Raw genomic sequence first — 143,922 nt, 5'->3', positions numbered from 1 at the left:
CAGATGATAGATCAATGCTTATTTTCAGCCTGTTTGTTGGCAAGAGCAGCAACATGCTATATCTTAATGCCTGAAGGTTAGAAAAAGAATAACTAAATACTGAAGTGTTTGCCACTTCTATCAAAGGCTGGAAATATGTCAGTTTACACAGAGCCGTAACTAGACTTTTTGGTGCCCTGTGCCAAAGAGAGCTTTGCCCTCCCTCCCCCTCCCATTTTTTAAATAGGGACATAAGATAGTGCACCTGAAAAGGGGCCATGGCCTCATGCAAGGGCCACGGAAGACATAGAGGTACTCCTGGGACAGCCAGGACACTGGCGTCACTAGGGGGGTGCGGGCCGCACTGGGTGACACCATCCAAGGGGGTGACACCAAAATAGCAAGGCTGCTCTGCTATTTTGGTGTCACCCCATCGAATGGTGTCACCGAGACATGGAGAGAGGAAGGGGAGAGATTGTGGGCTGCCCCAGCAGTGGCGGGAGCGCTGGGGAAGCCCACTGTGTGCCGAGAACGGGAAGCATTAACGCCTCCTAGATTGGCAGACATAGGGGGCGTGGCTTCGCAGGTGAAGCCACGCCCCCTTTCATGAAGCCACACACCCTTTTGTGTGCGTGCCTACTGCACGCAAAGCATTTCAGTCCTGCCGCACTGGGTGTCAGAGAGGTAAGTGACGCCTCTGAGCTAGGATATGCTGGGGATAAAAGAAGAGGAAGCTACAAGTGAGAATGATAATAAACAGGAAAATTGACAGGCCCGAACAGCGCCCCCTGCCCTGCGGTGTCGTGCCATGGCACAGGTCGCACTACCCTAGTTACGGCCCTGAGCTTACAGCCAAGGAATAGTGCTAGGCCTGGTTATGAGACTTGGAGGTTATTGTTTTATGGTACAATAAGCCAGTTTAAAAGCCATTTTAAGAGTAAAAAAAAGAAGTTATTTTGTAAGAAATTAGTATTTCAATTGTTGATCATTACAAAATATAATGGACTATCTGTAAGGGTAATAAAAGACGCTTCAATATATGCCTTATAGTATATCATATCTAGCTATGTAAATCATGGATATTCAGTTTTTTGTGTTCTAGATGAGTTTTAATAATTTTCAAAAAGTAAACAAAAAAACACAAAAAAAATAATATGTGACCCCCCCCTGTCAATAATGACTGTGGTCTTCAATATAGGAAAAGCTAGTAATAATTACTTATAATATACTTACTGATTTTGTATTTTTCTGATAATTGGAGTAATGAATGAATTGTAAAAGGGGCATGGTGAGGAGATAAGCATGAGGAGAGAAAGTTCTGGAAGCCCTTGTGCTGGAATAATATTTCCCATCTCCTGCTCTGAGTGGGAAGTGTGAGGTGCAGGGAGAGACGATATAAATAGGAAACAAAAAGGACCATTGGGGGGAGTTTGTTGAGAGACCTGAGAGAGATCGGACTGGAGTGGTGAGGTGAGGACCTATGCAGGGTAGAATTAAGATGGTAGCAGGCCCAAGTGCAGGCATCTCCGCTAGGAAAAAAGAAAACAGTACCAGTGCATGAGCAGATTACGGAGGAATCTGCGACTGTGCTAGAACCTTGTGCGCATGCGCATATTCCCAACATAGTCATAATCAACATGGTGTCAGCGTCATATTTCTGAAGCTATTTCCAGAGATTTGTGCATGCGCAAAGCTATGGGTGCAGGGTGCATTACAGATATGCTACTGGACCCTGAGCTGTGAAGGGGTCTGTGCTGAGCGGAGGGGTTCTATGGAGCCACAGTTGGTAACAGTATATGTAGAGGCTGCTGGACTGTGAGTAGAAGGGGGAAAGACCCAAAGCAATCCATGCTCAGCTAGAGATGGACAGCGAAATTTGACACCATCATAGTTTTTCTTGTGATGGTAGTGTTGTAAACAATTCAATGACAGCTTTCCAATGGCAGACACCATCAAATAGTTTGGAAATGATGGTCCTTCATTGTTAAAATACAGCTGAATTCAGGTATTTAACATCAACAATGTCCGCAGGTGGCTATCGCGCAAATATTTTTTCTGCACATGTGCAAACCATGGCAATGTTTTACAATCAAATTCTTTTGATGTGATGGTTAGTTATCATTGTATCGAAAGTTTAGATGGTGCCATCCCATCCATGATTTGATGGCAGGCTTCTAGTGGCCATCCCTACCCTCAGCTGCTTAGAGAGGCACAGGAAGAGTGGTTCACCGAGAGTAGGAGGTTTCGTCCATGGCAACCCTGCAGGATAGGGGAAGGAGGAGTACTGGCTTAAGTTACCTCTGCTACTGGAGAGAGGAAGCTGCCCAACGCTGACGTTTCGCTCCAACAGCCAGAGAGAGAATCAGTGTTCCGCATGTGCCGCCCTCTCATGTTATAGCCTTACCCAGCCAGAGAAAGAGAGAGCTGGAGACTGAGAGTTATCAAGGCAACTAAACAGCCTGTGAGAGAAATTTGAGCTTCTGACTGACTGCAGGTGCTGAACAGATCTAGAATAGGGCATAATCAGGTCTGTGATCATAAATCCCACACATCCCCAGGGTCTCTGCAATGAGGGCAACAAGTACATGACTAGTTCTTCTAGACTTTCCCTAACAAGTTAGTCCCCTTAAGGAAAGTCAGTCAGAGGCTTTAATACAAGTGAGTTCTGTATTTGTTTGGGATTATTAAAGCTATAAAAGAGAGTGAATCCTCTGATTTATAGCAACTCCAGCAACAATTACTATCTCTAATTTTACTAATTGAGGTATATTTTGAAGTTAGTAAAAATTATCTCCTGCCAGCAATCTAATAGTAAAAGCTACAAAAGCATTAGTACTGTAAAGTTAACTATGTTACAAACAGATGTTAATACACCACAAGGACCTTGGATATAAGTACTTAAAGATAGCCGTTTCCAGGACATTGACCTGTAATACTTAAAATGATACACAAAGCTGGGTGTACAGCAGCCATACTGTGCACCAACGTTTGTCCAAAATAACCAGATGCTTTATTTATTGTTGAGTAAACTGGTGTGATAATATTGAAATGTTACATTCCTTGTCAAGTGTATAGTACCTTTACATCTGGGGCATTAAGGAATCAGTGACTGGGATGCATAGTGGGATACCGGGGACTTCAGAGGGATTTAGGTATAGACGGGATTGTTTCTACCAGGTGGGTAGGACCTTATAAGTGTTGGATTGTTAAGGATAGGGATAGTTTAATAAGATGGGGAGTAAGTGGATTTGAAAGGGGGTGAGGTTAGACTTTAAGGCAGTAGTTCCCAAACTCTGTTATCAGGTTTTAATGATATTAATGGTTAAGCACAGCTGGATAAATCAAAATGGCTGAGATACTAATTAAGTCACCTGTGCTCAAGCATGGACATAATTTAAACCTGGACTGTTAGGGTGCCTTGAGGACCGAGTTTGGGAACCTGTGCTTTAGGGTTAAAGCTACATGGGAAAGCTTGTCTAACATTACGGTGAGGAAATGCTCAGTAATCCACGGGTTCCAATTGATAATTATTGCTTTAGTGGGAATGGTTAAGAAGAAATAACTTTGATGTTAAATTGTGCTTAAAGTTTATGTTTATTTGGTCTCGAATTACCTCTTTTGCAACTAGTACTCTATGTAATAAAGATAATTTTTCCTTTGTTTTGTATTCATTGGTCTAGTCCAGTTATTCTTAAAGGAACACAATTTACCAACCCTTATTCCTAAGGAAATTGGGGTATTTCCCAAGCCTACTCCTTGTGGATTGTGGGTTACCCAGAGACTTGGGTGGAGGCACCATTGACAGTCCAACAAAGAGAAGAAATCACGAGTAGAGATGGTAACCCAACTGATACTGGTGAGCCGGTGCTACAAATTCAATGAGCAAAATTATGGTTTTTGTTTCTTCTACTGTTGCACATGAGTCTAATATCATAAAACAACAGTCCTACTTTGTAAATATTTCTTTCTAAATGATACTTTCATAAATCCACAAGGTTTCTTTTCTAAGTTTACAGTAGATGATTAGATACATTTTTACTTACTGAAAATCTTCTAGTCAGTGGGAACAGAATCATGTGCTTCTGACCCTCACCTCAATATAATCTGCCTTTAAATATGATAGCCGGTTGTGTATCAACTATGAAACCTGTTTATATATTTTACTAAGGTAAAAGAGGACCTCATTCCATCTGACCCACATATGAAAAATCTTTCAAAGTCAGTAACAAGCCTTCCTGACCTATAAATTTGACTTTAGAATTCAATAGTGCAAACTTAACTGTTAAATCTGGAAGCAGATATTTGTCCCTCACACTGCCATAAAACATAGTAGGTAATATCTGTAACCCAGAACATTATCCATCTTGGACAGTCACAGCTGGACTGCCAGAGGGCAATCAGAAGACACTAGTGATCAGATAGGATTAAACATAATTGCACAAATGGAGCCTCTGGCAGTTTGGGCAAACTAGTACCTTTGGGATCTGTGCAATAGGTTCACGCATGTGTGACCAATTTGGATACAGATATAGATATGGCCATTCACTGATAAGGCCAAATAACCGGATTTCGATTACCAACTTTACATTGATCCCAGATCATAATATGATGCAGAGATGTGTGGGGGAACCTGCATCAGAATGGTCCCTTATAAGATGGGGTTCAGATTATGAAAAGTCCAAAGGGGTAACATTGATTGTACTACACAAACATTATTAGTGACAGGGTAGGTGAGTCTCTTATCACATTCAAAACTATTCCCCTCTGGTAATTAATTCTAGGGAAATTCAAGACAGTGTACCCAACAGGTCCATCACACTGTTTGCAATACACTGAAAGCAATTTAGTGTTTACTGTCTGGGCATATCTGGCGAGGGGTGCCTGGTTTTGGGCAAGAGTAATTGTCCTGATTGTGGTCATATTCCGAGTGGCCCATGACTTACACACTGCATTTGGGATTTTCAGTTGCCTGCCTTGAGCTGAGTCTGGAATCCTCTCATTCCGCTTCAATGAGTGTTAAGCAGCATATTGCCAGCATTGGGAGGTTAGATGTCCTTTCTGGTAGTTTTGGCTTATCAAGGGAACAAACTGTAAATAAATGCCCAGACTGCACTTGGGACCCATATGCAAAAATGATGATCTTTGCTGCAGGACACAGACAAGCCTTTCCCATTGGGCAACATCATGATCTAACACAAGAAAGGCCTAGTGACAATGAACAAGACACAGGGACAGGCAGCAATGCAGCATAGATGCAGTATCATGACATCATCCAAAAGTCAGGGTCACAGGCAGTGGGTATGTATGATGTGCTACATGGAATGCTAAGCATAACTTTCAAGAGAATCTTCACACCAAGGAGACTGTCACAATGTTTCTTCATACAACAAAGAGATCCCAAACATTTATTAGTCTTATAGCAATACTAGGATCATACAGTAGGTGGCATTTGTACTCTAAGTATAGAACATCTATCTTATAGTGCATACACACGGTCAGATAAAAAGGACAATATAAACGATAACAATATAGTTTAATTGTTTATATAGTCCTTTTTTTAGCCCCCTCCAATGACCAAACGGCCATCGATGTGCGGCACGGATGGTCGATATCGATCATCGCCCGCGCATGCAGGCCAACCTGGTCGATATCGACCAGGTTAGCCTGTTTACTATAGGGACCCACGATCGTTGATTGCGGGTCGTTAAAGTAATTTGGTGGTGGGTGCATGTGCTGGATGTTCGATATCGAACATCCAGCACATGCAGGACGATCAGACAACGATATCTGACCGTTGTCTGATGGACCCGTGTGTACAGGCCATTACAGTATAAAGTAAGTTAAAAGTTAAAACTACCTTTTATCCTAGAAAAATCATAATTCCAATCAGTAATAACATCGGCAGGCATTCTAATGAAGGATAAGTTACAAGTTATAACACGGAATCTGACAATGCAGAATCTGAAGCTGATTGGTTGCTTCCGGTAACCTCTCCACTTCAGCTCTCTCCAAGGCTTGATAAATCTTACCTAAGATCATTTATTATGAGGCTTCTTATGTGGGTTTTATAATATTGTATATGACATCTTTTTTTGTTATACATTAAATTTATTTTTGCCTCATGCTAGCAGGTCATTCAATCAACTATTGATATGGCTACACTTTTTTATCTTCATTTAAGTATATATGTAATTGTATATATGCCTTCAGCTTGGCTGTATCCAGGAATGTTGTCCAAAAATATAGGACGTTATTATACACTTTCTGAAAAGCAAAACAAATAGTGAAAACGCTAGACCTCTCTCCCCCAACCAGCCCTGACAATTAATCAATAGTACTCACATTTAATAAATAGGCCTCCTTCCCAAAATCAAATTAATAGTACTCACATTAATAAATAAGCCTCCTTCCCAAAATCAAATGAATAGTATTCACATTTAATAAATAGGCCTATTTCTCCCAAACCAGTGCTTACATTAAAATAACAGCATTATTATTTAACTTAATAAATAATCTTCTAACCCAACTAGACCCCCGATAATTAAGTATCCAGTTCGCTGCAAGTAGCAGCTGTGGATACAAATTCTTTGGAGCAATTCAACATTGCTCCTGTGCGGAGACAGCTGATCCAAACATCATTCAGAATAAAACCCCAAGCACTAAAAGCAATGATCAGAGAAGTGCATCACATAGAAATGGTCTCGCTACTTAAGATTTCATATATTTCACAGTACAGGTATATGTCAGTGAATACTCAATGTAAATATTTCTCCAATAAGGTTACTCCTTAAATATTATAGGGGAAGCAATAGAGTTAGGCTCATACTTGCCAACTCTCCCTCATTGTCAGGGAGACTCCCTGAAATAGTAGCAATCTCCCTGACTCCCTGAAAAGTCTACCAATCTCCCTGATTGCACCTTACCCCCCATTATGTAGCTGTTGTATATATATATATATATATATATATATATACATCAAATGGGATTATTAGTATAATTTCCCTGCATTGGATATAAGGCACAATGATCCCTATGGCTACATGCATTTTCTGAGAAGTATCAATGTGTATTTAATCAACATGTAGAACTTTCTAACTGCTTTGGAACTCGTTTACATTGGATGTAAGTCAGGTTTATGACACGCCTCTCAGATGTAGCAGGACACGCCCACTTTGCCGCCGTGCTCATAGGTGTTGCTTTCACAATCTCCCTGAAATTTTTTTCAAAAGTCGGCAAGTATGGTTAGGATTGGATATGGTAAATTTACAAATCCAGCAAGGCTTTTCCATACTTTTATATAGTATTTCTACTGAGACCGTCTTGGTAGATGTAATAATACATAATAATAGGTTATTTAAGAAAAATGGGTGAGGCGCCTATAGACTGCCACATATGAGAAAGTAGAAACCTGCAGGTGAATAGGTTCATTCTACCTGTGCTAGATTCAGCCTCAGAGCAGGAAATGGATGCACTGAAGGTGACACATAGTAAATGGGAAGTAAATGTTGATACAGTGGGAGTGTCAGTTTTGTATGAAAGGCAAATGCCTACAGCTATGAACTTTCCTAAGCAGCAGGTACACTGCAGCAACACTAGATAACTGCAAGTTATTATTAGAGAAATAAGCAGCAGTGGTATCACTGGGGTTGTTGTCACCCAATGCACCACTGTGGACTTCTTGCACGTGCCAGGAGGCGTGACCTCATGCTTACGAGGCCATACCCCCGATATATGACATTTTGGGGCATGACTGCATATCATGCCCCTGTTCTCGTCATGCCAGGGGCATCCTCCAGCCTTTCCTGACTCCCAGCACAGCGTCAACGCTGCTCAACGGCATCATCAGAGGGGGATACACCAAAATACCAGAGCAGCTGGATGGTGTTATCTGGTGTGGTCAGCACGCCCCTAGTGACGCCACTGAAAAGCAGTACCCAAAGTTTTAGTGAATAGGAAGGAAAGGTGTACCATTGTTTACTCTGTCAGGGAAAAAACATGTCACTTATAAGAGTTTCATCTGTTGGTGAATTGAATAAAAGGTGCTATGCTTTTATTACTATTGATATTTTACCACACCTACAGTAAATATCCACTGAAACTGTATGTGCACTACAAAGAATGACAACATATCCATTGACACACCATAGCCATACTAGCTAAATACACAGTTTAGTTGTTCTTGAGAGAAACAGTAGTTTTCAAGAATCTATGACCTGCAGACATCTTTGTTCTAGGTATCAGGATGGCCACCTAGCTACAATTTGTGGGTGCGGTGCGGGTCTGGCGGGCACGTCATGGTGTGCACGAATGTGAATCACATGCACACCTGCAGAAATCCAGCACACTAGCTCTGATCGGGCCGCTATAATTGATGATAGCGCTATATCTGGACCTCATCCTGAGTCTAAAAGATGCATTAATAAGGGCCACTGAAGCTGCTGAGAGGTTAGAGTCAGCTAACAGTTGAGCAATCTGACCATCCACGCTGACTGTGGTAGTCCCGTATCAGGTCTGGGGTCCCTTGGAAGCAGTCCCTTGATAGTTTTAGAAGAATCTTGTGTAACTTGCGTAGCTGAGTGATAAACGGGAACAAAATTCTGGAGGGTCAGACAGGGTAAACAAATTAATTAGGTGGGTACCTTGTCTAGTCTGATTTTGTGAAGGACAACAGTATGGCTGGAAAAAAAGCATATGGGAGGACAAGATCTATCCAAAAGAAGGACATGGCATCCATACGGAAGGCTCCCTATGTCCAGACTCTGGAGACAAAGGTTGGAACCTGAGCATTGAATGCGGTTTCAAACAGGTCCAACCCCAGAAGGCTGAAGGTTTTTACAATGGACTGAAAGATCTCCGGTTCTTGAGAGAGAGAGTCTGCTAGCCCATTTAATTCTAAAAAAGGCTGATATCCAAGACACAAGATAATGCCTCCTCAGAGGAGGTAGTACTTTACAAAAATAAAAACATTTTTGCCCCTCTCAGCTCTGAAGACAGCGGGGTCAATTGATAGGATTCAGGAATGTCTCCTAAAACTCATTCTCCATCGCCGTCTGCCTTTCCTTCCAATATTGTGAGGAAAAAATACTTGTAAAAAGTAACTTTTGGATATTGTCTCTCCCAGAGATGCCTGTTCAGGAAAAAAACATCTAATTTCCAGGTATTGGCTGTAGCCAGAATACCTCCATGGTGTGTAGCAAACCACCTTCTCCTGCCCATGGCATTTACAATTTCCCTGCACTGACCAGCAGTACTCGCTAACCCGCTCCCATAAGGGGCCCAGCAAACAACATACAGTGCCTCATTCTCACACCTTTGACAAGGCTAGTTACCCCTCAGTAGACTGGGAGTCGGAGGAAGTTACCAGAATGTACGGGTCCTCTAAGAGGGGCCAGTATAGCTTCCTGCAAATGGCCAGAGAAACATTAGTGAGTAGGACACCGTCAAGTAAGTTATATATCTCTTATTGGGCTCTGAATGAACACAATTTTTAGGGCAAATAAAACAGTATTTTAACGCTTGAATTGCCTTCAGACAATTCAATTAGATCATGTTTTATTCACAAGAAAATGATCTGTTTTCGGGAAAATACACATAGGATCCGTGATAAGTTCACGAATCCTATGTGTTAACCATCTGTTTTCAAACAGGCGCCAGCGTTATCTGAGCTCCTGAAAAGAAATGCCTGATAAGCAGCTGTCACCAGCCCAGCACACTCTGCTGTATGCTGGGCTGCAGTGAGACCAGAGAGACTGCTGCCACTGAGCAGCAGCAGCAGTCTCCTCTGCCTGTGCGGGGGTGGGGAGGAATGATCACACTGATCGTGCCCCCTCAATGCTGTGGCAAAGAGTTTTTTTCTCTTTTTTTTTTCCTAGCTTGACTTAACCAGAGGGATCGGTCAGCCAGCACTAAAGTACAGCGGATAATTGAATTCCCATGTCAGAGGTTTATCAATTTGCCCACTTAGCGATCAGTACTGCACTCATCAAAGAGGACGAAATGGTTCTTCGAACAACACACTAGTATATCCGATATCCGGCGCTTTAGCTCCAGAAATAAAGCCAACCCTCAGTTCACTCATGGGTGATAAAGCCCAGTTATGTTGTTGTCTGCCCACCAGCTGTTGCTACATGGCAAGCCTCCCAAGGAACAAACAGTTGTTTGAAGGAATCTATGACCTGCAAACTTTCTTTGTTTTAAGGATTAGGATTGCCACCTAGCAACAGCTCCCATCCCATACTTTGCTTGGTTTCTTGGTTCCTTGTCTGGTTTACTGTAAAGCAAAAATCTTGTTTCCTCTCTGTAGGCACTCCAGTAGGCCAGAAGAGACAGCAGATACAACCACCTAAGGACACAAAATAAGTCCCGCCCCTTCTGCTTCTACATACATTTCATTGACTAAATTGACCTTCACATTCCAGTTCCCATAGCACCTCCTTATTTATTGATGCAGATCATAGTCATACAAATAAATAAAGATAACTCTGCTACTTTCTAATAGCCACTGTATATAGTTATGAACACTGATATATCAATTGATTCCTTTGGTTTAACTAATAATGTATAATAAGCACTGGGAATACTCAACATCAAATTTAACACATAGGCCTAAATGTAATAGCCTGCAAGATTCAAATTACACATTACTAGTATTTTGGACCTGGTATATGGCAAGTCGCTAATTAATGTGCCCAACATTTTTTTCCCCACTATCTTCCACCACCTTTCCATCTCTATCATGCTCCATAGATCTGTGTGTCTCTTTATTTCTGTCCCCCCATCTATTTCTCTCTAATCTCTGTCCATTCTCTCCCATCTGTCTCTCTCTTATCTCTGTCCCCCCTCCCCCCTGATTCTGTCTCATCTGTGTCCCCTCTCCCGTGTTTCTTTCTCATCTCTATCCCCTCCCCCGTCTATCTCTCATGTCTGTTGCCCTACCCCACCATTTCCATCTCTGTCCCTCCTGTCCCTTCTCACCTATCTGTCTCTCTCATAACTGTCCCACTTTCTCACTCTGTCTCTCCCCCCAGTCTCACTCTCAACTCTGTCCCCTCATCTCTTTCTCTCACATCCCTGTCCTGCTCCCGTCTCTCATCCCTGTCCTTCTCCCCGTCTCTCATCCCTGTCCTGCTCCCCATCTCTCATCCCTGTCCTGCTCCCCGTCTCTCATCTCGGTCCTGCTCCCCATTTCTCATCCAGGTCCTTCTCCCCATCTCTCATCTGTATCCTGCTCCCCGTCTCCCATCTGCTTTTCTCCAATCATGGTTGGTAGGGATTTTGGTTGCTCCAGGCACTGACAGTTGGGTACAGTCCTCTATTCAGCGTTTAGTGCTCCATCCTGAAGATCTTTCGTGGGGGATGGGCCTCATTCCATCTCGTCCCTACCAGCCACTGACTTTGAGGTGGTACAGGACCTCCCCTATAGCATTAGTGCACAAGTGCCACACTGACTTTTAAGCTGATTATGTTATAGATAACAGGATAAGTACATTATTTGGTTGATGAAGGAGGTGCAGACGTAACTTGGTGGGAAGAGAGCAGCTCAGTAACTCAGCAGTGTCATAATTTTCCTGTACAAATTATACATCTTTTACATCTGGCTGCCGGGTCACACTCAGGATTATGATCACGCGCTCATCCCAGGTGCGACCCTGCTGAGACCCCTTACAGACAGGCGGCCCGACCCGGCACTAATTCGGGTCGATGACACCAAAGGCCTCACATGATGAGTCGGCGCTTGGCGAAGTTCTCATCTTCAAGCACCGGCCTTTCTTGTGCAGCGAACGGGACCCAGTTCACATCGACCTGGGTTACCCATTCACACTGCATCATGAGCTGGTTTGAACACGTGTTCAACTCTTCTCATGACCAGGGTTGATATGACGGGTCGACCCTGCTTATTTCAACCTGGCCCTTTGACACTGCACAGTAACCCAGGTTGCTGTGTGTTCACACAAAATAAACTGGGATATTGCTTGTAGTGTAAAAGGGGTATTACTTGCACGTTATTAACTCATTCCTTCTATGATGCAGTAATCTGCTCTATCCCACAAATCATTGACAGATACAAAACAGTAAAGTTCGTCTTTTGGGGAAAAGCTATTATTTAAGATATTTATTAAGATTCGTGAATAAAGAATAAAGTCTAAGGCTGCATACACACTTAAAGATTATCTGTCAAACCAACCAACTAGTTGATTGGTTTTTAATGAAAATCTGGTAAATTATGAAAGCAAATGACAATCAGCAATTTGCTCCCAAACTCCAGAAAATGGACAAAAAATGTTTTTTGCACAAATTGTTTACATCAAACATTTAACAAACTTGTCTGACGACCATTTTCATCTGTTTTCTGGCATTTAGGAGCAATTGCAGCTTAAGAGTTAGTGTATATTTATGCTACAGGTAAGTTCTTCCTTCAATATGAAAAACTAACAAAACAAAACAAAAAATAAATAAGAATGTAACATTCCATATAAGAGCTTTCATTTGTATATATTGTTTTGCTAAATTACAAGTTTATTTTACAGTCAACGTTTGTTTATATTTGTAATATAATAGATTTATCATTAATTAGATTACAAATCAACTCCCCAGGATAAGATATCATCACACATTAGGCACCAGACAATTGGGGTCTTTGTGTTTTGATTGGGGACAGATAACTTACTTGAATTACGTTGCACATATGTTACCAAAGTACAATAGAATGATAACACAAAAAGTCTTTGATAGAAAAGTAACCCAAACAGGATAGAGATGGGAGACTTTGGGCAATAATGTTCTAATATTTACTTTCTGTAGTCTACAATATTTATTTATTCAAATTCACAAATTAATTCGTTCAGTTGGGAGTCTGAGCATTTAAGGCCTGATTGAATAGTGCACGCAGTCACTGTGGGGTCTATTTACTAAGCTGTGATAAGCTGAGTACACAGTGACAGATACATTGGCCGATCAATTGATCGGCCAATGTATCTGCTGCCCGTCGGGCAGTGTGTACCCGCGATATATCGGTGAACATCGGCGTTCACCGACATATCGCATTGGCTATGCTGCACAGCCGATGGACAGATATGTCTGCAGGCCGCACATACACACACAGCGGCAGCCGCGAGGAGGGGGGCGGGAACCGCCCCCGCCCACCGGGACACACCCCCAACATGCCCCCTGGCCACCAGGACCTGCGGGCAGACACAGATGATGGTTGTTCAGTGTGTACGAACAACCATCATCTGCAGATCACTCGATCTGCAGATATATCTGTATAGTGTGTACCCACCATAAGGAGATAAAGTGAACAGTGATAAGGTACCAGCCAATCAGCTCCTAACTGCCATGTCACAGGCTGTGTTTGAAAAATGGCAGTTAGGAGCTGATTGGCTGGTACCTTATCACCGTTCATTTTATCTCTTAACACAGCTTATTAACTAGACCCCTGTGTCTTTATGCAAATGTTGCAACCGATTCTCAGCCCACTGAGATGCCCACTGGTAGGGGCGCTATTTTGCATGGCACGTACTACGATGCACCATTGTAGCAACATCAAAGATTGCACCAGCTCTATGGCAGGTGCAATTTCGCAATCTAAAGATGGTCTCCTACATCAGTGCAACTGCAAATTTAGACACAGTTGCTGACCGCGACATGCCTGTGTCTGACTAGCTGCCCCTGCTCACATAGGTGTTCATGTTCAGATGGAAAAACTGCACCTGCTCTATATGCAAGCATGTAGGAGAGGCCCGATGAGGGACGTTTTGAGGGTTTTCTAAGTAGCGTGGCCATGCTTCCACAATTTGGCCATCTCTTTCCCTTCAATATCCTGGCACCGTTGATCTCTCAATGGCCATGGGTGCAATTTCGATGGGGCGTCCGATGGTGCACAGATGATGGATTTCCAAAGGCACAAGCGAAGGGAAGTTCCTCTGCCCTAAGACCTCCACCTAAGAGGTAAGTCAATTTTGGTACACAGGGAAATGTATTCCCCTAGAGAAGACGGGAGTTCTCAAGTAGTCAATTCCTCCTTAATACAGTCTGCCAGACATTAAGAGAAAACTGCAACAATAGATTACTTATTGTGAGACTAATGTATGGAAGAGAACTGCACGTAGTCATATGAATTGAGATCCCTGGCACAACTGGAGAATACTTGATGCTGCTGAGACCGCACGACCTGGTTCGCCAATTATTTGTCGAAAAGAAGTTTGTGAAGTTGAACAGTAAAGAAGTAAATAATATTTTTGTTCACAAAGAGGGGAGGCCAAGGTGAGAGTTTGACATGAAAGAAAGGAGACCACATACGCCACCTTTGATTACACATTGATTCAGAAATCCACGGCACAGTTTGGAATCTGTCAAATTTAGAAGGAGTAGGAAGGTGCAAACTATTAACATTATTCTGAGCAACTGGTGGGACCGGAGCAGGTGGTATGCATGCCGGACTACTGAATAAAGAGGCTTGAATGGTATCCAAACAGATGCACATTTCTCGTGCATAAATAATTACTTGGCTCTGTGTGCTTCCTTGCTTGTCTATGCAAGAACACTTGCATAGGATCCATTTCCTAAGCTGGAGGCTCTGCAGAATCTATTGATGGGGGTCAGATCCTACTGTCAGGATTCATAGGTGTTTTTGGAATTCTCTGTTGTTACACACCAGGGCCAACCCAGTGGCACAGAGTCCAACAGAGTGCTGATGTTGACCATGGATTCCTACAAGGGAATTTGGACTTAGCTGCAGTATCACTGCAGGTCGCGGCCCTCTAGGCGTAACCCAATAGCAACTAGCAGGGGACCATTCGCACGATGATTCAAGACAAGGATCTGACTTTTGTACTGTGGGAGAAAGAGATTTAAATAGTTCCTTGAATCAAGAGGAGCCAATGCAATTGGGATGCGCTCATTTAACACCTCAGGAGTGAAAGAATCCCAAGATTTAAAAGTGGTCGAATGGTATAGTTCGCTAATTATTCTAGACAGTTTTTTCAAGAATATTCTATTATAGTAGCACCCAACTCGGCTAAGGCTGCGTAAACACCTACAGATACATCTGTCCAATCTGTCTGGTGGAAAGGAAAATCTGGTCCGTTTTCCTGTTTGATAACATTGTTATTTGCTCCTATACAGTACCAGATTTTTCCTTCCCACCAGACAGATTTGGCAGATATATCTATAGGTGTGTATGCAGCCTTAGACTAAGACACAAGCCAATCATAAGGAGTGGCCTCCAGCAGCAGTAGCAGCTTTTCAAGCCCTGAAAATGGGCTTTTCTACAGCTCCTGCACTCCTTCAACTAGACTTCTCCCTGCCTTTCTTTTTAAAGATTGATGCCTCTCATAGGTCCACCGATCACAAACTCCAGCCAAAAGAAGCTACAACTTTGTAGATATAGAAATTCTGGCCATAAAACTATGCCCCAAAGAATGGAGGTATGTCCTTGAAGGAGACAAGTTTCCGGTAACCATCTTCACAGCCCACAAAAATCTTTATACCTACAAACAGCTTAGTGTTTAAACCCTTGCCAGGCACAATGGTCTCTCTTTTTCCCCCATCATAATCTGATTGCAACATTGAGTCCAGGGACTATGAACTGCAAAGCTGATGCCTGATGCTCTGTTTAGGGTCTTCCTTCCTGAAGGTCCAATATCTCCTACGACTTGGCCCATTTTGGATCCTGCTAGCAGCTGCATAGTGCCTGCTACCACTTTCTCTAGTATGCCTCCAGGGAAAACTTTTGTTGCCCCCAAAACTTCATGATAAACTACTTTCTTGGGCACATTCTTTGGGCATGCAGGAGAAAAGAAAACTTTGAAGCTACTTCAATGAGATTATTGGTGGAAGTCTCTTCCTAAGGATGTTACGCAGTATGTTGCAGCCTGTGCTAAATGTGGCCAAAACTAAACACCATGTCAGCCACCTCCAAAAATTTTCGATCTCTACCGATTCCTACTAAACCTTGGACCTATCTCGCTATGGACTTCATCACAAACCTTCCAAACTCTGGGAAGTATGATACCATCTGGGTCATAATTGACAGATTCTCAAAATGGTCCACTTCATTCCTCTGGTCAACCTCCCATCAGCTGCTACTTGGGTTGGCCCTGATGAGTAATGACACAGATTCCCAAAAACAACTGTGAATCTTGACAAGCACTTCACAAACAAATTCCAAATCCTGTAGCATTTTTGTTTTAGTAGCATGGAAATGACTTTCCCTAAAAAAAGCATGGTTTTTCAATAGTCTCCACTCAATAGCCAAACTGTCAGTTTCCAAAATATTGGGCTTGGATAGCATATCTGACCTTGGTAAATAAGTTTTGGTTTAAGTAGAAGGAACCACAAGTTGAATTATGCCCTGTGTGACCGAAATGGCAGCACTGTTGTCATTGTTACTGTATCTTTTACATATTGTCTGTAGGACTTTCAATCTCATGGATATCCGCTGGAAACCAAAACCCAGGTTGAATCGTCACGTTACTGAAAAGGCATCCATACCAGGACATTTCCCAATATTGACTTTTATTAAGAGATTGTAGTATATCAGCAGCACCTGTTTTGCTGCATACCCATTATACTAATAAATTAATTTTATTCTTAGCATTTTCACCATTATTTTCGACATCATTTACCCTCATACTTGCACACACGGAGGTACGAGCCGGCAACCAGGGGGGACCAGCAGAAGCTGTATTTGGTGAGTACATTCCAATCATACGATCATCTGAGTTTATAGTTTCCAATTACACTGATATTGCATTCATTCATTTGAGGTACCTATGGTGATGTAATGGGAGGAGGATGTACATAAAGACTTTTTGATAGCAAGGAATACTGGATTATAAATATTTATAAGACACATGTACAATTGTTCATTTATTGAACACACTGCCTAAAGTTTTTGCCCACCAGATTATAAGAATTTATTGATTCTGCACTAAACCATTCGAAAATCCTGCCTACAGATATTGCCTACCTGACAAAAAAGACTCAGTAACTTTATTGTTTTTGGATCAAACCATTGGAACATCCTGCCTACAGATATTGCCTACCTGACATAAGAGACTCGGTAACTTTTCATATAATACACACACCTAAATGTGACAATACAATAACAAAGTATAACAACGTCCCAAAAAATACCATTAATAGGATATAGACAACCCATATATAGGCCATATTACAACATATACCAGACATAGTAACTGGCACACATATATCCATACCATAGAGCGCTTAGTCTCTTTCCATTCCCATTGTTTGATCCATATCATTTGCCCTTTTGAATGTATACCTGGCAAAATATATTGTCATTCTGGCATTCTATAGTATTGTCATCAGATCTATTTGTGGAAGACTCCAAACTTTATACAATTTGAGAATACTTTATTATTCTAAACTCATAAGCCTGGATGTAACTTATTGTGGCTTAAGAAATTGCCTTGATTTATTTGTTCCTGTTACAAGGACTGACAATACAGTAGTCTTGTCATATTGCTATCTGCCATAGGAAAATGTACTCTCATTATGCTGAGATTCCTTGTGCCAACATGATGAGCATGCTTTTTCCAAGGAATTACTTCTTTGGAGACCTTGAGAAACATCTCTTCCTGTTTTAATTTCAGGTCTCTTTTTAGAGTAAGAAATTCTTTACCTTGAATTGTGGGCCTGATTCAGTTATGTAAGGTATTGCAGAGCCGCAGGGAAGTGACTGTGCAACTAATATGCTAATATCTGCAGGAGGCGTCACAGATCTGAGTGCTGCAGTGGAAAACGCAGCATCTATTCAACATCGCAATCATCGGTTGCAATGTCTGTAGCATCAGTCATCTCGGTAAGCTGAAGCTCACTCAGGCTGGCCTCCTCCTGCTGCTTGCAAGGCCAGGAAATATGCATCCACTGACACAGACCTTGGCCTCAGCACTCCCAGAAAATGAGAGCGAAACGTCCCTTTTCCATGTACGCAGGCTGGCAACACCCCCTTCCTGCCCCAAACGGCCACAGCATGTCAATCATTCTGCAGGTTGGTAGCACTGCGTGCTAACCCACAGGACTCATTCTGCACATGCACTGAGAGGGACCATGAGCAGACCCTCAAAAAACGGAGATGTATGTAAACCATCAGGTTTATGTACATATCTAAATCAGGCCCTGTGTGCAAGCATATCCCTACAAAATGTAGTAATCGAGTTGGACATAGATGGCTTCTTTTCATATATTATCCAAACATGTTCTCACTGATCTTGCAGGATCTGGTCTGTAACCTTAGCTGAAATCACCACTAAGAAATTATCACATTAAGAGAATATCACATAGATAAGGCCATTGAGATATTCCTCCTTTTTTATCTTTGCCATGGTCACAATTAGAATCTAAGTGGCAGTTCTTTGTGATGCTGACAGATTAAAGGTAACATTTGTACTGAAAATCCTGATTATATGAAAAACAATATTTTTGATGTAACCTCTGAGTTCCATTGAAGTTAGGAAACTTCATGCATCAATGGAATTCAGTATGGTCCTTACTAACTCCAATTTTAACTTTCTGGTGTTGATATGTTGCTTAGGCTTCAGTAGGTGTAGAATAATATGTAGACCTCTCTCTGCTGTTTTTCTTCACAATTTATATTTTGGAAAAAAATTCTGTATCTCTTCTAGTTGTTGACACTTTGCAAATGACTTTCTGCTGCTATAGCATTTTCATCCTTTGCTAGATCATGGGCTTGGAGATCTTTGAATATTGTTTTCTGGTGGCAGGCCCAAGAATTCTATGATATGTGATTTTCTTATTATTGTTAATGCTCATTTGTCGGTAGCTGATGTCCATTCTTCTAGGAATATTGAAATCCAGGTTTATACGAATGCTGTTCTGACTGGCACAGAATACGCTATGACTCTGGAGGGCATTCTGACAGCATCTAGGTGGCCTTACAAATATATTCTATTGCAGTCTTCATACCTAGCACAATATTGGGACGCTCAAAGGTATCAGCAAGTGCTCTCTTCATCCATGTAATAAGCTCAAATGTGAATGGGGAACTATATTGGCTCATTAATGAGGCAGTTAGAGCAAATTATCCCTGAAAAACTATCAGGTACCTTTTGGTCACATAAAAGTTATAACACAAATCAGGGTTTTAACTTGAGGTTCTTTCATTAGTTGCAGACCTATAAGCAATACATATAACAATGCTAAATATAAAAACAGACTGTAATAATATAACTGCATTATAATTTCTGGGGCTCGTCCGCCCTTGGTCAGGACTATTTCTCCTCCATAGTGTTCAAGCTGAGGTGGGTTTCAAGTGTAACTATAGACTGATGCAATTCAGTATATGAGTGTGGAACTCCAAGTTGCCATCTTCTGCTCTTGGGATCGATAACAGAGTTCAAACAAATGATACCAACATTCTCTGCACGCACACGATGTTGCCATGCTCAATCCCACAATGCACCAGTATTATCAGTAAAAATCTCCTTTTGCCCCCAGAAGTAACACATTGGAAGATGCAAGTTCCAATGAAATGCTCAGCTCCTAACACACAAAGCCGTTCTCCGCACTACCCCCTTACCGGATTCATATTTCTAAACTTACTTGTGTGGAGCATCAGGAAAAGAGCCTATCCAACTGATGCCCTCTGGTAGTGGGGCCATGCTGCATGGAAACCCCAGAAGCTTAAAAAAAAACACCTGCCTAGCCTGACTTTATGGATGAAAGGACATAAAAGAAGACACAGGGAATTTTCGTCCTACAGCCTCAATACGCCACGTGGAGTGAGATGTCTGACGCGAGTTAGCCGCCATATCCTTTGTAACTGCTGACGCAGGGCATATTTTTTGCATCTTTTTTTATGAAAATGTGTCTTAGTCAAAATGTACTAGGACGCTGGTTGGTGTGACTGCAGCAATGATGTATGACGACACATCTGTGTATGCACTCTGTGTCTTCTTATCTGTCTTGACTCTGAAGGATGTGTGGAATAACCCCATTGTGTAAGATGCCATCAAGCAGGAGGAAACAGAATCATATACTGCTTCGTAGAAGAACAATCAATAAAATGAAACATAGAAAGACATTTAACTTGATACCAGTGCCTATTATTTAAAATAGTAAAATATTTATTTTGCTATATTCCAGATTGAAACTACATTTTGTACAGGACAGAAAATCCAATGACATCCCCATCATTCAGGGAATCTTAAATTGCTTTGATAAAAGCAACTGTTTTGCTAACTTACTGGCCATTGTTCATTTCTATTCACATGTTTAGCCTTTGATGTTCTGTCTTGAAACTGCATGAATCAGGTTGTCCATGGGAAATCAGAGACCTATGACCCACATTTGCTGCATTAAGAGGACTCTTCGAGAGAGAAACAACAAATGTGCACATTACACCAGCAGCTTAATGTGCAACCCACATTCTACAAACAAAAGCATGTATATTTCATGGATTGCAATAAATCCATGAGACATATGTAATGAATGTGTATTCTACTGCATTGCAGTGTAAGAAATTAGCAGCAAACCATCATTTTGTTGCACCTCCACCAGCTAGATAAAAAATAAAATCAAGACAGATTCTGGTTTGTAAGTGAATCCTGCGAAGGCCAGTTACATTCTTGTTATATTGTTTGTTGGAAGAGCTTAGGGGGAGATTGGTTCAAGCATATTTTCTGTGTGAAGCTGGGTAGACACTTGTAGAAAATTGCTCTGACCCGAGTCTTCAATGAGCATTTTGCATGTACACACCGGGGAATAGTCAATTGGATGCGCCATTTGTGCAGTAAAAATTACCATGGACAAACTATGAACCGTAAACCATTTTTTCATTACCGCTAGTATACGTGCTCCCGTTACCCATGGTATCCAATTGAACCCAAAAAATTGGTTGTGATAATTTTTACCGTAAAATAAAAAATTTAGGAAATTTAAATAAATTAAAAAATAAACATTAAATTAGAAGCAGCTTGTACCCTAAAAAAATGTAAATAAAAAATTGGGTAACAGCGATGTTTATTTATGTCCCAAAATAAAAATATATTGTTCTTTAAAAATTCATTAAATTACAGATTTGTACATTTTGTTTTTTAAGTAAAAAAAATCATAAAAAGCAAACAAAACTTAATTTAATTACAAACCTTTTTTTTGTGGGGGGGTAATTTATGGTCAGTATAAAAAAAATAAAAACATTTTTATTAATTTAAATAGTTTAATTCAATTTGGGGTTCATAAATTAATGAAAAAGTTTTGGGGTAATTTGAGACCATATATTTAACAAGCAATAATGACATGTAATTATTGGACTACTTCCAATTGCCTAATTAGTCATTAGTGTGGGTGGGTTAAAAAAAAATTTTTAACATAAAATGGGGATTTTCCTGACTTCTGCACTTGCTGGGGGGGGGGGGATGCAAGAAAAAAAGGCACAATAATTTCTATTGATATTAAGGTGGGAATTGAATAGGAAAAACTTTGCGGCTGCGGGAAAAACCAAGTGCCGTGTGGGGAGTTTTCTATGTATATAATCGATGTGGCTGAATCTCCAAGTCTATAAATGGTTACTGTAAATGGTACCTTCCAGAGCATGACTACACAGAGATGTGCAACAAATAACAGCAGCAGGTAGTGACGGCACTCGTAAGCTGTAATAAAGACACAGCAGTCTTGGATTGTTTCCAAGGTGTGTATATATATATATATATATAAAGGAACAGGAATGAGCGGCACTCAGCAGACTCGGTTATATGATGAAATAAAAGTCCTTCGATCAAATCTTTTACCAGATTGTTGAACAATTTAGGACAAGAGCCTTCCCCCAATATAGTTCGCCCTATGAATCTGTCTAAAAATGAAATGATGGCTCTTAAGTCACTTTCGCAATGAACAGACATTGTCATCAGAGGTGCGGACAAGGGGGGTGCCACTGTAGTCCAAGATTTGTCCAAGTATCGTCATGAATGTCAGCGACAGTTGTCAGATACATCTACTTATTGTTTATTATCTCATGACCCTACTAGCACGTTTAAAACAGAATTGGATACAGTTATTGGTGAAGCTATTAACGATAAGTTGATTTCTAAAGCATTAGGTCAGGCATTATGTAAAGAATTTCCTGTTGTTCCTCTGTTTTATGTGGTACCCAAGATCCACAAATCACTTGAGGATCCACCGGGGCGCCCCATAATTTCATCACGTGGCTCTTTATTTCATCCAGTATCTGTATACCTAGATGCTTTACTGAATCCATGTGTCCAAGACATCCCATCGTATGTCAAGGACACTACATCTTTGTTGTTATTATTGGACACTTTGGGGCCTCTACCAGATGCTACTTTACTTTGCAGTGCTGATGTCACAAGCCTCTACACCGTCATTCCCCATGACCAGGGTGTGGAGGCAGTGAGATCTTTGATCACTGATAACCCCCTTTATAAGGGCCCTAGTGTTGAGCTGTTCATTCAATTACTGTCACTAGTGCTCACCAGAAATTACTTTTTGTACGATGGCCGATACTATATTCAATGCTCTGGATGCGCTATGAGGTCAGCTGTGGCCCCCTCCTATGCGAATGCTTTCATGTACCGCATAGAGCAAAATTTACTATACAAAGGTGGGAGCTTGTTAAGTGATATAATCCTTTATCGGCGATACATCCATGACCTCCTGATTTTCTGGTCAGGCACTGAATCAGCGCTGTTAGAATTACTGGATAATGTTAATCAGAAGAATGGAGTAGTTAAACTGACTTTTAATATCAACTCTAAATCTATCCAGTATTTGGATATTGATATTAATTTGTCAAATCATTTTATTACCACCTCATTATATGTTAAAAGTACGTACAGAAACACTATCCTCAGGAACGATAGCTTTCATCCAGCCCCTTTACGTAAGGGTCTTCCTTTTTCACAGCTACTACGAGTCAGACGCATCACCTCTGATCCCTGTCAGGTTGAACCAGCTCTTGATAATATGGTCAACAAATTTGTGGCTCGTGGCTACAATAGATCTGAGCTGAATATGCTAAAACAGAAAGTAATGAACACCCCGCGTGCTAAGACTCTTGAGCCTAGTCACAAATCCAGAGCCACTTTACCTTTTAACCGCATTCCTTGGGTTAATAAGTTTAATACCAATAGCTTGCATACCAGTAAACTAGCGAAACAATGGTGGCCCATAGTAAAATAGTGACCCTGATCTTCCCTCTTTACTTAATAAACGTCAAATGCCTAGCTATACTAGGGGGAGAAACATACGGGACCACGTGGTAAAACAAGATGTTACAGGCATGGGGAGCCCTCATCCTTCACATTTTCTTAGTTACCGACGAGGATGTCACCGCTGTCTGGGATGTGTCACCTGCCGCTCTTTATCAGTGGGGAAATATTTCTGTCATCCCCACACTGGTAAGAGATTTTTTATCCAACATACGGTTACTTGTACTACTACATATGTAGTTTATATGTTAACCTGTCCATGCGGGTTGTCCTACATCGGGAAGACACAACGTCAATTCCGCGAACGTATGGCCCTACATCGTAGTGCCATCCGTAGCGCATTGACATCTGGCCACAGTGATCAGCCAGTGGCACGTCACTGCCTTACTGCTAAACATAGCATTGCTAGCATACAGTCTATTATTATAGACCATGTCCCCCCTTCTATGCGGGGTGGTAATCGTAATAAGACACTTTTACGCAAAGAATGTAAATGGATTCATCTATTGAACACACTGGCCCCTAAAGGGCTCAACGAATCGTTAGGATTGCAATGTTTCCTTTAATGCTTGTCTTGTTAGTCATTTACATCTAATGAGGATCACCCATTTTTTGTTATATAGATATAAGGTAAATTTTGTTACAGTAGTCCTAGGATCAGTCCATTGTGATGTCCCCTCATTCATGAACAGTTTAAGGCCTTTGGCTAGCCATGTTTAGTAAATTCTTTGCTTCTGAACTTACCTGACATAGTATTATTAGTTTTTTTGAACCATAGGCATCCTTTTATGTTCATTTGTTTTGTTAATATACGTTAGTTTGTTTATTTGTATTTTACAGCATGCGTGTTGTCATGACAACGCATCCACAGTTTTTATTTACTTTACTTCCTGGGTCGGCGCCGCCCGGTGACGTCACCGCGACGGTGCAGTGCTTGTTGGGCGTGTGCGGCATTGGCGGGACCGGACGGTGCCTTCCAGGTGAGTACAATGATTGTTTATCATTGTTAAGTGTTTTATGGTATAAATATGTTTCTGTCTGTGTATGTAGTTCATACTGTCTGTCCCTGAAGACGGGGGCATAGCCCCGTAACGCCGTAGGAATAAAGGACTTTTATTTCATCATATAACCGAGTCTGCTGAGTGCCGCTCATTCTTGTTCCTTTATGCATTGGATGTGATTATCCTGAGAGGGCACCGCAGCATTACTGGATTTACCATTGAGTGCCGGGCATCACCTGCTTTTCAAGTATATATATATATATATATATATGTATATATGTATATATATATATATATATCTTGCTTTGTAGGTCGGCATTCCAAATGCTGTAATCAACCAGCTGCGTCAGGTGCCCTCCTCGTGTGTACCACTGCATCCAGGGCCACAATGCAACAAACATCAGGTAAGTAGCCGGCACTCAGACGACTTGCACAAATTCCACGAAGCCCAGTTCAAATATCAACGTTTCAGTACATTTGTTTGTTCTTTCGTCAGGATAAGGTTAAGTAATGACTAAACATCCCTTATATACTAAAAACCAAGTGACGTTATCGGATGTCCATGTGTAACACAGACAACCAGCATTAATTAAAGTGCACAACACCACCACCAATTAAATTAAAAAAGCACAGCTGTCGATTAAATAGTTTGATTTCCAAATAACATCTAAGCATAACAACTTAGTAACAAAATCACAATGTGATCTATCACAAATGTAACAATAAACTAACTCATATGTTACACTGATACAATACAGCTCAATCAAAACCAGCGTATATAATATAACAAAATTTCATATACAGGTGTATATATAGGTGCTGCTCCTGACGAAGGTGTCCATGGACACGGAAACGCGTTGAGCTATCCAGCACACGGCAGAGATCATTTAACACCAGCACGAGGAGATCATTTAGATCACACAACCGGCATTCTCCCGGGAGGCATCCCTTGTCACTATACCCTCTGCTCAATACACCGGCTAAAGGGATTTCCCACGCTGAGACGATCCACAGCTTTCAGCCAAAGCTGTTTTAGCTATAAAAAATTATTGTTGATGTGGTTTTACAAACATCGTGATTTATCTAACATCATAATAACATTTCCAATTGTTATTGAAAAGCGGAGTCAGATATTCTCTTTTTAACATAATTGTTGAAGGATTTGCACAGTCTTCCCATTTTTTGACAGCAGCATTCTTTAACTTCAAGTCATATAAGGGCGCGCTGATACTGATCAGTAACGTTTTCTTTTTATTAATAGGGACAGGATCCTATTGGTATCCCTGTCCTTGGATGTGAATATTGGTAAATGCTGGTGATCTTTAATTTCTTATTGCCACGATAAGCAGCGATAAGAACTTATAAAATATAATTAATTATTATAATTAATAAATTGACCCTAAATGTAGTCCAAATCATATTCATACTTTCCATTCCAGGAGAAGCCCCTGACCACTTTGAGGGCAGGGCTGGTCTCTTTAATTAATTAGGCCTGCCCCAGGGACAAAATGCCATGAATTGCGGGTCCGTGGGGAGTGGGTGGGACTAATGTGATAATATTTGCATAATTTAGACCAGCCCCCTCCCTACAGAGCAGCGATATCTGGTATTATCCCCCCATCCTGCCCACTTAACTAGGAAGTGAGTGGGAAGTGGGAGATCAGGGTCTGGGGGACTTCCCCGCACTTTCCGTTAGAGTAGGAAAGTATGGCCCAAATGTGATAGAAGGCAGCCCTTGAATCTGATATTACTTTTGCCAATATTCACATTCACATAACATTCCACATTGCTGCAGATGGTTGCACGCATCCAAGGGGGGCTGATTTTGAGTTAGAAGTAAAGCAAAAAAGATCAAATAACTGTGCACACTGGCAAAACCATGTTGCACTGCAGGGGGGACAGACTGAAATGTGTACAGAGATTTAGATTTGGCAGAGGTACAGTATGTCCAAAATCAAATCTAAATTGTTATTTTAAAATCCGCCCCCAAATTACCATCACTCCCCCCTGCTATGCCGATCTGGCTGCCTCCTCCCGGAGGAGGCAGATTGTCGGCAGGTATGTTTAAAATAAAACTGTCCATTATTTGTGAGCAACGTGCAAAAGCAGACTATTTACTATTTACCCTTATAATTGCCTACTTTTAAAGTCTCCACTTCGGGAGAAGTCCTGAGAGGAGACACATCATACCACTTTAGGTGGCGGGGTTGGACTGTCACATCACAGAGCTAAAAAGCCATGAATCGAGGGTCCTTGGGGAGGGGGTGGGGCTAAAAATGATGCAACTTGCTTAATTTTTGACCTGCCCCCTCCCTACAGACCTACAATTTCTGGTATTATCTCCCATCCTGCTTACTTCACTAGAAAGTGGGTGGGATGTGGGAGATCTGACCATTCTTCCTGGAGTGCGGGGGACTACCTGAAAAATCAGGAGTATCCTGCATCTTCCGAGAGAATAGGCGAGTATGATTTACCCTGCATGGAAAACAATAAATGTATTTGCACCCCTTTCTTTGCAACATGGTTTGTCCAGGTACACAGTTACTTCTTCTCTTTTTTATTGCTTTACTCCCATCTCAGAATCAGGCCCTCAGATATTCATGTAGTGCTGTTGTCACTGCAGCTCTGGCTGGGGGTGGGGTTTGGGGGTGCCTGAGAGAGAGGGGCCTGAGGCACTAACCCTCGGCACATGCGTACGCAGGGGGGGGTTTCTGAGTACCTAGAAACCCCCCCTGCTAGCTGTTCCATCGCCGCGCAGCTGAACATTTTTTTTTTTTTTTAGTAAAGAGAGTCTCTTCACTCTCCTGCCGAAGCTCAGGCAACTGTGCCTGCTGTTATAATGTGCTGGCTGTAGGGGGAGCTGCATCGGCAGTATGCAGCCCTCCCAGGCAGTTCACATGAGAGCACCAGCATTGTGAGAGGCTGAGAGTTGCTGCCGGCATTCTCTCCTGGAGCCGCACCGCATGTCTGTGTATCGGCAGGGTGGGAGGTGTTCTTTAATAAATGATGCCAGAGCTGTATTTATTTGTGTTTTGAAGTGAGAGGTTTTGTGTGTGTGTGTGTGTCAATGTTTGTGTCAGTGTATGTGTCTGTGTAGTCTGTCTCTGTGTGTATGTCAATGTTTGTGTCAGTGTGGGTGTCTGTAACAATCTTTGTGTCAGTGTGTGTGTCTGCGTAGACTGTGTGTGTGTCAATGTTTGTGTCAGTGTGTGTGTGTGTCAGTGTGTGTGTTTATGTAGTCTGTCTGTGTGTGTCAGTGTGTCTGTGTAAGTGTGTCTGTGTAGTCTTTGTTGGTGTGTGTGTGTGTGTGTGTGTGTCTGTGCCAGTGAGCATGTCTATGTTTCCAATGGAGGACTCGGTTTCGCCTTTTTATTTCTTGGAGGGGCTGAAAAGCTCCACATGGGATTTTCTCTGTAATTGAACTAAACCACACTTTATTCAATTCATCCTGAGTGCTGGACTATGGGACTATGCAGCAGTAAATATATATATATATATATATATATATATAATGTCAGATATAGGCAGCACTCCTCGGGTACTCAATAATCCAAGCTCGTTAATCCATTACTGTGAAACATTTCAGATGCATTTTACTTCATTAAAGCATTGATGAAATATGTAATAAATGCATCTGAAATTTTGCACAGTAATGTATAAGCAATCTTGGATTATTGAGTGCCCAAGGAGTGGTACCTGTATGTGTTTCGATTTTTTTTGTCATTGGTTTGGAAACCCCCCTTTCAAAATCCTGCGTTTGCCACTGCTCGGTGCACCCCTGCACCCCTCGCTGCACAAGATGCATATGGTGCAAACATGTGCCATTGTCTGACTCACTGTGATGCACCAAAACACAGTTTTATTGTTATATAGTAGAGACACATTGCCCCTGAAGACTGCCTGTTTTATAAAAACCTATTTTTTTTTTTTTAAATTAAAGTACCATGTAGCTGTTTAAATAATTTTAATGTTATTTAATTTAATTAGGATGCTACATTGTAAAAGTTCTGAATACCTTTTTCTCACGTAAAGTAAAAAAAACACTGTAAGGGGTACATTTACCAATCAGATTCTAGCTATTATCTTCTAGAAGGTGCTAGGTAAATAATAAGTACAATCTGATTCGTTGCTATGGGCAACATCTCCACTTCTAAAAAGCTGCACTTTAGTAAATATGCCCTTAAGAGTCTTCAAATTATTTAAATGTACTCTAATTAAGATAAGATATAGGAGGAAATGTAATAGCCAATGACACACAGGCATTGCAGGCATAGGTGAGATCCCAGCAAGTCTGCCTGATGTTTTAGAGTAGCAATCATTTAAAATGCAAAACCAACCAGGTTTTGCCTTTTAAATGCTTGCCACTTTAAAACATCAGGCGGACTTGCTAGGATCTCATCGATGACTGTGTCTCACGGGCTATAAAATATCGCCCCTCGTCTATCTTATTCACAGTATGCCTCTTTTGTTGTCAAATAAATTTGCAGTATGTATAGTTGAAATTAACTTAATATTGTACCAATTGTGCCAACATATATTTATCTTCTACACATTTCTTTTCATTTAAATAAATATCATGGAAGCTGAAATTATTAATATAAATCAATATAACCAAATTTTACCATATAAACCAGAAATCTAAACACACCAGTGATAGATGGTTTTGGGGATGTGGAAAAGATCAGGTACTTCCTAAAGAAATTCCTGTTTTACTCTGCAAATCTCGAAACTGATTAGAACATTAAGATTTTAATTCTAAATATTGGACAAAAAAAAAATTCTTAAAAATGTGATCATCGCTATGTGCCACTTACACATCTTCTACCAGGCAAACATTGAGACCTTGTAATTGCAATTCAAAAAGTGTTACAGTCAAAATGAAAAATTGCTTAAGATCTTAGGGGAAAACATTTTAGTCACCCGCAGTTTTAATTGCAAAATTACACCTAAAATAATTACAAGCATAAGCTATGAATACAATATTAACACTTTTACAAGCTGCAATGGTACATGGTCAGCATTGCTGCCTTACAGTGCTATGGCCTTTGATTCCGTTCCGCCATGGCCCTATCTGTGTTGAGTTTGTATATTCTCCCTGTTTTTGCCTGGGTTTCCTCCTGTTGAGCCTGATTTATCATACACTCCAGAGAGAAACTGCTTGATGAATTGGCTTCTGCCTTAATAAAAACCTTATGTATGTGTGTTATGTTGTAGGGAACATAACACTTGATTCAGCAAGGATCACAAGTGCGATTACGCACGCAATCGGCCGATTGTTACGTTCTGCGCATGCGTATGCATCGCAGTGCACGTGTGTGAACACTCCACTGTGATTGGGACTGCGATCGCAGTGACTACGCAGATCCATCGCAGAATGATTGACAGGAAGTACCACTAGGGGGTGGTGACAGAGAGGTGGTCGGCAAAACGCAGGCGTGTCAGTGCGTTCGAACGCTGTTACAGGGTCGTGCATAACTTAGCCATTGCAATGGCATAAACAGCCTCAGCTCACACTGCATACTGGAAAGTTAGCAATTTCTGAGAAAGGTCAGACCTTGTGCATGAGGCTATGATTGTTCTCGATGTTACGGAAGTTTTCGCAGTCTTGCTAAGTGTTACAGATGTGTGTAAGGTAAGGTGGGCGTCCTTATGTTGTGCTGCAACAGCATAGCGATCGCAGAGGATTAGCATATCTTTGCTGTGAGACTCCGTGCGTAATCGCTATTGCATCATAGTTGCGATCCGTACTGAATCAGGTCCTATTTGGGCTCTAAGGGCTTTATTTATTAACATTATTTTTACAAAAATAAAGTGAAAAAGGGTGTTTTTATATAAAATGGCTTCTTGCTGATAGTCAAATTCATGGGCAGGTGCATCCGGTGATGAACAGTTAACGTCAATGCATACACTTAAGTATATATCATTGAATAAACTTCATGTCTCGTGGAAATGTCATGGGGGAGCAGGGCCCTAACCAGGGGTGTACGAGTGGTGTCATGGCACAGGGCCCTGAGGGAAGTACCACTGCATCTGGCAAGCAGGTTGCCTTGAATAGTGCCACACCCTGCAGCCTGTACAGCCGATTGGAGTGACCTCGGGGCGCTCAGGACAGTGCCGTACCCACAACCTCAGTGCCATGTCATGACATCCTGCGCTCAGGGGGTGAGGCTGGCATAGGGTGCACTGCTGCCCTGTTACAGTGCTGGCAGGGATTGCCTACGCATCTTGAGTACTCACTGCTTGCGATGAGACTTGCAAATTCTGAGACAGGTCAGACCTGCTGTAATTGTGCGTGAGGGACCGATGTTCTATGATGTTACCGATGTATACGCAATACTGCAAGGTATTACGGATGGGAGAAGACAGTAGTGGGCGTCTCTATGCTGGCTGAGCTGTGGCAGGCATTAACATATTTTCACAGATTCATTGAGTGCGATTACGCAGCTGCGATCCGTGCTGAATCAGGCCCACAGTCCATTAAAACATACTTGGTGGACAAGTTGAAATATTTGTAAAATACCAGAAATAACAAGCAGTCAAACAAAACAGAAGATTTGACAATGAGAGTTAAAGACTGAAAATGAAAATGAGATGTTGGAGTCTTGGGATAAGGTGAACGTACGTTACTTGTACTACCCAGCATACAGTGATTTTATAGACATCTCCATCATGGTGAGCTCAAATTGAATATCCCAGGTATTACACTCTGAAATTCTGACCTTTCACACCAGTCCCTGCCCCGATGGAGCTTATAGTCTAAATTCCCTAATACACAAACGCGCGCACACACGCACATTAGGGTTAATTTTTATCAGAAGCCAATTAACCTCCAAGAAATATTTTTGGGCTGTAGGAGGATACCGGAGTACCCAGAGTGAACCCACAAAAACACTGCGAGTACATGTAAACAGCACGCAGTTAGAGCCCTGGTCAGATTCAGACGCATAATTCCAGTGCTTTGTAGCAGGAATGCTAACCACTGTGCTGCTATCTCCGCAACTATTCGTCCTGACGTTGAGTCATCCTCATTTTCTTTTCCTTTCAGCATGTTATACAAGGGGATGCAGTCAGGAAGCCGATGGTCTAAATGCCTGCCATTAGACATACTGAACGAGGGTAAGCTGGGCGCCGGGTGCGGACAGCCGCGGGGGTGGGAGGGTTAGGTTTTAGAGCTCCTGGGGGGACCAAGGGTTAGGCACCCCCCCAGGAGGGTTAGGTTTAGGCTAGGGGAATCAGGGTGTTGGGTGACGAGGCTTCCTACCCCTGGATCATGGTATGAGAAACGCTGCTCCTATTTTATTAATTTTCCTTACAGCCGGCTGGGAAAATAAGGAAACTCAACACACTTGTGATGAATTCCACTTAGCTCTCAGAGGTACATCCCCTTTTAGTCGTCTTTTATAAGTTCAGAAAACTGCTGTCACAAACATTTGCCAAAAATGGTTTGACAGAAAAGAATACATATGATTGGTTTAACAAGTACATAGGATGTGTCAATGCATCTTCAGTTTGTCTTTTTTTCATAGTGTCCAGACTTAGTATTCTATTCAGGGATCATTCAGTTGCTGTTGTCTTGTAACTGCTCGTTCAGTATAATGCTGGCTCAATCTCATGATATTTGTGTAAAGGAAAATGGCTTTTTCTCATAAATACTGATGAATCTTACAGTATGTTTTAAATAAACACTATAAATTATTATAGACTCTCACAATCCCCTCTTTTTATTAAAACATACTATCTTTCCCTTACTGGAGTCATGGCTTTCATAGTAACTATATTACTTCCATAGTCACCCTATGCAAGTAGATGCAAGCATCATTCATCACCTGAATACCAAGAATCCCGGCGCATCTTTCCCTAGAAAGAGGGGTTTCTTCCAACATCAGTACTACAGAAAACACATTTCTTCTCAGATGTGATCAATGTAAGTCTTTCACATGCTGAACACTTTTCCCACTCGGAGGCACTCTTCTTATGTGTGACAAAGAGAGTCCCTACCGGTGCAGATGCTTTATTTACCATTTTCCTGATATTATAAGATAGCAATTCCACAAAATGAGCAAAATTAATACAATGATTATAACGATTACTGGATGAATGAGACCACTAAACATCCTTTTGACTGAAGGTGAGTTACCTGTGAACACATCTCACCAATGGTGCTGTCAATTATCTTTTCATTGTGTGGCTACTTCCACCAATTTCTCTGCTTCTACAACTGTCTGTATTTGTGCATGATGGGCAGAATAGTTTACTTTCTATAAGTGGTGAGCAAGTTTTTCTGTATTATTAATGGCATTAATGATACTTTGGAGATTAACTGTAAGGTTATGGGAAGGTATCTCAGTCACCTGAAATTCAAACTGTACATCTTCTTGTCTCTTCACTTAGAAAACATAAGTAGTGTTCTTCCACCTGAGGTGTGTAACATTAAATAAGCATCCAGAAAAAGGATTTGGTAAATTATAGAGGGAAGTTGTATTCATATCATATGTGAATAGGCATACGACCTGAGGCTCTACCTCTATAAACATATCCACCTCTTTATCATGCAATTCCCAGTTGCATACACTGGTTGGGTGTTCTAACTTACAAGGCTCATATAGCTGTGTTTGCTGAGGACATACTAATCCATCATTGGTATCAGTACATACGGATAAGTCATGTGTCCCATTACTGGTGTCTATGTGTGTACCTCTCATCTGGAGAGTCCACAACTGAGTGCCTCCAATAGTTGTCTACAAGAGGACTGGTAAGATGAAGTACTTACACATAACCTGTTTCTGTGTGAAATTATACACATGAACTTCACCCGTGCAAAAGTTGTCAGTACACAAAATTTTCTTTCCCTGAATTTGTATCCATAACAAAGAAGATATATTAAACATCCTTCTGTATACTTGTTCGTTACCTGTCATTAACTGTGTTTGTGCTTTACCCTTTTGCATATTTTGATGCATGGTTCTGAGAGAACATTCAGTCCAATTAAACAGTTCAGAAAAATTTGTTGACAGGTAAAGTGAGTTAAACAATGTGCTATTGAACACCTGTAAATATTCATTATCCTAAGATATACTGGCCTGTAATGGGGTAAATACTGTAGGCATCCATGTAGCTTGCATTGTAACTAATCTTCTCATATCTTCATTACTCATTTTGCTGGCTAAAGTTTCTATATCTATACTATTAAGTAACCCTATACCTGTACCTGATGCTCCTAGCATATTTCTTGGGAACATCTTCTGCCCTTAAAATGGTACGGCTTGCGCCAGTGTCTATTATACAGTCAATTTGTTCCCCCCAGGTAGTGTCAATTGTATTATTCCCTTGGGACCTGAGGTATTAATAATGGATTGTGGGGGACCTGACACTGGACAGCCTATTTCCTATGGGCTATGTGCTGTTTGAACCCTTACTCCAAATTGCTCCCTTTTCTCTGCCCATTCCTTATATTTCTGACAATCCCTTTTCATGTGCCCTGCTTTATGACAGAAGAAACATAACCCTCTCCTTTTTGCTTCTTCTGGAGATAATTTCCTATTATCTCTGGTCTGTCTAGGGTCTATACTAAATTTGGGTTCTTACTCTTATCATAACTGCTGCATTCTGGGGATTTGGTTCAAACACCTCCTGTGTAGTTACAGGATAAGCCTCTACAGATGTGTTATGCTATGGGGGTGGACCTGTCCCTTTCTGAAAATACATCTGTTCACCCCCACAGTGTTCACAGCCACAAGGTTCATCATTATTGCCTGTGGCTTGCTTCTTGCACACCTGCGTCCTGTGTCTGTTTTTATTAAACATCCAAGGCATTAAGGTGCCTGACCATCCTAGGGCTGAAATTTCCTCCTGCATAAGGCAGTGGAGGAGCTGGTGGTGTAACTGGTGATGTGTGGAGGTGATGGATAATGAGGTGATCTGGTTAAGCCTTGTTGATCACAGGGTTCCCCTGGCCAGGGCACTTGATTCCCACAAAATGGGCAATTAGTGTTAGCATTAGGTACACATTTACCACATCCTGGGCATTTCCTGCCATCCCTTACTGGTGTGGTAAATGGAGCAAAACTTGGGTATTTTGGGCTTAAATCAGGGGCTGTTAGTGATGCCTGTTGATTTACAAAAGGGATCACTGGGACAGGCCTAACAGTATTTGGACCACAATCTTCCATAAACTCAGTGTCTTGTGTTACCTCCTTTTCTGTATGTATTTCTTTGGCTACCTTTAACCAATCCTGTACTTGCTTGCCTACTTTCTTACACTCTATCCAAGCCTTGTTTTCTATTGCAAAGGTTTCCCATCTTACAGGATCCAGGGAACCCACACTGGGCATCCCTGCTTTCTGTAGTATCTTTTGAATATCTTTATGTGCACTTTTCCCCTCCCTGGATTCGACTAGATCTGCAGGAGCACATGGCAATTCTTTTACCATGCCTGTACTGCCCTGAGCTCCTATTATGGGTTACCACTCCTAGTTTTTTCCTGAATGCCCTGAGGAATCTTTATTTTATTCAAAAGAACATTCACTTATTCCTGCGTTCCTACTGGGTAACTATACAACAAAACCTATCTTATCAGCTTCTAATGCCTATCAGCTGGCAACCCCCTAATAACTGGACAGGCTACTACTGAACTATCCCTGCACAAATTACTGGGCAACTAATGTATTAGTCCAGCCCAGTCCTTATCTATACTGGTAGCCAAATATGTTAACACCCTATGAGGCAAGTATATAACACAGGGATCCTCTGATTTATTACAGCTATTAGATTAGGACTTATAAATTATCTGGTTTACTGTAATATCACTACACAAGTACACCCCTCACACTTTAGTTATATGTGGTTCATATATCAGACTCTAGAGACCTGTTATCCCTGTCCTTAAAAAGACAATACAGTATTCCCAATGTCACTATAACACTCCCACAGATTATGACCCACTGGTCAAATCCTTCTGGCATGCTACACAGATGAGTAACATGTACATTCCTTCAGCCCCAGGCGCCCCTAGGGGTACCAACGAGGGAACGTGAAGGACCCTATCCCGAATCAATGGGCACCTTTCTCTGCACCCCTAAACACTTTTGCTGTGCTTAGGCGTTAGGTGTCACTTTTTACAGCTACTGTGAGAGCAAGGAGATCAGTGAATGTCTCAACCCAGGGTTCACACCTCTCAAAAGACAGGACAAGCCTCTAATTGCAGATGAGAAGTGCAGTCTTTGGTTGATCATTTAAAGATCTGGTTCCTTCATATACATCTCACAGTTAGCACACATACAATCACACTCCTTTCACTCACTTCAAGACAAGACAACTTATACTTTAAAAGAGCAGGTTTGGCATACAATATATTCATAGATCCCCGATTAGCCCATCCATACTGAACCCTACAATACTAATTAGGAAGTGCAGAAGATAGCATTGAAAAGCGCAAATGCGCATTTATTTTTCAATACTCACCGATCAGAATTGCTTCTGCAGTTCCAAATTTTCAAGTGGATATTCGTCAGTACAGGCAGGCAGTTGGGGATCCCAGACGAGTCCCCCAGAATGTTGGGGTGACGAGGCTTCTTACCCCTGGATCATGGTATGAGAAACGCTGCTCCTATTTTATTAATTTTCCTTACAGCCGGCTGGGAAAATAAGGAAACTCAACACACTTGTGATGAATTCCACTTAGCTCTCAGAGGTACATCCCCTTTGAGCCGTCTTTTATAAGTTCAGAAAACTGCTGTCCCAAACATTTGGCAAAAATGGTTTGACAGAAAAGAATACATATGATTGGTTTAACAAGTACATAGGATGTGTCAATGCATCTTCAGTTTGTCTTTTTTTCATAGTGTCCAGACTTAGTATCCTATTCTGGGATCATTCAGCTGCTGTTGTCTTGTAACTGCTTGTTCAGTATAATGCTGGCTCAGTCTCATGATATTTGTGTAAAGGAAAATGGCTTTTTCTCATAAATACTGATGAATCTTACAGTATGTTTTAAATAAACACTATAAATTATTATAGACTCTCACAGGGGTTAGGGTTTGGCACCCCCCAGGAGACTTAGGTTTTGGTCTGCGGGGACGGGGGGGTTAGTTTAAGCACTTAGAGGGGGGAGGTTAGGGTTAGGCACCCCTAAGGGAGGGTTAGGGGGGAGAATAGGGTTAGTTATACTTACCTTATTAGCGATTGGGATCTTCAACCCTGACGAGCTTCGAACCTCCGGCCGCACTGCACCATATACAAGGCCTATGACCAATGTACAGAGAAAGACAATTTAATTAGAGATGTGCGCAGACCCTGGTCTTGGCAAAACCATTCTCGAGTGATTTGGTTCGGTTTTGGATTTCTTTAAAAATTTATAAAAACAGCTAAAATCATGTAACTTGGACCTGTTTATGTTCCTATAGTATTATTAAACAATTTTGATTACCTTACAGCACCTGAAATCACGAGGGAGGGACTTGAATGCAATCCAACACACGCTAGATCCAGTTTTGTGATCTGTGTTCTGAACTTGGCGAGAAGACCCGAGTCGGGACTCGGTTCTACTCGGAACCCCAAAGCGATTCCAAACTGAGACTTAGGGCCATATTCATTAGAGGTGAAAAGTCAGAGGTCGGACTTTTCGCCGTCATCACAGGTTTTCCTGGGGATAAAGTATAGGGCGCGTGCCCGCGTATCCCTGTATTCAATTAGAAGTCGGTGAAAACGGGACCCCGCGAAAACAAGAGATATGGTAAGAACTTACCTTTGTTATCTCTGTTTCTACGAGGTCCATAGGGTCCACAGGGTTGACCTAGGGAGTATAGCTGGATCAGGATCCACGGGCACCATGCAGTTAAAGCTTTACTGCTCCCAGGATGCACTGGGTCCATCCTCCTCTATACCCCAGCCACAGGCACCTCAGCTGGTAAGTAGCCAAGGCCGGAGGAGATAAAAACAGAGAGAAGGAAGACTGGAACACGCAAGAACCATACTCACGGAAAGGGAGATGGAAAACCGGTGACCAGCCACATAGTCCATATGAAGCCAGGTGCGTCAGTGCGGACGCCCTGTGGACCCTATGGACCTCGTATTAACAGAGATAACAAAAGTAAGTTCTTACCATATCTCTTGTTTTTTACTTCAGGTTCCATAGGGGGTCCACAGGGTTGACCTTGGGGATGTCCCAAAGCAGTACAACTAAGGACGGGGACGCTCCTGCGCTGAAAGGAGAATCCGGCGCCCGAAGGATGCATCCCGAGAGGCGAAGGTGTCAAACTTATTGGAACCGTAGAAAAGTCTGTATGGAAGACCAGGTGGCCGCCTTACACAGCTCTACAGCCGAGGCGCCATGGCCAGCAGCCCACGAGGGACCCACAGACCGAGTGGAATGAGCCTTAACAGAAGCCGGAACAGGTAAACCTTCCTGTGAATAAGCCTCACAAATTACCATATGAAGCCAATGGGCCAAAGTTTGTTTGTTGGCAGGCCAACCCCTGTTATGAAAACCAAAGAGGACGAACAAAGAATCAGATTTGTGAATGGAACTAGTGCGATCAATATAAACTTTGAGAACACGGACAACATCTAAGGAAGGTCTCACCAGCCGAGAGATCAGGTGACTGAAATGCCAGCACAACAATTTCCTGATTAATGTGGAACTTAGAGACTATCTTAGGAAGAAAACCCGGCCAGGAGCGAAGCACTGCCCTGTCCTGGTGAAAAATCAGAAAAGGAGAATGGCAAGAAAGTGCACCTAATTCGGACACTCTCTTGGCCGAAGCAATTGCCAGGAGAAAAACAGTCTTAAGTGTCATCCACTTGAGTTCCACCGACTCAAGAGGTTCAAATGGAGGACCCTGCAAGGTCTGAAGCACCACTGCCAAATCCCAAGGAGCCACTGGTGGAACAAAGGGAGGCTGAATTCTGAGGACACCCTGGAAAAAGGTGCGGACATCAGGCAGAGTAGTGATTCTACGCTGGAACCACACAGAAAGTGCAGACACATGAACTTTCAAAGAAGCGAGGCGTAAACCTAAGTCCAATCCAGACTGAAGGAATGCCAAAATCCTAGAAACACGAAACACTTGAGGGTTGTAGTTTCTGGACTCACACCATTGAAAATAAGTATGCCACACCCTGTGGTAAATCTTGGCGGAAGCAGGCTTGCGTGCCTGTAGCATTGTGCTGATGACTGAGCTGGAAAAACCCTGGGCCCTTAAGACGGATGTCTCAAGAACCACGCCGTCAAATATAGACGACCCAGATCCTGGTAAAGTCAGGGCCCCTGAGACAACAGGTCCTGGCGTTGAGGCAGAAAAAACGGAATGTCGATGGATAGGCCATGAAGATCGGAGTACCAGGGATGTCTGGGCCAAGCCAGAGCCACCAGCAGAAGCATGCCGCCGTCCTGTTTGAATTTTCTAAGGACCCAAGTGAGCAAGGCTATCAGAAGGAAAAGATACGCCAGCTGAAATGTCCATTTCACTGACAGCACGTCCACCAGGCTTGCGCTGGCGTCTCTTGTCCTGGACCCGTATACAGGCAATTTGTGATTGTGACAGGAGGCCATGAGGTCCACCTCCAGCAGTCCCCACTTGTCCACGAGCAGTTACAATACATCTGGGTGAATGGACCATTCCCCGGGATGCACATTGTGATGGCTGAGGAAGTCCGCTTCCCAGTTGAGAACCCCTGAAATGAAGACTGCCGAGATGGCCGGAAGGTGGCACTCTGCCCAAGACAGGATGCATGACACCTCCGACATTGCTGCTTGACTGCGAGTCACCCCTTGGCGGTTGAGGTACGACACTGTGGTGGCGTTGTCGGACTGAACTTACACTGCCCTTCCGTTAAGAGCATGACCGGACAACTGGAAGGCCCTGTATACGGCCCAAAGTTCCAGAATATTGATGGGGAGAACCACTTCTTCTGCCATCCAACGGCCCTGAAGTGAAAGGGGACCCAACACCGCCCCCAACCCCGAAGACTGGCATTCGCCGTGAGCAGGACCCAGTCCGGAATTCAAATGGGGCGGCCCTTGGTGAGATGAGTTGCCTGAAGCCACCAGGTCATCGACAGGCGCACCTCTAGAGACAACACAAGCATCTGAGTCGTGATTCAGTGTGGTAACCCGTTCCATTTGGATAGAATCAGCTCCTGCAGGGGCCTGGAATGAAACTGGGCATACTCCACCATGTCGAACCTTTACACCATGGACCCCAGAACTCTCATTGCCGAGTGAACCAACACTTGGGAAGACTTCAGACAACTGCTCACCCATAGTTGTAGGGAGGAAACCTTTTCCGGATTCAGGAAGATCCTTTGCTGACGAGAGTCTAGAAGGACTCCCAAATGAACAATCCTCTGTGACGGAATGAGGGAGGACTTCTTCCAGTTTATCAGCCACCCATGCGCTTGGAGACAAGCGATCATCAGGTGTAAATGTTGCAAAATGACCTCCGGAGAGCCTGTCAGCAATAGGAGGTCGTCCAGATATGGCAGAAGCCGTATACTCTGGCTGCGCAGATGGGCAGCCATGACAGCCATCACTTTGGTGAACACCCTCGGAGCCGTGGAAAGACCAAAGGGTAGAGTCTGAAACTGGAAGTGAAGATGTTGTATAGCAAACCTCAGATACAGCTGGTGTGAAGGGGCTATAGGAACATGGAAGTAGGCGTCCTGGAAATCCAGGGAGACCATATAATCCCCCAGTTCCATAGCCAGAATGATGGAATGCAAGGTTTCAATCCTGAAAGTGGGCACTCTGAGGAACTTTTTCAACGATTTCAGGTTGAGAATGGGCAATGAGACCCATTGGGTTTTGGAACCAGCAATAGAGAAGAGTAGTAACCCGTTCCGCGTTGAGATGGCGGAGTGGGAACAACAACCCCTGCTTTCAGCAAGGACTCTATGGTTTCCTGGATCTGCAATGCCTTAGTCTTGTCTTGGGAAAGACTCGTGCAGAAGAACTGTTGTGGGGGTCTGTACCGGAAGGACAGGGCGTACCCCTGAGAGACTACCTCTTGTACCCAAGCATCCGTGATGGTATTGCACCAGCAATGGGCGAATGGAAGAAGTTGGCCCCCCACTCTGGGATCCCCCAGAGAGAGGCCCGTCCCATCAAGCTGAAGGCTTATCTTCAGGCTTGGAAGCAGGGCATCTAGTGCTCCAGGCCTGCTTCTTTGGTTTAGGGGCAGTCTCGGTTGACTACTGCCTCGGGAAGGATTGACCCTTGGACTTACCCTGAGTCTGAAAGGACTGACAGGCTGAGGTCCTGGCTTTAGAAGGCACAGCTGCTGATGGCAGAAACACCGGTTTAGACTTTGACAAGGTATCAACAATTTTGTCCAGGTCAGGGCCGAACAAAATGTCCCCATTAAAGGGTAAGGCCTCCAGGCCTTTCTTGGAATCCGCATCCGCTCTCCAAGAATGAAGCCACAAAGACCTGCGAGCAGAGACCGCTGCTGCCGACACTTTAGCAGTGAGGAGACTGGCATCCAAAGACGCCTCCCCAATATAGGAAGTGGCATCCCTCATTTGAACAACCAAAGCCCTCTGAACCTCCGGCGCTTCTTCAGGAAGCATATCCTCCAGTACATTGGCCCAGCTCTCAATGGCTTTAGCCACCCAAGAGATGGCCATGGACGGACGGGCCACCGCCCCAGAGAGAGAGAATATATGGATTTCAATCAAGTCTCCACTTTCCTGTCCGTGGGATCCTTTAGGGATGAAATGGACGGCATTGGCAAGGTAGCACTCTTGATCAGGCGAGTAACGTGAGAATCCACCGCAGGCGGTGTTTCCCACTTCTTGCAGTGACTAGAAGGAAACGGATAACTACTGCTTAAACGTTTCTGCGGCTGGAACCTCTTACTAGGTGACTCCCAGGCCTCTGTCATGTGATCAGTCAGTTGGTCAGATAAAGGAAAAACAGCCGAAGTTTTGCCTGTTTAAAATTTGGATATTTGGACTTGGGGGCCGGGGCATCATACTCACAGGGGAAGCCTCCGGGGAGGGGGAGCCTGCCGCCACTAGCTAGCACCTCCAGCTATCCCCAGAGACCGGAGGCATGTGACTGCAATTTGTAAAGGCTTTACACGCGGGTCACCGCAAGCAGTGACCCGCGGCTTACCTTGTCCCCGGCGCTCCGGCAGCAGACTCTGGGGTCCCGCCGTGGTCCCCAGATCTGTACTGGCGTTGTAGTGCCATCGGGGTTGTAGGAGCGGCAACTGAGACGTCTGCCGATCTGAAGAGTCAAAAAAAATAAAAATATGAACAAGCAAAGCTTTAACTGCGTGGTGCCCGTGGATCCAGATCCAAGGTCAACCCTGTGGACCCCCTATGGAACCTGAAGTAGAAAAAGTTGGTATTGAAAAGTCCTGTCACTTTTGGGGAAATCAACCTGTCACCCCCCAAAAGATGGTCTGACATGGGAGTTCACTATGGGTAACCCCGGATTGGCCTGCTGAAGGTATTTCGGGTTTTTAAACGGTGTCGGCAGGTGCTTTTATGAGTCTTTGAAAATGTGGTGAATAGCATTTAGCAACATTTTTTGGGGGAAAACAACTAGTCCCATTAAATTTGGGGAACATGAAAATGGGTGCAAGCATATTTTGAAGTCCCTAAAGTGAACTTTACAAATTCTTCAAAAATCCACCTGCCACATATTTGGGACCCCCCTGAGTCTATTTTGCTAGTTTTTTTCGTTTGTCCCCCAAATTTTTTTTTTTCGCCCCCAAAACAAAACCACTTTTTTTGGGGTGGACTATGCTACTTTTTAAATTTTTCTTTTTTTTAACACAGATAACTTTAAGGGGACATTCCAAGGACTCCAGGGTACTTTTTTAAAGTTTGCACCACAAAACCCCAATTCTGCACTTTTTTTCGTCACCTATTCTATGGTAAAAACTTATCCCCGTTTTATGATAAAGACTTTTCGCACCTGCAAAATTGAACATGGGAAAAAGTGAAAATGGCGAAAATTATCGCCAATAACGGACTTTTCGCTTCTAATTGAATACGGCCCTTATTTGACTCGGAACCCTAAAGTTAGGGTATGTTTGGTTTTCAGCCAAACCGAACCAATCATCTCTAGTTATTATAGCACAAAATTTTATCCTACAGAGAGATATTGTACATTTGTAGAAATACAGCACGCCACCTAACATCCTCATAGTTTTTATATTACATTTAGAAAATGTGTAAATAATACTTAGCCCAGCCCTTATTTAGCATTAATACATTGAAGCTAAATCATGTGCATGAAATAAATGGAATGCTTGTACTTAACTATGCACCTCACAATCTTTTCATATTCCTCTACACTGCAGCAGATCACCGTTATGAGAGGAAATGCAGTATGTGTATTGGTAGATTCATACACAAGGCAGGGCCTGGGAGGTCAGAGAAACACATTCTCAGCATTTTGCCGTGTGTATCAGATCCCCTTAGGACACTGTCAAACATGTGACAGGAGCTTTAGCTGTTTACAAAGGAATGGGAAGGTCATACATTACTTTTTTTTGTTTGTTTGTTTTTTTTATTAAACATGCTGCAATGTAAGACAGCTTAATACCAAAATAATTAATTTACCCTCATAGTTCATGACTAACATGTTGGGGTTTTGCGATCCTTTAGAATACAATATCAATATACACAATGTGAAATATGGGGCTACTCTGGGGTGATGAGCAAGGCATCAAATTTATTTAACATCGATGATTGGGAGGCTTTATTATAAGTAGACATTTCATGACAACCTTGTTATCGAGTTTTAATAACTGGATCTGTGGTGACCCGGGAATGCTGTGATTAGGTGTCATGTGGCAATTAATGCCTAACTATATACCAGTCGGTCCTAGAGCTTGAGGTAGGTGCAAGCACTGACTATTTGTAACAAGTAAACACAAATACAGAGTATATCAGATCATTCCTCCCAGTGGAGGGAGATGCCTATTTTGAACTCCCACTTTCTGACTGCCATTGGTATGGTGGGGATAGTTAAGGCTGTAGGCAATTAGGAATATATTGTCTTTGGCAATAAAGGCCTAAAGAAGGGAGGTCTAGAGTGATTGGGTGAGTGCTGGATGGAGTACTGCCCCGTGCTGTGGGGAGGGTTGATAGCTCGTGACTGACCTTTAGCTATTTCTAGAAGCCCCATTTAGATAGATTGTACCTTTGCTGTAAGTGGAAAAAGGGCTCATTGTAGGGCATTCATGCTAAACATTCATCTTAGCAATGAGCCATTTTCTGACCAAGAGTAAAGCTTGATGTCTGGAATAACTTTTTTTAAAGGCAGAGGGCCCGGATATCATTAGATGGGTAAGGAAGAATATGGAGGGTGTGTTTGGTTTTTATCACAGATTATTTATAGAGTTCAGTATGAACAAAGCAGAAGGAAAGGTTTGGTTCCTCCTTCATAGCCAGTGGGAGAGAACACATGCACACTTGTTCTAGCAGGGCAGCAGAATACCATTTAACAAGGGGTCTGATTCAGAGATGCATGGGCATAACTACCATAGGTGCAAGGGGTGCCGCTGCTATGGGGCCCAGAGCTGAGAGGGGCCCATTTCCTTGTCAAAGTTACATGTGTTATATACATTATTCACCACTGGATGGTACATAGGGGTCCTTACACTTTTGCGTTGGGGTCTTCAAATAGCTAGTTATGCCGCTGCAGAGATGGTTGGTAATGTAACCACACTCGCAGTTGCTCTCTCAATAGTGTTTCCCGGAATATGCAAATGCTAATCTCAACCTTCCTTTTGTGCTCCATGGCGTACCAGCGGTGAGACGCCACTTTCAGGCTGCGTGGCTCTGAGCATTTGTGATGGAGATTGTAAACACTTCAACATCAACATAACATTGACATTTGCGATAGTCTGGGGTCTGCTCTAGTTACTCCCCTCTTTTCTAAATAACAATTGGCAACGCAGCAGGGTTCCCTGACACGCTGGTGACACTCCCATAACAGGCCCATAAACAGACACTTTTTGCAATCACTTTAGGTTACCTCCCAGTCTCCACCCTGATACGGCCAGGATTCACAGACCCCTTTTCAAGTGAAAGTGAAACCGGACGTAATTGCAAATGGCATAGAACACTTGGGTTTGTGCGTATGTAGCAAGGGATTCCTGGATTTTTTGCGCAGTAGCAAGTATGGTTACCCCTTAATTGCTATACCTAAAATGTCGCTATTTAGCACTTCAAGTCGCTAAATTGAAATAATTGCTTTCCAATCCAGTTGTGGTTCTAAAGCACAAAAAGTTATATTTTACATGAAAAAATATAACGCGCTGTGATCTAAACAATTAGCGCAAAAAGCAAGTAAATACAAGGTACAAGCCGATACATATGCGTGCGCACTGGTTCCAGTATACAGTCGTCTATCCAGAAGCCTGTGGTCATCCAAGGAGAATGGCTGTATACTAGAATCAGCATGCAGGTTATATATTTAGACTCTAACAAAGAAACTAGTTAACAGATTTCCATTGGTTCTTGCTCGTGGACATTCTGGTACGATGCAGGTCATAGGTCAGTTCATACAGTGTCACTAGGGGTATGTCATAATTCCTCAGGAGTTGCTTTGTGTGGTTTTCCCACCGAAGAACTGGTTTAAGCTGAATATAGACACTACATACAATACAGAGGTATACATTCTAATCACTAATTCCTTATAATTCATAACTTGCGGACGCATGATGCGATCTCCTTGCCGATAGAACCGTAGATCTGCGAATAAACAGGGATTTAGAACAAGACATGTCTACTATGTTTCTGTACCTTCAATATCCTATACATTACATTTCATAACATAAGCATTTGCTAATAAAACCTCTAATAAGTTTAATGTGAGGGAACCTTTTTATAAGTGTGTGCATGTGTGAGTGTGAGAATATTGTGTACTTTCGCTAGTATGCGTTGTGCGTATATGTGTTTTGTGCTTATCTGTAGGCTTTGATTGTACAGTGCAAATGTGCATTGTGCGTCTTGTATAATTTATATGTATTATCTAATGTTCGTATAGGTTTTGATTGGACTTTCAACAATATGCAGTAGCAAAAACAGACTCACAACACTACTAACCAAGTATAGCGTCATACACAATGGTATCATGCTGAAGACGCAAAATGGCGTTGTCAGATATTAACTTAAAAGATTTGGTCTCAGCCAATCATCCGGCTTCGACAGTCCACCCTTTGATAGCAACCGAAGCGCTATCACACTTTAGTCTTAATCTATTCAGTCATACACTATAAAATAGTATTTAATGTTATATTATGGGATGGCACAATTCGGTCATTAAACCATCAATAATGCGCCCCTGGGAGGGACATAAAACTACCCTTATATGCACACCGCGGATCTCTGAAGATCATGGGAAAGATGTGGGGATGCATCTAACCTATAAAGGAAGTCTTGAAGGGGATAGGGATTACATTATTTAAGATGTTTAAAGTAACATTTAATAACACTTTTCATGCATGGCTGAATCTATCCACCTTTCATCATCTGATGGTACATTCTAGTTCAGGATTGTAATGCAGTTCTTCATTTACCTAGATGTCCATACTATTATTACTAACCACCATCATAATTTAATTCTCCCTGTTTGCCTTAGCAGTATATTTTTCACACTTCAACACAGTAGGAACACATCTGACACATAAGCCAATTACTAAGATGACAACCAATATGAGGATCAGGAGCTTACCTACACTAGCAACCACTCTTCTAGCCTGGAGAACCATTTTACAGGGTTCAACCACGAGAACCACTCTTCTACCTTTTCCTCCACCTCAGTCAATGAGGTATTATGGTTCTTTCGAAATTCCCATTTCAGCTGCAGAATCTCATCCATCTTCTGGTCTATCACCTCCTTGGTATCACTAGTATTATTGGTGATGTATGTGCAACACTTGATACCAATTTGGGTGGCCAGAGTCACACAGTATCCCCCAGTAACAGCTGTTAAATAGTTTAACACTAGTCTATGTTGCACAAGTTCTTTCTTGTAGGCCTGTAGCTCCTTACCTGTGTACCTGAACGTGTCATCATACATCTCGGTGATATTATCTATTAATTTAGTAAGGTCTTGGATGTATCTAAATTTAAAGTACCCCGAGTGATCCTGGTGGGATCCAATGTTATCCAAAATTTGGAAGCCAGTTGTTTCGCTAATTAACTGTGTGGCTGTATGTACTTCACCAGGTATATTTCTTTTGTCATGGTGTTCATACTGCGTATGAAGATATGGTGATGGTGTGTTTTTATGAATACCCAGCATTTCACCATGTGTAAGGGTCATAACCTCTGGAAGTGCCTTTCCCAGATAACATAAACCTTCAGAACTCGGAGTGAGCCACTTGTACGCTTTCCTTCCACATATAATGCATTGTCTGGGAGTACATAAGGCATAGAATGCATCATTACCATTAAACACATTTCTCTGATAAAGGATCCTAACGCAGGTTCTCACACTTGACTAGTACATGTCTCCGGTTGTATATCATCTGCACAGTACCCTACTGATACTCTGCCAACCATTTCCTTGATGGGACTACGCATATACCTATACCGAAAATATCTCCCACTTGCAATAATTTTGCGTACAAGTTCATAATCAATAGGCTCATTATCAGGTCTGTGTGAAAAGGTCATTGTCTGGTTGTTCCGGTCACCTCCCAACTTCCTGGTTTGTTGAAATTGGTGATATTTAAACATAAAAGAGAGATCTATCTACTTGATACTGGTGGAGCTTAAAATTTGGAGGTTTTCCCCTTCTGTAATCCAAGAACCTCCAAGACATTTAATGGGAATGCTACTAAACCTACATTATGTTGGCCCTGAGGCACGTGAGTGCACACCCAACATTCAGTTTGGTTTAAGACCTTACCCACTAAGGAATGGTAATCTTCTAAAGGATGCTCACCCAAATACAGATTACTCTTGTACTGGCATCGTTGGATACACTTTTCATTAATTAGGGATCCATAGTACACACACATACAGTATTCCTCAGACAACAGCCCTTCACACTGACTCCGAGTTTCTAGGATAACAGATCTCTTAACAATTACTGTACTGATTGTTTTATCACTCCTTCTCCTGACACCACTTCATCAATATCACCATCAACCTCCCTCTCCGTCATCTGTCCTCCGTCACAGAAACATAAAATCCCGAAACAAACAAGGATGATGAGAACCCTGTAAGGAAACAGAAACACAACCCTAGCCCACCACTCCATTGCTGGAATAGTGGTCTGCAAATTTCCCTAGCTCAGGTGTTCCACTGCAGTCTCTAACTCTCCCGGAACAGGCTCGCAATCGACAGGTCCACGTTATCTGTCTCGACTCCGCCTTGTATCTCCTCCGGGTGGTTGACCTTTCTGCAGTGAGTGGAAAGGACCCAGGTATCTCTCTCTGCTACTTTCAAGTGTTTCTGCACTTCATACGGACCTTCCCACCGATCGGTCAATCAACCTGAACGTAAGAAATTTCGGATCATAACAAATTCTCCAGGTTCAACATCATGATAGTTTGTTTCTGGCATATTAGGTGATAATATTTTCAATTTCTGTTGCTCCTGTTTCAACTGTTTACTAATTTTTATAAGGTATTTCACAGTAACCTCATTATTACTCTTCATATCATCCTGTGGACTTATAATCAAATGAGGTTGTCTCCCAAAACAGTATATCAAAAAGGGGGACAGATTAAGAGGAGGTCTAGGAGTGGTCCTGATGCTATGGAGGACTAGCCGTAAGGCTTCTAGCCATCCTAACCCAGTTTCAGCCATGATTTTACTCAGTTTATTCTTAATAGTACCGTTTACCCTCTCTACCTTGGTGCTGGCTTGCGGTCGATAGGGAGTGTGAAGTCTACTATTACTACCCATAAGCTTACACATGTTCTGGAAAACCTCTCCAGTAAAATGAGTACCCCTATCACTTTCTATGATTCAAGGGATACCGTATCTGCATACAAATTCCTGAACCATCTTTTAGCAGTAAAAACAGCAGTATTAGTGGCAGCTAGATATGCCTCTACCCAATTAGAAAACACATCGGTACAAACTAATACATACTTGAGATTCCTGCAGGGTGGTAATTGGATTAAATCAATTTGTATTACCTGAAAAGGACTGTCTGTCGGAGGGATATGGGATGGTTCGGTAGGGATTGCCTTCCCGACATTTTTCTTCAAGCAAGTCAAACAGGACATAGCCCTCTTTTCAGCTTGAGAAGAAAATTCAGGTACACACCAGTATGCTCTGACTAACTTGCACATACCTCCTTTTCCTAGTTGAGTCAAACCATGCTCTGTCTCATCCAGGGTTGGGTAATATGCCTTGGTAGCAACCGGCCTACCTTGTCCATCTCTCCAGAGTCCAGAGGACTCCTGACCACATCCCTTTGACCTCCAGACTGCCTTTTCCTGTAGGGGACACAAATTTTGCATCTCAATTAATTTCTGCATGTCTATTGTCTGGAAGACCATCACTTTATCAGTTGTTAAATTTATACGCAACCCTGCTGCCCACTTGGCAGCTTCGTCTGCTCTGTTATTGCCCAGTGACACCAGGTCTTCTTCACATGTATGGGCTTTACATTTGATGACAGCTACTGCCTTTGGTAGCTGGATCGCTGTCAAGAGTCCTTTAATGTGGTGTGAGTGTGCAACTGGTGTGCCTGCTGCTGTCATAAAATTTCTCAGATGCCAAAGAGCCCCAAAATCATGTACTACCCCGAAGGCATACCTAAAGACAGTGTAGATATTAGCTGACTTACCTTCTGCCAGCTCACAAGCTCTCCTTAATGCCACCAGTTCAGCCACCTATGCTGAGTGAGGTGGACCAAGTGGTTCGGCTTCTACAACATCCTCGACATCTACAACAGCATAACCTGTGCACAATTCTCCTGTGTCAGTTTGTCTATGACAACTCCCATCCATGTAAAATGCCACATCTACATTTTCTAATGGTGTGTCACGTATATCTGGTCTAGCAGTAAAGGTCTGATTCAAATACTCCATACAATCATGTGTATTAGTATACCTGCAAAACTCACCTTCAACCAGCGACTCACCTCTCTCCATCCTGAGGTACATATGGTAAGTATGTTGCTGGATTTAACATATTGCACCATTTAATGGTAATATTTGCAGGTGCCATTAGAGCTAGTTCCCATTTCGTGAACCTAGCTGAAGAAACATGTCTGGTTTGGGCAGAATTTAGCAAAGCAGATACAGCATGTGGTGTATATACAATCATATCATGACCCAATACTACATCCTCACTCTTATCGACCAGAAGAGCAGTTGCTGCTACATTTCTTAAACACATTGGGAGTGATCTTGCCACAGTGTCCAATTGGGCACTGTAGTATGCTACAGGTCTGCTAGCATCACCATGTTTTTGTGTGAGGACACCTGCAGCGCAGCCATCAGCCTCTTTCCAATATAAATCAAAAGGTTTTTCATAATCTGGTATCCCCAATGCAGGTGCTTTAATCAAACTGTCCTTAAGGCTAAGAAAAACCTGCTCTGTTTCCTCAGTGTGTATGACACGGTAGGGTTTTGTGGATGAGACTAAGTCCTGCAATGGTAATGCCAATATAGAAAAACCTGGGATCCACACATGCCCAAAAAGGTACGGATTTGCTGCTGGTTTTGCGGCAGTGTCACGGTCTGTATGGCCTGTATTCTGTCAGACGTCAAATGTCATAGCCCCTGGGTTAGACAGTGTCCCAAGTATTTAACCTTAGCCTGGCATGGTTGTAATTTGCCCTTTGCCACCTTCTGCTCTGTTTGTGAGAGATGAAGTAACAACATTTTAGTATCATTTAAACATGACATAAATGAATCAGAGCACAACAACAAATAGTTTACATATTGAATTAGAACAGATCCATTGGCTGGCTGAAAATATTGCAAACAGTCATGTAAGGCTTGAGATAAAATACTGGGGCTATCTATGAAACCCTGGGGCAATCATGTCCGTGTATATTGTACCCCTCTGCAGGTGAATGCAAAGAGATATTGACAGTCAGGGTGCAGAGGGACTGAGAAGAAGGCAGAACATAGATCAATGACAGTGAAGTGGGTTGCAGATGGTGGGATCTGCATGAGGATGACAGCTGGATTGGGCACTACAGGGAATTGGCTCTCAACTACTTTGTTTACACCCCTAAGGTCCTGTACTAATCTATAGCCCTTCCCCCCAGCCTTCTTCACTGGAAAATGGGACTATTGGCTGGGCTAGCTGTACAAATTAAAATCCCCTGTTGTAACAACCTCTCAATTATGGGATAAACCCCTAACTCTACCTCTGGTTTTACCGGATACTGAGGGATTTTTGGAGCTTGCCTAACACTTTTTATATTTACCATTACAGGAGATACATTTGTCATCAATCCAGTGTCCTGTCCATCTTTGGTCCAAAGTGAACCCGGTATTTGAGATAACATCTCTTTTACTTGGGATGAGCTTTGTTCTAAAATGGTAGAGTAAAACATTAACCTTTTGTGGAGTGTCCAATATATTCCTTACCTCAAGTGCAATCTTCTCTGGGATATCTAGGAATATACCATCAGGGGTACAATAAATGACACATCCCATTTTATACAACAAATCCCTGCTGCCAGAAGAAAGGAATGCTTGGTTTGCAGCGGCCCAATAGTAATCTCTGCAGATTTGGTTAGAGGATAATGCTGCTCTCTCCCCATTACTCCCATTGCTGGTACTGTCTTGTTAGTAATCTGTAAATTAGATGGAGAATTTAACATGGATCTGGTCGCCCCTGTGTCTACAAGAGAAGTATGTTTAGTACCAGATATATCAACTGTCATTGTAGGTTCTTCTCTAGTACTCTTAGTTAACCTGACTGGCTATAGACTACAGGTATGACCTGACCCCTAGCACTGACTGTCACTCTCTAGCAGAGCATTCACTGCCACTATGTGAGCAGGTGATTGTTGGATATTTCCTGAATTATGTGGGTGTCCTCTCTGTTAGTAATTTGGTGTTCCTTTTCTAGGTGGCCCCCACTTCTTCAATTTACAGAACCTGCATATTTGTCCTGTTATATCACAATTATAACACCTTCATGGTTGGTATGTGTTTTGTGGCTGTGCGGGTTGATGTGTATTGAGATCTTGTAATGGTGCAGGGAAATATGTGTTTTGTGGCTGTGTATATGATCCCTCTAAAGCCTGAATGCTCACAGCCATTAACCTTTCGCTTTGTGTCTCTTTTTTCCTAAGTATGTTCTTATCATGGTCTATTGCTGACTCTCTAAGAGCATCCACAGTGATTCCTCTCCAGTTAGGCTGAGAGGTTTGCACCCTGGTTTTTAAAGTGTCTTTGAGCCCATCCATGAGTACCATTACAGCTACCTCCCTGTGGTGTATATCATCCTTTATATTTTCTATCCCAGTGTACTGAGATGTTGTCTGCAGCGCCCTGGTGAAATAGTCTGCTGCAGATTCACTATCTTTTTGTTTGAAAATATACGGCCAATTGTTTGACTATACGTTGAATGTTAGCCTGATTATCCTCATCAGTTAAGGGTACATCTTCTACGTCGGTATTGGGAGGAAGACATGCCTTTAACACCACTCACCAATCTTTATTTGTTGGCTCATGAGCATTACCTAAGTCCTTAACAAATTTCTGACACTTAGCTAACTCTTTCCTAGGATCAGGAAAGTCAGACATTATGGAATGTAATTCTGTTCTCACCCATGGACAATGCATTGTCACATCCCTCATGGGAACTACACCCTCTCTATCCGGTGTCCCATGGGGAATAGTTATTGTACGAACCGGATGTATACCTGCTACATTGCTATGTTCAGGGTTAACTACGGGACTTATGGTCTCAGTACTCTGGAGGTTCAATCTCTTACTGCAACGCACTCCACTACCCTCGGCTATCTCCTCACCTGCTACAACAGGGGGGGCAACTTCCTTTACTTGTTTCTGTGTTGCTTCTAACAGATTAGCAACATGTGTAATGGCTGATATTACTGTGGGTTCATAATCTTCTACATACACATTTTCTTTATAATTACCTAATACAGGGTACAAATTACTTGTTACATTTTTATCATTTTTGGCATTGGCTGTACCTTCACCTTCAACCGTATAGGGCGGTGGAGGTGCGCATGCGCCATCCCCTTTACTTTTGGTAGCGCTACCTTGCGGTGTGTGCGCGCTCCCATGCGGCGCGTACACGACGCTGTTTTACGTCGCATACATGCTACCTTGTGTAGCGTGCACGGCTTTTTTTGCGTTGCGTGCATGCCACTCAACCACGTGTTCCCTTCGTGCTGCCACAACTTTAAACAGTCATTGTATTTTACTCGTTTCTTCAATGATTTGACTAAACATATGCTATTTCTTACATTATTTAGTACTTACAAATTGAAACTGCCAATTTTAGGGAAAGATTTTACAAATCCTTTAGTCATCTTGACCCATTCATCACAGTAGTCAGTAGCATATGCACCATACTTCGTATACATTATGTACCTGGCCGACCCTGTCGGCCCTACCATGAGCAGCACATTGTCGACCATTACTAGCATTTGCTTAGCAACTTCTCACTAGGGGATTTCGACTGGTGAACGATTTCAAAGAGCTACGTTCACGCACTCCTTCCCGTTATGTACAGCCGGCCCGCTAGGCGTTTCAGTCAGCTTACACAACGAGGAACAAAATAATGCCTATTGCAATCTACCCTGCTTGCGGCAAATTTATCCAAGCTTCGTCCGCTCACTTCCTACTTTGAGCTACTCTCGCCTAGTAGAATTTAAGTGTTCCAATAACACTTACCCTTGCCAGTAATTTCCTCCCCACAACTACCCAAGTCACAATCACAGTTTACGCCACTAAACTATGCATTCTGATCGCATTCCCCAGAGAACCTAACTTATCAATGGACTTTGCGATTACTATTGGGTGTTGGACCGAAAAACTACCGCTGGTTTTTCGTACCACAATATACCTGCTTTGTATACTGGCCCAGTAGCAGTTTTAATCATCAGACACCTACCGAGTATCTCTTGGTTTAACAGACAGTAACCTTTTCACATCACAAACACACATTCACTTTAACATACCTTTTCGTTTTCTGCGCAGAAAATCTTTTACCCAACTCTAGCAGTGCAATTTAGAGGTTTTACCAAATAATCGCTATGCATATAACAAGACTGTCTATCAAAACAATTGTTTAAACACGTGGCAGCAGTACAGGAAATACGTATATGCTATTGTGAGAATCGCACTTTAGCGCCAAAATGACAATAAAAGAAACAAACTTTTCTCTCTTGTCCCCAGGTCCCTAATCAGCGCTCCTTAAAATCACACAATAACGAACATCGGTTTCACAACACTGAATGGTAACAGGCTTTGAACACAGTGCGTTCTTACCTGCTTATGGTGCCTTCCACCCTTTGTTGAGGAACCGAGATCTGTACACTATCGTGCGACGTCCGGTAACGTGATATCAACTGCGAGCCCCCATCTATGGTTACCCCTTAATTGCTATACCTACAATGTCGCTATTTAGTGCTTCAAGTCGCTAAATTTAAATAATTGCTTTCCAATCCAATTGTGGTCCTAAAGCACAAAAAGTTATATTTTACATGAAAAAGTATAACGCGCTGTAATCTAAACAATTAGCGCAAAAAGCAAGTAAATACAAGGTACAAGCCGATACATACGCGTGCGCACTGGTCCCAGTATACAGTCGTCTATCCAGAAGCCTGTGGTCATCTAAGAAGAATGGCTGTATACTAGAATCAGCATGCAGGTTATATACCTTACAGAGTTGACAGACTTCCATTGGTTCTTGCTCCTGGACATTTTGGTACGATGCAGGTCATAGGTCAGTTCATACAGTGTCACAAGGGGTATGTCCCAATTCCTCAGGAGTTGCTTTGTGTGGTTTTCCCGCCGAAGAACTGGTTTAAGCTGAATATAGACACTACATACAGAGGTATACATTCTAACCACTAATTCCCTATAATTCATATCTTGCGGACGCATGATGCGATCTCCTTGCCGATAGAACCGGAGATCTGCAAATAACCAGGAATTTAGAAAGGTACCAAACAAGACATGTCTACTATGTTTCTGTACCTTAAATATCATATATATTATATTTCATAACATAAGCATTTGCTAATAAAACCTCTAATATTAAGCTTAATGTGAGGGAACCTTTTTATAAGTGCTTGCATGTTTGAGTGTGAGAACATTGTGTACTTTCACTAGTATGCGTTGTGCGTATATGTTTTGTGCTTATCTGTAGGCTTTGATTGTACAGCGCAAATGTGCGTTGTGCGTCTTGTATATTTTATATGTATTATCTAAAGTGCATATAGCTTTTGATTGGACTTTCAACAATATGCAGTAGCAAAATCAGACTCACGACGCTACTAACCAAGTATAGCGTCGTACACAATGGTATCGTGCTGACGACGCAAAATGGCGTAGTCAGATATTAATTTAAAAGATTTGGTCTCAGCCAATCATCCGACTTCGACACAAGACATTTCACTAAACTGTATAAATATCGCCATTGCAGCCATCTCTGCATCAGACCCTACGTTGGGTAACAAAATTCCACTATATTTCTAGGAAGAAGTATAATGATCTAATGTAATAATTTTCCATTCTAGGGAGTTTCCCCTTCCAGGGGTATATGGACATAATGGCTTGTAAGCTTCCAAAAAAGATAATGACTGAAGAGGTTTCTAAATAAACATATTGGTTTTGAAAAAGTTAACTTTTTTATTTTAACCCACTATGTGATCTAGCTAGGAGACCTCATGAGCTCACCAAGACTTCAGTGATATGTCGTATGCACACGCGCACGCAGGGGGGGTTTCTGAGTACCTACAAACCTCCCCTGCTAGCTGTTCCATCGCCGTGCAGCTGAACTTTTTTTTTTTTTTTTTTTTAGTAAAGAGAGTCTCCTCACTCTCCTGCCGAAGCTCAGGCAACTGTGCCTGCTGTTATAGTGTGCTGGCTGTAGGGGGAGCTGCATCGGCAGTACGCAGCCCTCCCAGGCAGTTCACATGAGAGCACCAGCATTGTGAGAGGCTGAGAGTTGCTGCCGGCATTCTCTCCTGGAGCCGCACCGCATGTCTGTGTATCGGCAGGGTGGGAGGTGTTCTTTAATAAATGATGCCAGAGCTGTATTTATTTGTGTTTTGAAGTGAGAGGTTTTGTGTGTGTGTGTGTATGTCAATGTTTGTGTCTGTGTGTGTGTCTGCGTAGACTGTGTGTGTGTGTGTGTGTCAATGTTTGTGTGAGTGTGTGTGTTTGTGTAGTCACTGTGTCTGTGTAAGTGTGTCTGTGTAGTCTTTGTTGGTGTGTGTGTGTGTGTGTGTGTGTGTGTGTGTGTGTGTGTGTGTGTGTGTGTGTGTGTGTGTGTGTGTGTGTGTGTGTGTGTGTGTGTGTGTGTGTGTGTGTGTGTGTGTGTGTGTGTGTGTGTGTGTGTGTGTGTGTGTGTGTGTGTGTGTGCGCGCGCCAGTGAGCATGTCTATGTGTCCAATGGAGGACTCGGTTTCGCCTTTTTATTTCTTGGAGGGGCTGAAATGCTCCACATGGGATTTTCTCTGTAATTGAACTAAACCACACTTTATTCAATTCATCCTGAGTGCTGGACTATGGGACTATGCAACAGTAATAAAAAATAAAAAAAAATATATACACAGATATAGGCAGCACTCCTCGGGTACTCAATAATCCAAGCTCGTTAATCCATTACTGTGAAACATTTCAAATGCGTTTTACTTCATTAAAGCATTGATGAAATATGTAATAAATGCATCTGAAATTTTGCACAGTAATGTATTAGCAATCTTGGATTATTGAGTACCCAAGGAGTGGTACCTGTAGGTGTTTCGATTTTTTTTTGTCATTGGTTTGGAAACCCCCCTTTCAAAATCCTGCGTTTGTCACTGGTATTGGCCTCTGCACACTCTTAAAATATGTTTGTACAGGAGCAATGACAAATCATATATGATCAAAAGAAATGTTATGTGAGATTACTATGTGTAGGTGACATTGGTTTGTAAGATTTTTTTAGTCTAGCCTCCTGCATGTCACCAGGAATAATATTAGTTTGTACTGTACCACCCAATGGTGAAAAATGTATATAACACATGTAACTTTGACAGAGAAGATGCCCCCCCCCCCCTCCCCTAAGCTCTGGGCCCCATACCAGCTGCACCCCTTGCACCTATTATTACATTTTATCTACAGGGTGCCAAACGTGGTCCGCAGCACCGTACATACAGTACAGGGTGCACAGAACATAACATTACAATACAGTAACCAAAATATAAACAGAGCTCAAATAACAATTAGGAATGCAATTCTCCATACAGCTGGGAAGCTGAAGGCTGTCATTGAAGTGCTAGAGAAGAGGGCTGTGAGACAGTAGGGAGGAGGACCCTGTTCCTAGGAGATTACAATTTAGGAGAGAAGGAAACAGACAGATGACCTGAGGCATGAGTGTGTAGATGGGGACCAGAGTGCAGAAAGTAGGCAAGGTAGAGATGGCTGAGGCACGAGGGAGAGCGACTTGGTGACACGGTTGTGGTGGAAGGGTATGCTTTGAAGAACAGGGGGGGTTTTCAGTGCACGTTTGAAGCTCTGCAAGGTCGGAGAGAGCCTGATTGAGCGTGGGAACGCTTTCCAGTGAAGGGGGGCTGCACGGGCAAAATCTTGGATACCTATGGTAGTTATGGCCGTGTGCGAGTATGGTGGGGGAGGAGAAACATACAGCTAAGAAATGTGACTAAGCCAACACCCAGAGCTGAAACTGAAACCGATTATTATCCTTTACTAGCGGGGTTGGGTATGGGACACCGGCAGTTGGGATGCCAGGTGTCAAAAGAAAGACAGCGGCATCCTGATGATCGGTATCACGAAGGAGCTACAGTAAGTACCCTAACCCTCTCCCCTTAACCTTCCTTTTTTTGCACCCTAATCCTCCCAGTTAGTTCCTAAACCTCCCCCCCTTAGTGCTTAAACCTATCCCTCCCCCGGTGGTGCCTAACCCTAAAGCTGGCCACACATCTAAAGATTATCTGTCCAACCAGCCAACTAGTTGATTGGTTGGAATGAAAATCTGGCAAGGAATGAAAGCAAATGACAATCGGCAATTTGCTCCCAAATGCCGGAAAATGGACAAAAACTGTTGTCTGAACAAATTGTTTAGATCAAACATATAACAAACTTGTCTGACTACCATTTTCATCTGTTTTCTGGCATTTAGGAGCAAATTGCTGATCATCAGCTACTCCCATTCCTTACCAGATTTTCATTCCAACCAATCAACAAGTTGGCTGGTTGGATGTAAGTTGGTCTAGTGTGTGGCCAGCTTAACCCTCCGCGCCAACTATACTTATGATCGGGATGCCGGCTGTCTGGATCCCGGGGGTTGGCTTCTCCACTATTTTCGGGATTCCAGCGCCTGTCTTCTGGCCATTCGGGATTCTGGCGTCGGGATTTTCATCAGCCGGCATCGCAATGGTAGGTACAGTGTATAAACTATATCCCTGCTAGCGACCCACCCTGGCTTCACACGGGAGCAATTTAATCTCGTCACAGCCCCCTGCATCTCATAACAACCTAAGCCATGTCCCCACGGTCAGTGAATCTCACTCCTGCCCCCTGCATCTCACCCCACAGCCTCCCACTGCTGCTGTCCTGCAGCAGGCTGAGGCCCAGCCACTACGATGTGCTGGGAAGGGCAGGAGGATCATGGGTGAGAGATTTGTATTGCAGCTACCATAAGCATTATCAGCAGCATGTCCCCAGGGCTGGCACACCAGCGCATATTTCCACAGCCTTCATTCGAACCCCTCCCTAGCTGCCGAACATGGCGATAAGCAATGTACTCTTTGCACAATGTACCCTGTATTTGCAGGGGCTTCCTGTTGAGCTTCCTTACTATGGTGCTCCTCTCCGAGAACAGCCCTGACTTCCATTGGAGGTGCCTCTTGTTGGCTAAGCAGAAATATCACACTTCATGGTGGATGAGTGGTGCCCGGAGTCCACCTGCAGGTTCAGCATAGGCCTGGATAGCAGAAACTGATGGTTACCGATGTTTTTGCTTCAATGGTAGTGTTTTTACTTGTGATGGTCCACTGTTTGCCACCATCGAATGGAAATCATTTGATGATGGCAATGTTTTTTTTTTTTAATTCCCGATAGTTATGCCTCCCCTGACTTTTTCCTAACTACTGGGCCTGTATCAGGACATCTTCATGGGTTCGATGGAGGCTGTCTACCACTCTTACTCAGAGGTGACCCTGCTCAGTCCTAAACGCTCTCTAGACTACTGCTAAGCAACAGGGCACATTGCTATCTCTGATTGGCTCTCACTGTCCTAGAGAGCAGACCCCTGCCCTGCAGCAACAGCCAGTCACTCACACAGCACAAGGTTTTTCTGTGACTTGCTTCACTCCAAGTGTCAGTCTCAGATGCTCTTGCTGTTTCAGCACTCTGGCCAGTTCCTATATAGCAACTTGGTGCAAGATTTTTTTTTTTTTCCTGTAAAATCATCATGGCTCAGCTCCCTTTGTCGCAGATGAATGCTTTATAGAACAGTGAACCCCATCAAAATCTGTCCAGTGGTTCAAGAGATTAGGCCCGAATGAACAGCCAGAAGAGATTTGTATAGCACTACCAAATTACACAGCTCTTTGTATGAGAGAATATTAAATCATTAGCATTAGTCACACCCCACAGGAGCTTACAGTATAAATTCCATAACAAACAATAGGGTGCTACCTTATAATTCTGTGATAGATCCATGGCAGCTGGTGAATGATATAATGGCACTGTGTATACCAGAGCTGTATCAATACCTGCAGTGAAGAGCAGGCTTTCCTGATATTTTCATATGTGCCCAATTTTGTAGTTATGGGGCCGTGCTAAACTGGGGAATTGATGACATTTTCACTCAGGAAGGACATCCAAACCCACCATCATTAAGGAGATTGGTGCCTTTAGGATTTGGTATTTGATATGTAACAAAATAGATATAGACCAAATCGGTAGTGAGCATCAGATACGTGTTTGGGACAAGGAGGGCAGTGATGCTTCCTCGGAGGTACCAACAAGGATATACAACTGCAATCTGCTTGTTTCTAACGATACCTAGCTAGATAACACACTAAACAATTATTGGGCCGTTTTAGCAATAATCAGGTGATTGGCATTTTTTTTCCCCATGTAGTTTGTAGGTATGAGCTTTTTGCTAATAAACTGTAACCCCCTACCACCAGGGCCGGATTAACAATGGGGCGGGTGGAGCTGCAGCTCCAGGCCCACCCATGAAATTAGGCCCACACTATCAAGGAGAATCTGCTGGAGACAGGAACAAATTTTTCTACTTCAGGGTCCATAGGGTATCCACAGGATACCTTGGGGTATAGGTGTGACGTCAGTCGCTGGGCACCATAGAGTTAAGCTTTTCAGCCTCCCAGGATGCACTAGGGTCCCCCTCCTATACCCCGCCCCCGAGCCAAGGCACCCCAGTTTAGTTTGGTGCCCGGCCGGAGTCGGGTGCACCTGTTGGAGTGGGAGCTAGAAGAGCCCCTGAAGCTTTTTCTTCATACAGCTGTGGCTGCACATCTGGATGAACAGCATGGACAGTCAGTCCTGACGTCCATGCTGTCTTCCCTACACCCCGCCGGTACCAGAACGCCGGTACTGATCCGGGGATGCTGGTGGGAATCTGGAGTCACAGCTAGCGGTGACCCCAGATGTTCCGGACCATGGCCGGATTCAAGGGGGACAGAGGTAAGCAGCGGGGTCCCACGGTGGGTCCCCGCTGATCACATGGTCCTAAGTCCCCAGGCAGGGGGCTCCCTGGGGACTGGCTGCAGCGTGGAGCCAGGCGACCAACCTGCGCTTCCACTACCCCCTGGGACAGCGGACAGCAGCAGAGCGGTAGCGCTGCGGCGTCCCAGGGGTTAAATGCATGCCAGGGGAGCGCGCCTTCCCTGTCTCACAGCCGGCGCCTCCCCCGCTGCACACAGCCCTCTCTGCACTGTGCTGACTGGCCCTGTGTCAGCGCTCCTCCACCCAGGCCAGCCTCCTCTCTGCTCCTCGGCGGCCATCTTCTCCAACGCATGGTGAACGCTGCTGGAAGCACTGGACGGAAGCATCGTGGTCTGGGTCCCCCCGCATACCTCTCCTCCGCTGTGGTCAGGTCTGTGTATGCAGCGCTGTGTCCTACCAGGCCCTGTGTCTGTGTAGTTGAGTGATCAGCGCTGTTAGTGCAGGAATTGATTTTCTTTGCATTGTATGTGACTGTGCTAGCGCTGCCTGTAACTTTTCTTCTCTAAACTGTCAGCTTTATTACTGTCCCTGTTCTTTCTGCTAAGCCCTTGCGGTGTGGTGCTGCAGGGTGGTCTCTCGCCTATTTAATATATAATTGGTGAGAGGGGTCACATACGTGGTGCCATCATGTCTGAAAGTGATTTTCCCCTCCGGCTACAGTGTACCACGTGTAAAGTACCGTTAGCGGAGGGGGAGGGTAGCGCGGAGGGCCTTTGCCGGCAGTGTTTGTCCATGGCGCGGCCTCTTACGGTTACAGCACCGGTACAGGAGCCGCCCTGGGCTTGTTTCGCTCAGGCGCTAACAGCTTTAGTGGGCCAGTTAGCTCCGCAGCCCGCGTTTACTCCGATGGGTTTGTCCCAGCAGTCTGTGGTGTCGTCACCCATGCAGGGTTTCCCACGACAATTGGTGGTACCCCACAGTCTCCCTATTTCCCCGCTCCCGGTTTCTCAGGAGCCAGCGTGGGTTAACTCCCTGACGAGTTCTGTACAGCACTTGTCGGATGTATTGCAAGGGGAGTCTGTGATGCGGCCTCATAAACGGCCGGTGGCGTCTCTGTCCGCTCCTTATGAGGATGACGAAGGGACGTCTGATGATGGGGAGATTCTGGATCCTTACGATCAGGAACCTCTGCATACTAAGGACGCTGATGCTAAGTCCAAAGTATATATTCCTGGACTTATTCGGGCGGTCCGCACAGCCTTGGTGATTGAGGACGAAGTTCCCCCAGCGGCTAAGTCTAAATATGCCTTTTTCAAAGATGTGAAGGGCGATGCCACAGTCTTTCCTCTTTCGGGTCAGTTGGTGGACCATTTAGAGGAGGCGTGGAAACAGCCTGGCAAAAGATACCAGCCGCAGAGACGCCTGGCGGTGGCTTATCCGTTCGCGGATAATTATTTTGCTAAGTGGGAATCCCCTCCACAGGTGGATTCTCACGTGACCCGTCTTGTCCGTAGTGCCACATTGCCGATGCCATCCATGTCCTCCCTTAAGGATGCTACGGACCGCAAGGTAGAATTCTGCCTGAAGTCCGCTTATTCCCTTGCGGGGGGGGGCAGCACGGCCGGCTATGGCCATTTGCTGGGTTGCCAGAGCGATGGAGCGCTGGGCGGATTCATTAGAGGCTTCTTTTGATTCCGACTGTCCGGCCGAACAGGCGGAGTTGATTGGCAATCTCCGTGATTCGGCCACTTACATCAACGAGGCGGCTCTAGACATTAGTACTCTGGTGTCTAGAATTTCTTCAGCAGCGGTAGCTGCTCGTCGCACCTTGTGGCTGCGATCCTGGAAGGCGGACGCAGATTCCAAGAAGGGTCTGGAAGCCTTGCCGTTTACCGGAGAAGTTCTCTTCGGTCCGGATCTGGATAAGATTGTGGCCACGCTGGCGGCAGCCAAATCGGCTTGTCTCCCGTCGGCCGCTGCTCCTTCTGGTTCTGGACCATCGTCCTTTCGGTCATCTAGGGCTCAGGGCAGGCCCAAACCACAGTCGTTTCCTCGACAGGCTGGTCCTAAGAAATCGGCCAAGCCCCGGAAGCAGGCATGGAGTACCAGACGTCCGGCCCCCAAGCCAGATGACAAGCCTGCGGCCTAACGGTCCGGGCCTCCCTTTGGGGGATCCCAGGGTGGGAGTCCGCCTGCTACAGTTCGCCCAGTGTTGGTCGACCGACCACTATGACAGACACTTGGGTTCTGGAGGTGGTTTCCCACGGATACGCCCTCTCCTTCCGGCACAGACCCCCGGCTCGATTCTTCACCACGGGTCTACCATCAGACCGGAACAAGGCTACGGAGCTGCGGAAGGTATTGCACACTATGCTCCAGGCTGGAGTTATAGTGCCTGTTCCATTCTCCCAGAGGGGCCAGGGTTTCTATTCAAATCTATTTTTGGTACAGAAACCCAATGGGTCATATCGTCCGATTCTCAACCTCAAAGCACTCAACAAGTCTTTGCGGGTCCCGAAGTTTCGGATGGAGACCCTACGGTCCATCATTCTGGCGCTGGAACCTGGGGACTACATGGTGTCATTGGACATACAGGACGCTTACCTGCATGTCCCTATTCTTTTGCGCCATCAACAGTTCCTCCGGTTTGCAATCCGCAGCGACCACTTCCAGTTTCGGGCGTTACCTTTTGGCCTGGCGACAGCACCACGTGTTTTCACCAAGGTGATGGCGGTCATGGCGGCTTCTCTGCGGCTGCAGGGAGTCCGCATGTTGCCGTACTTGGACGACCTGTTATTAGTGGCAGGATCTCCAGAGCTCCTGTTACGCCTCTTGGACCTGACCATTGCACTGCTGCAACGGCACGGCTGGCTAATCAACTGGCAGAAGTCCACTCTAATCCCGTCTCGGAGGATTCTGCATCTTGGAGCCTTATTGGACTCGGACAGCAAAGGATCTTCGTGACGGAGGACAAGATCTCTGCTTTACAGTCAAGGGTGCGCAGTTGTCTGCACAGCCGCCGGGTGTCCTTACACTCGGCGATGAGGTTACTTGGCTCCATGGTGTCGGTGTTCGACATGGTGGAATACGCCGTTTCACTCCAGACCTCTGCAGCACCTGATCCTGTCCAAGTGGAACGGGCTGCCTCAGTCTCTGAAGTCCCAGACGATTGTGCTCACCCCGGAGGTTCGCCTGTCCCTTGCGTGGTGGTTACAGACGACCCACCTCAACAAGGGACGTCCGTTCTGGGTTCCAAATTGGGTCCTGTTGACAACGGACGCCAGTCTTCGGGGCTGGGGAGCAGTTTCGGGTCCACACTTGTTCCAGGGCAGGTGGACGCCGACAGAAGCGGAGCTTCCAATAAATATCTTGGAACTCCGTGCGGTCTTCAATGCTCTCCAGCAGGCACAGCGGTTTCTCCAGGGTCACCCGGTGCAGGTACAGTTGGACAACGCTACCACCGTGGCCTACATAAACAGGCAATGAGGAACTCGCAGTCGGGCGGCTCTCGTAGAGGTCTCTCGGATCCTGGTTTGGGCGGAGCGCAATCTTCCAGCCATATCAGCGGTCTTCATCCCGGGAGTGCTAAATTGGGAGGCGGACTTTCTAAGTCGCCAGGACGTTCATCCGGGGGAATGGTCCCTGCACCCGGACGTTTTTCAACTACTGGTGGACAGGTGGGGTCTTCCAGAAATCGACCTCATGGCGTCCCGGCACAACAACAAGTTGCCGGTGTACGGGTCTCGCACAAGAGACGAAGGGGCATCTCTGGTGGATGCTCTGTCCATCCGGTGGACATTCCGGTTCGCATACCTGTTCCCTCCGGTCTCCCTTCTTCCACGGGTAATCCGGAAATTCAAACAGGAAGGAGGGACGCTCCTGTTGATAGCTCCCGCGTGGCCCAGACGGCACTGGTTCTCAGACCTTCAGGGTCTGTCCGTGGACAGTCCTCTGCGGTTGCCGCTACGACCGGACCTTCTGTCTCAGGGTCCTTGCCTTCACCCGGACCTGACTCGGCTGTCTTTGACGGCGTGGCTGTTGAGACGGCCATGCTGAGGTCCCGGGGGTTTTCCAGCTCTGTGGTGCGTACCATGTTACGAGCTCGGAAACCGTCTTCCGCGAGGATATACCATCGCGTGTGGCATACGTTCTTCCAGTGGTGTCGACCGAGAGGTTATGCACCGCGGGAGTTTCGTCTGTCTCGGATTCTCGTCTTCCTGCAAGCGGGACTAGATCATGGGCTTCGCCTTGCTTCTTTGAAGGTACAGGTTTCGGCCCTATCTGTCTGGTTTCACCGTAGGATTGCTACAATCCCGGATGTGTGCACCTTTATGCAAGGTGTTCTCCGCATTCAGCCGCTCTTTGTTCCACCGGTGGCCCCTTGGGATTTGCCTGTGGTCCTGAGGGCTCTCCAAGGACCGCCGTTTGAACCACTGGGCTCAGTGGATATTAAATGGCTAACAGCTAAGACTGTTTTCCTTCTGGCCATTGCTTCGGCCAGACGTGTTTCTGAGTTAGGGGCTCTTTCTTGTAGACCCCCTTTCTTGGTTTTTCATGGGAACAGGGCAGTGCTCCGCACTCAGCCCGAGTTTCTTCCCAAAGTTGTTTCCCAGTTTCATGTTAACGAGGAAATAGTTGTTCCGGCCTTTAACTCACCGGGTCTTTCCGTGGGTGAGGCCTCTTTGGATGTTGTGCGGGCCTTAAGGACTTATGTTGACCGCACTTCTTCGTTTAGGAAGTCGGACGCTTTGTTTGTCCTCTATGGCTTCCGTAAAAAGGGTTGGCCTGCTTCAAAGCAAACTTTGGCAGCCTGGATCCGTATGGCTATTTCTGAAGCTTATCTTCATGAAGGCCTACCAGTCCCTCCTTCTCTGAAGGCTCATTCCACTAGGTCTGTGGGTCCTTCGTGGGCAGCTCGACGTGGTGCCTCGGCAGTTCAGATCTGCAAGGCTGCTACGTGGTCCTCTGTCCATACCTTCGTGAAGTATTACAGGTTTGACACCTTCGCCTCTCAGGATGCTTCCTTCGGGCGGCGGATTCTCCTTTCTGCACAGCGTTTGCCACATGTATTAAAAAGGCCACCGAGGAGCAGAGGGAGGGCTGGTCCGGGGCGGAGCGCCTGCAGATGCCTAACTACCTTGTGGAGAGGCCGTGTGCAGCGGGGGAGGCGCCGGCTGCTTAGCAGGGAAAGCGCACTCCCCTGGCATGCATTTAACCCCTGGGATGCTGGACATTTACTGTTTCTGTCCAGTCCTCAGTACCAGGGGGTAGTGGAAAGCGCAGGAATCAGTAGCCTGGTTCCACACTGCAGCCAGTCCCCAGGGAGCCCCCTGCCTGGGGACTAAGGACTGTGCTATTCGGCTGGGACCCACCTCGGGACTTTGTCGCTTACCTGAACCCCCGTAAATCCGGCCACAGTCCGGGCAACCACTAGCTGTGACCCCAGTCACCCACCAGCATCCCCGGATCAGTACCGGCATTCTGGTACCAGCGGGGTGTAGGAGCGACGACATGGACGTCAGTACAGACAGTCCATGTTGTCTGCTCGTTAGATGTACAGCCACAGCTGCTTTGAAGAACTTCAGGGGCCGTGCAGACCCCCCACTCTGTACTGTGCATCCAACTTCGGCCAGGCACCGACGAAAACTGAGTGCCTGAGGCTCGGGGGCAGGGTATAGGAGAGGGACCCCAGTGCATACTGGGAGGATGGAGAAGTTTTTAACTCTGTGGTGCCTGGGATGTCTGCCATCGCCTATACCCCAAGGTATCCTGTGGATAGCCTATGGACCCTGAAGTAGAAATTACACTGACCATTATATTTAGCAGTTTTGTGGGTTTGTTTGTTTTTACTGTAAATACTACAAAGCACCACTTGTTTTGCTGGCTGCTAGTGTAATTAATTTCAGTGTTACCAGATCTTCAATCTCAGCACCTGATTTGGGACACATTATAAAAAGGTGATGCAAGTGTGGGTCAAATGGAGACATTTTTTTGTGTTTCTCCTGCAGCACTAGCCCTAAACTTCACCCACAGAGCTTAGCTAGAAGCCCTACTATGAAGTATTTTAATGAGTAAGAGAAAGAAAAATTAATGCACACTTTTTGATACATGCGCTGGTATTGCAAGTGTCAAGTGTGTGGCTTGTAAGGTTGGAGATTATGTCACATGTTAATACAAAAATAAACTGGTGGAGGTCACATGTACTACTGCCAGGTTTAAGAGTAATCTTATTTATTGTGTAACTGCAGATGAGTATGGGAGGGATAAAACAGCAGATATGTAGAAATACCAAGTGTTCTATGTCTATATGCAATATCACATGGAAACGGTATGCAATACCGCCGGCCGCAAGGCCGGCAGTTCTAATCCAGGCACCTTCAGGCTAACAGAGAAAGATCCCGGCAGTGGCAGCCCGACAGCGCTGGAAATCCTGATCGTCCCTAGATAAGTACTAACTAACCTAACCTACCATTCTAACCTTCCCTTAAGGGTGCCTACCCCTTACACCCCCCCCCCCCCCAAAGTCCCCCTTCCCTGCTGCCTAAACCTAAGTCCCTCAGGGGGGGTGCCTAACCCTAACACCCCCCTTTCCCCTAGCCTAACCCTCCCGGGGGGGTGCCTAACTCGAAGTTCCCCCCGGGAGCCCTAAACCTAACCCGTCCGTTGTATAAAATTACCTTCAAGCTTGTGTGGTAAAGGTGTATATGAAACATATCTATTCTATGTTAGATTTGGGTTCCATCCCCAAGATCTTTCATTATGGCATGCACATATTCCAAAATATAGAAACTTCAGATATCCAAAAGAATTCATGTCCCAAGCATTTTGGATATGGGAGACTCAACCTGTATATACACACCCCCTATCTACACACACACACACACACACACACTTGATCCCTACCCCTTTAACAAAAAAATAAAAAAAACTGCAGCAGTTGGTTTATGTAGATTTTTATTGAATCAGTTACTATTTACAGGTCAGTTCCAGTCACGGAATTTTTAGTTCTAAATTGAGACACTGATACAGACCACTCTAAGTTGCTAATGTTTTATTCTAGGAAAAACAAAACAATTTTCTATGTAAAAAGAACTTAATGCAAACTCTTATCAGAATAGTTGTTCAACTGTGTCTTATTTAAATTCTGTGTCAAGCAGATAGCCACCCACGAAATGTGTGGGCTTGGGAGGAAGACCAAGCTACCTCCTGGCCGTAGTGTGCATGCTATTGCAGAGGTGGTTCAAGGTATAATACAGTCTGCTGCATAATTCAGTCTCCTGTGAGAATGTAACAGTAGTTTCATTGCAGAACTGCCTTCTGTGCATTATTCAACAAGTTAAAAAGACAAAGGGTTTGTATCACAAATAAAAAATAAATGGCCTGTGCATATTAACATTTTTCTTTACACCTTTGGAAAAGAATATGAAACTATGACTGAAGGCAGATTTATATGCGGATCATTCTTACTGGATGTTAACATGCATCCTATCTATACTACATTTTAAAAATACAAAAGATGCCAATTCAAGGTTTACAGACAGTCTGAAAAAGCTTTTAATAATTGTTCTCCAAAGAAACGAAGAAGTCTTTTCATTGCATCCTCTACAAGCAACATCTTTGAATCCAGTGTTCAGTCTCATTGGTATTTAATCTATAGCTCAATAAGATTTTACTTGGGAGTAAAGTAGACAAAGAATAGCAACGTATCTTTGCCAAATATGGGAGTAAACCATACCTCTGAGGTAAGGTGGTAATTTACAAATAATATTCAGGAGTCTAGAAAACTATGGCTGCTGGTGTTGCAGGATACAGTAAAACTTGTGTAAAACTTCTCTAGATATGGTTTCCACAGCCAAAAGGGGAGCAAATACTGCAACACAGAGCAGCATGTTCTTAGACATCATTTAGTAAGGTGTCAGGGTCCCTGGGGACTTCGAGCAAGGATGTAAATCACATGGCTGCAATTACACCAATAGGACTTAACGCAAAAAACCAGACGCTAACTCTAAAACTTACAGATCAGCACTAAAAAAAAAAAAAAAAAAAAAAACTAATAAAGTGACAGGCTGAGGGTATAGAACAGTCCATAGGGTCAGATGAACAATGCAGGTCATAGCTCGGAACCAGCAGTGTAGAAACTACTTGGCTAGTCTTATCCCAATGCGGCTTCCTCAGGAACAAGGGCTGCAGGTACCAAAGCACAAGGGGCAAGGTGACAGTGATTTTTATGCATAGGTTCCACCAGTAATGAGGAGTTCATAGGCAGGATCACGTGTTCTTCTGCAGAGGACGATACATGCGCACAGCATTCCCAGGAGCTAATACAGTAAATATAGGACAAAATCAGTTGTGAAAGAGCTGAAATTTAGCAACAACATTACAATTTCCTGCTAACCTTGACGTAGCAAAAAGACAGGTGTACATTTACTGAGATTTCTAAAATGAAAATTCACCCTAGGTGGTCAGCTTTGCAAATAATGGAGATTTGAGATTTAGCTGCAATATTTGAAGTAGCATTGTATTAGGTTAGTCTTGACTAACTTGAAATATATATATTTATTTTCACACACACATTTTAGATTCTGCTGCTGAATAACCAAAATCTCTGCACTTTCCAAATGCTGCAGGCTATTACACTTGGGCCAATGCTGCAGGCTATTACACTTGGGCCACCTAAGTGTCAAAACCCTAAATTCTTCAAGCATTTTAGAACAATCCACTGAGCATGAACCACATCAATTTACAATTGGCCACACACGCTGATATAGCAGGTGACTACCAGTATTTGATTGTTGTTCCTAAAATCATAAAAACAATCATAACAAAACCTGTATTGGTTCATAGTCCAACGATACTAACGGTCCCAGATGTAACGACCACTAAACAAGCACATACAATAATTCCCAAATCTGTCTAATATGTGGCCACATAGGACTGCACCCGTATGGAAAAGTAATCAAGTGTTCAAGCAGATATGCAGTATCGGCCTCTGTAAGGATAGCTTTAATACTTTAGAACAGTGTATAGGAAGATAAAAGGATATATAAATGTATAATAATATAAAATAAGTATTTCATACACAATTGTAGCCCTCCAGTACTGTTTCCTGGGAAGTATTACAAGAAAATAAACCCAACCACCCCTGCCCACACTTCACATGCAAGATATTTATGCGTGACCTGTACTGCAGTACACCAAGGTGACATGTCACATTCTTTAATATAGGCAACAATGAACCAAAACCAGTTGTTCAGGTTCTCAAACAAATAGCAACCTTGTGCTGCAGCAATTCATATTTGCTAGAGAGAAGAAAAAAACAAAAAAAAACAAAACACAAGTGGAATGTGCCCTCTCACCATGAATGAACACATTTGTTTAGTGGAAAAATTACACTGTAGTACCAAAAATATAAATTAGAATTGGCAAAGGCTGCCAATACTCCTTTCACATCAAAATCCCAGGTCCGACCCAGGATACTGAACAGTTTCAACTCATGTTACAGCTCCTATAACCCTTTCACACTGCACCTTGGACCGAGGCTATTCCCAGGTCAACCCCTTTCATACTGAACCCACGTCTGCCCTACAAAGCCGTGTATGTTATTAGAAATAGACATTTTTTAGGCTCACAAAGATGGTCATAAAAAGTGGGTGGTGACTGCTCCCTGCACTCACACCACAGGCACTGAGGATTTTTGCTATGTTACTGTACACTGTAGCATCCTTAAATCCCTTTTATCTGCTTGCAAATCTCTCTCACCCCTGTTAGACAGTTCACGGGCCTCATCATCTTTCAAGTATAGATTGTAAGCTTGCGAGCAGGGCCTTCCTACCTATATATCTGTTTGTTATTACCCAGTTTTGTTCTGTTAATGTTGAAAATTGTAAAGCGCAACGGAATATGCTGCGCTATATAAGAAACTGTTAATAAATAAGTTGCTAGCCACTCTGTGTGGTCTGCAGCTTGAAAAGGACATAAACTGCAAGTGCCCCCTACCAGCTTCTTTTAGCGTGGCCTGGGTTGAATAACCTGGGTCATGCTGCTCACACTGAAGCCTACCTGGGTTGGGCATGGGATTAACCCTGGTCGCTACACGATACACACAACACTGGGCGAGCCTTTCACACCAAGCCAGGATCCCACATCGTGCCGGCTTGCCTTTGCAATAACCCAGGTTATCCGCTTGGTGTGAAAGGGATATAACGTAAGAGGGAGAAAAGGGTCCTAAAGTAGAAATGGTTTGTGCCATGTGCCCAATTACAATGTAGGACAGGAAAACCTTTAAATTTATTGACATCTTGATTTCTGCTTATTTTATGTTAAAGTGTGTGGCATGGTCAGCCAACAGCATCGGAGTAGAACACTTATTTGACAGAGACTAGTGTTCCCGCCAGGCTGTTTTAGCGGGATTTTAAAAAGGTGCAAAATGCCCCCTGCCCTTTCAGCAGCACCCCACTAACACAGCCTGCCTTGTACCTTCCCACCTGCAGGCTGCAGTGTCCTGCGGGTGGGAAAAGTTGTGGTGACCAATCTCTGCTGGGTGAATAGGTGCTGTGCACATGGCATTTATTCACCGTGAGGGGAAAGCTTTGGGGAAGCCCATCAGCTATGTAAGTGCTGTGTGATGAATTGGGGGCGTGTCACAAAAACACGCGCCTTCCATGGTCAGCCACACACCCTTTTTGGGAGCGACTGTGGCGTGCGCAAAGACTCCCTTGCCCACGGTCTAGCAGGAACACTGATACTATGCTGTTTTCAGTCAATCATGATTTAAAGAATCTAAAAGGCCACTTATCGATTATACTGCTGTCACAAGCCTGTATATTGTGGTCTTGGCAGAATCTACATCAAACCAATAGATATGGACAATAGTTTTACTGCAATATCTTCACCACCTCTGCTGGCAGACTTAACTTTGATAATTAAAACCAAATGTGGCTTAGTCTATGGTGGCAGCTTAACTGGACTCAATATATGGCTTAATAATTATATTTCACTCCTCTCTCTCGCTTTATATAAGCAAGCGTTATGTGAGGTGTCATGGATATGGTCTCAACTGCCAGCCACTTACTTTGGATGATAGGGAGTGACTAGGAAACTGAATGACAGGAGTGGTTTGGAAGCTGGCGGTGGAGAAAGAGCAGTACCAGTAAATGTGTGTTACTGATAACCTCAGACTAACCATACAAAACGCTAAAGGGGTAGATTTACTAAAGTTTGGTTTTATAGAAGTGGAGGTGTTGCCCATAGCAACCAATTAGATTCTAGCTATTATCATTTATCTAGCACTTTCTAGAAGATTAGTAGAATCTGATTGGTTGCTATAGACAACTCCAATTCTAAAAACCTGCACTTTAGTTAAGAACCCCGAAATTCCTGCCCATCAGTACAAAAAAAAAAAAAAAAAAGTTTAAAACTGCATCCTATTTTTAATAAAATAAAGTTTTCATTGCAAATATATGATTAGCCATCTATACATTTTAGCCAATAAGGTGTACCTGTAAACCCATAACCAAGACATTTTATTTCTAAATAGGATGCATTATTGTCATTATTACTGGACAACAGTAGTGCACTCAGGTATTTTGCGCATTTTTATACATAATAGAGCCCCAAGCGCTGAGGCGCCCTATGTGAGATCACCCAAAATGTATGTATGAATTAAAACTCATTCTAATGTCCTGCTTTAATAAAGTGAAAGTACACACACCAAATTCAGGCCTAAAACTAGATTTAAATCTGCATGGAGTACTCTAACTGCATTTGTTGGAAGTAATCTATTGGCTTCTCAATAATCTACACGGATGTCATCATACAGTTCTCAATTCTACGCACAAAATAGCACATGTAGCACAATGCCATCCACCAATCACGCAGTTTAACATCTCACCTGTATCGCAGCAAATGCCAGTGCCGCCCATATTACATACATCATTATTTCCTGCAGTTTTTCCACAACCAGCACTTCACAGCCCTAGAGAGAAGCACAAGAATATAACAAAATATATAGTCCTATTAATCTTATACTTCATTCAAGCATAAAGTATTGCAAAAGATGTAGGGAGAAAAAAAAAAATATTGTAGATTGACTGCGTTAAAGTAAATAAAATCTGCTTAATCTGCACAGGCCTAAGACTATAAAGAAAGGGTAGCCATGAAGAATAAAACAGATGAAGCCAAGCAGTTTAAAATATATACAGTACCAGTCAAAAGTTTGGACACCTGATCATTCAATGGTTTTTGTTTATTTAAAATATTTTCAACATAGTAGATTAATACTGAAGGCATCAAAACTATGAAAGAACACATATGGAATTATGTTGTAAACAAAAAAAGTGTTAAACAAATTGTTGGTTTTGAATTAACAGGTGTTCCTTGTCAAGAGTCAATCTGTGGAATTACTTGCTTTCTTAATGTGTTTGAGACCATAAGTTGTGTTGTGCAGAGGTAGTGTTAGTACTGCTCCCACAGGCTGCATAGCCGGTGGCTGCCATAGTCTGTGTTAAGATTCAAAGTGTTCTGATTATAAGTGTAAATACAATTTGATAACTAAGTCGGAGTTACGCTGGAGTTAAACTGGAGGAAAACTGAGGGAAAAGAAACTCAAAACCAAAACACTTTCTGAACAACAAGAAGCAACTTACTTATGTGAATGAACAAAATCAACAACATCTTCTGCTGTATGCATATCCAGGCAACTACTTACTGCACTCACTGCTTGGACACTGCAAATACTCCCCTATCTGTGTGCTGCTCTTGTTGATTGATCTTTGTTGATCAGAACACTTTGGACTGGATCAGCTCGGGTACATTGTAATTTTGTCCTCATTCATTTTGTATTGCCTTTTCCAATTGTGTCACATCAATCCACTTTAATCATTTGTTTATAAACTAATTCCTGCACCCACTACTCACATACCTCTCCTTTATATATCACTTTTGGAGCTGTGCTCATACATTAGCAGCACTGTTCTTTACATGTATTTTTGAACATTTAACAACTTTAATCCACACTGACTCTATATCTCACAGCCTCCACTCCAGTTTACATCTCAATTATTACCTTGTCCACAGCATGAACACCCTTACTTCACACAACCCCCATATTCTATGTCCACATAATCCTCTACTTTATCCTTCCCTCTCTTCCCCCTCCTGTTTCCTCCACTTGCTGTTCTTCCTTTTTTTTCTCTCATCAGTCTGCTTCCAACCCTCTGCTTCTTTCCCCCACCTCTCCTATACCTCCACTCTCAACCACCTCCCTCCATGGTCTTGTTACCCCACTAATAAGCCCCATTCCCTCCTCGTTCTGTCTGTCACCTCCAGGGCTGCCTGCCAAGAGAAATTCTGGGCCCGGGTACTGCAACATCCTGTGGGACCACATCATGTATGGCTGCACCCATTTGTGAGTGGGTCTAGCATGTGAGATGCACCCACTCACAGGAGCATGGCATAGCACCCAGCAGCTGGAACTAAAGTAGTCACTACTGTATTAGGATGGCGGGACAGTCCCATAATAGCTGCATTTCTTGTCAGGCTGTATATAGATGCTAAAATGTAACACACAAATTAAAGTGCTTCTACTTTACTTTGTACATCTCTCATGTAAATAACACAAACAATCTATTTTCTATCATAGAGATAGATGTATGAAGGACTTAATTTTTACATAACATCAGGTCGTCTTATACACACACATTCCGCAGCACATATCCTAACCCACTGCTCCATGCTCCTTCTTCACTATCTACCCCTCTGTGTCGCCCCTGTCTGTCTGCCCTTCCCCTTTAGAATGAAAGCTCTCACGAGCAGGGCCCTCATCCTCACGTGCTTCTCCTCCCCCTACTTATAGTATAATTTACTCCTAACTCCTTACAATGGCACCTACCACCTGGTTGCTCATGTCCTGCTGCTTGTGTTTTGCAGCTGAGTTTATAACCTTGTCCTTGTCCTGCATTGTTTTGTATTACTATTAACTGTTTTTCTTGTGTGCTCATTTATGTACTGTGTAAGGCGCTGCGGAACCTTTGTGGCGCCATATAAATAAAGGATAATAATAATAATAATAATAATAATACACAGTGGACACCATTATTTAACTACTGTTGTAATCCATATTATGTCACAAACCACTCAACTCAGTAAAGAGAAACGACAGTCCATCATTACTTTAAGACATGTAGGTCAGTCGATACGGAAAATTTCAAGAAACACAAGGAATGGACATTAGACCAGTGGAAATCTGCTACTTTGGTCTGATGAGTCCAAATTTTAGATTTTTGGTTCCAACCGCCGTGTCTTTGTGAAATGCAGAGAAGGTGAGCGGATGGTTCCCACTGTGAAGTATGGAGGAGGAGGTGTGATGGTGTGGGGGTGCTTTGCTGGTGACACTGTTGGTGATTTATTCAAAATTCAAGGCACACTTAAAAAGCATGGCTACCACAGCATTCTGCAGCGCCATGCCATCCCATCTGGTTTGCGCTTACTGGGACCATCATTTGTTTTCCAACAAGACAATGACCCCAAACACACCTCCAGGCTATGTAAGGGTTACTGGACCAAGAAGGAAAGTGATGGAGTGCTGCGTCAGATGACCTGGCCTCCACAATCACCTGATCTAAACCCAATTGAGCTGGTTTGGGACGAGTTGGACCGCAGAGTGAAGGAAAATCAGCCAACAAGTGATCAGCACCTCTGGGAACTCCTTCAAGACTGTTGAAAAACCATTCCAGGAGTCTACCTCATGAACCTGATTGAGAGAATGCCAAGAGTGTGCAAAGCTGTCAAAGCAAAAGGGGGATACTTTGAGGAAGCTAAAATATAAAAAACATTTTGATTTGTATAACATTTTTTTGTTTACAACATAATTCCATATGTGTTCTTTCATAGTTTTGATGTCTTCAGTATTAATCTACTATGTTAAAAATAATTTAAATAAAACAAAAACCATTGAATGGGAAGTTGTGTCCAAACTTTTGACTGGCACTAAAAAAGAAAAAATTATTTATTTGAATATATATTATATATATATATACACACACACACACACACACACACACACTAAGAGTCACATGTAAATCCTAGTGGTTTAACATACATCAGCAGACGTTTGATATCTCTTCATGAGATGTCACTTAAGCTACTCTCTTAACCAACACAAGATTATAGAACGCCCCATTGCATTGTTGGAATAAAGAAGTAGGTTCTCGGTTCATAATGACGTGCAAACATGTCGTATTTTGATCTACAGCCATCACCAGATACAGGACTATTGCCTGGTGCATGATATTTCTTACCTCATAGTAAAGATCTCCAGGCCTGCTCAGGCTGCCTGTACAGTTAGAGATGTCATATCTACAGCAACTTGACGGCACATTATTTCTTGTTCTATTAAACCATGGAGTGTTCTCCCAGTCTGAATAGTTGTGTATTCCGCAGCAGTGAAGCTGGAGAAAAGGAAAACTCCTTTAATATGCATGCAGTATTGCTCTTGAAAACTAATATAAAAACTTTGTGAATGGCATGAACTGTATTTAAAAAAGGGAGTTTTCTTTTTTTTGGAGGCTGTACTGTACTTTGGAGTAATACAGGTCACCTGCCCCTAACTAGCTACACAATTAATGCTGCTTTATATGACCTCACCTTTACTTCTGAACAAATATATAGCCGGCCGTGGGTTGTATACCTACCTGCCTCTGAACATAATCGATAGCTCGGCTTGCAGAGTCAGAGGAAAGGCCATTGTACTGGTTTAATACGTTTGCAATGCTTTTATCAACTTCATCTTCCACCTAAAATAAAACAAAACACATTGTTTATTTAGCAGCTCATATTGTGTTTGTCAAAAGGAAAGGACACCAGTAAATGTAACCACACACCATCCTTGCATGGCTAGAAATCCTGAAATCACACGTTAAAGTACATTATAGGCCAAAGCAGTTTTGCATTTTATATTATTGCCATTTTATATTTAGGTGTCAGAACTGCTGAGAATCGGCATCTTGCAAAAGCCTCCACTTAGTAAGCTAGCCCTAAGTGTCACAGGAAACATGATTAACCAGAGAAAGGGAAATTATGCATTTAATTAGTGCTCTAGAACAATCCCAAAAGCAAATATACAGACTATAACATGGATGTTCCACACATGTATAAGTCAATAAGTAGTTGAAAGGATGGTGACAGGTAGTACACATTACCTTGGCTCTGTAGATGTATCCTAGGACCACCACAACCACTTCAGTCACAAACACCAAAAGCAAGATAATCACAAACTGGGGGAAAGAGAAAATTATAACGTCAGGTTAATGTACTACTGTACTAAAATAGGCGACAATACCGGTTATATGGATTAGGAGTAGAAGACTGAGGCAATCTTCTCATTCAGTCCCTGTTTAGGAGCACAAGTGACAGATTCTCTCTTCTTGTTCAAGATTAGCTAGTCTCAACATGGTTCAATTAGAATGGAGAATGGGGAATGTATCTATTGCAAATCACGAATGTATGATGCATGACATTGCATACTGCAATACACAGGAACGTTATATGCATTAACTCTTGCTACACTGTTAGTGTACTTAGATCCTTACTAATGGTACATTAATGTTTCATGACCAGACCATTTCCAGTTTTGGATACACAGGGAATCTGAATACAATAAGGAACACAGATTACGTAGGCCCAGAGTCTATTAGTGCGCCGCTGGCCGCACACCGCTCAGTGCGCTGCCGGCCGGAGAGGAGGGGGCCTGTGACAGACTGCTCACGGGCCCCCTCCTCTCTAGAAACACCCCTGGTTAGCACATAATCAAAGGTAAAGTACCTGCAATGTAAGTGTAGAATATTTAATCAAATACTTTAAACAGGCTACCAGTTGTTCCATGAAACCCTGTTCTTCATGTCTGGGAGACATGTCTACTCAATAACCACAAGGCTTCACAGATAGCCACTAAATAAGAAATGGCATCTTCCAGAGTTTATTTACAGACATTACCTTTTTTGTTCTAGCTTTAGGTTTGTATGTATAGACTAGTGGATGCTGCTTAATACAGTACAATTATAAAATGTATACCAATATCAAACATTTTATAAAATCAACAATATTTAATGGAGCGGATAAATGCTTTGTAAATGTATTCAGAAATGTATGTACTAATTAAATAAGAATATAAGACTCATACCATGTGTCAATGCAATTTTCTATTTGCATTATATACTGGAACTGGTTACATGACATACTCCCAAGCTGCTCTTTAAAAAGAGGTGCATACCAATTTTGTTTTAGAATTTAAAAAAAGACATGCTAGTGTTTCATAGGATACGAATAACATGAGTAGACAAGGCTTGATTAGGATGGTAATGGAAGCAAAGTCAAAAAGGTAATTCTTGTACTTAAATTCAATACAATATACAATTATGCATTTCAGCTACTACCAGTAAAATGCGTTGGGCAGTATAAGGGAAGTGTCCAAAATAGAGAGAATAAGAGGATAATGAGGCCTAGCTATAATCAAAGAATATGGTTAAATATGGCTCTGAATTTGAATATTGTAACTGTGAGAGTAACTGTAAATAATGTTATATTAATTGTCTTGTAATGAACACTTACTGTTACAAGGCCACATCGACTTTCTCGGATTGTGGCACAACAGCCAATCAAGCCTATGATGAACAGGAGAGCTCCTGCAGTTATTATTATAACACCAGGAATCAGGGTGTAAACATCTTCGAAAAAGTGATCATAATCGTCATAAGTGATAAAGACATAGGCTCCCACGTAGCATAGAATACCTGAGGCAGCCTGCAGGAGAGAAAGTTATACCAATATGAAAAAGACTATTACACAACTGTGTGATTAAAAACAAATACTGGTTACTAAGAACATAAAACATGGAACTGGATAGCATAAACTTGAGAGCTGTGACCATTTTCATGTATAGCTGCTATATGAAGACATGTTCTAAGAATGTCTCTTTCCAAAGTGTATGGAATCAGTACAGTGCCGTAGTATAAAGATGCTTGATTATAAAAAAAAAAAAAAGATAAAGGCCAGTTTGTAGGAGCAAGACATATCTATGTATAGCATCAAGGACACAGCTTCTATGCACATGGCTGGGGCACTGGTCTACAGATATACAATGCTGAAAGACGGCCAGTCATCGTAATGAACACGGGGCATTTTTACCAAGAGTTTAGCCCAAAAGGTTGGCACACATTGCTTACAGGAGGGGAGAGCTTTAATGGTGCTTAGACAGTCAGATATAAGAGGACGATATGAATGATAACGATATCGACCATATAGTCTTGTTTTTGGACCCTTCCAAACCCCAAACGATGGTCGATGCGCGGGTACGGATGGTAGATAGATATCGACCATCGCCATTGCATGCAGGCCAACCTGGTTGATATCGACCAGGTTAGCCTGGTTACAATCGCCGGTCGTTAGAGCAGTTTGGGGGTTGTTGCATGTGCTGGATGTTTGATATTGAATATCCAGGACGATCAGACAATATCTGAACGCTCTGTGTGTACGGAGCTTAAGAGTATGGCTGACAGGTAGAGGGGTGGGTGGGTATGCATGCGTTCCATAGATAGCACTGAAAAAACAAACAAGGGCTATAGGAATAAGTCTAGCCCTGAAGACTACATATTCAAAGCAGCGATATACCAAACACAGGAATAGGACAATCATATCCTGACCAATAAGAAAGAACCTACCCATTTCACTTGTGGTCTGTGATACTGTATGTATGTGCTAAACCAGATAACAGCTAATGGGGTAGATGTACGAAGCCTAGAAGCGGTATCAACGCACGTTATGTGCGCTGATACCGCTTCTCCCCGATGTATGATCGGGGGTCTGGGCGGTAAATGATTGCGCCCATGTCATTATCGGCGCTATCTACAAGATAGCAGTGGCGAGCGGCAGGGTCATGTACAAACGGTCATACCGCATGACTGTTCAGCCGGCTGTAGCTGTCGTTATCGACAGCTACAGCCTGGCGCTAGCCTATCCCCACAGCAGGGACAGCGCTGTCCCTGCTGCCGGCTCCAGGGCTGCACTCGGGGATCTCGCAATACTTGCTTGATCCCGCGCATGCTCAGTGGAGCCGGCTGGGAGAGAGACACGGCATCAGCACTAGGCTGATGCGCTGCTGTCTCTAGCGGGTAGCGCCCGAGGGGGGAGTTAACGCATCCCCTCTCCAGCCGATGAGATGTTCTTACATCTCATCGGTAGTGCTTCCTGCTTTGCCTATCATACATCTACCCCAATGTTCCAAAAATAAAACACTAAAAAGGCTTTTTGGCAAGACAATTTTACACCTTTCAGTAGTTTCCCCCCCCCCCCCCTCCCCTAATGATCTTATAGGACTATAAAATCACTTATTTCCCTAGTCAATAAAGTTTATGTCAGGGCAAACCACAGCAGCTGCATAGCTACCGTATGCTGGGTACATACTATACAGATATATCTGCAGATTGAGTGATTTGCGGATGATGGTCGTTCAGAACACACTGAACGACCATCATCTGCTTCTGGCCGTGGGTGCTGGCGGTGGGGCAGGGGCATATCAGCCCCCCTCCCCGTGGCCTTTGCTGCATATGTACGGGCGGTCTGCAGGTCTGTACACACTGGCCGATGGCCAGATATATCTGGAGATAAATCTGCCATCGGCTGTGCAGCACAGCAGACGCGATATATCTGTGAATGACGTAGTTCACAGACATATCGCTGGTACACAATGGTCAACGGGTGGCAGATATATTGGCCGATCAATTGATCGCCCAATATATCCATCAGTGTGTATCCAGCTTTATGGAGCAGCACTAATATTTAGCAATGCTGTACTGCTATGAAAATAAAATTTTAACACTAATTTATTCCTATTAGGCCAACAAATGCTGCAGCACTCTGTTGTTTATGAGCTACATGTAAGAAAGGTCATCATAGGGTCACAGAGGTAAGTTTAGCGTTAATACCTGCCTAAGCAGACTTACTAGGACTTATGAGCAGGCTGTAGAAGCCTTGGTAGCCATGCCAACAAAAAGAACTAAAACTACAAGTTTTCACAGACTAAGCAACAATTAAATAATTATAAGCTAAAAATGTTGCTCTATAGCACTGAAAACAATATGGGCGGTATTTGTTTTCGTGGTCCGGATCTCCCGTCTAAAGTGCTGAGAGATCGCGGGGCGCTAGTTAATTGCTGCCGATTTTCGTTCTGAACGAGCCCCTAGTGGTCGCGTTTAGCCGCGTAAAACGGCCACCTCTGACCAAAGTGCTGGACGCGATCGCAAAAATTGCTGTTTGGGCGCCCAAACAGGTCACTTTTCCCCCATTTCAGCTCGCACCACCCTGGGACTGCGAGCTGAAATGGTGCGCCAGCAGCTGATCGCGCCCAACAGGAGCAACAATTGAACAGCTCCTGTCAGGCGCGCAAGGAGGCAAAACAATTGAATACCGCCCTATGAATAACAGCCAGTCATTGCCCCTGTAGGACTAGAATCTGTGACTAGAGCCAATTAGCTATTCAGTGGCTTGGTTTGTTATTATGGCAAAGAATAACATATGACAAAGGCATAGTAACCCATCCAGGTAACTGCATTCAAAGTCAATATAAAATGTTTCAATGTTGTTACAGATGGCTGTACACAGAAAGCCATTTGGCACCCACAGTGCTATTAGTGACTAAATTGTGAATGCATACATAGTCCAACGTAGTCATTAGCTAAATGGAGTTTACAGTGACCATTCACATTTTTGTTCACATAACAGTTCAGTATATGGACGATTAGGACTAAAGCTGGGTACACACTTTTGCAATCGCTCAGCTACTCGGCTGAATGATTTACCGGTTCAGTGTATACCCAGCTTGGTCCTCTGTGACCCCTGCACATACTAAGGCTAGAAATAGCTGTGTGTGTAAACGTTCCTCTATGGAGTAGAGAGGCCAGCATCTAAACTATTAACCAGGACATAAGATGCGATCTCCCAATCCGACAGTTGCAGAGGCATTTTAAGCTGTTATCTAATAACGTTCATGCACCAATACAATCGTCATGCCGATGACCCAATCTCTGCTGATCGGCCCGACGATTGTATAGGCGTATCATGAAATTGGCACAGTAGGCTCAATTCAATTGAATGTGAATTTAATAGCATTGGGAGGGAGCTCCCGGAGCTATTCAATTCAGCGCGCTGTTAAGGAGTTCTTCTCGCACACCTCCAGGCGTGCGAGCAGAAATCCATCAAAAGTACAGGCGCGATGCCGTTTTCTACCCTTAGCACGGCGGAAACAGCATCGCGCCGGGCAGTTTAGTCGGATAATGCCCGTTCTCGCCTGTTTAAAGCGCGAGGGGCGGGAGAACGGGCATTCTCTGACCTAACAGCACACTGAATTGAATAGCTCTAGGAGCTCCCTCCCAGCACTATATAAATTTGCGTTCAATTCAAATCAAGCCCAGCGTGTGGGCACCCAGAGAAAACAGAATCAGAACTGTATTGATAATTAACTGAAGGGCGGAACATTTGATGAAAAGATCCGTACATATGTCAAGGTGACACAAGAGAGGCTTTTTCCCAATGAAAAAACAAGGATTATGGCTGGAGGGAGATTCAATTGTTTGTTTTGGGTTTTTTTACATGTCAAAAAGTAATGGGTGCCCAATTAAGCTATGAAATGGTTACTCCAACCGGGCACAAGTGCCGCAAGCACAAAGATTTCTGCTTGCATCCTCTTTAGGTGGCGACCAGAAATGTGGGAAGAGTCAGCCAGTTAGGCGCCCAATAGTTTAGACGGGTTCAGCTACTTTACGTGGCTAAACCCGATGCATTTGGGTGCAACAAGCACATTTAGTAATGGACACTCGCGGCAACAACAATTGAGTATTTTTGTCGGGGGGCCCTTTCCTCTGGGACGTGCAAAAAATCTATTAAATCTTCCCCATAGTGTTCAATCATTTGCATGGGGATGTAGTCATAATGTCAACACAACGTCAAGTGTTGACATTTTCTCAATGCACCCTTTAGAACATCTGAAAGTTTAGACACATATGGGAGCCAAACATCAAAAAATGTTCCTGTTCTCTTTGTATAAAGAAGTTTCGGTCCAAACCATAAAAAAAAAACAAGAAAGAGAACTTGGTATGAAATAAATGTATGGGGACAGGTTCTGTTGAGATCCAGTGTGACAGGATAGTTTTTTTGCAAAGTAAATAAACTTGATTACCTTAAATTAATCTACATTCAATAGAGTCTGGATATATACCCCATATAACCCATTCCTTAGTGATTGTAAACTGTATTTTCAAAAAATTATTAATATAAGTTTGGAGAGATTTCCAAAAAGACTGGACTTGAGAACAAGACCATAAACAATGCATAATATCTGTATCACGGGCTCCACATTTGTAGCAGTTTGAACCTTGAGCTTCCCCTATAACAAATTTTAGTTTTATGCCCTATGCAATAATTTTATATGCATTTCCATATATGATGCTGAAACTAAAAAAAAAAAGTTTGGAGTTTCATATAGGCCACCAACATATTGGTCATGGTAAGATCAGGGAAAACCGCCTTCCATTTTAACAAACCTACCGAACCAGTTTCCAAATCAAGCTCAGGGCGGGAATGTGTATATATGATGGAAGTAGTGAGGGGATCTTTAGGCTTGCAAAATAATGTTCTATCAAGAGCACAATTGATCCAACTGTAAATTTTGATTCCTTAAGGAGGTTTGTGCGTAGCGGACAGCTTGTAAATACAAAAATAAGGGTATAGAAAGGGATGGAAATCTGTCTTGTAACTGATCTAGTAATTGGAACCAAATCATCGATATTCAAAAATTGATAAAACATAACATAGTCCCGCAGCGTGCCAGGTTTTAAAAATAGTTGAACTCTGGCTAGGTGGAAAACTTGGATTCCCTCATAATGGCAGAAAGATACTTAGTTTTGGACACCTTTAAACTAGATCTAGTTAATCTCCACGCCAAACATGTGGAATATAGCAAAACACTGTCTTTAATTGAAGTAGGGAGAGATGTTTGAGGAGTGTGTAATAGGGAGACCAGGTTCCAATCAGGAGAAAATGTTTGTTCAATATGTCGCTGCATGCAAACGTCAGAGCCACTCTATAGTTTACGGCCAAGGCATAATTACGAAAACAAGGTAGATTAATACCTCCTAGCTCCTTTTTTTACTGTAACTTAAACAAGGATATTCTTGGAAGTTTACCAGCCCATATAAATGTCAGTGCTTTATTCAAAGTTGCCAGAATTCTTTTAGGCGGGATTGTTGGAAGAATCTGCGCAATATAAAGGAATCTGGGGATACATATCTTATATAGATGACATCTATCCAGATATGATAGGGAAATATGGGACCATCTATTAAAATCAGAGATGGTCTATGACAGGAGAGGGGAATAATATCACAAATTAGCAGGAGGAGTCGGAATTTTAATACATAGATGGGCTACTGATGGTGGCATCACCTATTTAAATGGAAAGGAGTCCCTCCAACCCAGCTTGGCCTCAGTAAAAAAGGGTAGGGCCACAATTTTGGTGTAGTTAATTTTGAATCCCGATATCGATTCAAAAGTGTCAAATAAGTCTAGCATATAAGGCACTGCTAACTTTGGGTCAGCTAAATATAACAAATCATCCGCGAATGCTGAACATTTTATTTCTGATTGCGCCAACATAATGCCTCGCCATCTAGTTCCTTTAAAGAAAAGCCTGATAAGGGGATCCAGAGCCAAGATGAATAAAAGCGGGGAGAACTGGCAACCCTGTCTTGTGCCACGAAAAAGATGAAATGATCTTGTATTTAGGGCACTAACGGTCAGAAAAGCTTTTGGCGTGCGATATAGAGCATTAAAAAGATATGGGTAAAATCCGAACCGGATCCCTGGTATGAAAAAATTCTATTTAAGTGTGCCCATGACACACTCGATCAAAAGCTTTATCTTCGTCACAGCTGACAACTATGCTCTCTTTTCCCTGGACCTGGTGAGCTTTAATCATAACTACAAGGAGTGTTCTTATATTATGTATTGAATGACGATTCTTAAGAAATCCGGTTTGAGCGGGGTGGAGAATTTTAGGTAGAATCAACTGTAATCCCGTTGCCACTAGTTATGTAGATAGTTTCATATCCCGATTCAAAAGAGAAATCGGCCTGTATGAGGTAACTAGAGTAGGGTCCTTATCTGGTTTTGGTAATAAAATGAACCAGGCAATATTAAAATCGTTTGGGGCTGGCTTACCTTGTAAAATAGAGTTGAATAGATTAGAAAGATGAGGGACAAGGTGTGGGATAATAATTTATAAAAGGCCACAGACAAACCATCTGGGACTGGGGTTTTGCCTGAAGGTAAACCTTTTATAAGTGCCATAAGTTCTAATTCAGTAATCAGGGCCATTAAAATGTTTGTCTTCCTCCGTAAGGGTTGGAAGATCAATCTTATGTAAAAATTCCATACCTTGTGTGGGGTGGTCAGGAAAATAGGAGTTATGGTATGACATACCTTTGTTAACTCCTTTTCTTCGAGGTCCATGGGGTCCACAGCCATCACATTGGGGTTTATGGATTCATCCAGGCACCAAACAGTTAATCCAAGCTCTCAGCTCCCAGGATGCACTAGGTCCTCCCCCATATACCCCGCCCCTGGTCACAGGGCGTCAGTTTGTCACAAAGCCCACCAAGAGAAGGCAAAAAAAAAAAGAGGCAAGAAGGAAGGACATATGTTCTCTAGACATTCTCACAACGAGGGAAACACTTGAGATACAACAAAATTACCCATTAACACTAGGTGCGTTAGGATGGGTGTCCTGTGGACCCCATGGACCTCGAAGAAAAGGAGTTAACAAAAGGTATGTTATACCATAACTCCTATTTTCTTCTTCGGGGTCCATGGGGTCCACAGCCATCACATTGGGGATATACCCAAGCAGTACCCCTAAGGGCTGGAACGCTCCTGTGTCTCGGCAGAAAGGAGGATCCTGCGTCCAAAGGAAGCATCCTGAGAGGCAAAGGTGTCAAATGCATAATATTTTATAAAGGTGTGGACAGACGACCACGTGGCTGCCTTACACAATTGTTCCGCAGGCGCACCCCAGCGGGCTGCCCATGAAGGACCCACAGACCACGTAGCGTGTGCCCTGATAGAGTCTGGCACCCTACGACCCACCCGAGTATATGCCTGTGATATGGTCATATGAAGCCATCTTGCTAAAGTCTGCTTACTGGCTGGCCATCCCCGCTTATGGCAGCCATAAAGAACAAAAAAAGAGAATCAGACTTCCTCAACTGCAGTTATCGCAGGAAGATGACGTTCTGCCTCGGTGGAGAGGAGAGTCCACTCCGATATCAAAAACGGCCGACCCTGGTTGAGGTGCTCCGTCCGTAGCCACCAGGACAGGGACAACCTGACAACTGGGGAGAGGTAGATCTTCTGAGATTTTATCGACCGATAATCCCTGTTCCAGCGTGAGAGAACCCACCGTTGCAACGGACGGGAGTGGAATTGTGCATATTGCACCATGCTGAATGTGGATACCATTGACCCCAGCACTCGCATGGCCGCATGCACTGATACTTGCCTGTTGTGTAAAAGATTGCGTATGCGCCCCTGTAGGACCGCAATCTTCTCTTCCGGTAAATACAATCTCTGCTTTACCGAGTCCAGTCGTGCTCCTAAGTGCACCAACTGTTGTGCTGGTTGAAGGAAGGATTGCCCTAGCAGAAGGAGATCGTATAAATAAGGCAAGACTCTGATGCCCTGGCGCCTGAGGGCTACCATTATCACCGCCATGACTTTGGTAAAAACACGGGGGGCTGTGGACAGGCCGAACGGTAATGCCTGAAACTGAAAATGGTCCTGGCCTACTGCAAACCGCAGAAACTGTTGATGGGATACCACAATGGGCACATGTAAATAAGCGTCTTGAATATCGAGGGATACCATGAAGTCCCCTGGTTCCAAGGCTAATACTATTGACTTCAGGATCTCCATATGAAACCTGGGTACCCGTAGGAACGTATTGAGGTCCCTTAAATTTAGAATTGGTCGGAAAGACCCATTTGGCTTCCGAACCAGAAACAGGTTGGAATAAAACCCCTTTTGAACCTGTTCCTGTGGCACTCGGACAATCACCCCTGTCTTCAACAGGGAGTGAACAGCTTGCTGTATAGCCAACCCTTTCACCGACCCCACAGGCAGGGGTACGGAAAAAAATCTTTGGGGCGGACTTCTCCAAAACATTAGGGCATAACTCTGGGAAACTATTTCCCGAACCCAAGCATCTGTTGTTGTGAGACGCCAGACGTTCGAAAACCGAAGAAGTCGGCCTCCTACCCTGGGATCCTGAGGCCCGTCCCATCAGGCCACGTGTTTATCCTGTGGCTTGGAACCCGGGCGTTTGGTTTGCCAGGGCTTTTTAGGTGATGGCTTTCTACCAACACCTGCTCTACCAAAAGGCTGCCCTCTGACCTTCCCCTGAGGCCGAAAGGTACGAAAGGAAAAAGACCTTTGTCTAGACCCTGATGCTGAGGGTAACCATGCAGCCTTGGAGGCTGCCACCGAGGCTACAATTTTGTCCAATTCCGAACCGAAAAGGACTCCACCTGTGAAGGGTAGAGACTCCAAGGCCCTCTTGGACCCTGAATCAGCCTTCCAATCTCTTAACCATAATGCTCTACGAGCGAATACAGAGGCTGCTGAAGCTCTGGCAGACAATATTCCTGCATCTAGAGCTGCCTCTCCAAGGTAATAAGAAGCCTCCTTCACATAGGAAACTATATCCTGCTGTTCTTTGGACAACTCAGGCAAGGACTCGGCCAAAGCCTTCATCCATTCTTCTATGGCTCTGGCCACCCAGGCTGTAGCCATTGCTGGCCGGGCAGCTGCCCCTGAGCCTCTTATCAGTAGGATGTTTAAGGGAACAGGCTGAAGGTACTGGTAAAGTGGAAGACTTCATTAAATGTACCACATGCGTATCCACTGATGGTGGAACCTCCCATTTAGAACACTGCTGAGAAGAAAACGGATATAAAGCCGAAATCTTTTTAGCCACATAGAACCTCTTGTCCGGAGCCTTCCAAGCTTCGCCCAAAAGTTCTGATAAATGCTCCGACCCAGGAAACTCCGCTTTGACCACCCTCTGGCGCTTAAACACTGGAGCCTTCTTATGTATAGGCTCAGCAGCCTCGTTATTCAAAACCACTTTGACCACCCTAATTAAGAATGGGACATCAGCCACTGGGAAAAGATTCCCCTCTTCTGTGGAGAGAGATCCCTGAGAGGATACTTCATCCTCCTCATAAGACAAATCAGAATCTGTGTCCTGACTTGCCTGCGTAGCCAAATGCCTTCTAGCTTTTGGCCGTACAGGTTTGGCTATCTGAGGCGGCTGCTGAAAAGACAAAGACGACGAAGGGCCTTCTTGCCCATGCGCATACATATCCATCCAAGATGGCAACATAGGAGGCATAAATACAGCTGGCTGCAATTGCTGCTGAACTTTCATTCCCTGGATCAGCTGGAACTGCCAATCCTTCGGCCACCTGGACCATGATTTGGGAAAAAGCAGCCCAAGGAGGTTCCTGACCCAATGGCGGCAAATTTGATTGCTGTGGAGACTCTCTAAAACAGCAAACACATAAGCCATTTTGCACAAAGTCCTGAGAGGACAAACCTGCCTTACAGGCTACACATGATATCAAAAGAGGGGCCTCAGTCACCTGCCTTTCAGAATCTTTTGACGTATTTTAAAGTATAATATTTATATATATATATATATATATATATATATATATATATATATATATATATACACCCACCCCCCGGCTGCAGGGACAGAGACAGTAATGAAATGTAAGCAATACATACACAAACAATGCATATATACTTAGCAGAGTCTATGCAATTTGTTTAGGCTCCCATGCACTAAAATTAGCAAAGCCTAGTAGCATATATGGAGCTTCTGTATAAATGGTCCCAAAGGAGAAGTATACAGGGAGACTGACCCAATGCTTCCTGAGCAACAGCCATAGAGAGCACTGAGTGTGGTCTGTAGCTGACTCAAATAGGAAGCTGGGTGGAGCAATCCAAAAGCAGGGCCTCAGTTCGGGTTGGGGGAGGAGCCGCCGGGGAAGCATACCTCCCCTATGCTGCATGGACCACCCGACAACTGACATGGCCGCCGCCATACTTTGGATTAACTGTTTGGTGCCTGGATGAATCCATAAACCCCAATGTGATGGCTGTGGACCCCATGGACCCCGAAGAAGAAATTATAAATAGAAAGATTTAAAGTACCTAAGAAAGCCCCACTAATATGGGTTGGAGTGGAACCCGACGAATCCGAATCTAGTTGGATGGAGGAAATATGTTTAGGTGTAGTTGCAGATTTCACCAAATGTGCCAATAATTTCCCCAGACGATTGCCCCAACGAAAATCTCTATAATTACGATAAGTGATATTCATTTGAGCTTGTTCTTCACAAAGAGAATCGTAAACAGTTTTAGTGTCTTTAGAAGATATTCCATTAGCTTCTGTTGGGATTGATAGTAGAACAGAATAGTTAGTAGACACTGTACTAGCGGCTTGGGAAAATTTCCACTTTCCACTATCAAAGATGAGGATCCAGAAAATATTCCCAAGGTTACAGGAAGCCAATTAGAAACTATGGTGTGAAAATCCGTAGGTCTGACCGACTCAGGGAGGCCTATCAGACGCAATTACTACGTCTATTGCGGTTTTCTAGGTCTTCAACCTTGTCATGTAGAGCAGCTATGGCGGCATCATGAGAATGTAACAGATTTAACTTCATATATGTCATCTTCCAAAGTTGAAATACGATCTTCAGCTTCTGTCAAGCGTTTGGCGTGTTGAGATAGCGGTGCAGTGGCTGCAGTAATAGGTTCTGTGAGTCGAGCCAATTTTATATCTAGAAGAGGCGAAAAAATATCAGAAATTTCTTTTGCTCTTTCTATGGAGAGCGGGCTGTATTTGTTGGTGTCAAATAATGTGTCTGAGGAGTCATCTTCTCCAGGTGAACACGGTGATAAGGACGCTTCTGAAGCAGAGACTGTCGAGTTACTTTTGTTTGTCTGTAAGCCCTTAGGAACCTTTTTAACATATCTCCATAGTTATTGCGAAAAATCCCACCTTCTTAAAATAGAAATATATAAAATGAAATGTAGTTGTACAACCGAAGGATAGTGTATTATAAGATACACACTGATATAATAGAAAAAAAAATTGCTGATATGAAAGTTCTCCACTAGAGGGTAGCGTAGGCTATCAAACGGAATGATTCAAACCTACTTTGTGAAGTGTGGAGGGTCGCAAATACAGTATAAGATAGCTCACTGCAGATAGTACAGAGCACAATATGTGCCACACAGGTCACAATCTCCACTAACCAATATACCAAGGATTCCAGTGGTTAAGCACTGTATAAGAGTAGTAGGTATCCTCTACTATAACTTGTGAGTCCAGCACTATTAGAGTAGAAGGAAGGAGGCAAGCTGGGTCTAGAGGGCATGCAAACAAACAGAGACCTCCATCCGTGGAGTATCACCAGCCAGCAGATGTACCAGGGTCTGAGTCACCTGGGGTCCAGCGATCACGCTGCACTCCAGATAGAGGTAGTGCAGGGAAGAGACTCCGGCGTCCGTCCAGACAGGAAGCGGGCGGCTCCGCCAAGCAAATGTGCGCCCCAAAAGAAACAGCACCAGGGAAAGGGAGACTCGGGAGGAATCCAATCAACCCTCTGCACCCTTAATGCGCCGACTTTTCACGCCCAGGAAAGGGTGGTCAGCAGGATAGAAGCTGCTCCAGCAGCGGCCACGCAGGTGAGAGGCGGTGCTGTGGGTCTTCAGGGTCTGGCGGTCGGGTGCGCACTCCAAACGGGGTAATGCCAGGTAGCGTGGATGGTTGGAGGGAATCAGCCAGTTCTCCGCAGCTGGGAGTCTGAGAGATGCGCTGTCACGCGTCTGAGTATCATGCCCTGGGAAGGGCAAACATGTGGCCAGCACATTTGTGGCCAGATTCCGATAGTGAACGATCTCACAGGGGTAAGAGACCTATGGATCTGCTCCCCCTTACTTTGGCTACAAAATAGGGCAGATGACAAGCCCTGAAGGCCCTGTAGATAGAGGGACACCTTGTGATAGAACCTCTAAAAAGCAGCCATATTAGATGGCCCACCCACCGGAACTTCGCCACTCTCCTTTTCTGGTGTGCGCAGATATTCTGTGTCTGGACCCCCCGTACCCTGTCCTTCCCGCAGTTTAGTGGAAAAACTAGGACATGAATTGTTGACATTCTGCACAGACCAGAAATTAGAGTCAGGCATTAGGGGAGGTGTCAGGCTGCAACAGAGGGGCTAGGGTCAGGCACTAGGCAGAGGTTTAGGTGATCGGTATGATGAGTCCGGCGGTTCAAATCCCGACGCTGGAAGACCGGCAGTGAAGATCCCGACAGGTAAGTATTCTCTATATTCACTAACCTAACCCCCCCCCCCCCCGCCCTCAACCCTACCTTAGGGGTGCCTAACAGCCCCTGTAAGTGCCTAACCCCCCCCCCCCTTCCCCTAGCCCAGTGTTGGCTAACCTTGACACTCCAGCTGTTATGGAACTACATAACCCAGCATGCACTGCTACAGTTTTGCTATTAGGGCATGCTAAAACTGTGGCAGGGCATGCTGGGATATATAGTTCCACAACAGCTGGAGTGTCAAGGTTAGCCAACACTGCCCTAGCCTAACCCTCCCGGGGTGGGGGGTGCCTATCCCTAAGTCCCCCCCCTGGAGCCCCTAACCCTCCACCCCAACACCCAACTCCCCCCTGCATGGATGTCCGTATGCCGGGCGTCAGGCTCCCGGCAGAGGTAAAATGACAGGCGACGGGATTTAGACGCCTGTCATTAGACAGTCGGGAAGCCGGCGGTCGGCATTTCGACAGTCAGCTTCCTGACTGCATCCCTGTGGTTAGGACTAGTAATACTGACTGCTGGAAGTTATGCAGGATCCGCCGGAAGTGAGCAGGACATTACTGCTGGACCCAGAGGACACTGCAAGAGCCACCGACCAGTCATACCAGGTAAGTCACTGCTAGACCACCAGAGAGGTTTTGTCGACATGCTAATAATGTTGATATTTCATCAGTATCAACATGCTAAGCACACACTGCAATTAAGGGAGAGCAATTCTCCATTAGCAATGCAGTGAATAAGTTTATAATATGCTGACTGCTATGTTTTGTGAACATAATCACTCCCGTGTGGCAACACAGAAGCAATTTAGATCAATTCAGCTGTTGAGGGCTTTATAAGATTTAAAATCCCAAGCGTACAAAGCACACATCTGAAATGACCAATAATGGCCTATTTATTAAAGTTATAACCATGCAGAAACTTCTGTTTCCACATAATTTAAGTAACTCTGCAATTTAAGAAATACACTAAGCAGGAGACAGATGGAAACAGCAGTCCCCATTGATCTCCATGTGGGCTGTGGTCCAGCAAATTTACCCAGCTCTGAAAAGCTAAGGCCCAGTTAGTTAGCACTAGCCACTGTCCCTGGTGAAAGCATTGCCGGAGAAGGATCAGAAGATCCCCACTGGCAGCCTCCATGCTCCTTCCCTCCCAGTTATCAGATAATTATATTGGACACGCGTGTGCAGTGTCAGAACAGGCATAAAAGTGTTAGAGCTAGCTATCAATATTACTGTTAAGCTCTTTGGGGACGATTCAATTCAGAGCGATGCAGAATACCCTCGGGAAGTAGTTCCCAGAGCAATTCAATCCACCACGCCCCTAACGGAGTGAGCAGATATCCAACTAAAGTGCCGGCTGCGATGTGGTTTTTCAGCTTAGTGTGGCGCTTACAACATTGTGGCCGGCACTTAAGTCGGAAAATGTCGGTAAGCGCAACTAAACACCCGGCTTAAAAGGTACGCTAACCGGCATCTCCCAGGCGCAAGGGAAAAACAATTGAATAGCTCCGGGAACGCCTTCTGACACCTATGGATGAGACCAGTGGTAGCACAGCAGCATCCTTTGGACTATCTACTATATCCCCTTGGTTTCATAACCACCTTTTTGCAGTCTTTATCATTGACTCCCATATGTACCCTAGGTATGATAAGGTAAGCAATTCATATTTAGTTATAAACACTATGGGCCATATTCACAGGGCGGATTAAGGTTTGTGGGGGCCGAGGGCAACAACAAACTTGTGGGGGCCCCCAGTGTGGCGAGTCTGGCTGGAGGTCTGTGTGCAGGAGAGCTGCGGCAGGCACTGTCCCGACATGTCAGTATACTTACCGGGCACGGCACCTGACCACTGAAGTAGAACGGCAGCAGTGGGGGAAGCACTTCAGAGCCTTGGGGCACTTCTGTCATCAGCCCCGAGTGGCAAGAGCTGCGGCCATCCCGGAGCGCGGAGTCTGTGAAGGGTGTGTGCTGCTGTGGCCTCTCTGACAATATGCTCTCTGGTCGCTACAGCTGAAGACGGGGTCCAGCGCACCAAACTGCTGAGCCACAGAGGTGAACTGGAGTGCAGGAAGCGAAATGCTGTTCTGCCCTCCATTAATGTACTCTTTGGGATCACTGTGTGGGGGCCCTCTATGTGTGGGGGCCCAGGGACGACAACCCGTCGCCCCCCCTATAATCCGGCCCTGTGTATTCAATTTGGAGTGAAAAGTCTGTTGCCGGACTTTTCGCCGTCATCGCTGATTTCAGGGACGAAAAAATATTGCACTCGTGCCTGCGTATCCCTTTATTCAATTTGAAATTGCCATAAACGGGACCCAGCGAATTCAAAATCAGTGAAAAGTCATGACATTTTTGGGGAAATCAGCATGACACACCCCAAAAGATGCTCCGACATGGGGTTTACTTTGGGTACCCCCGAATAGCCCTGCTAAAGGTATGTGGGGTCTTTAAACGGTCTCAATAGCTGCGGTTTTGCATTTTTAAAGAAGCTGGTGAAGAATAGCATTTAGGAGGGTTTTTTTGGCAAAATAAGTAGTTCCATCAAATTTGGGGTACATGAAAATGGGTGCAAGCATATTTTAAAGTTACTAATCTGTAGTTTTTAAAAAAGTTAAATATCCACCTGCCGCAACTACCTGCAAACAAAAAAAAAAAAACACACCTGGGGCATACTTGGGATTTATCTGAGTCTATTTCGCTAGTTTAGAAGTTTGTCCCCCAAGTTTGATTTTTTTTTTTCACCCCCAAAACAAAAGTACTTTTTTGGGGTGTCCTAAGGTACTTTCTAAAAAAATTTGCACAGATTACCTTTGGGGGACGGTCCAAGAGGTGCAGGGTGGTTTTTAGAAGTTTGTACCCCAAAACCCCAATTCTGCACTTTTTCTCGCCACCTATTCATAGGTGATACTTTTTCGCCGAGTCTGATGCATTGACTTCACACCGACGAAAAGTCGTACAAATTCAATACGAGGAAAAGCGAAATCGGCGAAATTTACATCGGCAAAAAAGTTTAGCCGAGAACGGCTTTTTGCTCCAAACTGAATACGGCCCAAAGGGACGTTATACCTGTACAAAATCAAAACATTTCTCTATACTTCGTATCCCACCAAAATGAAAAAAGAAAAATCATTGTACCAAATAAGACAGTACTTATCGGTTCTCTTTTGAATTTGTCAACTTAAGCTGCCCATACACTAGACCAACTTTTATCCAACTAGTTTCTTGGTATGAAGATGTGGTAATATATGGGAGCAAATGTCAATGAGCAAATTTGCTCCCAAACCGTGGAATACAGACAAAAACGGTCATTCAAAAAAGTTGTTTCAATCAAACAGATTTAACCAGCTTGTCTAAAAGACCATTATCAGCTGTTTTCTGGCATTTGGGAGCAAATGGCTGATTGCCACATTTTCATTCCAACTAGTTGGATGGTTTGATGAAAGTTGGTCTAGTGTATGGCCAGCTTTAGTCACCTCAATAAAAATGCATTGTGAAGACATGTTTAAAAGGAGTTTATATGCAGTTCTGCATGCAACAACCGTAGTTCACATGTCAGTGTGTATGCAGCCTTTAGGACATCCCAGCTGCTATAAGTTAGTCAAGATTGCATAAAAACCAACCCCCCCCCTCCCCAAGGCAAACAGCAGATGACTACAGCCCACATAAAAAAAAAAAGCTACTCAAGGCACAAAATGAGGTAAAACAAATATATGCCAAAATTGCCAGAGCAATACCCCTAGTATGAGTTGACGGCTCCTGCTGTTAATGGGCATCAGCTATGCTTTGTATGGCATAGCCTATCATGTTTCTACACAATAAGTTTCTATGTACAGCTCAGACGGAAAAAAATAAATAAAAAATCTGTATGTTTTTATTCTATTCGAGTATGGATACCCATAAAAAGTTGGGGGGAAAAAAACCATACTAGAGATATTGAAACAGATGCGGTCAAAATACCAAACTGGACATGCAGAGGTTTTAGGACATTGTGCCTTCCTTTAAGCTATTATATAAAACAGTCAATTGCTTGCCTCCCACAAGTAGCATTTAAAATACAAATGGAGAGACATGAAATTTAGTATAAATATTTCTAGCTCCTTTTGAAAAAGTAAAAGGAGTTAACAAACAAAACACTGCTTTCATTTCAACAATGAGTCCAACTATCTGAAGGCAGACAAATGTGCACACAACTCCCCACATTGGAAAGTGATCATTCACCATGATGAAACATGAAAGGCTATTGAGATAAGTGGGGCTCCACAAAGTACAATACACCAGATGCTGCAAATCCTGATCTGTGAATTTCTCATAGAACAGATTAAAAACTCAGGGTTTTTTTTTTTTTTTTTAAACAATAATGCATTTGGTGCATTCTTTTCCACATCACCTGGTTAGTTCATTTAAATCAGCTTAGCGCCCATATCACCCTGCCCTATCTGATCACACACTGAAGCTAGAGTAACAAAGCAGCACATTCACTGACAGTCCTGCATACAAGCACCATTCTATATACTTGCCAAAATAGTTCCAATTCATCTCATCTTAAGACTTTTCCCCCCTTTAGAGAAAAAGTTTGAGACATTTCTTAAATTGTAACAAGCTTACACAGAGGAAAGCAAACTGTGGCCTGCGTTGTACTGAAATGGGACATAGTAATAATAATATGTACTATTACTAATGATCTGAACCTTCCAAAGCAACAGCAACAGTTTATTACAGCAGCTTCACCAATGTGTCGCCTCTGGGCCCCAGGAAAGAAAGGAAGGAGATAAGGTGTCACTGTGCCCATCACCGGGGGAAACTGATCCAGCCAGGACGTCTGGAATTTCCATCAGTGATGCACACACAGCACAAAGGCACTAGGCTAGAGAGAGAGGCGAACAGGGGCAGCACATAATAGCCACACAGTAACGACATCACAACACTGCTAGGGCACAGCAACAGCTGCAGATGGGGCCGGTGTACTCTCTGCATTATCCCCCCCCAGCATAACGCGATGCCCAGCACAGCCCATATCCCCCTGATGCCTGCCCCCATACAGCGCACACAAGCAGCGCTATTGGTGACTGACAACATCACATGACATAATAACATTACCCGGCGGCAGCAGCGGGTGCCCGCATCCATGTCGCCCCCACCCGCCCGCGCTCACCCAGAAGATGAGGTTGAGGAAGACGAGCACAGTCTTGGACGAGATCACCCCGCACTGCCCCATCTCTCCGCTCGCAATATGGCGATCCCCGCTGTGTGACGCAGCTCCCGGATCATCACGGGCTTCCCAGGCAACTAGCCCCTCCCACAGCGTACGCAACACGGCAACGTGACACCTCTTCCGCCCACCTTCTGATTCCTGGAAGCCATCTTTGATTAGGGGCGGAGAAAATGGAAATACAGGCACGACCATACAGTCATGTAAATGGTCTTATTCACTGTTTCATTTTCTAAATATTATTTTTTTTACAGAATCATTATTCCTTATGTGTTGCATACAGGCATAGGAACCAACTTTTGAAAATTATTAGTGGTGCTCAACCCCCTCCGCTTTCCCTTCTTATATACCTGAAAAATGCCCACAAGTCTGACTCCTACGGGGAGGTACAGGTAGACGCAGCCATTGTTAGTATTTTGTAAATAATACTAATTAATGGGAGAATAAAAATAATTATATTTCATGAGAGACTTTTTTTTTTAAACCATATAGAGATGGGAACGTAAAAAGGTATACATCATTTTCTAGTGTTCATTCCATGCCACGTATGTTATTGCTGTCAGTGGGCCTGATGTTGGACACATACTGGATATAATGTCTGCTCTCTTTTTTGGGGCACTCAACCTACTGTTGTATAAAATGTAAAATGTAATATTATATATTTATAGTAGGACCATGGCAGGTAAAAACACAAACAAGACAAAACAAAGTTTACAATGAAAAAATATACAAAGTGGCATCTGGTCTCTAGGTGGACCTACAAATTGGAATTAAATAGCAATTGCGCAAAAATACCTCTACTGTACCTGGCCCACATTAAAACACCCTTCCTTGTCCCACTTTTACAATCGCAAGTGGTCTTGTCAGATTCACACAAGTTTGAAGATGCAGAGCCAATATATGCATTTTAAGCTTCACAAACTCATACTTGCTGACTGTCCAAGAACTTCCAAGAGCCTCACAAATTTCAGGGGGTTCACATGAACTCCCAATCGGAACAGGTCACTTTTGTGCATCCAATAACCCCATTAATATACATGCCCTTTGATAAATCAGCCCCTAAATCCACTTTTTAAGGATAGGCTTGTGGGCCAGTGCTGTTGGCTTGGAACTGGCTAAAATTTGTCAGACAGCCTATGACCCCAATCCCTGGTGGGCACTATGCCACACAGACCACACTTTCTGGTAGGTAGCAGATAACACAGACCCTCCCCACCTCCCCCATGTGAGTTCTCACTATTTGTTCTGGATATGCTTTTGGTGATTGTGGATATGCCAGGTTCTTTCAAATCACAGGGTCTCTGATTTCCAACTCTGTATTTCCTGTCTGTGCACGTTGCTGATACACAGGTGGGGAAATTGGACTCCTTGTTTCCTGGTGTCAAGAGATCTGTGAAGTTTGGGGTTAAATTCTTCAAGATAAAAATTCAGGTTGATACAGTAACTGGAAAAACTTAGGCCCTCATTCAGAGGCGCTCGCAAAATGCGAGCGGTTGCTCTGAATGTGGGCGGCCGCTTGGGTTTTGAGGTGCGGCCTCCTGGTCACTAGCTAAGCTGTGGGTTACCACCCACAGCTTTAGCGACCGACCAGGTTGATGGTCGCGATGGTCAAGACCATCGCGACCATCTGGGCTTGCGACACGACCCTAAAGTTGGGTCTCGGCAACCGCAAGCCCCAGGTAGCTTCCTGCTCTGATCGAGCAGGAAGCTCCTCACTGACATCACTGCTGATGTCAGTGCGGCCGCCCACAAAACGGCAGGCCTCCGTTGGTGAAACCACCCCCCCGCCACGCCTACAAAACGGGGCAAGCTGTCGATCAACATCGACAGCCGCCCCTTTTGTAGTGAGCTCTGGAGCGAGAGAATTTCTCTCTCGCTCCGGGGCATGCGCAGTGCGGGCGCTGCACGTGCGCAGGGCCTAAACATTGACCCACTTGCGAGCGCTCAGCGCTTGCGAGCGGGTCTGAATGAGGTCCTTAGTCTTTAGCTGGGTTCACACCATACAATGGTGCGACCCTGCACACATTGCACGCTCTGGTGTGCGATGGTTCGTTACACGCTGTATGTAACTACACCGCACTGTTCATTGGGTCAATGCAATAAACAACCATCGGGAACGACGGATCAAGCATACACATAATACGATGTATAAGATATATCGTTCCAATCTGTGTCAGAACGATATATTGTGCATTACAATTTATAGTGTCTACCCAGCTTTAGACGTGTTGGCGTGTTTGGAGGGAGATGCTTCTTTGTTTGAGCCAACGAAGTGTGAATGACAGGATTGCCGACTTACAAAAATGCAATATGAAGTTAGTGATGTTATAACCTTAATGGAATCTGGATCTCATTCAGAGTCTCTCGCAAGCGCTGTGCGCTCGCAAGCGGCCCGATGGTTTGTGAACACGCATGCGCACGCTTCGTTCTGCGCGTGCGCGAACTACTCTTTGCGAGCGCAGCCCGCTCGCCCAGCAAAGACAGCCCAGTGAAATGAGTGACAAGAGAGGCCGTTTGTGGGTGGTAACAGGGGCAGGACACTAATAACGGGGGAGTGGAGGTGCGAATGCAGGCGTGCCTGCGTGTTTCAACGCCGTTTTTAAGGCTTGCATAACTAACAGGCAGCGTTAGTACACGTCACATGCTTGTTTTTTACACTGAAGTCCTCACAGTGCTTGTGGCAGGGTAGGCAACCACAAGCGCTGCGATCGCTACCGATGGTGCTCGATGTACCAGTGTTTTAATACACTTCCTGGAGATGACGTGTGCAAGTGGGCGTCTCAACATAGGCTAATGGGTGTCAGCATACACAGAGCGATCGCTCGCACAGCCAAAGTGGGTGTGCTTATGCCTTGGCAAGCGATCGCTTCCCATGGCGTCACTTTGAAAACTTTGCATACGCTGGATGCGAGCGAGTGGCCGCTTGCAAGAGACTCAGAATGAGGTCCTCTGTCTTTGACCCTTATTTCTATTTAATTTTATTATTGCAAGGTATTTTTTGTTTGTAACTAACATAATTATTCTTGAACATTTATTTTGTTTAGAATTCACACCTAAGTATTGTCATAATTGAATTATATTTGAATTTAGCAGCTGCCACCACAAGGTGGCAATTTTTTTCTATGTTGAGAAAGTGATCTTCATCCTCACAGAATAGACACATTTACAGTTGCATGAGATAGATGTACAGACATGCACACACAGAGACCAGCATAAAAACAGAAATGTATAGTACAGACAAGCTTACATGTCATGCTTATAGACACACATCTGCAAAACATCATTTTGCTGTTATTCATAATAATAATAATAATGCAATATATAATAATGAAGACTTGCATTCAGCTATTCATGTTGACATACATACACATATGTTGAGACATCTCGTGGGCCTGAAGGGGGCGTGACCAAACATGGGGCATTGTTACTCCCTACACAGAATGCAAGGCTTTGCCTACCTTACTGGCCTGCGCCCCCCCCATCCATGTCTGACAGACAAGCAACAGCAATCTGTACCCACACAGTGCCCACGTCTGAGAGACGTGTCATAAAATTGATTTACATCCAAATGAGCCCCAAAGCAGTTAGTAAGATCTAGTTGTTTAGGAAAACACACTGATATTTTTCAGAAAATACATGTAACCATAGGTATCATTGTGCTTTATTATAACCAATGCAGGGAAATAATACTAACGATCCCATTTGAATGTATATATATCTCTGTGTTTTTTTTATATATAACAGCTACATAATGGGGGTAAGGTGCAATCAGGGAGATTGCTAGACTCTTCAGCGAGTCAAGGAGATTGCTACTATTTCAGGGAGTCTCCCTGACAATCAGGGAGAGTTGGCAAGTATGGGTTAGGCACTATGGGGAGGGTTAGGTTGCGGTAGGGGAGGTTAGGGTTAGTGGTACTCATCGCTGGAAGCGCTCCTGGATCCGCCCAAAGTCATCATGAGGTGACCGCTGGACCTAGAAGACATTGCTGAAGTCGTCGTACCCATCAACTCCCCACTAGACCACCAGGATAGTTTGTCATTATTCTAATCATGTCAATATTTAATCAATGTTGACATGGTCATGTTGAAATTCTCATGTCAACATTATGAAAATTACAACACCCTCCCATATTTAGTATACTACCATGTCCATAGTGATTGTACCAGAACTGCTTAAATTGATTGGATCCCCCTCCACCTCTGTGATTCTAAAACACTGTGCTCAGTATTTTTCCATTAATTATACCAGTACTTTTTTTCAACATGGCTCCTGTTACCTGTACCACCATTATCTTCTCCAGAACTACGCCCAATAAAAACACCAGCACTGTGTCCCCCAGTATTACTGAGTTTTGCTAGAACTGTGCACCCAGCATTGATTTTCATTGTTAATACCAATACTACCCTCTCCCAAGATTGTCCCTATTGATTATGCAAGCACTGCGCCACCCAGTACTATTATACCATTACTGTGCCAGAACTGCTTCAGTAAACCAATAGAGATTGTTAGTGATATTAATGCATTCAGTTCAGGGTCAGAACTATTGGAGATAATGGAGTCGCCTTCCACTGGGCGCCAGCACCTTCTCCATTGCCCACAATATATTCACTCTGCTTAGGGCTGTAAATATGTACCCGGAGTGTACCATCACGGCCGCCCAATACATGGCAGCTCTTCCCGGCACCTGAGAAGCTACTATAACCATATTCTAGTGGCGGGGCCATGTCAGACCATCAGATGCCGCTTCTGTCTATAGCCTGTCCCTGCTCATTGATGTTGCTGCTCCTCAGCAGCTTCTCATGCCAGTGTGATTCTGGCGCCCCCCCTCACCCCCAACTCCTTGTCCCACTTGTCCCTGCTAGCAGCCCGAGCATAAGCACGGCTGCAGATCTTCCAGAAGCTGAATGTCAACAAGGATTCACCAGACGGAGCTGCAGGTAAGAGGGCATGGGAGGCAGTGGCCTGGGGCACCAGTGACTGAGTCTGGAAGCAGCTCTTTGGTGGAGCAACTTCCCGGCATGTGAAGCAGTCTGCAATAGACTGGACATTTTGTGATTCGTAGTTCCACCATAGTAGCAGTCTTACAGTATCCTGACTCAAACTCAGTCCTCAAAGCCCCCACATCAGTTGGTTTACTCCTCTATCTGGGGAATCAGGAGGGATCCCCACCCACATCAGTTGGTTTTCCCCTCCATCAGGGGTCTCAGGAGGGCTCCCCACCCCACAGCAGATGGCTTTTGCCTCCATCAGTAAGACTCAGCCTCATGCTACTTGCACTATAGAGGTCACAATCTTATCTGTCACTAACACATAGCTGTATATACCTGAAAAGGGTGTTTTTGGGGGGATACCCTGCAATTTTACATTAGTAAATAGGCCTAATAGAAACAAATTCACATATTCTATATTAGCGTCTCTGTGTAGATAGATAAATAGATCGATAGATATGCGCCAGATTTATTTTCCCTTTTTTTTTTTTAAAGGGGTTGGGGGCACCAAATTATAACTTGCCTTCGGGTGTCTGGAATAAACTGACGCCCCTGATTAAATCTGCTTGTCTATGGCTTCCTTGCCTCATACAAGTGGCATGTATGTAAACGGAAGGACCCTTAGTTAGGAATATTCCTTGCAGCTTTTGAAAAACTATTAAAAAAATAGTTACAAAAGTTGCTTTAATTTTAATACTGAGTCTATCTCAAGGCATACAAACCTGCCATTGTATTGGAACACACTGAAAAGTGATAATAAGTCACTCTGATCAAATAAGAAAGACTACAGAGATAAGTGAGGCTCCACCAAGTACAATGCAACATACTGTTCAAATCCTTATCTATGAATCACTCAAATAATAGATTAAAACTTTGATATATGGGGTAAGAAGTACATTTCCATTATTTGTGAATTGTGATGTAGAGTAATGGATTTGGTGTGTTCTCAGCATTTGCTGATTGTTTAATTTGAAGCAGCTTAGAGCCCATTTCATTCATTCCAATCCTATCTGATTACAAATGAAAGCCTACACCTATTACACTAACACTATCTTCCTGTACTCAGCTTTCATTATGAGAAGACACAGTCAAAACATAAGTGATTGAAATAACTGATATTATGCTTTAAGGACATTTTAGAATTTTGTTGTTCCTTGTAAGATTTAATGCTGTGATGCATGTCTGCCATGTATAAGCGCACAATTACTTTGATATAATTTAACAGAATAGTCACCATTCCCTCCCCTCTTCACACTATTGTGCAAGCTTATAGACCACTTTACAATAAGGCAGGCCCTATTATTCAGAGTTGTACGTTATTTTCATTGTCACTGCGTCATTGGATGCAATTTTATGCTAATGCAATAGGAGGCGTCTGGTGTAAATAGACGCCTCCTGCCAGGTTTTGTGATACGCTACCATCGAATCACTGCATGAACATCTGAGTAACCCTCAGGTTGCTCAGGACGGGTGTGAAATTCACGCTCCCGGGGCCAGTGAAGCTGTATCAGAAGACGCAGACACTGGCCTCGGCTTGGCCAGAAAACGGGTCCGACATGCCCCCATTTTATGTAAGGCCGTGCATGTGCCGATCGGCAACCACCAAAGTTGTATGTAAACCATCAGGTTTGCCTACAACTCTGAATCAGACCCAGCAATATTCCTTACCGCTTTTGAAAAACTCATAAACCGATAGTTACAAAAGTTGCTTTCATTTTAACAATGAGTCTGACTATCTCAAGGCATAGAAATGTGCACACAACGTGCCATTGTATTGGAACACACTGAAAAGTGATAAGTCACTCTGATCAAATCAGAAAGGCTACAGAGATAAGTGGGGCTCCGCCAAGTACAATGCAACATACTGTTCAAATCCTTATCTGTGAATGACTCAAATAATAGATTATGGGGTCTGTTCATGAAGATCTTTGGTAAATAATTGTTACTTATCACTATAGATCGCATCAGTTCAATGCAATCTATAGCTTTGATAAGTAGCAATTCATGTACCCTTACCTGTTCTGTGATGCAATACAGTATATGCAGGTTCGGTGGATGGGTCTTTTTCATTTTTGATTTTTTTTTAATTCTTTCCAAGCTTCACGCATGCGCTGTTGTCATCTGTGCAGAGGGTGGTCATCTTCGCAGTGGGGGTGTGTAGATAGGGGCAGAGTGCATGGGCACTGGGCAGTAAGGAGGAGGTGATCTGGCATATGCTGGTTCACCTTAGCGGTGCAAGGGTAGGAACAGGGAGGGGCGCGTGGGCAATGGTCAGGCTGGACGGAGGTGAACCGGCATATGCATATGCTGGGTCACTTTACTATAGCCGCGGTGGTCAGCGGGTGTAGGCGCAGAGCGTGGGGGCACTGGGGCAGCCAGTAGTCAGCAGGAGGTGATCCAGCATATGCATATGTTCTGGGCTCCTCTGATTGGCTGCTAGCACAGAAGGGGGCTGAGAGATCGGGGAGAAGGCAGGGAGACAGCCGTTTTCACTGCTCTTCTGCCCTAACAAGAATCCATTTGCCATTCTGAGATGGCAAATGGATTATGCGAAGCGAAATGGAAATTGCACTCACCATACAAAAGTTTGGTGATGCCTATAGGGTCGTGGCCTAGTTACCAAAGGCCATGTCCCCTAAATGACATTATTTGGGGGGTGTCTGAATGGCACACCTCCGGTGTAAGTCAGGCTGGTGGCTTCCCCCAGCTCTCCGTCACTAGCTGGGCTTCCCCCAGCTTTCTCCCTGCACTGAATGGATGCCGCGTGTATGCGCAGTTAAGCCCCCGTTATTTGGGGGGGCACAATATAACAGTTCAATGGCCACCCCGACTGTTGGGGATGGCAAGAATTTAAACCACCAGATGAATATGACCATTATAGTCTATAAAATATTATTTTCATCCATTATTTTCTTTTTCTCGTAGGAATGTCTCTGGACCGGGAACTTGAATTTACTAGTGGGTTTATTGAGCTGTACAGGCCACATGATTGTCTTTGGCGGACCAAGTCCAAAATGTACAGCAACAAACAGAAACGTAACCTGGCGTTGGCCGAGTTGGCAGAGTATAGTAAGCCATTCCACGATGATGCATCTGTGAATTGGGTTTGCAAAAAAATACAGAATCTGTATACAGCCTTCATCAAACAGTACAAGAAGGTGGAGAATTCAAAACGTTCGGGTGCTGTGACTGACAGGGTTTTTAAACCCACTCTCTGGTATTATGACCTCCTCATGTTCCTGGTGCAGCAGGATCCCGTTAGAGCTTCTGTGCAGGTGATGGCTGAGACAGAGTAGGGCAGCCTGCATGAAGATGATGTTGGGGAATCGGTTGAGTCATCTTTGGTAAGTAACCACATGTTTATATAAACTCCTCCTGCCACGCCACTGCACCATTACCATTAAAATAGGCCATATATTCTTCTCTGACCTTTTTGGCCATAGAAGTCCCGGTTTCCATGACCATGGGTACTGCCACTGAGGAGAACTGAGCAACCTCTTCCGGATGGTCTAGGTCTTAGACAATTGACCCCAATAACCTTTGCTGGGTGGCTTTCTTGCGCAGGAAGATGTGCAGGATACAGCAGTCAATCTTCTCCACTTTTAAATTTATTGGGGTATGTTAAATCCGGAATCTGTTGCTCAAGATCCCAAAGGCGTTCTCAACAATACGCCTTGCCCGAGATAGCCGGTAATTGAACACCCACTTCTCATGATTCAAGGCCCTCTGTGGTAATGGCTTCATCACATTCTCATGAAGGGCTAAAGCCTCGTCAGCAACAAAAACGTAATTGAGGCCGTGTTTTGTAGCCTCTCTGGACAGCAAATGAAGGATGTTTATGGTGAGCCAGTGGTAGAAATCCATCTTTTAAAAGGACCCACCGTCAGAAGCACGTCCGTTCTTCCCCACATCTACAAACAGGAACTCGTAGTTTGCGCTCACCAGGGCCATGAGAACAACGCTGAAGTACCCCTTATAGTAGGGGTAGTAGGACCCACTGTTGGCCGGTGGGTTAATCCTAATGTGCTTGCCATCAATAGCTCCTCCGCAGTTAGGGAACTGCCAATGGCCTTCTCAAACTCATCCCCAATAGCTAGCCACTCTTCCGTGCTTGTAGAGAACTGTGAAAGAAAGTGAAAACGTATTAAAATATGACATTTGATTACATTTTCTCTGTTTACAGACTTCAGACATCCCCAGCACCCCAGACCTTTTCCACAGTGGAGAAGATAGTGTGGCGTCTACAAACCACCCCCCCCAAATTCCAATAAAACAAAGGCGTAAAACCAAAAATATACAACAGCAAGAATACCCTTTACTATGCCAGGCCAGACAGGCCTTATTGAAGCCGCCAGATGAATATGACCACTTTGCTGCCTATGTCAGTGCAGCGTTGAGAGGAATGGTCCAAGATCAGAGAATACAATTTGAAAGACTGACCTCCGAAATCATCTTCAAAGCAAGACACTCTCTACTGTCATCAGACACTACCATTATTACCCCGCCAGTAATTCCAGACCCCCCTACAGTCACTACGTCAACACCCACCTACTACTCAAACCAGCCATACCATCCACCAATGCCAACTACCCACCCTACCCTCCTGCTTCCCCACCCACCTCCACCTTCCAAAATCATCCATCCAACTACTTGTACCAACCTCATCCCCACCCACCTCCACCTACCAACATCCTCCCCCACCCACCTCCTACCATCCTGCTCCCCACCCACCTCCTCCTTCCAAACAAATCCCTCAGCCACCTCCTCCTACCAACCTCCTCCACCCCCACCTCCTGCTACCATCCTGCTCCACCACCCACCTCCTCCTTCCAAACTCCTCCCCCATCCAACTCCTCGTACCAACCTCATCCCCCACACACCTCCACCTACCAACATCCTCCACAACCCACCTCCTCCTACCCCCCTGGACCCCCACCCACCCCCTCCTTCCAAAATCTTACAGCATCAACCTCCTCCTACCAATCCAGTTCTCCACCCTCTCCACCCAATTTTTTTTACAATATTACACAAAACTGAGGAAGACAAGGATGCTTTTTGCATAATTGTGATGTGGTTCCCCACCCATTTTGTACACTTGTTTAGTACCCAAAAAGTGCCATGTTGGCATAGTTTGGCACAGTTTCACATTCCCTGATAAGTATGGTGCTGTATGCAGCATGGTGTTTGTGTCACAGACTCTCAGGCGGCTAATGAACACATGCTGGAAGGTCAGATCAATGGGACCAGGCCCACTGACTTTGCACTTTCAGCATGTGTTTGTACCCCTGATATCTGGGCCCAAACATCATCGCTCACACCGCACCACACTTATCAGGGATTAGGTAACTTGAAGAGACTTTTAGCACTTTAAAAATGTATATATATAGTGTACATTAGATTTAAAATAAGTATGTATGTTTTAAAGATTTTATAGGACATGTTGGCCACAAAAACACCCCCAACAAAATTTTTATTGCTTCTTTTATATTTAATAAACTAATGAAAGTTGAAATAAAACATTTCTCTGGTTTGGCTATACAAAAAGTCTTATGTGAGTTTTACCTTACCTTACAATAATGGAACTGGAGCACCTTGACGATAGCCATGCATGTCTCAGGGATAATGCGTCCCAAAGCTTGAGCCGAGATGCGGGTCCCAAATTTTCCATACTCAAAGGAGCATCCCTTAGTCAGGTACCTCAACGTAGCCACGAGCCTCTCCTTGGCCGTGATGGCCATCCGAAACTTGGTGTCCTGCTTCCAGATATAGGGGGTCACCAGACACACAATTCCTGGAAAGTGGTGTTATCCATCCGCAGGAAGTTTCGGTAGTTGTCTGGATTGTTCTCCCTCATCTCCGTCAGCAGGGGCATGTAGGATCGACTCTCCCTCTCCAGCAGCCAATCCTTGGTCCAACAGGACCTCATCCTCCTCCTATGCTGGGCCCTCTCTCTCTCTTCACTCAGCTTGACCACAGCATAGGACAGCAGAGCTCTATAACGGCAGGGATCCATCACCAAAAAAAGCAGGATAGAGCACAGGAAATAGAGCAGGATAAATAACTTTGTAAAGCCAGGCAAGACAAAGCAATGCACAGTAGCTAGCAATGTGGAGGGTTCAGCAGGACAAAAAACCAAGCCTCACTAATCACAGAGCAAACAGAAGTGCACAGAGCTAAAATGGCAGGCGTTTTTATACCCCTCCCCAGTGAAGCCCAGCCCTCTATTTAAATTTAAGGTCAATCTATCGCATTATTGCATGTTTTTATGTGAGGCACATGACCAAATGTATCATTATCCGTCGTATAGGGAAGAGTAATCGTACAACAGATCGTATGTAAATCGTGTGTGAAGTAAGCACCAAAACGTACGGCAGGGACTGCCAAGGAGATCCGGGAGTTCAAGGGAAGACGGAAGATGAATCTTATCTTATGCTGGTTGTACTAGTGTATGGCCAGCATAAGAATAGTCCCAAACAGGATCGGTATGATTGACCCGACAGCGGCAGCCCGACTGCACTAAGGTAAGTATAAACTAACCCTCCTCCTAACCCTCCCTTAAGGGTGCCTAACCTTAACCTCCCCCCGGTGCCTAACCCTAATTCCCCTCTAAGTGCTAAAACCTAACCCCCCTTCCCTGCTGCCTAAACCTAAGTCTCCCAGGGGGGGGTGCCTAACCTCCCCCCGAGGGTGCCTAACCCCCCATCCCCTAGCCTAACCCTAACCTCCTGGGGGGTGCCTAACCCTAAGACCCCCCCGGGAGCCTCCTAACCTAAACCTCCCCCCCCCCCCCGCGGCTGTCCGCGCCCAGCATCCCTGCACCCGGCTTACCTTCGATCGGTGAGTCGGATGTCAGGCTCCCGGAGTAGGTAAAATGACAGGTGTCGGGATTTCGATACAAGAAAAGAAAATACCCAAATGGGTATACACAAGCGCTGAGATGAGCTGTTTTATCTAGCAGCCGCTATATTAAGGGATCGTCACTCCCTAATACACATAAAAATAAAACAAAGGATAGTGGCGCTGATATTTTGATTATATTACATATATGAAATAGAGTATGGTATAGAGTAAAATTAAATGTTTAATACATATAATTAATAAAAAACATAACTGTTTCTAGTTGGATATAACAGTACATTTTAGACATTTAATAGCATGTGATGTCACCCACAACTTCAAGTCCGTAATAGCCAGTTCATGTAGAGCCCTTACAGAGTAACAAAGGAAATGCCAATAGTGCTGGATAGTGGTACCGGTTGCCGCTAGAGGGATGTCCCTTTTAGATGAGTTGTTCAAATTATTGGGTCCTCTAATATGCGGTATCCAAGGGTAGCAACGGACTGGTCCCGGTTGCCGCTAGAGGAATGTCCCTTTTGTGTGGGGTGGCGGATTCGGCACACACCTGGTCCTCTATGGCTGATACATAGATGATCTTTTTTTTTTCATTTGGGATGGGGATTCACTTTCAGCACATCAATTCGTCACTTTTTTGAACACTAATTCTTTTAATCTTCAGTTCACCCATTGCTATGACACTAACCGGATTTCCTTCCTGGACCTGACCCTAGAGATCCATAACAACAGAATTAGTACCTCTAATTTTTCCAAAGAAGTGGGTAGAGATGCCTATCTACATTTTAATAGTGCTCACTACCCCCCTTGGAAAAGAAACATTCCTAAAGGTCAATTACTTCGTTTGCAACGAACTGCTCTACCATTGAATCTTTTGAAAAACAAGCAGAGGGTATGATCAATTCTTTCCACCAACGTGGATATCCAGAAACAGTGGTTAACAAAGCTTGGAATGAAGTAAAAAATATAAACAGAGAGAATCTTCTAACACAAAATAAGATAAAGAAGAAGGAAGAAGTAGAAGAAACAGATCTAAGTAGGGAAGTTACTTTTATTTCCACCTTTAACAATCAATATCTTAAAGTCAAAAATATAATACAAAAAAACTATAAAATTTTTAAACAAGACCGCCTATTGTGTGATCTTATTCCACCCAAGCCTGTGTTCATCTTTCGCAAAAATAGGTCCCTCAAGACCTTATTAGCACCAAGCTTCCTAAAATCATCTATTGATCCACAACCAGTAAAGCTCCAACAAACTCCTTGGTTTCAATCTAAACCGAAAGGATTTTATAAGTGTGGAAGCAGTAGGTGCATTACATGTAACTATGCCGTTAATAGAACCCTACGGATTAAGACCAAAACAGAAGATTCTTATGAAATAAAGAGTTTCATTAATTGTAATAGCACCTATGTTATTTACATGCTAAGCTGTGATTGTGATCTTAGATATATTGGAAGAACTACAAGGATGCTAAAATGCAGATTTCTTGAGCACCGTAGAAATATTTAAAAAAAATTAGTAACACACAGTGTATCTAAGCATTTTTTGGATCACCATAATGGAGATCCAAAATGTTTAAAATTAGTGGGTTTAGAACATATTCCAGCTACAAAACGAAGTGGAGATCGCTTCAAAATATTATGCAAACAGGAAGTATTCTAGATGTTCAGAATGAACTGTATACATCCAGATGGCCTGAATGAGGCAATAGAATTGAACTCTATCATTAATTAAGTCACCTAAGAGAGATTTCACATATAGTATCTCTTTATATAGGATCTTTTAGTAATATAGATATGATATCCCTTCTTCTTATATATAATTATGGACACTAAATATGTATCCTCTCTCCTGTACAGACATATATATATAATTTTTCTTTTTTAGGACCCATGCCCTTACATTATCTCAAAATAAAAATAGAATTATTAAAGCATCTTAATATGCTAGATATTATTAGTTAGATTAGTGTTTTTAGTTTTAAACACTATATGATTTTTAGTTACATTAGAGAAATACTTTTGTCCCTCTCCTTTTTTCTCTTTTTTTCTCTTTTTTGAGTGCATTATTACACAGAACAACTGGATTATGATGCTGATTGGCATAATAGTGCATTCACTATAATCCTTTAGGTCCAGGATAATAGCTTCATTCTGGACCTAATATATGTATATCTTCATATAGGTATTTTTGATACTGAATGTTAGCTATATATGTAATTATTGTTGCAATGTTCTCCCTTCATTCCTTTGTTCTTATTTTATCTATTTATTTATATCTTCCTTACTATTATGGGGAGATTAATTGTAGATAATATGCACTTACTACAAATCCCAGAATCCCTGGAATTGTGTCTTTAATTGGATAGGAGTATTTTGGGTCATGTGACCGCGGGGTGTGGACCTATTCCGATCATGTGACCACAAGCACGTGATCGGAGCAATATCCACGCCCATCTCCGGATCACATGACTACACGTTATACATCAGTCCCGATTCCAATGTGAGTTGGGGACACGTGATCGGATCAGTGAATACTGCCGATCGCGGTTAAAAGAGACACATCGATCTAAGTAATAAGGTAAATTGGATATAATAGTTTCCCTTTAGCTTCCCTTGGGAGAATATCGAAGTAGGTAGCCGCGATTGGTACCCAAGCAGGGATTGTTTATAAATAGTTCTTCTTTGTTTACATCATGTGACCGAGCACCAGGAAACCGGAAGTCTCGCTAATGGCTTTTATATAATATCTATTAATTGTCTTCTTCTTTGAATAATAGATCTGCCTCTCAATTACATATGTATGTATTTATATACTTATGGTTTATATGTGTATATATTAGAAACTATTAATGGTTTTTATGTATGGTACATTTTAATTGAAACCAGGTGCTAATTAACAACCCCATTAGAGGGGTATTAAAGCATTAGTCCAGACACTTAGCAGATACCTTTGATAAAGCTGCACCTTGATGCAGTGAAACGCGTCAGTATGTTTGGATCATCACCCCCACCATCCTTATTCCAGCATGGACATTTCCAATTGGATTATTTCTTTATTCCAAAAAAAGAAAGTAATAACTCGCGACCACAGACTGCTGCTGTGTCCTATCTCTGGTTTACCCAAAACAACCTGAATACACAATTTCAATTAAAAAAAAAATTAAGATAGTGTCACTGGCGCAGTCTGTATAAAGAGGTCTATAAGGTATCCACCTTCCTCTTGCAGTGTATCTTCACCACTGCTTCATTCCAAAATCTGAAGACCTATAATGGATAGAACTCGCCGCAGGCACTCAAATACCATTCACTGAACGGTTTCTTTAACACCTCCTTTTCTTTATACAAATCACCATAGACCCTTAAGGAGTGTGATTTGTATAAAGAAAAGGAGGTGTTAAAGAAACCGTTCAGTGAATGGTATTTGAGTGCCTGTGGTGAGTTCTATCCATTATAGGTCTTCAGATTTTGGAATGAAGCAGTGGTGAAGATACACTGCAAGAGGAAGGTGGATACCTTATAGACCTCTTTATACAGACTGCGCCAGTGACACTATCTTAATTTTTTTTTTAATTGAAATTGTGCATTATTTCTTTGCCTGCAAGTAGCCCTTTGGACCATAAGGATTCAGCCATTAAAGGAGACATATATTACTGGCCATAGCCAGTCCTTTGCTACCCTTGGATACAGCATATTTGAGGACCCAATAATTTGAACAATTCATCTAAAAGGGACATTCCTCTAGCGGCAACCGGGTCCAGTCCTTTGCTACCCTTGGATACCGCATATTTGAGGACCCAATAATTTGAACAATTCATCTAAAAGGGACATTCAACTAGCGGCAACCGGGTCCAGTCCTTTGCTACCCTTGGATACCGCATATTTGAGGACCCAATAATTTGAACAATTCATCTAAAAGGGACATCCCTCTAGTGGCAACCGGGACCACTATCCAGCAGATAGTCTCCACACACTATTGGCATTTCCTTTGTTACTCTGTAAGGGCTCTACATGAACTGGCTATTACGGACTTGAAGTTGTGGGTGAGATCACATGCTATTAAATGTCTAAAATTTACTGTTATATCTAACTAGAAACAGTTATAACGTTTTTTATTAATTATATGTATTAAACATTTAATTTTACTCTTACCCATACTCTAGTTCATATATGTAATATAATCAAAATATCAGCGCCACTATCCGTCGGGATTTCGATGCCTGTCATTTAATCCTTGCCGGGATTAGACAAGCAGGAAGCCGGCGGTCGGGATTCCGTTTGTCAGCTTCCCGACTGCTTCCCTTCTTAAACTGTCATTATTGCTGGAGATAGATCTTCTAGTTTCCACAATGTAATCTTTTACGATGTATTAAATATTCCTCTGGTAGTAATCTCAGTAGATATAAAATATAAACATATGGAGAAAATACAACAGTGTAATACTGATTGAAACTTTCACCACCAGGTGGTAATCTAAATAGAGAGAGTTATGCTGGGTACACACTAGCAGATATATTAACTGATCAATTGATCGGCCAATATATCGTGTGTGCCAGCGATATGTCTGTGAACGATGTCGTTCTCAGACATATCATGTTGGTTGTGCTGCATAGCCGATGGCAGATATATCTGCAGGCATATCTGCTCATCATGCTGTGCATTCAACTGACCTCCCATACACTTGCTGCAGAGGCCATGGGGAGGGGAACGGGTCCAGAAATGTACGTTAATCATTGGATTAACATACTTCATACCATTGAAACTTGCACCAGCTCTATGGCAGGTGTAGTTTCTCCATCTGAGTATGGCGTCCTGTGTGAGCGGTTGTAGCCACTGTCCCCATCACCCCGTGTTACCTCCCAGGAAAACACACCAAAATACACACTTCCTGTGTCCAAATTCATCCTGCTTGTCCGAGCAGTACCAATCGGGGCGCATGCGGAGTACAACATTGTCCCAAGATGGGGCAGATACGGCCTTTAGATCCCCTATCTGTGAAAAAATGTATTACTTGTGTATTGTTTTAGTTATTGGCTGGTGATCAACAGACAATAACTACTAAGGAGACACATGTGTGTGGTCCAGTTTGGGGGAGATAGGGCACAATGTTCCCTTCCCCCATCTATGGAAAACTTTTTTTTTTCGTATTGCTGGGTGATATTGTCTGGTGATCACCAGACAATAGTTACTAAAGTACTCCCCTCTTTCATATGTGGTAGACCCCACATATACAGGTGTAATTATGGACATTATAGAGCATGTACTGATCACAAGACATTAGCTTTTATGTGGGCACATCATTGGAAAGAGGGGACATCGGAAACATGCTTGACCATTGAAACACCGTACTACTCAGAATCAGGCCCACAGTCTGGTATTGAATGTTTTTCTTAGTTTACTTTTCTTTTACTTTGCTATGAATGATTTATAAACACATAGGCAAAAGTAACTGTACAGAACCTTTTATTTTTCTTTAGTTAATGGCTACTGCCAGGTCTGATAAGAAACTAAAATACTTCTCCTTACAAATGAGAAGAGGAATGGATCATATAGAGGTGATGGAGGGAATGTTTGATACACACATGTAGGAGAAAGAATTACCTGGAAAAACACCCACAAAATAACAAATGTCACTTTCACACAATGTCTTGAAGTTCTTTTGTTATTTTTTTTATAAAAATATATTTCTTTACAATATTCCACATGTGAATACTTTACCTGTAGGATTAATGTGCCTTTAATTATTCAGTCAGCCCTGTAATAACAGACAGTACCACTGCAGTAATGTGAGTATTGTGCTCAATAAGGTGGACACTACCAGTCAGTAAGGTTTTATCAAAGAAGCTCTGATACTGGGGGTGTCTCATTAAACAAAAAGTGATTTACAAATATCGTTATTAAAATCTCTCAATTTCATGTAAATACAGGATACTGTATATGTGTTTAATCGTTTTATTCCTTGTGGGGCCCATCATTCATTACTGACCCGCTGCAGATCTGTTGGTGATTCCTCTCTGCATTTGTTCCAGCAGATGCAAATAAAGAGGTCACAGTGTGTTACAGAAGCTTATTCATCAGGATTTCTTGGCAGCAGAACCCATCTTTTTTCTTTATTCCAGCAAAGCTTACTAATGTGTGGGACTCCATCCTACTTTACAGGACTTTACAGGTTTGTGCTAATTGCACATTTTGTTTTTTTAAACAGTCACAATTATATAAGTCAAAATGCTGTAGCGCACGCAGGGGGGGTTTCCGAGCACACAGAAACCCCCCCAGACGAATCATTTTTTTTTTTAAAGACGGAGTCAGAGTCAGCGGGCCACCCGCGGCCGCGATTGGAGCTGCCGCACATGTGCAGCAGCTCCTCAGGCAGAGAGCTCTGATAGGAAGAGCTCTCTGCACTGGATACAGAAGATACGGATGGGCGAGGGCCGAGGGAGCTGAGCCGCATGTGCAGCATACTATCTGCTAGAGTAGCCGCGGCGGTGAGCTCCTCCTCCTCAGCCCTGGGTTTATGTGTAAGTACTATATGCTGTATGTGTGTGTGTATATTCTGTGTGTATGTATGCTATGTGTGAATGAATGTATGTATGTATGTATGTATGTATGCTGTGTGTATGTTTGCCATGTGTGTGTGTATGTATGCTATGTGTATGTATGCTATGTGTGAATGAATGAATGAATGAATGTATGTATGCTGTGTGTATGTTTGCTATGTGTGTGTGAATGAATGTGTGTATGCTGTGTGTATGTATGCTATGTGTGAATGAATGTATGTATGCTGTGTGTATGTTTGCTATGTGTGTGTGAATGAATGTATGTATGCTGTGTGTATGTTTGCTATGTGTGTGTGAATGAATGTATGTATGCCGTGTGTATGTTTGCTATGTGTGAATGAATATATGTATGCTGTGTGTACAGTATGTATGCTGTGTGTATGTTTGCTATGTGTGTATGTTTGCCATGTGTGAATGCATGCAAGCTTGTGTGTACAGTACAGTATATATATATATATTTTTATATATAATATATATTTAACCCCTACTAATAGCCATCCAAGAAAAAAGCAGCACCCCCAGACCGATAATAAATCAAAGAAAGACCGTGCTTTACTTGTGCAACGTTTCGGGGTTCCCCCCTTCGAAATGCTGCACAAGTAAAGCACAGTCTTTTTTTGATTTATTATCGGTCTGGGAGTGCGGCTTTTTTATTGTATGGCTATATATATATATGTATATATATATAATGGAAACCCCCCCTTAAAAATCCTGCGTTTGCCACTGAAATGTGCAGATATATATGCATTTTACTTCAGGGGATACAGACCCACAGTATGGACCAAAAGTACTGTACATTATCAACTAATAGAATAACTACTATTCATATTTTATGGCTTATTTCCTGCAAGTCTGTAATACTATATTGAATTTGTTCAAGTTCATGTTACTGCATGACATTCCATGAAGCTCATTCAAAGACATAATTTGGGTTCAGGCTAAGAAAAAGTATTTGCATGAAATGTTTATCAGTTTTAGGTGGTTTGAATTACTTTGCTGCTCAGCATGTAAGAACCAATTCATAGAGGGCGATTCAATTGTTTTAGATACCCCTTGCTGAGAGATTGTATACGAATAGGCGCCCTGACGGATCAATTCAATTGTTTCTTTGTTCAGACACCTAAAGCTGCAGGGGGACACATTTCTTCTCGCAGCCACCTCAGGTGTGAGAAGAAATGTGTGCTAGGTCTGTTTTTTTGGGCACCCTAATGGGGATTTGGGCACCCAAATCGTGCCCAAACCACTTCTTTAGACGGTTTTAGCCACATTGTGTGGCTAAACCCTGTGCTTGTAGCCGCTGTAAATACTAATCGGCGCCCGAATGGAGAAACAATTGAATTGCTCCGTCAGGCGCCTATTCATATAGATGTCCAGCAGGGAGTGCGCAAAAACATTTGAATTGCCCGCATGGAATCTTGTATTCCTGAATACTGTATTCCACCAGCTGTATGCCACTTCTCTCAGCGGGCCTTCCAACAAGCATTATCAATACATTACCAATTCATTCTGTGTGAGCATGTATTAGGTGATCATCAAAAGGAGGATTCTATAGAGGTTAAGTTGCTGACTGTTCTGACTGACACTACTGATACTACTGAGGTAAATTGTCTTCTATCTGTATATATTGTTACAGGTGATATGATAAAACTAGGGCAAGTAAGGACTGGTTGGTAACTTTCCACCAAACATTAATTTAGAATCTGAGTTTTCAAGATATTAGTGTAAGAACACATATGGAGGTCAAGTGAATGGATATTTACGTAGGGCCTGATTCAGAGATGTAAATTGCTTCAATATTTATGCAGTTAGCGATTATCGATCAACTGTGCATGCATCAAGGTCGCACTGCGCACTTGCCAAGGTACCTTTGCAATGCCACTTGCAGTGAGAATTACGTCTCAAAGTGATTGACAATCAGGGACCACTTTGGGGGAGGTAACGGGAGTCGCGTTAAAAAGGCCTAGACCTTTTTTCGGGGTGTGACGTAGTCTGCGTCCTCGATCCTGTACGCAGATAAAGTGGTTCCGACGTCTCAGTCCATGCGGCCATTCTGCGTGACTATAGCGCTAATCAGATGGCTGATTATCGAATGATCTGCGGCGGATGCTGCATATGTGCACTTGCTTGGATCTGAAAAGCCGCAGTGGGCGACTCAATACATTTCCAGGCGGCTACAGCATTTGCGTATTTTCACACAGCAGCTGCGTATGAGATCTCAGCTGTGAATACATTAGTGTACATCTCTGAATCAGACTCATAGGTAACCAAATCATTTGGCTAGTAATATTCATGTTGTATTTACAGGCTTCCTGATTTCCACAGTGTCTATGCCCAGAATGCTACTGCCCACTTGAACGTGCCACAATATAAGAATGGTATTTAAATAAGTCTGCAGGTAATACAGTAAATATAGGCACTGACTAAGACTGCTCACTTTTGTGTTATGGAACACAATTGTGTTCCATAACACAAATGGTTAGAGCTAGAGTTTTATGTATATAGCTGACATTTGCCACTAAGTATCCTTTTTCATGTCAATATCTTTATCTTCGTTACCAGCTAGTTACTGAAGTTGCTTTGTCATCATTGGCCACATACTGCCATATACTGTGTTAAGTTGCTGAGCTTACTGGTTCAATGAGTGGCCTATGCCCGCAGTGATAGGGAAGGAGGCAAGAGGTATGTTGGGACCAGGACTATGAGAACCTCATCTCTGCCACCCATAGTATGACGTCACCTGAGACAAGATGGCACCTTAAAGAAGGAATGGCCATGAACTACAGTTCTTAAGGCAACCTCTTCAAATCTACAATCGAATGTTATCTATTGACAGCACACAAAAAGCAACACACACCTGCACAGATCCTGAATGCAGTTAGATAGTCCTATCCCCATATCTCATCACAGTAATAGCTACTTCATACATAAGGGGAGGTGCACCAAGGAATACAATTGAACATAATGGTGCCAAAATACACAGTATTCCTATGTAGGGCACTCACGGACTTATCAAAATACCAATATAATAAAAAGTCACAATAAAGTTCTCTAGTAATTAAAATATTAAAACATAACTTTTACTGTAAGCTCATAAAAATTGATAATAACGAACTAAATATTAGGTGAAATGTACAAAAGTGAATAAGTGCTAAAGTGAATAAAATAGCTCATAGGGCCTTATTCAGTAGAGGATGGCATTGCAAAGCTGGACACAAGTGTCTTTGCAATTCCGTCCTGCAAAAATGCAAATGCAGCAGAAGGCGTCTGACAATATTGCAGCCTGAAGTCACCGTTCGCAATGTTTGCCCCTTTGGTCAGGCTGCCGTAGCCTGGCCGGGTCCTGTCAGCCTGCGAGGCCAGGAAATTTGCATTCATGGACATTGATCCCAGCCTTGCCACTCCTGGAAAACGGGCGATATGCAGATCGTCTCTAGCAGGCAGTCAATTAGGCAGAGGCATATGGGGGCCTGCCTGTTATTTCGCAGGACCTGTTCTGCATATGCAATAATCGGTAATCTGCAATCAGCTGAATCAGGCCCATAAATATCTATGTAGTATAATGTTCCATAAAGATAAGCCACAATCTTCAAAACAAAAAGCAGTTAATATATAATGATATAGTATTGTTATACTGTAAGCTCAATGCTCTCCTTTATTTCCTAAGAATGTTCCGAACTCCACAAATAAGGCTAAAATAAGCCTCTTATATTTTGTCAATGTGCTGTTATTCAAATATTAAAGCTCCTTATTGAAGTTTTACTTGTTTATTACCATAACTGTGTTAATTAACAGCAAGTGCCCAATATATCAACAGTTATCACGAGTAGGTCACCTAAGGCATAAACGTTCTCTTTGTGCAGGGATCTCATAAACGACAAGGACTCAATCCTCATACTGATCCTATTGATATTCAGTGCAGGCTCATGATTAGGATAGTATAATATCATTCACATTGCATACTGAGCATTCATAATCTTTACAGATTTGTGGCTGTGTTTAGAAATAGCAGTGATTTACATCATATGGGTATAATAAACTTCAATAAGGACACTAATCTCTGTTAATTGGAGGATCAAATCACGTGGAAAGATTGTACTTCAGAATGAATAAATATCACGGTTAATTCTGTAACTTGTGATCCCATATTTGGAATATTTGTTGCGGAATGTAATATTGGCAGAAGTTCTTTGCACTGAAGCAGTAGCCACAAGATAACATATTGAATTGCAACAAGTGTACCCATGTAATGAAGAGACAGACTACTTATCTATGGGGATATTCATGAGCCCAATGCAAGCAGAGCTTTAATATTTGGATAACAGCACATTGGGCCTGATTCAGATGTGGATGCTACAACAATTGCAGCTGCTATCCCGTATGCATCCGCTGTGTGAAAACATGGTACTGTTGTAGCCGCTTGGAAATGTATTGAGATGCCCACCGGCGGCTTCACGTTCCAAGCATGTGCATACACACATGCAGTGGCGGTCGCAGATCCTTCGATAATCGTCCATCTGAATAACTTAATGGTCACGTAGAATGGCCAAGGGAACTGAGACGTTGGCGCCATATTTTCTGTGTACTGGATAGCAGATGTAGGCAGATACACGCCCAGAAAACAGTCACGACACTCTTGCATTTTTGCCGCCACTCCCCTTAACCGTCCCAAATGGTCGCTGAATGTCACTTTGCAAAGAATTCCTTACGGCTAGCAATATCGCTAAGGTATCTTGGAACGTGCGCATTGCGACCGTGACTCGTGCAATCAGCCGATAATCACTCAACTGCGTAAATATCGGCATTGCGCCCACATCTGAATCAGTCCCCGTGACAGAACATAATAGGCATGTTTTAGCCTATTTGTGGAGTTCTGTACAGCCTTAAGAAATAATAATACTATATCACAATATACAGGGGCGTATTAACTCCTGAGGGGGCCTGTGTGCTGCAGGCCCCCTACTCTGAGCAGTGGTGGGCCTGTTCCTCTGAGCAGCAGCGCCCCCCCCAGCCCCGCATCTTACTTTGCTTCAGCAAGCAGCCCCTCCTCCTCCTATGCCCCATCTGCCAAGTAATATTCGTGTAGATTGTGCATACGTACAAGAGAGCAAAGGCTCTAACAGTGCCAGAGTCTTTGCTTTCACTATGCAACGCCGAGACCTGCTTGCCAGAGCAAAGTAAATTTATTTTGGGTGCAGGGTGTGTGCTGCGGGGTTCCCCTGGACCCATGTGCCCGTGTGCACCACACTCCCAGCACCCATTATAAATACGCCTATGATTATGTATTAACTGCTCTTTCATAGGGACTTATCTTGATGGAACATTATACTACATACAGTTGTTTCTGAGAGATAGCAGCTATTTTAGTACTTACTTTAGCACTTTAGCACTTTTGCCCTAATATTTTGCAGGTTATTATGAACTTTAAGGAGTTTACAAATAAAAGTTATGTTTTAATTGTTTAATCCCTAGAGGACTTTATTGTAACTTTCTGTTACATTGGAATTCTGATCAGTCCGTGCCCTACATAGGAATACTACATAGGAATACTGTGTCTTTTGGCAGCTTTATCTATTGACAGCAAACAGATTTGTTCTCAGCTTGATTGGCACCAGAACTCATGCTAAGCCTTCACAATTATACAGTATTTTTCGCACTGCCATCACTACTATACTGTCACGGATGGTTGTGGACTTGGACCCGGAGTGGAATCTGGAGCAGATTTCTGAACAGACTTCTGGAATTGGAAGGACGCTGTCTTGAGAGGAGTACTGCTCATGAGTGGCCTGTTAGATAGTGAGTGACTCAGACGGCCGTGTACCCAGGAAGGCACGTGGGCACCGACTATGGGTAACTGGATAGTCGGAGGGGACACTGATGTCGTGGACCTTAGCAGGGATCCCAACTGGGAGCGTAAGCCTGGAGAAGCGCAGCTGCACACAGAGGTTAAACGATGATAACTGGAACCTGAAGCAAGCAGAGTCATAACGGCAAACTGGAGTGGAAACACAGCAAGGAGCACAGAGAACTAGCACCCAGCAAGAGCTGGGAATAGCGTTGCACTGGCAAAGAAAGGACTGCAGATCAGCCCTTAAATACCCAGAGGAACTGCAGGATTGGTTGCTAGGACTCCCGTAATGCTCTGCCTGGATTAACTGGAATATGTCACATGATGAAATCCAAGATGGCAGCCCCCATGTCACGCTGCAGCACTGCCAGACCTGACCCAGACTCACCACAAGCAATCAGGACAGTATGCTCCGGAACCCCCTGGCATGCAGCGCAGATCTCCAAATGCCCGCACCTCCACCAGCGGGACCCCGCCATAGCGCCTGAGCACACAAAGCCCTGATCGTGACATATACCTACCATCATGGCCGGCCGACCCGTTACACGAACTACGCAGCAGCGTAGAGCGCCAGCCAGCAAAGGGTGGCCGCACCCTAGCACCACCGCTGCCGCACTCCTTCTCTCCCCACCCCTCCTTCGCAGCCACGACCGCCACACTCCCCCCACCCTTCCGGCCGCGACAGTCGGAGCTCACTCCTGAGCTCCGACTCCCCCCCCACGGGCAATATGGGAGAGACATCATGACATCTCATGGTTCCGAGGAGTGGCGGACGGCAGCAGACGTAGGATCGGGGCTAAATGTAAGTATTGTGGGGGGGAGTTTTGTGTGTGTGAGTGTGGCACACTAACAGGGCATTACTACTGGGGGCACACTAACAGGGAGCATTACTACTGGGGCACACTAACGGGGGCATTACTACTGGGGTCAAACTAATGGGGGCATTACTACTGGGGGCACACTTAGGAGGGGGCATTACTACTGGGGACACACTAATGGGCATTACTACTGGGGGCACACTAACAGGGGCATTACTACTGGGGGCACACTAACGGAGGCATTACTACTGGGGGCACACTAACAGGGGGCATTACTACTGGGGGCACACTAACAGGGGCATTACTACTTGGGGCACACTAACGGGGGCATTACTACTGGGGGCACACTAACAGGGGACATTACTACTGGGGGCACACTAACGGGGCATTACTACTGGGGGCACACTAACGGGCATTACTACTTGGGGCACACTAACAGGGGCATTACTACTGGGTGCACACTAACAAGGGGCATTACTACTGGGGGCATTAGTACTGGGGGCACTATATAAAGGGCAATACTGGGGGTACTGCATAGGGAGGAACTACAACTTAGGCCACTATTTAAAGGGCACTGCACAAGGGGTACCACTATTGGGGACACTGCATAGGGGGGATTATACTGTGGGCACTATATAAGGGGCACTGCACAGGGGGCGACCACTACTGGGGGCACTGCATAGGGGGAATCACTACTGGGGGCACTACTGGAGTCCAGCATAAGGGGGACCTCTCCTGGGGCACAAGGGGCACTGCATAGGGGGGACTACTACTGGAGGACTGCATAAGGGGGACCACTCCTGGGGCACAAGGGGTACTGAACATGGGGGGACAACTACTGGAGGCACTGTATAATGGACACTGCATAGGGGGGATCACTGCTGGGGGCACTACTGGAGTCCTGCATAAGGGGGACCTCTCCTGGGGCACAAGGGGCACTGCATAGGGAGGACCACTACAGGGGGCACTGCATAGGGAGGGCTACTTCTGTGGGTACTATATAAGGGGCACTACTGGGGGACTGCATAAGGGGGACCACTCCTGGGGCACAAGGGGTACTGCAGAGGGGGAAGAACTACTGGGGGCACTGTATAAGGGGCTCTGCCTATGGGGGATCACTACTGGGGGCCTGCAGAAGGGCGACCACTACTGGGGGCAATGTATAAGGGGCACTACTTGGGGCCTGCATAAGAGGGACCATTACTGGGGGACATTGCATACTGGGGGTACTGTATAAGGGGCACTACTAGGGGGACTGCATTAAGGTGCATATGGAATGGAAAGCACTGTTCCCAGAGTGACGAGAAAGGGGTGTGTGTCATGGTTATGGCTTTTTCCATGAGACCACGGCCCCTTAATTTGTTTGGGCACGCGCAACAATATGCCTGGGGGCGCCAAAAAATATACTCGCTTACCAAAAAAATTGGGCTAGGGCCGGCCCTGCCTACCATAGCACTTTCAATTGCATGAACATTTGCATAAAAGTAGCATAATATTAGCCAAAAAGTAGCATAACATTACCCAAAAAGAAGCATAATATTATGGCAAGTAGCATAATATTAGTGAAAAAGTAGCAGAGTGTGTGAAGACTAATCAAGAGCACGGCTAAAAGTGGAGAATCATGTCATGCTGTACATTGGACCTGATTCAGAGATGTCACAGAAGCTGCGAAGCTGTACCCATCAGCTGTGCGAAAACATGTAAATATCACAGCCGCTGGGATTTGTATTCGGCCACCCGCCGGCAGCTTCGCAAATCCAAGCGACTGCGCACAAAGATGCATCATCAGTTGCAGATTAATCAATAATTGGCCTTTTGAGTACTTCTATGGTCACCCAGAATTGCTGCAGGAGCTGAGATGCCGGAGCCATTTTTACTGCGTACGGGATCGCAGTTTCAGGCTGAGACATGCCCCGAAAACAGTGTCCCCCACCCCCCGTTACTGCCCACAAACAGTGTCTGTCAATCACTTTGCGAATAAATCCTCACTGCGAGCAACAACGTTAATGACACTTGCGCAGATTACCGAGAATCAATAAACATCAGCATTGTGCCCATCTCTGACTCATCTCTGAATCAGGCCCATTGTCATGTATGTCATAGATCACTTTATTATATGTGTGACATCATTTTGCACATTTAGCAGCATTGTTAGTCTTATGGATAGACGGCTCTTTGCTACTTTTTGGCTAATATTATGCAAATTTTCCGCAATTGAAAGTGTTATTTTCTTACATATATCATATAAATGAACAGGCATGTTTTGCGAGAACACGTACATTATGAATGAATTATAACATGGCGGAGCACTATATCCAATATTGTGGTAAGAACACACATCTGTATCTATGATATAAAGAAGTGGACAAAGTTATTAGCTATGAACTCCTAAGTACCCCTGCCTTTAAGTCTGACTTGTATTTGCATTTCTAATGCATGTGCATAGAAAGTATGTTAATGCTAAAATCAGAAATGTACTAATGTTAAGATTGTGCTGTCATAGTAACAAGTCCAAAGACGCATATTAACTACTGCTGACTCGCGTGTTGGTATTGTGGCTGTGGGTTATTGAGGACAGTGGTTCCCAAACTGGATGCCGTGGCATCCTGGGGAGCTGCAGGGCACTTGCAGGGGTGTCAAGGGTTAGTGGTCCAGGACCAAATCAATTAAATGTGATTGGCAGCCACCAGCACTGGTTTTGTCTATCATAAAATATGTGGGCAAACAGAAGCGCAACCCTGCTCATTCCCTCCAACCAGGATAAGCACAGTTCACTTACTAATTTAATAATATTTGCTAAATTTCTCAATAAGAAACTTTTGACCTAGGGTAGTGGTTCCCAAACGATGTGCCGCGGCTCCATGGGCTGCCCCGACGCTGTCACCGGGGTGCCGCAGCAGCCGGTGGCCTAATGAGACCTGCTAGTGTATTATTATTTTTTTTTGCACGGGTGGGAGAGGGGTTGGAGACACGCAGCATCGCTGAGAGCTGTGTTGGGCCCGGGGGCATGACCTAATTGCGGGAGGTGTGGCCACACCCCCTTAGGATAAAAAAAATGAATTGTGCAGCGCTGCACGCTGGGGAGGGGGCGCTAAGCTGGAGGGGGGGCACTATCAGTGTGATCGCTCCCCACCACAGGCAGAGGAAATTGCTGCAGCAGTCGCAAGCAGTCTCCCACTGCAGCCCAGCACACAGCAGCGTGTGCTGTAAGGTAAGAGGGAGGGTAGGGTGGCATTGGTCCAGAGCCCCCGCCGGGCCCCTCCAGCAATCCTGGTTAATTAGAACCTGCTCCCGCTCGGCATCCCTGGCAACGCAGAGTAGAGCAGAGCTGTGGGGGAGGGAGATGTTGTGATGAGCGGGGGTAGAGCTGTCACTGTAAAGTAACATGAAGTGCATCCTGAGTCTTCCTGTTGCTGAATAGGGTCCTACATGAAGTGCGTTGTGGGAGATCAGACAGGAAGTGTCTAATCTGAAGAGCGATGCTGCAGAACGGCGCATGGAGGGGGCAAATGGAGAGGCATGGAGGGGGCAAATGGAGATACATGGAGGTGGTAAAGGGAGAGATATGGAAGGGGCAAAGGGAGAGATATAGAGGGGGCAAATGGAGAGACATGGAAGGGGCAATGGGAGAGACATGGAGGGGGGAAAGGGAGAGATATACTGTATAAGGGGCAAAGGGAGAGACATGGAGGGGACAAAGGGAGAGAGACGGGGCAATGGGAGAGAGACGGAGGGGCAATAGGAGAGAGGCAGAGGGGGCAAATGGGTAGGAATAGCACAGTTTTTCTCTTTCTTTTTTAAATACTTATTACATTATTTTGACCCAACTACTTAAAAAACGGGACTGCCCGGTAATTATTTTGGCTATGGGGTGCCTTGAAAAAATTATTGAGACCCTATGAGGAAGTTTGGGAACCACTGGCCTAGTGGTTTCATAACATAAATGCTGATACCATAGAGCGCCATGATTCAAGAAATTTCACTGATTTAGGACTTTAAGGGGTATATTTATTTATTTTATTTATTATCAGTTACTTATATAGCACCAGCATAATCCATTGCACTTTACAATTGGGGACAAACAGTAATAAAATAAGACTGGGTAATAACTAACAGACATAGAGGTAAAAGGGTCGCTTACATATTTACTAAATAGTGAGTTTTCAAAGCCACCAATTAGCATTCATATATTTGCAAATGTATGTAACTGAGGGCCTCATTCAGAGGTGGACCCAATAACAATGTCAGATGCAGTGGAGTGATTATTTTGCTGCTGCACTTACGCCAAATCCAGCACTGCACACATGCAGCAATTAGTTTGAAACGGTGGTCGCATTTTCTGGGCGTGCCCTAGTGAACTCTGCGACTATGCAGCTGGCGAGGCTCCAGCATCTTAGGTGAGATGCTCACTCTGAGACACATAGGCGTAGCTATTGTTGGTGCTGGGAGTGCAGCTGCTACATGGCCCGACTAGTCCTCTCAGGGCCAAGCTCTCCCCCTGCACCCACAATAGCTACACTTATGTGTCTCAGAATCACGCTGCAACATGCCTAGCCTACTGGGAGTGAGTGACAACCATGGGCCGCGCCTCCCAGCATCAGAGACACGAACCGCAGAGTGTAGCTCTCTCAGTGTAGAGACTGATGCTGATCGTGCCGGGATGAGACTGCCACAGCCGATCACCTCAGAGAAGCCTCCAAAAGAGAAAGGTGAGTGGTCAGCGCCCGCCCTCAGTGCAGACTTGTTATGCCTTTACTGAGACACCATAGGCTTGCTCAGAAGTGTTTCTGCTTTTGTACTTAAGTGTCAGATGTAAGACAACCACCATCGTGTGCAGAGAGATGCAAGCAGTGGGCGTCTCTGTGCACAAGACATTGGCTGAGTCATTAGCATATTTTCGCAAGTTCGCTGCGTATGGGATTGCAGCAGCGATGGGCACTGCGTGCATCTCTGAATCAGCCCTGAGTCTTCAGCATTTTATTTACATATAGAATGCTGACCTTTTTACGGCCTTATTGTAGTCTGATGAGGGAATTATTTTGTGTATGTTTTTCTTGTCTAGATAAATCCCTTCCATACAAGTGCCTCTGGGCCACCATCGACCCGTTTGCGAGCGCTCAGCGCTTGCGACCGGGTCTTAATCAGGCCCAGAGTGAGATACCTCTCTCAACTGATCATCTTGGTGAAACCATGCTGCACTGCAGGTGGGGCAGATTTAAAATGTGCAGAGAGATTTAGATTTGGGAGGGAGGTGTACAAACTGACGTAAATTGTAGAGTAATAATAAAGCTGTGCAGTATTTGTAGGCTACATTCAAAAGCAGACAGTAGTTACCCCACATGTAAAAAAAAAATATGTATTTACACCCCTTGCATTGCAATATGGTTTGTTCGGGTTCACAGTTGAGAGAGATATCTCACTCTATTCCCGACTCTGACTCAGACCCCAAATCTTTATACCAAATGCAAATTTCCTACTGTGAAAATATATTTTTATTATAATCCAAGAATATCTGTCTAATCTAACATTATTTGTTCCAAATTGTCCATATTTCTTTCTAGCTGAGATACCTGGCATTGCCCAGGTTGAAGACTGGACCCTGAAGTACACCTGCAGCCGTTATTTCTTTACATTTTTATCGCCTATAACCCCATTCCATTGATCCTAAAAAGGACCCCACTGTTTGGTAACATGCATGCAAACAGTGGCCTAACTACCATGGGTGCAAGGGGTGTGGCTGCTATAGTGCCCGAGCTGCCTCTGTGGCCTGCCGCTCCCTCTGTACCCAGTCACACACGCAAGGTAGGCTGGTCCAGTCAGGGCCGATGAGGGGGGTCTAGGTGTCAGCTGTGATTACAGGTGGCGCACTGGTAGGCAGTCATGGGGAGATGGCGCCACCGGTCGCAAGGCAATCAGAGCTAGCAGATTGGCAGCCAATCAGCAGTGGAGGCTCCAGATTGGCTGCTGGTTCGCAAGCTCTGATTGGCTCGCAACCTGCATAATTTGAATTTATTCAAATCACGATGGCTGTCCATGTTTGCCGCTGCACCAGCTGTAATTAGCTGGTGACAAGGGTCCCAAATCCACACCTGCTGGCTGCTGATGGCTCACAGCGAGAGGCGAGAGTCTGCGGGAGGGATAAAGGGAGGTGAGTTGCTGGGGGGGGCATAATGTGTAAGGAGCACTACTATTGTGTGGAATAATGTGTTATATGGTGAACTACCACTATGTGGCATAATCTGTAAAGGGCATTACTGTGTAGTGTAAGGGGCATTACTGTGTGGGATTATGTATAAGGGGCACTACTACTGCGTGGCATAATGTGTATAAGGGGTATTACTGAGAGGCATAACCTGAATGGGCTCTGTGTGGCATAATCAGAGTGAGCTCTGTATGGGGACAAATGTATGTGTTTTATTTTTACCTTTGGGCGGGCTCTTTTAAGATCTTGCTATGTGGCCCACAAAGTTCTAGTTACACCCTTGCATTCAAACACAGAGTTCATGGGTTTAATATGAATTTGCATGAGTCAACAAGTTTGCTCAGATTGAGGTTAAATGGATACTTTTGTAGCTTCTCACAGGTTTTTGGCAGACTGCCAATTTCCACTGGAGCCAGCCCTGGAACCTGTGTAATTTAACAGTGTCCCCATTTTGTTTGGCCCTGACGAAATTCAAACCTAATCAAAAACATAACCCTGGTCAAACTACACCACCATGCCAAATTTGGTGGAGCTAGGTCTAAAACTCTTGCAGTGCATAAAGGACAAACAATCAGACAGACAAATACACTTTCTCGCTTATTATATAGATATCTGCCTTACCTTTTACAAACATGAATCAGTAATCTTCTGTCATTTTTCAAAGGCACTTACCAACATACCTGACTATTAATTTATCAGCTAAAATAATGTTTTAGTTATATATACTGTACATAGTACCAGTGAGCAATGTCTTTGATTTCAGCATGTTGCTCCAATCATTAGTGAGCACACATGCCTTTAGTACCATCATCCAGCAGTTTGGAGGTTTGTTTGATGTCTTATGTATATATTTATTTAGCAATGAAACACATATGAAAACTACATGTATTCTGTTCATTATATTAATGCTGTTTTTTTGTTTTTTTTAAGTGAGAGACACCTTGTTGATCACACATGTGGGATGTACAGTACAGTAGTTCATATGGTGCTAGAGCTTTTTTACAGTATCATTTATCATTCTCTTCTGCCTATTGCACTGCTATATTTTGGTAAATATTTTTTTTATGTAATATTGTGGAGGAAATCATCCTGGAAATCTCTTCTCACTTATGCCTACCCTTCCGGTTTTCGCGGGAGGCTCACGATTTTTCGGGTAACCCCCCGCTCCCCCGTAAGGGTAGGCATTTCTCCAGCATTCTGCCCACTTCCTAGTGAAGTGGGCAGAATGAGGAGAATGTCTGTGCCAATCGCGGGTCTCCATGTAGGGGGCGGGGCTTAATGACGTGTTTCATAAATCACATCATTTGGCCCCGCCCCCTATGTAAATTCTAGTCAATCGCTGTGATTTTGCCGTGAGGGGGCGGGGCTTAATTACGCGAATCGTCATGCCATGCCCCTGTCACCACCCTCCTGATTCTCTTACCCGGGCTTCTCCCGGGAAGAGAAATGACAAGGTGGGCAAGTATACTTAGGGGCCTAATTATCAAATAATATTTGCGCAATATTCCCCGAATACACCTGTTTTCACTTTTCACTTTTATTCTACTGTAGTTATAAAAGTAAACCAAAGTTTTGAACATACACAGACAAAAATAGTAAACGCAATTAAAATACTGTATAAGCAGGCGAAATATTAGCTTTACAATAATATAATCAGAGTAATAATTCTCAATACATTTTGCAGCGATCTCAATAATAAACAGTTTATGTCACTCAATATAGCACAGCATTCATCAAAATATATTATGAGATCCTTATGTGTTGCAGACTTCATATAATGCATGTTTTGTCCACAAACAGTATATTACATCAACACATATTTTGACCTTATAGGTTATATGTGTATATTGTCACCAAGCATTATATAGTATTAGTACAATAAATATATTATGATCATAGGGAACAGTATATTTGGTCCTAGTCTGTAATTCAGTTCAGTATTAGTTTTATACTGAAATTACACTGATCAAAAATACTTTATCTTGTGTAAATGTAAATATACTCTCAGTGGTACACCTCCACATGAGATACAATTACTACTGTCTTTAGGAGATTTATTGTATATAGATAGTGGATTATTAATAAATCTATATTTTATTTTTCTTCTTATATCCATTTCATACATATCTTACTAGTGCTCAGGTATTTCCCTTTCCTTTGAAGTACTAATAACACTGGGGTAGTAAGATTTGATGTTGTTATTTGGCTGTTCCTGTGACTGGCATCTGTTGTTGTTTTTTATGCTATTATATATTTTTTGTATTGAACTTTGTAGCAAATATGAAATTATATGTTGAGAATAATGTAGATATTATTTCAATATCATACTATTACTGATTAGGGGTCAATCCAATTGATTGCAAAGGGTGCGAGATGCCGTTGCTATGGCGATAAATCGCCGGTAACTACACGGCATCTCGCTCCCTCGCAGCCCACTCCATGACTGAATTTGCATAATTTTGCTCGGAGCCAATTGGGTCTCCGAGCACTTATGCAAATTCGGGCTACCATCAAGTGCGCCCACTGTTGCGATGACTCGACCTGCGAGTACATCACGTTTAATTAGATTGAACCTTTTTAATACTGACAGATTAAATGTTTCATTCTTCTATGATCTAAATCACAGGTTCTCAAACTCGGTCCTCAGGACCCCATACGGGTCACGTTTTCCAGGTCACCTAGCAGGTGCACAGGTGTAATCATTACTCACTGACATATTGTAGTGGAGCTAATTATTGCACTTGTGATTCTGTTAGGAGACCTGGAAAATATGTACTGTTTGGGGTCCTGAGGACCGAGTTTGAGAACCTGTGATTTAGATCATAGAAGTTTACTTATGAAATAACAATAACACATTAGTATTAAAATATAAAAGAGAAACTGTTTTAATATCATATATAATTTAAATGATCCTTTCCCCAGCGACTCTGTCTGTTGGAGATACACTTTCATCATAAAGACTGTCCTCCTCTGTGCTAGCACAGCAGGTTTTATTCGGGGTAGCAAACTCCAGTATGCCTTTGACAGAACTGTAGTCTGCATGAGTGCCAAAGATTTTGTCCCAATGTGTGAAGTGGGGAGCATAGTTGCTCATGGGTTTCTGGTGATGCAGATCATGTTTTATAGCCCCCCCATATATCCCAAATGGCATCAGACAGCATGTGGACCAGGGGAAGTCATAACCACAGTGGTCTTCCACAGACACATATACATGGAATACCATAAATATCCAGGTTGTAAGAAGGTGACACCTGAAGATTATAGGATTTAATGTGGTCCAGAATCCAACAGTCACCAGTTCCCAGCCCCCAAGGCACTGTGTAGCTAAGGAAAATGGAGCCATATATTCATGATGAATGGCATGGAATGTCTTGTATAGCCACCTGTTTCTGTGGTGGATCATATGCCAGATAAAGTACTGCAAATCAAAAAGCAGAAGGCTTCCCATTACCCCGATAACTATGTCCAAAATGCTTGGAGTCTCTTCTGGCAAAGGACATGGAGGTCTCCAGTACCACTGGGCTACAGCAGCTGGGAAAATGAAAAACATGTGGTTGTACAAAGTCACTCCGAGGCAATGGAGAATCATTGGTCCAGTTGGATTTCTGTCTTGTTGGATCTTGTATTTGTGAATAAACGGCCATCTTCTACCCATGACGTTAAAGACGAGATAAGGAATGCAGAAGGTAATGTAGCATGATACTGTAAGGACTACTGGAAACAGTGGAGATCTGAGAGTATCAGAATAATGGAGCCGCAGGTAGTCCCACAGTGGCTGCAGAAGAGGTCTGCTGTGCAGGTATGTGTCTAAAACAGGGTACAGACAGGAGAAGACTTCCATCATCAGCACCTGCTTAGATATAGTCTTCAAGGGAAATGCTGCATTGGTTCTTCCTTTTTATTATTCATTTGGATGGCGCTGAGCTGACTCCCCCTCCCATCCAGCAGCTTTCACAAGCCCAACAATACAGACCCTTTCCAGCTCCCTGACAACACAGCCTGGTTCCAGGAGGATAATGTAACTGCTTTAAAGGGGCACAATTATCAGCTTCTAATTGCGGCCAGTAAACATATATGATGTTATATGAAAGCTCTAATACACATGCATGCAAAATAATTAGTTGCATTTAAAGGAATTGTCATACAAGCAACTAATATGTCCATTGTCAAATTAACCCTGTTACTTTCAAGTGGCGAAATACTATACTGCCTCAGTGTTATATTACCACTGAATTATTTCTTACAGAAGACAGAAGTGTTTTAACCCACAGGGTATGATTCTACTGATGATATTAATAACTATATAATATTATCATGAATGTGATTCCACATGTAAGTTTACATTTCCTTAAAGACTAATTAGTAACATATAACAGTCACCGTATTGTAAGCACGTCACATTTTGAATGCCAGGTGGGAAAGTGTTGATAACTAGCAGTATTAGATATATTAGGGTGCCTCCACTTCAGACTTCTGAAATTTAGTTTAGCTTTTAGTGAAATATCGTACCTTTATAATGTTATACCTGTCTAAGTGAGCCTAATAAAATATATAATGGTAATTCTAGATTGTTTTACTGTTGTTGTTTTTTCTTTGTAAAAGCAATTACTAATTCCAACACAATTGTTGAATATACGTGTACTTCACTTTAGTATGATTTCAACATTCACAGGAATATTTTTTTTAATTGTATCAATACCAAATGGGAAAATGAACATTTTTGAACAGGTAACAGACTCACTTTAATTTTAAAATTGATTTAGTGCACCACCTGTACATTTGGAGCTTGGCTTTTATTGTTGTGAAGTAAAAATAATAATAATTAAAAGAAAAAAAAAAAAATATATATATATATATATATATATATATATATATATATATATATACACACATATACTGTATATGTATATATATATATATATATATATATATATATATACACACACACACATATACACACTTTTTGTCATATTGGAAAAAAAAACACGTTTTTTCCATATTTTTGACCGCAGTAACAGTAACACACATTAATTAACCAGATCTGGCAGATCTAGAGCAGGGGTGGGCAATAAGCGGACCTCCAGCTGTTGTTGAATTACAAATCCCAGCGTGCATTGCAACATTTTTAGCATGGCCAAATAGTAAAACTTGGGCAGGGCATGCTGGGATGTGTAGTTTTACAACATCTGGGGCGTTGCTAATTTCCCATCCCTATTCTAGAGTGTAGTAATTAGGCATATTGTAAAATGCATATTTGGTGTGGATCTGCCAGAGTAAACTGCATGAAACACACAACAGAAATACATACAAGTATACAGTGGCTGTATCCTGCTGCATACAGAGTTACAGATAACTAGCAACTTCACAGGTCTTTGTGAGTGTCTTGGCTTTCTGGTTGGTCTGTGGGTTCATGTACAATCCACTGTTCAGTTTCTCTTCACTCAAAAGCAGTTTTTTAAGATTTAGCTTTCAATGTTATACAGTTTCTGTTGTAGAATAAGATGTTCCAAAAATGAGGTCCCAGTGTCGGAAAAAAGGGGCATAGTTTGTGTCTGGCCTTTGATGATGCAAATCATGGGCCAGTGCCCCTCCATATAAGTCAAAGGGTAGGATATGATTAAGAGACCACGGGAAATTATAGCCTATGTGATCAGCTACTGACATCCAAATACTAAGCACATTGCATGTCCATGATGTTAATGGGTGACACCCTAATTGAATGGGATTAATGTTGCTCCAAAATCCAACAGACATAAGCTCATAACCCCCAAGGTACTGACTAGACCATGAAAATGGAGCATTATACTTATGGTGAACAGCATGGACTTTCTTGTACAACCAGTGGTTTTTATGGTGTAGTATGTGCCATATAAAATATTGGAAGTCAAACAAAAGTAGACAGCCCAAAACTTCTCCAAGAAGAGTGCACACAGAAGGAGCAGTTACTGGCAATGAGACGAGTGGCATCCACAGCCAGTTCAGAAGTACAGTAGGGATGACGTAGACCACATAGTTGGACACAGACTTCCAGACACAGAGGGCCATCATCCTTATTGTTGGGCGCATAGACTTCTGAATTTTGTATTGGTAAAAATACTGCCATTTCTCTCCCAATATATCTATAACAGCAAAGGGAAAACTGAAGCACATATAGCCAGTGAATGCCAACAAGACTGGGAAAAAAGGTCCACTCACTAGATCACCAAACTCTGTAAGAATGTAATCCCAGAATGGCTGAAGAAATAGATGCTGGTGGCTGGAGTTTGACGAGTTCATTGTGTTCTATGAGTTTAGAGGCTCTTAATGCCCAATTTATCTGACCATTAATCCACAGACCAAGACTTTTTTTTCTGGAGATTTTCAGACTCCTGTGGAACAATCTCATTTTGTTAGAAGAATAAGCAATTGTTTTACTTGCAGATTAGTTGAACAGGATAAAATGCTTCTCTAAGCTGGCAGAAAGAAAACAGCACATTACTCTCGATTTCAAGTGCCTTTCGTTTTCGGACTGTAAATATGACATACTAATTATAACCCGCTCTTGGTGAATTTCTTAGATATCAGTGCAGTCCCTGCAGTGTAACATGCAGCGTGCTAGGATGAGCATGACGTGGCAGTGTGATGGGGTATGAGAGAGGGGCTTCTGTTTAAATCCATAAGCTGTCTGATTTGGATAGACCATTCTTTCTGATAAGTGGGGAGCTATGAAAGCTTTCAGCCAGCCAGAAGTTAGGGTTATTTCCTATGGGCAATTATTTCACATTGGTTCACTACTTTCAGTGGTTCCATACTTCCGGACACACTATCAAAGTTTTTATTTCTCAAAGTTCATTGTCCTCCTCATATTTGCTCTTCAATCAGTCCCATCCCAAAAACAAAAGTAATCTCCTGTGCATTGCAAGTAGATGCTTTTAGCGAATTAATGCTCATATGCTGGGATGCTCGCATCACATCTCTTCACCTGTCATGTGTGTGCCAGGTTTACAATAGGGATGCAAAGACCTACATAGAGTATGTATACAAAGTTATAAACAGGTCATGGGCACAAGAAAATGTTGATAACATTTGATAGTGAAAAACACATTTACTATTAGGCTTGATATAATACAGCAGATATACTATTCTGTCAAGTGTAGGAATAAAAAAAAGTTTGATAAAGCCTGAAACGAGATGAAATGCGTTAGCAACAAAGTGGACAACCACTGTACAGGCACTCAGCGGTTAACAGCAGGGTGCCCAGGCAGCATATCCAGCTATAGTTGTTGGGTGGATTACTATCACCTCGATCTCTAGCATTTGCTTAGGAGCTAGTTTCCAAATGTCCACATCATAGTATCCAGCTCATTGATCTCTTTATATGAACCAGATTTGGACATGGGTATTCTTGATTCCATCCACCTGCTAAAGCGGAGTTATACACTGGATACACAAACACAGGGTGAGTACACTAACAAACACAACTCCTATGGGACGCAGTCCCAGAATATTCTCCCATATTAACTTTTGCTGGAACTGGATCCCTAATATTGCAAGGCAGTTTAGCATTTGATATCCCGGACTGAACTATATTACACTATGTAGACAAAAGTGATTGGACACCCCCGTGCAAGCGAAACGCATACCACTGCACACAAGTTCCAAATGGCCACTAATGTGGTGATTTAGACAAGAACACTTTGTAGGGAGGCCCATGCACTTGCAGTTCTAAGGAAACAACAAATGGTTTTATCAGGGTGACATTGCCACCTGTCATGTTTCCAGGGCGATGCTGGACTGGTATACTGAAAATTTGGAAACCCGGATGGACTGGCCAGCTTAGAGTCCAGATCTTAAACCCATTGAGAACCTTTGGGATGAACTGGAGCGACCGATGCATTATAGGCCAACTGGACCTTCTTCAGTGTCACAGTTGGTCAGTGAACTTAAAGCGGAAGGGTAAAACATACCGAATGATAAAGGAACTTGTGGACATTTTGCCAAGAAGGGCGTCTTCTGTAATCACTGCACGTGGTAAACCTACAAAGTACTGACGTCAATAAAATCTCCTTGATCTATTTGCTGTCAGTGTCCAATCACTTTTGTCTACATAGTGTATACTGAGTATGTTCAACTTAATATTTCTGTGGACAGTAATGACGTGACAACAATTATCCATACAGATAGTTCACGTGCAAATCTGCCTTTTATGTGCCTGCTAACAATTTGGAATAATTAATTGTGTAATGGACATTTTGTCTATTTAATCCATCATAGTGGGGCATATTATGTGATTATCATTTTAATATATGCATCTTTTCATGTGTGTATTTTTAAGATTTATTTTTTTATATATTATACCTAAGCCCTGGTTCCTATCTTTTGTAGCTTGCTTATACAGAGTTTTTGCAATCTCACTCCATTTCGATTATCAGCAGCTCATTATGATTTTATTCTGTGTTTGCGATTTTTTTAATGTAATTTGGGTGGATACAGCAGCTAATATGTTTTCTCAGTTTTGAAGTGAAAGATTAAAACTACTAAATTGTAAAAGAGTGGTATACTCAAATCTTATAATACAATATTACCCAAACTTGGTCTTCATGCCCTCCCTAGCAGGTTATCCATACTTCAGTCATTTTGAGTTCTGTGCTCAAGCATCAATATCCTTAACACCTGGGGGATGATGTAATAAATTCCTATTTCATGGATTCGGCAGGATTTCAGCAAGATTGCAGACAAATTTAAAGTGCCATTTACTGATAAGGCTGAACAAGCCTTATAACTGATTCCCGTTTTATATTTAGCATCAATCTGGCTGGGTGGCTTAAGAGAGGAGTGGGCCCTTGTGCAATCTCTGGGCCTGATTCAGACCAGGTCGCAAGCGCTGAGCGCTCGCAACCGGGTCGATGGTGGCCCACAGCACATGCGCACGACGGAGCCGGCTCCGTCGTGCGCATGCGTGGGACCTAGCTAGCGACGGGCAATCCGTCGCTCCGGGTCTCGCACCAAAGGGGGCGAGCTGTCGATGTTAAGTGACAGCTCGCCCCGCTTGGTGGGCGGGCCGGCTGCCCAAACGGAGGCGTTCCCGAGGGAATGCTTGCCGTTTGGGGGCGGCCCCACTGACATCACGAGTGATGTCAATGGAGAGCTTCCGGCTCTGTTAGAGCAGAAAGCTCTCTGGGGGTTGCAATGAACGAGACCCTAGCACAAGGGTCTCATCGCAAGCCCGATGGCCGCGATGGTCTTGACCATCGCGACCATCCTCATGGCCGCTCGCTATAGCTGTGGGTGGTCACCCACAGCTATGCGAGCGGCCAGGAGGCCGGTCCAAAAAAACCCCCAAAAACCGCCATTTTTCAGAGTGAGCGCTCTTTCAGAGCGTCCGGCTCTGAATCAGGGCCTCTGTGCGGACCCCTTCTCTCTCTCACAGGTGGTGCCATGGCTGCCCCTGGCCAATTCAGTGTTCTAGGCCCTAACCAATTGTGTGCCAAAGTGTTTCCATCACTCTGGGGCGTGCCCAGCATTCCCGGAGATGCTGGGCTGATCCTAGGCTCTCCTTGCACTGTGAAGATGGCATGTGCACAGCATCTATTCACCTGTGAGAGTGCTCTCCCCAACCCGTCCCCGAAAAGCAGGACTGTCCCACACGAAGCTGGACAGTTATGGGTTTTGCTTATTATGTTGATGGGCCTAGTACCTGTTACGAGCTCAACGCGCCCTCGAGCTCAACGCCCAACACCCCGGTCGTCTCGGGTGGTAATGAGGAGAGGTTGTCACTATATGTGATAAGCATAGCCAATGTGTCTCTTGTTTCTACTGCCCCATGTTCCTGGTAATTTCTCTAATGCGCATATCTTCAGGAAAATGCCCTGCACACCATTTTCCCAGTGATTTGTGCAGCGCCAAGACGGGACCCTGGAGAGGTGAGTATAACATATGGGGTCATGGTGTGGCCCCCCCCTGTAACCAGGGGCCCGTGTGTAACGTCCACCCTGCACCAATTATAGATACACCACTGGAGAATGGATTTATTTCAGTTAGCACCTTAGTGACAATGGGATGCATAGTTTGTCTTTTCTCATTCACACTGCTACTGCTAATTAGAAAAGGGTAATAGCAAATTAGTTTAGAAATATTGTTTTTTGACTCATGCAGCAACACAACCATGCTTCTCTTACTCAGACGTGAATCACAGGTTGGCAGTAGGCAGAGCTACATCCACTCAAAAGCTGTTTTAGTATCTGGATAACTCATTAATTTTGACAACTTTCAGGACAGATACACTGCTTTATTTTATAGGACATCATTGTGATGAAATATACTATACTTCCTAACTACTGCAATCTCTCATTTACACTTTAAAAAAAGGGTAAACTCTCCCCCCACTGCCACAATGAATAAAATGCCCAACAACCACATTAACCCACCTTGGACCACATTTTTCAGGAAACTCACCTTCCCCACTTACCCAAACATTTGTTCACCATTACTGTTTTTTTAGTGCAAAATATTTTATTGGTTTTAATACATCTATGTCATGACTAGTGGCAGCAGCTTCAGCACTAGGAGGAAGTGGTTCTTGATCTTTCCCTATTTTGTTCTCCAAATTTTTGTCCTTCATTTATGTGATATTGATACGTGTGGCTAAGGCGCACACAAACACAGAAAAAAACACTTGCTTTATTTGGGCACTTGGGGTTACACCGCCCTTCAACAGACCAGCCGGCCCTTGACTTATGGCGCATCCTTGGCGCTGCTACTTTGTTGATGCGCACACAAACACAGAAAAATAAACACTTTTTAAATGTTTTAATTTTTTTGGGCACTTTGGGGGTTACACCACCCTTCAATAGACCAGTCGGCCCTTGACTTATGGTACAGGCGCACGCTTGGCACTGCTACTTTGTGCGTGCATGTGCGGCTAACGCGCACACAAACACAGAAAATAGCTTTTGAGTGGATGTAGCTCTATGAAATGCCATCAACGTCGTCTGCCAAGGCCGATGCCCAATGTCACATGACCTACCAGGCCCACACGCAATAGGTCCGAGCACTCACGTGGGCCAGTGACGTCAGAGGGGGACCAGACGTTCTCACGGCAACACTCACCTCCCCGCAAGCCCGGCCATTACCATGTGGAGGTAACTCCGCACCTGCACACAAACAGGTCACGCTCGCACCAGAATCACAGTACTCACTGATTAGCCATTACACATGTCAATCACTGACACTGCCCCCCCACCTACTGTGTCCTATCCGGATCAGCACCTCCGGCTCCGATATGTCACGCAACTTGATGGAAACGCCCACAAACCCACCCTCCTCCTATATAGCACCCCTCAGTCCACCATTCAGTAACCCCTTGATAAATGCTTCAGGCCGAAACGTGTTGGAGAACAACCCCCCCCACACACCGCTGCTGCATCACCACACGTTTGGTGATCGTCACCAACCCCAATCCAAGGTGGGTCAGAACTTCACGAGGACCGCATCATTCCAACCCTCGGAGCAGTGACGAGTGCCCGTCCGGACAACACCCTGCGGGCTCGCAGGGTGTCACCAACCACTGGAAATACACCGGAGAACATACCACTGTGCACCAACCAGGGACAGCACACCTACTGGTAGGTAACAACAAAATAGTGCGGGACGCCGCCATTGTCACTGTACGGGACTTCCTTGGCAACACACACATCCTGGTCCACTAAGACTGAGACCATAGGTCCAGCAAAGGGGACGTGCAGAAGTAAGGGCGCAATGGTAAGAAGCCCCCTAAAAGGGCCCACCAACTCCCTGACCAGGATCTACCGGAACTACCTACTCATCCCCAACCCCACTCACGGAACCACCTGGGGAGCATTGTGCCTCACCATTGAACAGGTTGGATTCAAATCAATTTACAGTGTCTGGCTCATCATTTGTATATCTCCTATCTACCTACACTGAAGTCACACACTGACACACGTCACCCCCGAAACATACCTCCCCCCGCTGCCCCCCCCTTTTCTTCCACTACTCCCCAGTATTCCCCCCCCCATGCACACACACCCAGGAGCGCACGTGTACCTCCTTCCTTAAGCACATCCTCTTATACGTCACCTGCAGCGCGTTCATACACAGTTACTGCTAAGTTCAGAAACTTTGGCTAAGACCGTAAGCAGTCCAGGGACACCTAAATCCCTTTGTCCTGTTGTATCCAAGCGCCTGCAAACCACACCGTCAACTCCCTCCTCGTTAATTTCCTCCTCAGTCAGGATCGGAAGTAGTCCTGCAGGCCATGTCACTGGCATGACTGACTCTCCTATCCGGGTTCCTCCGGAGGATCCTGCATTGCTACGCCTACTGCTGGGAGTCGTTCATCACCCCAGAGAGGAAGTTGGAACACCACTACTTCTTTTACTAAGCAATTGACCCTCCAACAGTCCTTAGCGAGGAGGATGAATTATGACAGCAGTCATCCTGTTGAAAAGCGGATAATTGAGGCCTTGACAGCTATGTTGGTGTTAGACATGCGTCCGGTATCCGCCATTAGTGCAGTGGAATTTAGACAATTGATGGAGGTAGTGTGTCCCTGGTACCAAATCCCATCTAGATTCCACTTCACTAGGCAAGCGATACAGAGAATGTACAGAGATGTCAGAAAAAGTGTCCTCAGTGTCTTAAAAAAATGCGGTTGTACCCAATATCCACTTAACCACGGACAAGTGGAACAGGGCAGTCTAAGAACTATATGACTGTGACAGCCCACTGGGAAGATGTATCCCCTTACGCAGCAACAACAGCAGCGTCACTAGTAGCAGCATCTCAGAAACACCAGCTCATTCCAAGGAAGGCTACGCTGTGTATCACCGGTTTCAGTAAGAGACACACTGCCGACAACCTCTTAGAGAAACTGAGAGAAATCATTGCCCAATGGCAACGCCAGGCACCCGTCGGAAACGGATCCCGGTGTTTCACAAAGTACTGGAATTTCTTGTATTTTACAGTGATACATCTGGACTGCAGCTTACAGGTGATCAATCATCTCCCCACTGTGGGTGCAATAGTGTGTATGCATCACACGTATAACAGCATTATAGAGGATATACTGCTATTCAGGAGTGGATATTTATTCCAAGACTCTTTGATGAATTATCACATATAAAGAGACCTGATCCATGGTCCATAATTATCTGAATTGATGTTCATTGGTTTATATTATTAATATGGTCTATGCATTTATCTTCATCTGGTATATATACATTTTTTATTAAACTTTTACATTCATTTGTGTGGTCATCTGATTTAACAAGCGCTCCACTAATATCCCTTTGTAAAGTGTGCATGTCCTGTTTATACAACATAAGGGTGGGTTCAAGGACAATTCCATCTTGCAACTCTTTTTTTTCTTTGCATTATGTACTCTTTGGGGCCTAGTTTTTCAAACTGCCATCCTGTCTGCTACTGCAGTGCCACTCCTAGATGGGCCACGTGTTTGTGCCGCCCACTTGTGTCACTTAGCATAGTCATCCAGCTACCTCGGTGCAACCTTTTTGCCTAAAAACAATATTGTGAGGTGTTCAGAATAGACTGGAAATGAATGTCATTGAGGTTAATAATAGCTTAGGAGAAAAAAAAATTGATTTTAGCTGTTTTTATGCTTTTTTCCAAAAAAATACATATCCAAAACACAAAACCCAGAACCCAAAACACAGAAGGGTGGTTTTGGCAAAACCAATCCAGATCCAAAACACGAAGAAAGATCCAGATCCAAAACACAAAACACAAAACGTGGCCGGTGCACACCCCGAGTGTAAAGGTAATAACACCTGTACAGCACATTAGTAAAAAGCAAAACAGGAGTAACATCAAATATATTTAGACAAGGAAGTAAGGCCAGGGTAAAATGTATTGAGTCAGGCCTGGGCAAAAGCAATAATACAGATACACCAGTAACTATATACTGGGAGAAGGGTAAAGCAAAGATTACAAGAATAAATAAACCAAACCAAGGGGGAGGTGGTCAGGATGGAATGGGACAGAAAGGGTACTTTAAAAATTAATTGGAAGGGGGGGGTTTAGGCAGTCCCTGAAGGTAGACTATAGAATGTTGTCCAGAAATCTAAGAAATATAAAAGGCCTATTAACCACTTGCCTGGCATGGTCATATCCTTTGCGACCACGCCAGGCTGTGCGTTAACTGACATGATCACAAACAATGCGAAATGTACAGTGAGCAGCTGGCGTTAGATAATCTTCCAGCAGCTTCCAAAAGCAGAGGGACCTCCCAGTACTCTGAATCCCTGCATCCTCCCCCAGTGACTGCCATGCTACCTATCATTGCTCATCAGTCATTAAGGCAGCACCCCACACCCAGCAGCTGCAGAGAGGAACAACCGCCAGGCAAATGTAAATTAACGCCTGTATACCTGCCAGCTGCTCTTAGGAGCAGCCGCTGGGGAAATCAAAGTCATGATAGTCATGGTGTTCTGATCATTAGTAGTCCGTCCAATATATTGACGATAGATATAACAAAAGTCGCTGTTCATATTAAATGTTTAAGAAAAAATTTTAAATAATATATATACATACATATACACACAGACACACACACTACCGTTCAAAAGTTTGGAGTCACTTAGAAATGCCCTTATTTTTGAAAGAAAAGCACTGTTTTTTTTTTCAATGAAGATAACATTAAATTAACCAGAAATACACTCTATACATTGTTAATGTAGTAAAAGACTATACTAGCTGCAAACGTCTGGTTTTTAAAAGAATATCTACATATGTGTATAGAGGCCCATTTCCAGCAACCATCACTCCAGTGTTCTAATGGTACAATGTGTTTGCTAAGCACGTTAGAAGACTAATGGATGATTTGAAAACCCTTGTGCAATTATGTTAGCAGAGCTGAAAAAGTGTTTGCTCGTTAGAGAAGCTATAAAACTGGCCTTCCTTTGAGCTAGTTGAGTATCTGGAGCATCACATTTGTGGGTTCGATTATACTCTCCAAATGGCCAGAAAAAGAGAACTTTAACGTGAAACTCGACAGTCTATTCTTGTTCTTAGAAATGAAGGCTATTGAGAAATTGACAAGAAACTGAACATTTCCTACAACTTTGTGTACTACTCCTTTCAGAGAACAGCACAAACAGGCTCTAACCAGATTAGAAAGAGAAGTGGGAGGCCCCGGTGCACAACTGTGCAAGAAGACAAATGCATTAGAGTCTCTAGTTTGAGAAATAGACACCTCACAAGTCCTCAACTGGCAGCTTCATTAAATGGTACCCGCAAAACGCCAGTGTCAACGTCTACAGTGAAGAGGCGACTCCGTTATGCTGGCCTTCTAGGCAGAGTGGCAAAGAAAAAGCCATATCTAAGACTGGCCAATAAAAGGAAAAGGGATATGGGCAAAAGAACACAGACATTGGACAGAGGAAGATTGGAAAAAGTGTTATAGACAGACAAATCGAAGTTTGAGGTGTTTGGATCACACAGAAGAACATTTGTGAGACGCAGAACAAGTGAAAAGTTGCTGGAAGAATGCCTGACGCCATCTGTCAAGCATGGTGGAGGTAATGTGATGGTCTGGGGCTGCTTTGGTGCTGGTAAAGTGGTAGATTTTTACAAGGTTAAAGGGATTTTGAATAAGGAAGGCAGAGGTGTATCTATGGGTCCAAGCGCCTCTGGCAAAGTAAGGGACTGGCGCCCTTCCCCTAAAAACAAAAAATAAAGGGGCATAGCATAATGGGAAAGGGGTGTGACAACACATTAGTGCCAATTAAAATTACACCACATAGTAGTGCCCCTTATTCACATTACACCACACAGAAATGTCTGTTATTCACAATACACCAGACAGTAGTGGCCTTAATCACTTTATGTCACATAGTAGTACACCTGCAAAGGAGGGCGAGACAGCGCTCACCTGTCACAGGTACAGCCTATAGACCCCTGCCCCGTTCCCGCACCGCTTCACAAAGGACATGGAGAGAAAGAACAGCTCCAAACTGCTGAACATGCATCAGCTGCCTCACCAGTACCACCTGCTGTAGAGCAGTGAGCTGAAGGTGGAGGTCAGTGGCTGCTGTGGGAGGGGGGTCACATAGCTTCACATGTATACACACTAATACATGCAGAGTATACACACACTATCACATATATACAATAACACATACACACATACTTACACATTTGATGCAGCAGCTGCTGCAGGTACAGGCTGTTAAAGGGGTTGGCACTTAGATGCATTAGGTCCCGCCCCCTTAAATGCAGCGATTCGCAGGTTACATGGGGGCGGAGCTTGCTGTGTTCCCTCCGCCCCACATTGCAGCTAGTGTACGGGGTGAATCAGTCTGTTAGGGGGGTCTCTAGGTACTTAGAACCCCCCCACGTGCGCTAGTGGGACGCAGCAATGACCGACAGCGGCCCAATCCAATAAGCAGCTGGCACAGCTGACAGAGCCTCGGACAGTGGCTGCTGATTAGTTTGCACCACCGTCAGTCATCAAAAAGTAAGGGGGCAGGATTTGGTGACAGCTGGTTTACTGTTGCTGCCGTAATTCAGGCCAGCTCAGAGGGAGGGTGGGAGGAGTGGCTATTGGTCTACACATGAAGCTGTCACTTTGGAGATAGGACAATATTTTCTATTCATTTTGCAACTCATTTGATAAATAAAAGTCAGTTTTCATGTAAAACAAAAAATAAAAACTTGCCAGTTAAGTGGTTGAAGGTCAAGAAGTCATGGTTCTGGGTCCAAAAACTCTGTGTGAAGAAGCAGGGTCTCAATAAGTGTATTAGGAGTGAGAGAAGCGAGTGGGAACTGGGGATGGGGACCATGGAACGAAATGTATATTAAGCGGAGTCCTTAAAGTCAAGCCATCGGGAACCAAGTGTCTTATAATGATACATAATCATCTGTCGCGGAGAGAAACAGATCATCCATGTCCATAGAAATATCAAACTTTGAAAGCCAGTCTGGGATAGTTGGAGGAGAGGAGGATAGAC

At 43.7% G+C, this 143,922-nt stretch overlaps 4 protein-coding genes and 1 pseudogene across 4 annotated transcripts; 1 reads left to right on the top strand and 4 right to left on the bottom strand.

Moving 5' to 3' along the window:
* Positions 1 to 32,205: 32,205 nt before the first annotated feature.
* On the bottom strand, positions 32,206 to 33,414 carry LOC148540527 (uncharacterized; annotated as a pseudogene).
* Positions 33,415 to 66,916: 33,502 nt separating this feature from the next.
* Positions 66,917 to 95,771, bottom strand: TSPAN3 (tetraspanin 3). The gene is made up of 7 exons (XM_088446855.1): positions 95,634 to 95,771; positions 77,584 to 77,775; positions 76,176 to 76,250; positions 75,669 to 75,770; positions 75,276 to 75,425; positions 71,870 to 71,953; positions 66,917 to 68,297 (listed from the first exon to the last, which is right to left on the bottom strand). The coding sequence occupies exons 1-7, from the start codon at positions 95,694 to 95,696 to the stop codon at positions 68,205 to 68,207; spliced, it is 759 nt and encodes a 252-aa protein (XP_088302981.1). The 5' UTR covers positions 95,697 to 95,771; the 3' UTR covers positions 66,917 to 68,204.
* Positions 95,772 to 103,606: 7,835 nt separating this feature from the next.
* On the top strand, positions 103,607 to 104,913 carry LOC148540525 (uncharacterized). The gene is made up of 2 exons (XM_088444171.1): positions 103,607 to 104,023; positions 104,863 to 104,913. Exon 1 carries the CDS (start codon positions 103,607 to 103,609, stop codon positions 103,973 to 103,975), a length of 369 nt encoding a protein of 122 aa, XP_088300297.1. The 3' UTR covers positions 103,976 to 104,023; positions 104,863 to 104,913.
* Positions 104,914 to 129,857: 24,944 nt separating this feature from the next.
* LOC148540524 (cholesterol 25-hydroxylase-like protein 1, member 2) lies at positions 129,858 to 130,799 on the bottom strand. Its single transcript, XM_088444159.1, has one exon. The coding sequence runs from the start codon at positions 130,797 to 130,799 to the stop codon at positions 129,858 to 129,860; it is 942 nt and encodes a 313-aa protein (XP_088300285.1).
* A 1,631-nt stretch (positions 130,800 to 132,430) lies between these two features.
* Positions 132,431 to 133,231, bottom strand: LOC148540523 (cholesterol 25-hydroxylase-like protein 1, member 1). Its single transcript, XM_088444722.1, has one exon. The coding sequence runs from the start codon at positions 133,229 to 133,231 to the stop codon at positions 132,431 to 132,433; it is 801 nt and encodes a 266-aa protein (XP_088300848.1).
* Between the last annotated feature and the right edge of the window lie 10,691 nt (positions 133,232 to 143,922).

This window comes from Taudactylus pleione, unplaced genomic scaffold, assembly GCF_031769625.1.
Source record: "Taudactylus pleione unplaced genomic scaffold, aTauple2 ptg000019l, whole genome shotgun sequence".
NCBI classification, from domain to species: Eukaryota; Metazoa; Chordata; class Amphibia; order Anura; family Myobatrachidae; genus Taudactylus; species Taudactylus pleione.
This window is presented reverse-complemented; position numbering and strand designations above follow the sequence as displayed.

Bases quoted from the DNA above. Each gene is read 5' to 3' on its own strand.
- TSPAN3 (XM_088446855.1), bottom strand. From the start codon at position 95,696: ATGGGGCAGTGCGGGGTGATCTCGTCCAAGACTGTGCTCGTCTTCCTC. The intron at 75,426-75,668 runs GTAGGTATACAA...CCTTTTCTCCAG, and splicing joins TCGATTATGTTCAGAGGCAG to CTTCACTGCTGCGGAATACA. The intron at 71,954-75,275 runs GTAAGAAATATC...GCTTCTCTCTAG, and splicing joins CTGGAGATCTTTACTATGAG to GGCTGTGAAGTGCTGGTTGT.
- LOC148540525 (XM_088444171.1), top strand. From the start codon at position 103,607: ATGTCTCTGGACCGGGAACTTGAATTTACTAGTGGGTTTATTGAGCTG.
- LOC148540524 (XM_088444159.1), bottom strand. From the start codon at position 130,799: ATGATGGAAGTCTTCTCCTGTCTGTACCCTGTTTTAGACACATACCTG.
- LOC148540523 (XM_088444722.1), bottom strand. From the start codon at position 133,231: ATGAACTCGTCAAACTCCAGCCACCAGCATCTATTTCTTCAGCCATTC.